This window comes from Anabas testudineus, chromosome 3 (assembly GCF_900324465.2).
Source record: "Anabas testudineus chromosome 3, fAnaTes1.2, whole genome shotgun sequence".
NCBI classification, from domain to species: domain Eukaryota; kingdom Metazoa; phylum Chordata; class Actinopteri; order Anabantiformes; family Anabantidae; genus Anabas; species Anabas testudineus.
This window is the reverse complement of record NC_046612.1, coordinates 20,417,839-20,562,017: the sequence shown is the minus strand read 5'-3', so window position 1 is coordinate 20,562,017 and position 144,179 is coordinate 20,417,839. Positions and strand designations below refer to the sequence as shown.

Sequence of the window (144,179 nt, the reverse complement as noted above, 5' to 3'; positions counted from 1 at the left end):
TGTAGATGTCACAATAGCATGTACCGGTAATTGTTCTGTTCTTTAGGATAAGACTACACTTTTATTTTTCAGTGCATTGTTTATTTTTAATTTGAGTATTACAGACTCAGCATGCCAAGCTCACAGATGCTCTACCCCATCACCAGAGTTACTTTCATAACATAAGTAGTAGTTCTACAAAGAGAGCAAGTTGGCATTTTGCCTTTAATCATGTGCTCCTGATGGTGAATTGATGAACAATATTATTAGTTATTAGCCCTTTCAAGTGCAGCCTGTCATCTCCGATTTTACCCTGGGGCTCCTGTGAACTCTCAAACTGCATGTCTTACTCCTGTATGATACTGATTGATCAACCTGGGAAGTTCATTGAATGTCCTTCATATGTACATGATCTGCCTCTAAACGCTTCAGAAATTATAAATTATTTAGTAACTCCTTTGTTTGGGCCGTGATGCACTTCTACAAACCTGTGTTGTCAGACTTTATGTGTGAAGAAGACGTTTTCTCTAAAAAAAACAGACTTGCATCTAATTGTAATCACAGTGATACACTCGAAGCACCAGTCTTCAGTTTCCCCTTTAAATCAATTGATAACCTTAGAGGTTTGCATACTTTTGCCACTCACACATACATTATATGATGTTGGATTTGGATTGGATTTTCCACAAAATAAATACATGTATAAGATTATTTTTCATCTGATTTGTTTAATTGGGTTTCCTGTATCTAGTTTTAGAATTTGCAAGAAAATCTGTGTTTTAGGTCATATGTATGTTAAAATATAGGAAATTCTAAAGGACTTACAAACATTCATGTGCCAGCCGGCAAAATCATATTTCATCCACAGAGCAGGTACACTGGTACAAAATAGTCCAATCTTTAACAAAGTATGCTGATTGTGTATCTGATCAGAGAGGACTGCAACGCCTTCCTATCTCTGAACACGGAGGTGTTGGAGGGCAGTGCTGTGCACGAGGAGATATGGGAAGAGGCAACAACAGGAGAATAATGAGCCACCAAACCCTGACGCCTGAGTTTTGTAAATCTTAATGATTCAGGCTCCAATTCAAAAGGAGAAAGGGCCACTTGAAGCCAACTTTCATTTCTCAGTATAGACTGGTGTGATTCTCATCTTCTAAAAGAATTACAGGCATCACACTCTTCACTGATCGCCTTACACACCTTCTCTGTCAGGCAAAAAGTAGCAGGAAGAAGCAACTACTCTACATTATATTCAAAAGAGACATAATATCCTACAGGATATTCAGGATTATATGTTTGTCATCCAATCTCAAATTTTGATAGTCTCTTTGCATGTTCAGATGACCACATTACCGTGACAATGGAGAAAGTAGCGTGACATTGTACACAGTCTCTGTTCATCAGATCACTGTCATATGTGTGATACAATAAAGGTGAAGTTTTAAAGTATTCACACCTTCGTGCTTGGTAGCTGTTTCAGTGGTTCTACTGGGAGCAGCTTTGGCATATTGCTCTCAGTTTGGCATTGCTGAAACACATTTGACATGGTTATAATTCTTGGTGTCACTGAGTTTTCAGTGTTCAGACAGTCTTTCCCCCTGTTGCATTCCCTTCATTGTTGATCTTGGATCTTGCTCTAGACAAGCCATAGAAAAGGTTTCCTCCTCTCAATGGCAGCTCTCGATCTGAGTAAAATAACCTGAATGTTTTGTGTAAAAGCCAATGTATATCACACAACAGCAGTCCTTTTGTATCTGCAAATCAAAGAAAGTGATCCACTGAAGGTTGTTTCTGACACAATACCCACAACAACAAAGAAACAAGCTGTGTTTCTTGAGAGGCGTAATTGTCAATTCATCTTAAGCCCTTGGCATCTCTGACAAAATATTTATCTCACTGTGGCACAAGCAGTATTTTGGGCTGGGGTATAGACATAAATTGCATTTTTATGTTCTATTGAAAGGGGTGGGTAGGGACTAAAATGCTATTTCAGAAAATCTTACTCTGCTACATTTACTGCTTACTTGGGATTTCTCTCTAGTTCCCCCTCTTAATATTACTCCCACATGACACCCCCCATGCAACATTCTTCTGTCTGCAAGTTCATTATCATCAGTAAGTCAAGTATATTCTATCTTTCATCACCATATCATGCATTCCAACCACAGCACCTTTTTTTGCACTGTAAACCAATTTTTCTCCCCTCTGTTGCAGATAGTATTAAACAATGCCCTAGGAGTAGAGGCTGTCTGAATGGGAATGATTTATTACAAAGAGAGAAGTCTGTGCGTCGGTTTGCAGAGCTCTGCAGTGTAAAATAACCTCATTTATATTCTATATTGCTCAGGCTACCTCACTTAATATTCCTGTCAGCACTCTTATGCCATGCCTTCTGCTGGCTTCGCCTGCAATAAAGCCACTGCCTTTGAAAAGTGTACAAACAATATTAAACACATTTCATCAGATTAGTGCAATGCAGCAGGAGAACCTTATAATGCAAAACAAGGTCAAGTGAGCCATCGAGCTCGTTTTGTGACGATAGATTTTCCTCATCGCCCTGAACAGAGCAAATAGGAGGTAAACTTAATCAGTAAATGTGATCACACCGCCTATTATGTAACCACAACGTCTTGTCTTGTAAGGAGATTCACTCAGAATGTGAACAGTACTATACAGGTAATATAATATTTTGAAAATCAGTCTTGCCTGTCTGGTCTTAAAAGCACATGCTCTTCTATATTATGTGATTAATAGACATGTTTATACAAGAATAAGAAACTGAAGAAACAATCTGCAAATGTACAAATAATGAGAACACGAACTAGGTGTAGCACTAGAAGACATGATTTTTAATGTGTTTTCTGGTAGTTTCCCTTAAAGAAATTACTACTGTATTATGGTTTCACTAAACTCCCACACAAACAATTCAGTGACCAGTTTTCTGTACTGAAATAGGTTTAGAAATTAAATTCTGTTTGTTAATATTTGTGTTCTGCTAAATATACATACATTTTACTCTTTCATCATTATCTACCATAATAGTACTTGTACAGTAGTCCGATTTCAGCATACATCTTACGTCATCACATCTCCATACAGAATAATTCCATGCCCCCCCGCCCCATCCTTGTTATCATTTGTCTTCTTTAATTAGCTAAGCCGGATTGGGCTAATTGCTCTTTATGAACTACACGACTGTCATTGAGCACTCCCCTCCCACAGCATCATCTCTCACTTCCACACAAATGGATAATTATGACCACAGCTAAATGGTTTAAGAATTGATTTCCTGTGGCAAAGAAGATGTGAAGAAGCATTACAACGGATACCAAGAAACTTAACAAATGATGTGGGCAAAAATAATAAACACAGCAACAACACAGATAAAATCACACAGCAGGGCCCTGTAAGGGCAGTGTTCAAATCTACTAAACTAATCCTGAAAAGGTTGCTCTAGTAGCAGTCTAGTACAATCAAGTCCTTACTGAACAAAGAATTGACAAGTTCATAATGCGTCTGGCTCATGACATTTAAAAAAAATCCAATACTATGAGTGATCAGCTCTTTTCATATCATAATTAATAGTCAATTACTCAGTAGAACACAGTGATATCCTATCATTGTAGTGTATTTCAGCTAACACCTTCTGTGTATAATTACATAATAGTTCTTGTGAGTTCATATTTTTATATGTTTACATTTTTAATTTTATTTTTTTAAGAAGAGGATGTATTGTTACGTTACTACTCTTGAGTTTCATAGTCCATGATAATTGCCAAGAGATTTGTGAATAAAATGGTTATTGAAGTTTCAAGTAAATTAAACTTGAACATGAAATATCTTCTGAATGAGGATCCTGTTGACCAGCTTGCCAGGTGATATTTCCTAAGTTTTGAGACACAGCTGTGCCACCAGCAGGACAATGCCACACCTTTGGGCAGCACAAGAGATTTTTATTCAACCACGCACTTTACTCAAGCCACTCAAGACAAGCGAAGAAGTATGTAGCCATTAAAAACTGGGCGATTCTCAGTTCCTGCCCTCTTCAGAATGTGTTCAAGAAGACCAAACCGAGCGCATGATTTTTGTTCAGGCCTTTTGGTAGAGACCTCTTATAGAACGAAACAAAGGTGCAATACAGTAACTGGTTTGCTCCTTTTCTCTACCCCTCCACCCCCGTCTTTTCACAACACTCCTCAGAGTGGTCTCACAGTTAGCATCATAATAAAGCCTTTTTAATTGACATAAATAAGGATATGAGGAGAAAACTAAGTGCCCAAGGGAAAGGTTTTGTGTTTGTCTGGACCTGATGCAGTGAATGTGTTTTGTTAATCAGATGTGAACACATGGCTGATGAGTAGGGGCCCTCTGCTAATTGGCAGTGTTTGTCTGCTGCTGGTTGTGTTCTTCAAGGACCTAGAAGCATCCCATTGGTATTCAAGGTACTGCTTTTGTAATCCCACTAGTGACGCCACACCATTAGGGAGAGGGACCCAGGACCTTCCCATTTACTTAACAAGAGGGACTTTCTCTCAGCACTAAGCGAGACTCAACTCGTCTACCATGTGCCACACATCCCAGTAGGAAATCTTTTTCAGAACAGATACTTGAAGTATTTGTACCAGATTGCGACAGACATAACCGATTGAGTAGTTTTCATTGTTTAAATTATTTAGGCTGCTAGTTTTTAATAAATAGAAGGTGACTCCACCATAGATATACTGTACACATGGCAGCACTACAACTTCTGTAGAAAAGTTTAAAGTGTCCTTTTTGTCAGGTTTTACTGCCTTTGAAAAAAAAAAAGATCACAAAAGCCTTTCTTAAGGGAAATAAAATAAAAAAGAAAACCTGGGATGGTTTTTTAGTTTAAATTGAGAAAATTTACATACGTAAGCATAAAAATCAAGTAATAAAACACATCTCAAGTTGAGAGGGCAATGACTGTGGGTCATTGGAAGGTGGACTTGGATAGTCTAACACAACTATTAAAGTCCAGCCCATCATACCATTTGAATTCATATAGTGAAGGAGACTGGGAGGGTCCCACTGATGCCTTAGGAAGGTAATAGTCAGCTTGCTTTCAAGAATTAACTGCTTTATAACCTAAAAAAACTATCTAAAAACCACATTAAGTAATAAAATCTATTTCAAAATTAGTGAACTAAACTGAATGTTAATTGTGAAAATTGTAAAACTTAGGCCTTTGTTTCTGTGTACAGTAACTGACTTGATGTTGCGATTATTGGTGGCAGTTAGAACATTAAGTGCTGCAGCATGCAGCGTATATAGCATAGCATGAATGTGGGTAGTGCTGCAGCATCTATAGCCACTTTCCTATGACCCGCAGCCAGTTCTACTTAAAAAAGTAGGGATGAAATCAACAAAATACAGGAAAGAAAGTGGTACTGACAAAGAAGAACTGGAAGAACATCTAGAAACTAATTAGGTTAATTGGCCACAGGTCATTAACATTAAGAATAAAAAGGTAATTCACAACATCTATGCTCTTGGAATTGGGGTTGTTGTATAAAGTGAGGTGGAATTTCAAACCTGATTCATTTAGAGATAAACAGTATCCAAATGTGGACAAAAATGACTAGTAATCATAGGATAGTGGGTCATTCAAACACTTTTTAAATCTGTTTCAATATCTGAGAATTTGTTAAAGTTAAAGAGTTTGTTAAAATTACCCAATCATCGTGGTGTGCTTGCTTACAAATCTAACCCATTTTATTTTCATTCAAATTAAGGACAGGGCAACATTCTGTGACCTTTGACTTCCTCAAGCTAAAAAACTATCAACATGAGATTGAGCTTTACCTTAATGTCACAGAGTTTTCTGCTGAAACATTACCGGTTAGTGACCTTAAGATAGCTATTAATATGTATATTTTGAAATTAAAGTTTAGTTTTCAACCCATATTTCATAAAGGTCAATTTTCTTTTATGAAAATTAAGAGGTAGGTAGAGGTTCTTGATGGAAAGGGGGAAAAACACTCCATACAAATGCAATCAGTCAAGACATGGGTACTTTTCCCACATACTTAAGACCTCAAAATCCATCATTTGCTGCACAACATGCATGTTGGATATGTGCAAATTCCTTGTACTGATTGTATTGGATCTACTATTGTTTTCATTTGTTCGGAGGGGTATGACATTTTATAATTAATTTGTTATTGTTGAGTGAAATTGCTTGATGTTACATGATTTTAACATATTACCTTGGGAGATTATAACATAAACATAAATATGAATGAATGTAATAATGCTGTAACCCTATCTGTGTACCACATGGTTTCCTTTGATTGTGCCTTTATAGCCACTTTATTGCCACTATCTCCTAAGCATCAAGTTATTTTTACATCATCAGCTTTGCAAACATTATATGTCTTATATAATTTATTATCATTATAGACTTCTCATTATACTTCAGATGAATTCAGTCAGTTCAAATAAACCTGAATTGATCTGAATACACATTCACTCATGTAATTACATTTACATTTTAGGAGAAACAAGAAAAGGGAGGGGAAAAGCGTTCTTTCTGATGAAGTATTTTCATTCCAAAGGTCATATAGCAACACAGCACACACACTGTTCAGCTCTTCACCTCTGCACCACTGGCTCATCATTCTGTCATATAATATGGGAGCTGTCAACAGTGACACCCTTTACTAGTTGGGTGTCAAGGATGGATGGTACAGTCTCTTCATTTAACCTAGAGTGTTACTCCACAGCCATGTTAATTTAATGGAATGAAGGTAGCTGCTGGAGGTGGAGGATTGTTTTATCAGTTCAACAGATACGAGAGTGAGATGGGCTGGAAATAGAATTAGATCTGGGTTTAAGAAGTGCTCACTTATATTTCTTCAAAATCAACAGTTTAATCCTTACTAATGCAAGAAGTAGCATGTTCTCATAGCAGGTTGGGTAGATAGCAAAGTTGTGTGAGATGTTGTCAGAGATTTTGGCCATTTGTGTGTGTGAGTGTGTGTGTGTTGCTACCTTGGCTCATTTAGAGATGGACAGCCAACTCCCAAGGGTTTCCAAAGTCTTCATGTTCTTTGTTGTGGTTGCTTTGCAGATGGAAAAACATGTGATTGAGCTATTATTTTTTCTCCAAACTTTATTTATTGAATTTACAAATAGATGACAGATGACATGTTAACTTCAGAAGAGCATTTAGGCAATTACAAGTAAAAAGGGAAAAAAAAGTGGAGCCTAACCACCTTCATGCAAGTGAATGTGGTCCACATTTAACTATTAATTAAAAACAAATAATCTAATTGTGTGGATTGTGAGGCTAGTGGTTTCTTTGTTTGGACACTGTTTGCTATTTCGTTTTTGGGGAACATACTCCATATCATCAACTCCAGGGCTGTGTGTTGGCAAGAATGTGGTGATATGATATGTATCACGATACAGGGGTTATGATTTAATATATTGCAATACTGAAAGCAAGGCGTGATATTGGGAATTTTTAAAATACAATTTAATTTGTGCACAGTTAGTGCACATGTCATGTAACCGCAGTGTCTGACTGTGGACCTTTGTTGCATGTCACACCGTCTCTGCCTCCCTGTGTTTTCTGCCTCTCTACGGTTGAAACTATCAAAGGCTAAAGAAGGAAAGCAAAACTATCACTGTATAAAGAACACACCACCGTATACATCAAATCTGAGCAAATGAAGTTAATTTTCTTTGTCTTGGACTGCCGTGTAATGGTGTGGGTTTACACACAACAAAAAGTGAACAATCGTCTGCTACAAATATTTGCATGTAAACTGTTTAGAGTCGACAAGGTATTGTGAAAAGTAATTCCATGATACTCAAGTGTATCAACGTTATTATAAATCCCTAGTCAGCTCCCACATCACTTAATGGTGCATGATCGGTATTGGGATGTGGCTCATGTTGACTAATGACAAAAATGCGATACAGCAATTACTGAATTGTTTAGTTTTTGTTTTTTGTTTTTTGTTTGGTATCATTCCTTCTTTTTCTGAAAGTATTTTATTCGTCAATTTCAGTGCTGAGACCTGGAGAGACAGTAAGACCACTAGTTAATGAGCATTAGCATGCTCATTAACTAAAGCTAAACTAACTGATTTTTGATAGGAGTTTTAGAGCTGTTCCATTTCAATATCCCTCTATCATCCATTCATCACACAAACATATTGTCCCTCTGTCAGAGGGCTGACCCAGAAACCTTTTACACATTGACTTTCACACCCACTGGCAATTTACAGTCCCCAATCAACTTAACCTAACCTGCCTGTCTTTGGACTGGAGTACCCAAAGAAAACATACAAAGGGAGATCAATTAAATACTGCATCCCTTAAAAAGTTATTCTTGAAGTAAAAAAGTAGAACCAAAGCGAGAGGAATAGCTGGGTGAGCTTTACAGATCCCCGGCTTCATAGAAACCGAGCATTAATGCGTAGTTGTGTTCACAGTTAAAATGTCATTTTACATCAAACTCCTCAGCAGTAATCTGGTAGATGTGACAGGAGGTCAGCAAAGGTTCTGTACTCATCGCAGCTATGATCATACATGTTTAGTTCATGCTTTCTTCATTCCATCACCTCCTAACGCTTATTTTGATGTACAAGTATTTTACAGTCACTCCTGTCAAACCAGGACTATATAGACAAAAGTCTGAAAGGAGCAGAGGAGGTCTTATAATTAAAACATTATTATACATAATGCACATGGATCATACATTTTTAAACGTTTTCTCTCAATACATGACTGTGGTACTTCTTCTCATATAAAAGTACCAGGCTGCTTGCACATATCTCACATTGTGTCAGAATAATGAACAAAGATACACAAAAGGAAAAAACGAGAGAGATGAAGGAAAGCCAAACAATTTGATATCTCTGGAGTGCTACTAAGAACACGCCTTGTTGTCTTTGGTTTGCTTTGCCATTTCCATTACAGTTGTGTTCTGAGAAGATTTTGAGAGAGAGAAAACTCTGATTTGAAAGGAGAAACAAAAAAATCATACCCTTTGATGTGAAAATAAAACCATCCGCTTTGCAGCTTTGATGGGAGAATGTCAGGAAACGACAGTCTGATTGGTGTTGTAATTTCTAATTGAGTGAACGTGAAGGAGAAGATGAGGCTGTGTGGCCCTGTGTGCCCTGATTGGACAGATTACTGTGTTAGCACATGTGATCTACAGTATATACCAAACATTTAGCATTACATTTTCAAACACCCACAGACAAGGTTGGAGAGTGACAGAGGTCGTAAGGGGATTGAACAAGTCAAATAAGAGATATGATAAAAATAACTGATCAGGAATCTGATACAAATAGTTTCTGTATAGTTGCTATTTGCACTGTCAAATGAAATATGACTTTTCTTTTAAAAAATATGGGTTTAAAAACACTTTCAGGAGCAAACAGTTCACATTACTACCCTAAAACTTTTGTGTGCTAGGGTTGGGAACCGAAACTTCTTTCCAACTTAGAACCAAATCCAAAGTACTGTGTAACCATATAAAAAAGACCATTTCTGTGCTGCGCATGGCATTTTCATCACCAATGTAGCATCACAGGCAACTCTGGCAGAGCCTGGGACAACTACCCACAACATGTTTCTCAACAATGGGAAAGCTGAGGATTGTCACCAATCGGTAAGGGCATTTGTGGTGAAAGTGCTCCATCCTTTCTCAGTTGTCGATTCTCTGTCATTATTGGTTATGTAAGGCAAGGTAGAAAACATTGGTAGAAAAAATAAAAACTATCACTGGGGATAAGAAGAAATATTTGCCCTCTGTTCCCTTGCCTGCGGACAACAGGCAAGTCAAGGGTTCAGGGACAGTATGGAGTGTAAGTCTTCTGTGTTTCCGAAACTCTTATTAATAGTTTAAATTGTGAAATATATTAAATATTTTAATATTACAATACAATTTTTGTATTTCATTAAAACAACACGTATGCATTATATCAGCCATCAGCCATCAGCCTCCCTGCTCTCTAAAAATTGAAATTCAGTCCACCACTAATAGGAAATACAATTTACTATTGTCCTGGTTACGACAACAGATGGTATAGTAGTAAAGTTCAGCTTGTCCTGCTTTATGGTTATCATCTGCATTACTGGAAAATGTTTTACATCATAAAACCGCTTGGCTGAAAGTGCCCTGTTATGTAATTCAACTATAATCCCACATCTGCAATAGTTGGTGATGGTGGGTCTATAAAGAGCACTCACTACAAAACCCTGTCGTTAAAACATGGTCAATAGTTTGTGAATGTATGAGTCCATAATGTCAAAATGAGAACTGCTTTCTGGTTCACTTATTTAACCTTAGCAGTTATAGCATGTTCCCTCTTGTCAGGGGCCTGGCCCAATTCCTGGTACTTTGACTGTACAGTAGATTGTGGAAGCAGGTCTTACTAACATCAGCCCAAATAAATCATCTATGATGCAAATTTTTACCAAATAGTTTTCATAAGAAATTGACAACTCAGTGCAACCATTAATGATTGTAATAATTACCAACTTTTGCAAACAGCAGCGTATCACCACCATCATCTTTATGTTCCCAATGTGAGCAAACAGGATGAGCCTTCAGAACAGACACTCATTGAGGAAAGAAAGAGACTTTGCTGATTTTCCTGCAACAATAGAGATATCCATAGTAATTAGGTGAGTCCAATAAAAACACTGATAGCACAGTAATGAAATAAGCCATGTTATGATTGAGGTTTCAGATTCTAGGAGAAAGCCATTGTAATTGAGGAGCAGTTGTGTTATCCCAAGCTCCATTAAAATTTCATCACCCTTGCACAATTCCATGAATGGCATTATTCAAATTATGCTAAATCACATCAGCTTGCCTGCTTGGCAATGCAACGTTGCCCATTACAATGACCGAGGCAAAATTCCCAAAGTCTAAAAAGGGTCTGCATGTGATTTAACAGCATGCTTCATATTCTAAACAGATGCTGAAAAGCTACTGAGTATTGGCCCTTGGCCTCTGAATATTTGGAAGACTGAGAAATAAGAATCCCGAAACCACCGCATTTGAGACAACATCTGCTTTATTCAAACAAATAGTGTGCATATGGTTTTGAAATAAAGATGAAAAATATAAACTGAATTGGCTTGGGAGGCAGCTAAACCTGTTATTTTCAGCATAAATATTCTTTTTTTTTTTTCTTAAACATATTTGCTACGATCTATCATTCAGATATTGCCTTTTGTAAAATGTTTGTACAATTTTTTATAATGTTGGGATATCAGAATTAAATTTAACATTTCCACCACTGCATTTAATATAAGCGATTGGATCACATGACATATTTTTCATATTACACACAGTATGTGATTCAGCATGTGCCACTGTGACTACGTTCATTCTGGACATAAGGCAAACAAAAAAAAAATGGCTTGACACAGATTTGTTATTGCATGTAACACAGTTTGCAGTGAAATATTCATCAGGTGGAGGGAGCACCTACTCTTGTGCCTGTAATAAGTCACCTGCTAACACACAGAGTATTGCCTGTCTCAACCCAGGTTATAGTTCATCATTATGATTGTAGCAGTGATTTCATGATACCTGGCCTCTTAATAATATTGTGCATGATAAATAGCTGAATGAATGGAACAGAGAGAAGTGTGTAATATTAGGTGACCTGTGTTATTAGCACTGAGAGGAAACATTAGTAGGTTGCCTTAACCTGCATTAATGAGGTCTCCCAGCTGTGGGAGTAAAAGGACGACTGGTGCATACAATAAAGGGGGAGCGGCGGTCGATGTTGGTGTGTGGTCGCTGAAGACAATGCTTATCTTTTCAACTTCACTACTTATTCTAAACTGTATATACACTTCTAGTCCAAAAATAAAAGTCACCACCTTGATAATGACTGCAGTAATTGTATATATAGATAAATAAATATATATTGTCTGAATAAACATTTAAGCCAAAAAGGGCAAAATGTTTCTGCTACTTTAATAGAAGGTGTAATCTCAAGAAATAGCATTAAAACAAATGTGCTTCTTAAGTCTTTGCTTTTTAACAACAGCTGATTACTTGCACTTGGCTAACTACTGTACCATCAAACTCAAAAAAACCTTTGCTGTAATCAGTCAGTACTTAGTACTTTTAGTAAGTGTTGCATTGGTTAACTTTCCTGCTTGCCTTGCTGAAGGTTTGGGATTCAGTACGTTCGATTAGCAGCAGTGTGAACCTATTAATTCTATGAGTGAGCCAAGTGTTAAACTGTGTTGTTGGCAGATTATAATTTACCCATACTTTGTTTTGTGTAGTGCAGATCTATAAAAATCTAAATGAATGTTTAATGTTTACCTATCTTTCTTTAAGGTTGTATTTCTGGCTGCAGGAGGACGTTGATCACCACAGTTTCTCTTGTGATGAGCTCAATTAGTGTTTGGCTTAGTGGAACAAAACAGCATCAGTCAACACTACAGCTCTGTCAGCACAAAATAATTCATGTACTTGTCAATCACACATTAAAGGCTGTAGTGATGTAGATACAGTAGTGTTGAGTATTTTGAATCTTTTCCACAAAAGATCTAGAAACAACACAGAGGCAGAAAGGAAGTAAAAATAAAGGTAAAGAATATTAGAATAATGAAAAGTTGATAAAAATTTGATAGTAAGATAACTAACACTAAGAAATGAATATTTACAACTTCAATATTTTAGTTTCCTATAGCTTTATAACAGGATACATAGGTGGTTGACAAAGCCGTTCATCCTGGCTAAGTGACGTAATACTTTAAATATACAAAGCCATGAAGCTAATTAAGCGAGTCAAATTAATTACAAGTAGTGTAGTTGCTTGTTAAAGCTCTCGTTAAATGAGGAAGAGGTGGGGGGTGGGGGAGAGACCTTGTAGCATACGGATAAAGGGGGCTGAATGATTAACCCAGCACTTTCAGCCAAGGATCAACTACTAGACTGTTCGACAGATATGACAGATGGCTGGCAGAATGTTTGCAGATATTGTAAATAAATTAGATAGATTTGTGTGTATGAGGATTTGTGTATTACTGTGAATATCTGTTGACACAAAAATAATAGACTGCCCATCAAAAAAAAGTCACCGCCTTGATTTAACTAAGCAAATCGGTAAGAGTCTCCTATTAGATTATTACTGAATGGATGATTATTTTTCAGTAACAAGTTATTTCACACTACTAAAGTGAGAAGCTTCTCATTTCTTAAACAACCATGTCTGTCTGATGTCAGTCCGTTTCTGGAGGGTTAAATTATTGGCATGAATCAAGCAAAGAAAGCATCTAAAGAGACTGAAACTACTAAAACTGGGTTAAGAACTGTCCAATGGAAGAAGGTCATGTGGTCTGATGGATTCAGATTTACCCTGTTCCAGAGTGATGTGTGCATCAGGGTAAGAAGATAGGAGGGTGAAAGGATGCACCCATCATGTCTGTACAAGACTGTGGGGGCAGTGCTATGATCTGGGGCTGCTGCAGTTTGTCAGGTCTAAAGTCATGTGTCCAAAGAATGAGGTCATCTGACTACCTGAATAATGAATGACCAGGTTCTTCCATCAATGGATTTTTTCTTCCCTGATGTCACGGGCATATTCCAAGATGACAATGCTATTTTCACACATGGATTGGTCACCACAGAGTCCAGACCTCAACCCATTGAGAATCTTTGGGATGTGCTGAAGAAGACTTTGCACAGCGGTCTGACTTTCCCAACATCAATACAAGATCTTGGTCAAAAACTTAATGCAACTCTGGACGGGAATAAAAGTTGTGACTTTACAGAAGTTTATTTAGATGATGCCACGGTGAATGCGTGCTGTAATCAAAGCTAAAGGCGGTCCAACCAAATGTGTGAAAAGTGTATGACTTGTTTTTTTGGACGAGCAGTGTATGTGATGTGTAGTGGTGAACACTGTAGCTGTAACCATAGTGTTTGCAGTGCCTCTTGTTACACACCCACTTATTCTCTATTTGCTGTAATCATTTGCAATGTATGCCACATTTGTTATTTTTAAAAACAAACACTACTGTGTGAAAGGAAATTAACGGCTGTCTCCCATAACAAAAACAGTATAAATAGGAAGACATGGATGTGACAAATTTGTAAGGTGACATGTTGAAGTATTATTATTGTAATTGTTTGAGGTATTATTTTCTGACAGTGACTTCCATTTCTTCCCGTTGCTGTCAGATGATTGACAGTAAGCACAGAATAAAATAATGGGCCCACTGAGATGAAAACACAAAATTCCACCACAAAGAGAAACAAATAAAATATACTTAAACAATCAAATAAGTAATAGGAGACATAGCTTGGATTAATTTGAAGTCCGACACACTAATATTACCCTTTCAAATATAGTATTTCCAACTCCCAGGATCCACAGCAGCAAAGAAGATGGACATGCTTTCTATAGGGATCATCTGAATCAGAAACGAGGAAGTGGCAGAAACATTACTTGTCAGTCATGTGACAAAGCCTCATTACATTCACACATCACCAAATCCGGGAGACCCTCTCGTGTTTATTACCCTGGGCTTCAGGGAGAAATTGATCTAAAATGTCAGCTGCCAGCTCTATTCCTGTGGAGAGTGAAGCTGACCTGTACACAGTGTATGTCTTACCGACTGGTCCACCTTAAGTGATGTCATTATGGTCTACCTGATGCCTATATGCATTGTTAGAAATGAAGGTTTAAAACGAGTGACTATTCATTGTTACAGAAAGAAAGCAATCTACCAAGACAAAACAAAGCCAAACACGTAGATACATTGATTGTACATGTTGTGTATAGTGGTGTTTTAAGACAATATAGAGGAACTACCGGCTCATTCGCTCAGCTGATGAAACTATACCATAGTCATTGGCTGTTCATGGAAAATAAACTACTACTCAGTGGAAAACACTGACGGTGGTAGTGTTTCTGCTCTGTAAGTAAATATCTTAAAGGCAAAAATAATATATTTAGCAGCTAACACATAATGTTAATGACTAAAGAGGTTTCCTGCTCTTCATTTACAACAGTGAATACTACATTTCCAAAGTGCTCAAGTATAGCGTAGCTCCCAGTTGGGTAAAGAAATGAACAACTGCACAAAGCAACACTTCCGAGTATGTTCTACTGTTGTCGGTCTGTGGGGAACCAAGAGCATAGCACAGCTGTTAAGTACTTTTAGCAGAGCTATTGTTCAGTGAAACAAAACAGCCCATTCAGCTTGGCTGGTTTCCAGAGCACTCCTATAGCGGCCAAATGTTTATCATTGTTTTGACACTACATAGGATCGGACAGCATGGGGTGTGCCTATAGATAGCACAGTTGTATGTGTGTGTGTGTGTGTGTGTGTGTAAAGAGAAGGGCTTTAAAGTGCATTAATGTACCAGAATCGAATTAGTGTAGTGCTATGTTGTACCAGAATTCCTCTTAGGGATGGAGGAGAAGTGCACTGCTAATTCTGTGATCATGCAGTAAAATTAGATATTTTAAAATGTCAGCTGTCATGGAGTTGCAAGTACATTACAGAAGCATGTTTTTATTAGTTGCTGTTTCTACAAAGTGATGTCTCTGCTGTCTCTAATGACTGCCGTTTCCTCTGCCCTTCAAGTTTCCAGTATTCAGTGAGTCTTTGGCATAACAGTATAGAATAGAAATGAAAGGTGTTACGTTATCTGTTCTGACTGCAGTCCGATAGCTGCTGCTACACTGATTGTGCTCCCCCTCTCTCCTTATGCATTTAATCTCTTCATTCTGGCAGTGTGCACAGCCAGGACAGTTCTGCTTTATTCTAATTGCATACTTTCGATTAAAAAAGCTTGTTTTCCTTGATTACTTTGATGTTGAAATGGGAGCAGGGGAGCAATTCACATTCATTCGGCAGTATGTTCCCCCCCTGCTCTTTTGTGCTAACAGCAGAATTCCTATTTATATATTGGCAGTGGAACTAAATTACTGCAAACATCTCTGTGGGCCAGCCAGGCATAACAGATTGGCAGGGTCCTGTATTATGTCAGTGCCCCCTACTGGCCGCCCATGGAAATGCACTATTGTTAATTCCAGGCACGTATGGCATCAGGGGCTGGTGGTAACACTGTGAATGGGCTCCTAGATTCTTTGCAGGGTGGCAAGAATATTTGCTAAATTAATCCCTCATGACTGAGATTCCTCTGCTAGTGTACCGCTAAATGCACATACAAGGATTTAATCGAGTTTACCTCTACATTTTATACATTTAGCTCAAGCTGTTTTCTGGGAGAACTGATTAGTTCACCAACATTGCATCCACTTGCATGCGTACAATGCTTTTTGATTTTTCTTTTTTTTTGCAAAGCCAAAGGGCTTTTATAGTATCCTTGTGAAATATGAATCAAAGTGGAGGGACTGATGTCTTTAAAGAGATGAGTATTTAAAGACGAAGTCCCCAGAGGCAGAGAAGGGTTGAATGGGGATAAAAAGAGAGGAGTGACGATTCGTTATCTGTGTTGGTATGCTAAATGCTACATGTTACAATGTTTACATAAATTCAAGAGGGCCTCGTCAGTTGGGTAGCATTCATGCTTATATAGATGTTAACCCACTAGGGTACAGCTGCAGGTTTGGGACCAAAAGCATGGGTTAACCTCTCCCACTGGGATGTGAGTGCCTCCCTCCAGAGTCCCATCCCACACTGTTATAACAGTAGCCAACATCAAGGGGCTTGTGCTGTTTTTATGTTTTATCCTGTCTCTGTGTCTGCTTTCCCAGCAGTGGGAAAGAGTTGCACACACAGTACACAACATGCAAGAAACACTGCCTTATTGGTTTGTTAGCCCACAACTACAGGTCAGTAAGGAGTGTTCAGCTGCTGAGAGCTCGGTTGTAGCAAAGAGTAAAATAGAATCGTTCTTGATGTGTTTGCCTCCAAAGACAAATAGATTCTAACAAATAGAATCTCAGACAAAAGTTTAGCAGGAAGCAATGCAAGCACTGGGCTGCAATTAGTAGGGACGGAAATAAAAATAGGATTAACAGTGTAGCAAACTGGTTATATCACCCTTCTTTTATTGAGTATGAATTTGACACCAATGAGAATATATATATATATATATATATATTTCACAACTCTTTTTAAAGACACTGTATCTTTACATGAAAGCTACAACATAATTTAGGCTTTGTTTAAGTTTTTTTCCTGCAAAGCAAATGCCAAATGAAATGTCACGAGAAGTTTGTGATAACTGAAAAATATTTTCAAATGTTGCCCTCCTATCGCACTCATCACAGTTATTCATTTTAAAATCTGCTTGGTAAACTCATTTCTAACTACATGACAGGATTTCTCATAGGTTTGTAGCATTTACAATTATTAATAGCACATTTATTTTCTGGACAAAAACAATGCTGCTCAGCTTTGAAGAGATCTGTTGATGAGCGCCTTCCTTCTACACTCATGTCAAAGCCTTTGCCAGCTGCACCTTGGGATGAGGTTGTTTGTCTTCATTAGCATCCAGTGTTTCTTCAGTGTTTTCATTAGTAAGGTCTCCTCCTGTATTTGTCAGCCGCAGTGAAAGGCCAGAGACACAACAGAATCTGGGTCACGCTTTAATCGTTTTCATGCTATCTCTACCACTCGCCGAGGTGTTTGTCTTCCATTAGCCGAGGAGACACTTTCCCACACTGGGGGTTTCTTGAGCAGCTGGTACAGACCCAACCCTGCCAGTCTCGAGTGCAGAAGCGAATGAAGCTGCAGGTTTTGTTCCCAAGCATTCCTTATTTTCCCACCTGCGTATGACCGCAGCATGGTGGCTTTACTTGCAAACTCGCAGCAATGAGATCCAGATGAGGTGAGGTACAGTTTGCTCAGCCTAGAAAAGGTCAAGTCTACATGCATGCACAGTAACGTAACAAAAGCAGCTTTCAGTAATTATAAGAGTAAAAATGCCAGTGTTATATATTTTAAGAGTCAATCCTATGAATAACATTAAAGCTCTCACACCAGTAGAGACACTGTTTAAAACTCATGTGATTTAGTTTCATGTAACCCCAAAGGTCATTTTGTCTCACTGTAAACATGTCCCATCAAATCCAAATAGCTTTTTGCCTCAAGCAAGAGATCAGGCAACAGAAAAAAGCGACCACACAAGTATCCAGAGAGTCATGAAATCTTTGCATGTGTGTGAACATCTCGAACTAAAGCTAAATCCATTACACACGTCCAGATAGGAGATCTCCCTAATAGTGCTCATGTACTGTCGTCTATCTCCAGTGCCCTCACCCTGCTCAACACAACAGTGCTGATGCATAATCATCACACATCGTTACCTCTAATTAAACTGTGAATACGTTACTTCATTTGTGTCGCCAGCTATAGAGAGAGAATTAAGGTGCTGTCAGCAATTTAATGAGCCTCTCACCCATTGTTTCCAGCACTTTTCTGTGGAACCACATCTCTGTCCCTCACTTTCAACAAAACTGTAACTGTAGATACTGCTTTCAGTGTGTACGTTCCAGTGATTAGTAGCCGTAATTTAAGCTCTTTCTTAATTAACCTTGTTCTTTCCCTCCCCCTCTAATTTCCAGGAGAGACAATAGAGATGCAGCACCAACTGCAGATGGGACTGAGCCTATTCTGATGACAAGATGACAGAGATATGTTGTCTCTCACCGTGTGCACATTACCGACGTCAGCGTGGCAGCGATGGAGAGAACATTTAAAATCATTCATCTTTATTAAATCATTAACTGTGAGAGTGTACTTGGGTTCTGTATGCTCCAGCCGAGGTCTGTATAGTCCAGGTACTGTATTCTGTGTATATGATCTTTTCCCTATCATGGTCATGCTATTGCAGGTAGAAATGGTATTATTGGCCTCATTGTCATTAAATCTCTTTCAACACCAGCTTTTTAAATATTGATCTTATGTTCCATAATAGCACAGTAATCTCATATTTTAGTCTTGATCTGCCATACTTTTCTTTCTTATTAGTTGGCTGTTAACTAGTTTATGTCTTCGTTGGAGTTGGATTTTCTGTTACTGTACTTTTGTTATTCTGCAGCCAGTTCCAGTCTAATGAAGCCAGTGATGAAGTGTAATGGTGAGTTATCAGTCGTTATCATGCCCATAGTCATTGTTCAGGAGAGCACCTACCAACCAGCTGTTACTGTCACAGAGAGGTGTGGTATATCAGCGACACCTAGCAGGCATGACATGAGCAATGGTAGCGCTGCAATGTAATTGAAAAGGTCACAAAGCCACAGGCTGGACGGATGAGTGACAAAGCACAGTGACATCTCCCATTTGAGTGTAGTTACTTTGTTTAAAGCTATGTTACAATCTTTCCTTAACCTAAAGCAACTAACTTTTTTGCCTAAACCAAAAGCTTGTGTGTTTTGTGGGAAAACCAAATGCAAAAAGAATAATATAGTGATAATTACCTACAGAGCTACAAGCATATAAAGCAGGTACCGACTAGTCCATACTGTATTTCTAATATCCACAACAGTGATGACAACAGGCAATGGCCTATAGGTATGATAACATCTGAAGCAGGCAGGTAGCAGGCACTACATACAACTGAGTAATGTAGAAATGCACTCACTGTAGGTTAGTCAGTGTCTACTGGAGAGCTCCATAATCCAGTGTATGTGTTTATAGTCTGGTGCTCCACTCAAAGCCAGTTGAGGCCATTGATTTCTTTTCTTTTCTGGAGTGGTATAGTACTCTCTGCATGCTTAATATTCCAACTTGCAGTCTTACATCCCAAACTGCATTTATCTCCATCTTGGCATTTGGGTGAACAGAAGAAAACATGGAGAGGGAGTGGTAGGGTGGCCAGCTAAATATGAAGATTATGTAGGCTGTCAGTTCATGAGAGGAGCGCTGTGCTCAACGATTCTGGGCTGAATAGCTGGAGGCAGGGCATTAGAATCAGGTCGGTCTGTTTACTGATCAGTCCTGTGCCTCCACAGAGCCACTGGGCCACCAGCTCTGTGCAGCAGTGTGGGGAGTAGGTACCTCTCACCCTGGGCCAAACTCAGCAGCATAGTTTGGAAATGCAATGACCATGAGTCAGAAAAGTTGATATTCATGCTGTAAGTATTCATGATGTGCATTAATTGGTATAAGTTGTGCTCACAGCTTTATGTGTGTGTCAGTGCTTTAGGCTGCCACCCATCCATCCATTCCCTAAACCACCTGTCCACTTGCAGACAAATTGTATTGGAGGAAAGTTCATGTGTTCATGTTAATGTGGCTGTAGAGCATGCTTAGATTAATTATAGGCTGTAAATATACAACGTGTGATCAAGTAAGAGTGTTTATATTGAATTATTTTCCTTAGCACTCCTTTTGCTTCCTGTGACACAAAGCACATGCTATAGCTTAATCGTGGAACTTTATATACTGACCCTAAATCATTATTGTGTGTAAAACAATGTCATCTAAAATGGTGAAAACTATTTGAAATATATAAACTCAAGGTGATTTACTAAACAGCCATAAGAGCATTACACAGTATGTAAATGATCAAACGTTTCTTCATCCAGACTCGCTGGTATTTGTGTGTATTTTGAGTGCATTTGGTTAATAGTGTGATGAATGTTGGAATATTTATGTTTAAATGTTTTAAAGGATGGGCTCACGTTTTATTAATTAGGTTGTTAGTAATACTCGGCACACATGGGACCCCCCCCCCCCTCGCGCCATTCACTCACAAGACTCCAAAGGTCAAATCCTGAGGAGGCACATACACAACCTGGACCAAAAGTGTTAGCAACACATAGTTGGACACATAGGAACAACATTTAGCATGCATGTTCTTACCTATTTAGGTTTACTGTGGAGTTACTTTGCCAACAGTTACTATATAAAAGCCTTAAACTGCCCTGTTCAGACACCTGCTGTGTCCTAGTGTATCAAGAACATGTGGCCATGCTCACCTTCAGTGCGTACTGCTGTTTAAAAGGAGGGAAACTGTAACTCGTTTTCAGGTTGAAAATAGAAAATTAGATTTTTTTCTTTAAGCCCTGTTTGGTTATTAATTCAGACAATAACATGTGTTCCTGGTAAAACAGTTTGCATCAACTAATCACTTAAACATATGAGTATGTGTGTGTGTGTGTGTCCTCTCTGCAAGAAGGTGCTGATTATTCCTATTAGAATCGTGTTGTGTTTTAGACACAGTAACAGCAGTGTCATCTGCCAATGTTATTTCATGCTCGGTTGGGTGTGAATCAATTTCATTCCGGGGAACAATTACTGAAGATTGCAGTTTTTTTTTTTTTTTTCCATCCCTCCAATCATAACATTTGAATCAAATCATTGTGTGCTGCTCAACACACAGTGCCAAAATCCAAACACATCAGCTGCTCAGTGCTGTGATCGTGTAATGTCTATGACAGAGCGTTCGTAACAGAAAAGCAGCTGTTTGCAAACTGCTACGTTTGTTTCAGGCGGCTTCTATTTAAAACCACAGCGCAGTGTTCCTCCTAGTTTTTCTCTGCTTTTCTCCGGCTCAATAAGTACCACACATGACCTTGGTGAACTCTGACTCAGAGTGTTTACATTGTTGGGGCAGGGTAGTCAAACAATATGCTGGATGGATGGGAGATAAAGCCTCACACATTCCCCCCCATTAGTCACATAAAGAATGTCAGCTCCTCAGCAGTGGATGGAGAGCCTGGATTCCTGGAGCCTAGTTGGGCCAACTCTGACAGTTATTTCTGGCCCAAGAATTGGACTGAGACAGGTTTGAAGAGGGGGGAAAAAGAAGGCTGCACCAGGAGCCATGCTTCAGCAGTTAAAGAGGCTGATCAGTTTGAGATTGTGCAGCTTTCACTAACGTGGAGGTGTCATTCAAGCCTGGCTACTTCTAACTGGAGGAAAGGGTCCATCCATGGATCACTAAACAACACAGACAGACAGGTCCTCTCCAATTAGAACCGACTGCGATGTATCCGCCCCTGCTTCCTCTGGCTTGTAGTTAGACAAGGATCTGTATATTTTTAAGAATTAAGATCAAGAGGAACGTAGTTAAAATAGCAAAGCTTTAAGGGCAGAGAAGTGTTTAAAGTTAGTAGTTTAAATTTGTGTACCGACAGGATGATAGAAGTAAAGTGGTACTTGCAAAAGTGCAGCGGGTAACTCGTTCTGAGTTTAAAGTTTGGTTGTTAAGACTTTGATGTAATGGATTCTAATGAGATGTTTTAGTTATATTAAATGTTGCTTCAGTCAGGGAGTGTTAAATTTTACAGCTGAAAGATAAAATGCCTGCAATGAAGTGTTATCTGAAATCGAGTGAGAAGCCAATAATTGTCAGACTCCCTGCCAGAAAGATAATCTGTTTTATCATCATGTCTTCCCTTTGTCGCAGAAGAACACCTGGGAGAGGGCGTGCGCACGCCATACGCAGACTTTCATGCCTTGTGAACTACTCATCCCTTTCCTGTCCATATCACACAGATACCCGAACTACTTTCAACGAGGCTGCAATCATCAAGCCCTGATTTTTCACTCAGGTCTGCACAATATCAAATTGACAAAAGAAGCAGCTATTTCTGAAAGAAGGCGCACAAGCATAAAAAGCACACAAATAGTAGAGGAGCAAGAATCGATAGATTCTCTTTTTGCAACATTGGAGATGTTGCGATGTGGTATATTGTACGGTACATCAACCTTCCACCCACACTTTGCAGATCTAAACAGACACCACGCTTGTTGTTCATCGTGTTGCCACAGCAATATTTCTATTTATTCTGTGAGACAGCTATACAAATAAATGAAGTGCAACAACATGACATTTTCTGTACTTCAATTACTTTGCGGGGCTTGGCCACGTGGGTTAAAAGCCAACAAACCATAACTTTCCCTGACATTTCCTCCCCCCACAGTGACCGTTGATGGATTCTCCCTGACAAAGCATTCATTATCGCAGAGAACAGAGAGTGCACTAAAATCTCTTCTCTTTTCTTCTCCTCTCCATCCTCTGCCTCCCTGTCCAAATCGAGATGAACTCAGCTGCAGAAGCAGAGTGGGCTCCACACACACACACACACATACCGTCAGCAGAGGAAAGCGTTGAATCGCTGCAGGATATTCACTGGCAATCAAAAAGTATATCCTTATTACAGGGCAGCCATTATGATGCAGTGGGCAGAGGGGCATATCAAATGGAAACAACTGTTCAGTGCCAGTTCAGATTTGATCCTGCTACAATGAGAAAGGCTGCTATGGAAATGAGCTATGACGGTATGCCATTGAAGATTAGCTCCCTTTTATCATTTATCTCAGAGTTCAATGTACTGAAGCTCAGTGGTCCAAGATGCATCAAGTCACTATATGTGGCAGGAAATGCCCCGACCCCAGCTCTCCCAAAAGCCCTCTGGAAGGATGTAACTACACTGATCAGATGAAACAGTGAAACAGTTGCAAAGATGGAGTCTGGATCCAAAATAAAACCTGTGCAGCTTTTTGTGTATTTGTTATGTGACTAACAAGCATGAGAAAACCATTTACATGCCAGAGTTACTGTCGCAATCACGACGCTCTCTTACATGGATGCAAACACGCACAAACACACACACGTCTCATCCGCACAGAAGCAGGCGACTGATTGTCTGATAGCATTAGCATTCCTGTCCTACCCCTGGTAGAAGCAACACAGGAATCAGGCTCACTTCAAGAGGTTCACATCACAGACAGAAACACATCCATTCACTGTGGACAGGCTAATAAATAAAAGAGTAACCCTGTGGCAGTAACAAGCCTATAAAGTATAGCTATGTTTTACAAGTGAATGAGACGGACGGCCAAGAGAGATGGTTACCTTGCGAGAACTGGGCACTCTGTGCTTTACAAGGCTGAGACGAGTGTGCGACTCCGTCCAATAGTGCACTCTGCTCAGATTGACTTTGCTTCATCACGATATGAAAATCACAGTGTCATGGCGTGAGTTATCGTGTTTACACTGCAAGAGCGATATAGTATCTGCCACTTAAGGTGGTTCTGAGATATGAATTGGAGTTGAAATATATTGTTGTTTGAAAAACACATTCAAACAACCTAATAAATGAGTTCCTTTCTGATTTACGTTCAAAAACACATTTTTTGTGTTGCGATGATGTGATATATGTTGATTGATTGACTGGTCATAAAGTTGGATTTCAAGTTGGTCGTCCCCAACCACTTTTCAAAAGGTGGGACAATTTGGTGCCTAATCAGTCAATTTGACATGCAGCTTCCAGTTGCAATTACATTCTCCGCAGAAAAATAAAAAATACTTGTGTCAGCATTTTAATTAAATAGGAACATAGTTTTAGAAGACTGGGTTGCACTTGCAGGCTGTAGCCCAAGTTCATAGAAAAACTGTCAGAAGAGATGGGAGAGCTGAGATGATGCTGACACGTTTCCATCCCAGTCTTTGTCAGTGTAGTGAATATCCACATTATCAAAGCTGTATAAAGTTTGCAAACAGGAATAGGGCGAACTAAAATAACTCCATCTGTAAGATTCAGCTGAAATGAGAAAGTCTGATTTTGATCTGAGATTTATTCAGAGATATTAACAAATATGAAACTAAAACTTTGCCATGTTGGGGCTCACTTAGTGTTCTAATTTAGTTTGCTGCTTATTGGCGCACTAGGGACGTGCATACCCAGAACTAAACCAGAGGTAGACAAAGGACAGCAGAAATTGCCATGAGGCTCCTGTCTGGCTGTCACACCACATCTGCTCCCGGTGGACACAGCGCCACTGAATAAAATGACTCCATGTCATTTCTAGCGTATGCATGTCAGATACTGGTTCAAAAACACGTCTAGTGGACACAGTTCTTTACATTTAACTCGGCGCCCTTCAGTTACAGGGAACGTCTGAGCGGCCAAAACAAAACGTTAGCCCTACTCCAGTCCATCGAGACTGCAATCAGCAGCACACAACACAAATATAAACACATTAGCTTTAATTAGATTGTAGCCAGTGCTTTGTCTCCATCAAATCTAATACATATTATGCTGGATGCAATCCAGCTGGTTCGTCTGCAGGAGAGGAGGGGGAGAATGTGTGCTGCTGGGGAAACAATGATTTGTTTAACTGGAGATAGGAGCATGTGTTTATCTAGTCTCTCTGTGTGTGTGTGTGTGTGTGTGTGTGTGTGTGCAAGTATAGGTTGGTTAAGTGTTTTTAATGCTGCTGTGCATGCAACCATGTGTGTGGTCATTCCCAGGTGGGTGGTTGTATCTGTGTGTGTGTGTGTGTCTGTGTCAGAGGGTGGGTGGAAGGGTGTGTGGTTACGGAGGTAGGGGCTTGCTGTTTGTATAAATGCATGGCCATGCACAAGTGTGTCAGTGCAACCATGTGTCACATCCAACATATGCTGCCTAGCAGCGTTCCCTTTGGAGGGAGGCTGAGCTGTGGCACGCTGCACAACTATCCCTGAAATGATCCAGGGGGACAACATGGAGTAAGGTCCCCAGAGCCACATGGCTCAGCCTGGGGCCTTGAGAAGCCTGGAGATCTGCTTGTATCCTTCCAGTCTCATCTTTTCACTGCCTGTGTGAGCCGACAGACAGTCTTTAGATCTGCAGTCATACAAGTGCACTGCTGTACATTAAAATGTATACATCACCTCAATGCATGTACAAACTCTGTGAGCTAAATTATGAGCTGTTGTCATGGGCTATATATTTTCATAAGCTACTTTTATAAGGGAAAGTTTTAGGTTATTAAAGAGCAGTTTTACTTAGTGCATAGTATTTAATCTTTACACACACATAAACCACAACACACAGCAAATCTATGCACACCTACACAGGTGTATAAACAGTTCATCATTGTGATTTTAAAATGTCAGAAACTACCAGTTCCCTGCAACACATGGGCTATTTATCTGTCTCTCTCTATCTCTACATAGCATATCTCTTCATCTCTGTCTCTCTATTTCTGTGTATCTGTGTATTCTGGGTATAAATTCAAAGAAATTCAACTCTGTTTGGCTTAAAGATGACTGGTCATACAGCAAAAAGACTTTCTGTTTAACCTCATTAATCATTTAATCAGAGTTAGCTGTACAAGTATCGAAGCTTAATGCATTTTTAAAAATCACTCATATATGTGGATACATTGCAGCGTAGAGCCATCAACAACACATTCCTCAACTGTGATGGGGCTTCCTGCCCATATCCTTCATCTGCTGTTGGTAACTTTACATGACACTGGGCAGTCAAATGCCTGTGTAGCTATCAGTGCAGAGACAGACCAGCGGCTCTCCTGCTCCTTTTACAATAGAAGAGCCCTACAGACATCTCAGTTCTCTCTGTCTACAATTTATTAAGATGCCTCAGGCTGAGTCATGCACACTTCTGGCCATCCTTCTTATCCATTAGGTTCTCTAGGCAAAGCTTGTGTCAGGTTTAAATGTCTTAGTTGGTGATGCCCTCATTGTCGCCTCAGATCTGAGTGTGCGTACTTGGTGATTCAACACAATAATGGTTTAGTTATTTTTCCACTTTGACATCTTCTGTATTTTACATTTCTTCTTGCCATTAGTATTTAAAAAAGTGACAATGTCGGTAAAAATGCTTCATGTTGCAGTTTCTGTTCCTTTCAATAAACATTTTACTTTATTATAGTTCAATTTCACACTGTTTGCACCTGTGGAGAAAGAAATGTAAAAGCTGAACTTAACCATTAATAGCAGTGAATGCTTTATTTACTTGTAAAGGACCACTGTGTTTAACTGTGTGTGCGACAGAGCATGGGAGCAGGCAGACTTTGGACAGAGCTGCTTTTTTTTTTTATTAAAGAAGGGAGCATTGCACTACGTCTTGCTCCAATTTCACTCCAATACTGCTCACACAACGAGCCCGAAGCACAGCTAAGCCTGACCCAGTATGATGGCTGTGAGCAGGGAAGCGCACGGCTCCACAACGCTCTGGTGCGTAATGTGAACCATCATGCTTGTAAATGTTATTGGCACAGAATAGGTTATCTCAGACTGATCGGTCAGTCGCCGGTCACATCCGATCAAGCTTGAAACCAGCCCACTCCGATCGATCGGTGCATCTGTCTTTATCCAAATCAACAGCTCCACACAGGAAACCTAAAATATGGCAAATGACAAAGGGCACAAGTTTGGTGGATGAGAAAATAAGAAAAAATATGAAATAAGCTCAGCAAATTAACATTTTGCACTAGAACAATTAATACATGATTCAGCTACACATTTATTTTTAGTGATAAACGACACAACTTGGCACCATCACCATCATAACTGAATTATGATGATGGTCTGCATTACTCTGTTTGTCTTCATTATTTAACAAACAAACTGAAACAAGCTTCAAGGACTGTGTTTGCAGTCTTTAAGGCTTAAGATGATCTTTCTGTAGCATGGGGAGAAGCCTCAAATGTCACAGCCGCAGCCTCAGCAGATTTGTGGCCAACGGACACAATGAGTGACGTACGGGGCTGTTGCTGCTGTAATGTGCAAACATCACTATTTTAGCTGTTCTGGCTTGAGCCCACACCAGCCTCTGTGCCTCTCCAAACTTGGAGAGCAGCACCCAAAGCTGTGTGCAGTTGCACGTCGCTAATCCTGTAATTACTGGCCCATCAGCGCCTAGTAAAACCATAATTGGAACCAGCTGTCTATTTGTTTTGTCTTTCCCCCTCCCATTCTGCACCATGACCAATTTGACATTTGCAAATGCATCTCTGGACCTCCAGCAGAGCCAGATTTTTTAATAAGTCGGGACAAATTTTGGTCCAAGTTACATTTGCCTAGAACTGCGAGCCAGAGGAGGGAGGGGGCACCATCAAGCATGGCAACCTTGTCCCAGATATCCCATGATTCCAGTGTTTGGCTAAGTATGAGTTAGACACGAGGTCCAGTTGTATGGCGAGCCAAACCACCGGCCCTGAGTGGTATAAAAATAAAAAAAACAATAGATAATTAAATAAAAGGTCATGCTTAAAGAGAGATGTAAAGTTTACTCATCATCAAGCAAAAAAGAAAAAAGACAAGAAAATAAAATAGTTATTTATGCCAACATTTCCCAGAGGCAGCTGCTGTCTTAAAAAAAATAGTTACTGCTTTTATTTACTGTACTGTATAACTTACAAATCCATTTTCAGCTTTAGCCGTGTATTTTTCTACATCACTGAAAGCTGCAATTACAGTTTTTGGCCACTTTGGGCCAGCAGAAATGAGCTGTAAAAACAAGTCCATTCTAATTTAATGAGAGTAGTGAGAGCGAGCCGAAACAGTAAAACAGGGACCAGGGCATCAGGTAATAACTGGCTTCAGGTTCATCACTGAGGATCTCTTTTACATACATAATCATTTGACCAATATTAAATGCAGCATTATGGTTCAGGTTTTAAGATCGTGGATTATTAAAGCACACCACAGTCTTACTCTAATCCTAACCAAAGTGCTTTTGTGTCACCCTTTAATGACATGGCGCTCTTCATGCACATTATATGCCCTCCATCCTCCCCAGCCACCCAGTTGTGACTTCTGTTGATAAATTCATTCAAAACTATTTTTAACATGATAAATGACGATGAATTAAATTTAACATGATAACATATTCATAACCTTATAAACAAAACAATTACAAACATTTAATCACATTTGCAGTGTACTTGTATTGGAGATGAGGTTGCCTAAAACACTGATAGCTACAGTAGTGTTCTCTGTGAAATTAAATCAAACTAATAACATTTCCTCACATGTAATTTGACTCGCACACAGTTTGTAACTGCAACAAACCATTAAATATTTTTGTACTCATTCCCTTGACACGGATAAGTGTTTATTATTCCAGAAAAGATGTTCTACACAGCCACGCTAACCTTCATTTTCATTCTGTTTCCCTTGTGAAGGTCATTGTTTGCTTCTCTCTCTCTGTATACGTTACATTTTACAGTCTATTGCTTCATTCTCATCTAATGACTTGCAGGCTCCTCTGCCTGATTTGCCAGAAATGAAAGCAGACATGACAGACTAGTCTGGAGTAAATCTACATGCACGCACGCACGCACACGCACACGCACGCCAGATAAACACAATACAGATGTGGCAGAATTTGTTGGTCCCCTTCTGTTAAAGAAAGAAAAACCCACAAAGGTCACTGTAATATTTAGAAAATGACAAAAGTAATAATAAATAAAAATTTACTAAAAGTTAACTCATGAAAATCAGACAGAGATTTTGAGTTGTGGTTCAACAGAGGTTTAAAAAACAAACTAATGAAACTGGCCTGGACAAAAATGATAGTACCCCTAGAAAAGATGTAAAATAATTTGACCATAGGGACATGTTAAACTAACGTCTGTGTCCTGTAATTAGCTTCACAGGTTCCTATGATCAGTCTGTCTGTCTATTTAAAGGTTGAAAAGTGGTCACTGTGCTGTTTGATGTCGTGGTGTGTACCACACTGAAACATGAACCACAGAAAACTAAAGAGAGAGTTGTCTCAGGAGATTAGAAAGAAAATTATAGACAAACATGTTAAAGTTAAAGGCTGTGAGACCATCTCCAAGCAGCTTAATGCTGCTGTGACTATAGTTGCACATAATATTCAGAAGTTTAAGGTCCATAGGACTTTAACAAACTGTAGCCAATCTCTGTGGACGTGGCTGCAAGAAGACAGTCGATGACAAATTAAAGATACAGATAATACAAATGGTAACAAAAGAACCCAGAATAACCTCCTAGGAGATTAGAGGTGAAATTCAAGGTCAAGGTACATCAGTCCGATCACACCATCCGTCACTGTTTAAGCCAAAGTGGACTTAATAGGAGACGACCGAGGGGGACTCCACTGATGAAAGCAAAAAGAAAACGTATATTGACAAACCACAAAGGTTCTGGGCGAATGTCCTTTGGACAGACGAGACCAAACTGGCACATGGTGTCTTGAATCGGTGCAGGGTACAATGACATCTCAAGACCTTTAAGGCATTCTAGAGCAAAACGTGCTGTCCACTGTCAGAAAGCTTGGTCTTTGTCATAGTTCATGGTCCTCCAACAGGATAAAAACTGAAAACAGCTAAAAAACACCCAAGAATGACTAAGAACAAGTCATTGGACTCTTCTGAAGTGTCCTTCTACGAGTCCTGATCTAAATCACATTGAATATCTGTAGAAGGAGCTGAATCATGAAGTCTGGAGAAGGCACCCTTCAAACCTGAGACAGCTGGAGCAGTTTGGTCACAAGGAGCGAAACAAAACACCTGTCGACAGGTGAGGAAGTCTCATTGAGAGTTACAGAAATGATTGATTGCAGTGATTGCCTCAAAAGGTTGAACAATAAAATCTTAAGTTAAGGGTGCCAACATTTTTGTCCAGACCAGTTTCATTAGTTTGTTGTTTAGTGGAAGGGTTAAGTAAGTAAACCAACAGTTTTCTCCACGTCTGTTTACAGAAATAGGCAAAACTGGAGGACAGAGAAATACAATCATGATGCAATAAAAAAAAAGAAAATGTATTTTTAACTCACGCTTTTAAACTGTAATTGTGCTCTGTGGGAGGAGGGCATTATTCTTCTAAGTATTTTCTTTGTGATATAATATTTAAACATTTCAGCTCTCACCAGTGCTGTTTTAATGCTGTATAAAATATTAATGTGAGATCATACTGTTGCTTTATCTTAAATTCAATAATAGCATCATGCTATAAAGTTTGCAGCCTTTTCTTGGTGGTGTTTGATACAGTACCTGTAGCCAGCATTGCCTAGGGGCTCATATTTGAAATGCTACAAATGCTGTGGCAACACAGGATAATTTAATAGGTTTCTGACTGCCAATCCCCAGGAGCCAACACGAGACAGAAGAAAAAAGGCAGCTATTCTAATGTGTGCTTGGCTCCTTTCCTTGACTCGGCTGCAACTAGCACTGATAGGAATGATGGTTTTTATATGTATCGCTTTCTGAGTGGCGGCAGATGTTCCGCATTCTCCAGCAGTGCTCTGTTCCGGGGGGAAATCAGGGAAAACTACGCACTATAAAATTAAACCACTGACACTTCACCAGCCCTGAAACCAAATAGGGCTTGCAGCATCGGCAAGCTGGAGCGAATCCATCATTTCTCATTTTTAGAGGGTTCCATCTGTGCTAAGTTTCATTAACACTGGTCGCATCAACAGTGAACTGCTTTATAATAGATAAACGCCGCACTACTTATTCACCAGGGCCCGTGTGTTTGAAATCACACGAAAACATGCAGACTGTACAGTTAGGAAATCCCCATTTGAGCAAAAACCTACTATTGTCTGATCTCATCATGTGCAAAACAGCAGCGATTATTTACAGTAGTTGCTGCTGCTCCTTTGTTTGTTGTGTTCAAAATGTGTGCGCTCCCGTTTGATTCCCATATTTCTGCCTCTGAATGGTTCAGCTGGATAAAATGACTTGACTGGATGACTCATTGGAGTTTTATAATAAGCCCACATCCCAGAAATTATTTGTTGCGACAAAAAAAGTCTGCATTTTTGTTGTTCTTGTTCATAAGCTCCCCAGAAAAGGTCCCAGAGTTAGAGTTGTTCTGTTTTTTAGTTGTTTTCTCACCTGTGATTTGATATATTATGGGTCATCTGATCCAGATTTTCAGAGGGAAGACGATGTTCAAAACGGTTTAAAGTTAATATCTCACTTCAGAACTGTGTTTCCCTGGCATGAGCGCGTGCTGCAGGTCAGTGTTGCTTTGACATTGTCGTAACATCCGCTTACCGTTTTTTGCTCAGGTGTGTCTTTTATGCAAGTGCGTTGGATCATTCTTTGGTATTGTGAGTCCTTTAAATTGTAATCTGTTACCCTCCAAAGCTACTTCCACCAGAAGCAAGTGACACCCAGTTGAACCTGGATAAAGGGGATTAGACCTTAGGCATTATGGAAATAGTTCAGATCAAAAGAGGACCAGCAATGGTCACACTGTTCATGCAGGTAGACTGGTGGAACAAAGCCTTTTTAATTACCCTTTTAATTGCCCCTTTAACAGTATGAATTAGCATTTTAATGATGGGTATGTAATTAGGGTTGAAAAGGCCACAAGAGCTCCAGGCTGCTAATAATGCCTCTCAGCTCAGAGATCACAGCAACAGGAGACGGGAGCAGCTGCACCTGAGCGCCGACGCACACTACATCGCTCAACCAACAATGAACAGATGCTGCATATATACACACGCACACAGAATCCATTTGTGCACACAGACACATCTGGGGGTGCAAACACAAACACAAAGATTTAGCAGTCGCCGGGGTGAACAATTGGTGGACATCCAAAAACAAGAAAGACAACAGTGACAAACATTTTCATATATATACACACACACACACACACACACACACACACACACACACACAAGTTCATGCCAAGTCTATCTGAAAGGCTAATTAAATCATTAAACTGATCATTAAAACCATTACAAATGCAAGTGATTATATCATCAGTCACCACTGTGTACTGGAACGAGTACCCCATGATTGTCTTTGTTCATATAGAGACAAACCATGTTAACCATGTTTGTGCACACAGGCGCTGATGCACATGCAAACGGACAGCTCACACAGCACAGACACTCGCTCACACACACACACACACACACAGCTTCACAGAGGATAGCTTTGTGGATGCTGGCAATTACACCATTTACAACAGGCTCCCTTAGCAGCTTGCATGTAGAGATTGAAGGATGGTAAAGGATGAGAGTAGTTTGGCTAAAGGCTTTCCAGCTAATTAAAAGACTAACGCAGCTTCCAAATGACCATTAGGATTCATCTGGCTTGTATGCAAAAAAGGCAGAGATGTATATCATCAAGCTGTTTCTGTGGCCCCGTCATCTGGCACCAATACCTGTCTATATTTACATGCTAAGCAAATTGTTCAACTGCACGAGCAACATCAAAGGTGTTCTACTAATAGTCTGTTCTCAGTGGGAATGCTGTTTTCTTTTTTCCTTCACATGAATATGTAATAACTTAAATGAGACACGATGCAGGCAGTTATGATGTGACATAATGGCGCTCTGTGAAAAATAGTGGTACATATCATTATCATCCAGTAGTGATATCCTCAGTGTAATAATGGAAATCCCAACGTATGTTGCTATCTGAAAACTGAATTCAAAGCATTCTTTTGTTTTGTACATGATCAAATATTAACGCCCCCCCCCTTTGACCCCGGTTTTGTGCATTATGACGTTCGCTCTGCAGCTTTTATGATTGGACACTAATAGCATGCTGCAAAAGATTCTTTGGGCATCAAAGAGATCAAACCTGACGTGCAGCCTTTCTCTGGGTAAAACCTGTAATCAGCTTTTGTATTCCCTGCGAAACCCGCTCGTCTTCAGGCTAATCGTGCTCTTAAATGCAGGTGCTGTTTTATAGACCACGTTTAGCACCCGCATTAAGGTTATTTAGCCAGAGCCTAGAGAGAAACATCCAGGCCGAGCTAACAGCTACAAGAGAGGACTCTCTTTGTGCAGTGTTGCTCCTGGGAGTGACAGAGGAGGAGGGCGGGGGGGGGGGGGGGGGGTGTCTCTGTATGCTCTGGACGGCTCTCCTAATTATTTTTCCCAGAGATGAGGTCACATTCCTCATGGCCCAATCGTGAGCAGACGAGAGCCTGTTATTAACAATCTGCAGACAAACAAACACGCTGTCTCAAAGCCATCCATTCAGCACCAGTCATAATGACTCAATTCAAATAAACACACGTAGAAACACAGTAAGGTAAACAAATAAAGAATAATCATAATGTTTCAGCCATGAAAGTTTTAGATTGGAGCGATACGACAGATTTTTCTCTTTTCCCTCGAGTGCACGCGGGACCATGGCATGATGACACAGCGGGCAATCACGCCATTAGCACACTATTACTGTTATTTGATGTGTATTAAGCAACTCTCCTGCAGATGGTTGAGTAATGTTCGGGGTATTAGGCCTGTTGTCATGGTGAACACTAAGGCTCCGGCAAATGGCGGGGGAAAATGATTGTGATGGTAAGCCTTTCTTATCCTAATGGATTTGTTTCAAGTGATGTTAAATGTTGAACACATCACAGCTTTAAAACAATGTGGCGGACCAAACAGCAAGTGCACACGCTCAGCAGCTCCCATCTGCCGTACACCCAATACACACGACTCCTCGTGAGTCCTCGTGAGAAACTTACTGTACAGTTTCTCTTGCTTCTTTTTCCAGGGATGCTGGAAGTCCCATTCAGCTGCAGAAGAAAGGTCACAGAGCAGGTAGGAAGTCACGTCTTGCTCTCTGTAGATGGTGACAGATGTTCCAGCTCACTTGTTCTACAAAGACAACTCACATGCTGTTTGCTCTACATGGTAGCATCATTTACATTAACGCTACAAGACTAAGACCAAAGCTTGGCATCTCAATAAAAAACCCTCCTCGTCATGAATCGGCAGCTCATTCGTTCAGAAGACACGCAGAAAACACAGCAGCGAGGCATTTATGAGGTGTTAGGGGCGAAAATGCAATTAAAACGTTGTGAGCACGTGTTGAAGCAAATGAGCTCAGTGCACAAGAAGAGTTTTGCTTTACTGAGTGTGAAACAGATTTGGACAGGAGGACTGACCGGTGAGTTTGGCCAAAGCTGTTGAAGTGTTGAGAACAGTTGAGTCAAGCTATTTTAATTATTCTTATTATATTTTACATTTGACACTACGTTACCCTTTGTACTTTGCTTTGCTGGTTCTTTAGTTCTGACCTCAGTTAACTATCATCCAGCCATCAAATTAAACAGTGTAGTGTGTTGACGACGACTGTATTCTTAAAGGTTATCTAATAAACAAAACAATAGCTATAATGCACGACAGTATGCCTCCATGAAGATAACAGCGGCCCGTCTGATCCCATACTGGCCGTACAGTGGCCACCATCACACGCCTGCTTTGACACCAACTTTTTTCTTATCAAATGTGATATTTGACAGAGCGCGCTCGTCCACGTTCACAATGGGAAGAGCTGATTCTGCTGAAGGTCACCCCGACACCCGAGCTGAATGAATGACATTTAGAGCACAATTTTCTATTTTTCACCATTTTCTTTGAACGGCGTTGCTCCACGTGAACGCACGCCGTGCACTCCTACGCACTCCTGTGCACGCCCCGCATGTACGTACGCACTCCTGGTCACAGCCACACACACACGAGGTGTTCAGCTGTCACTGAGCTGCTGCAGCGAGTTAAACATGCAGTAATGATTGGCTGGGACCCAGAGCCGCACCCCTCTCACTCTGGGACACATTACAAACTGTATTCACAAGCATGTCTCTGTAATAAATACAGTACAGAATGAAAACATTAGAAAAAGAACATATATATCAAATAATAAAACATCATCAGTAACTTCTAAAGTCACTGTATCTGCATGTTAGGGTTTTTTTTTTCATAATTCTGCTTTTAGGACTTGAATATTTCCGGTGTGTGGGGGGGCACTTTTGCTTCTGTTATTGGAAGATGGTATTTCTTCTAACCCTGTTGCAAAAGGACATGTCTCTTTGTGCTCCCATCCAGGATAATCAAGTCATTCTTGTCCACATACCTCCCTGTATCTCTCCTCCAGCGCCCTGACCTTTATCTTCAGCTAAATCGTATTTGCCTTCAGGACTTTATAGTTGTTTCCACTCGTTCGTAATTTATTTGCAGTGTCCTACCGACTTTTCATTGCTATGACATTTGATAAAAAAAAAAAAATAAATAAAAAAAACTTTGGTAAGATATTTTAGTCCCTTTATTCATTTCTAGTCGACTTTGAGTGAATTCTTTCAGAAGCAGTGGGTGGACTGATTGTGAGCAGCTTTGCTTCAGGGACGTGTCCCTCAATAGTTCAAGGAGAGGAGCTCCTCAAATCATAAGAATACTCCAGAGCACAAAAACCTATATACATACTGTAGTGTTACTATTGTTTAGTATCCAATAAAACCAAGTGGGGGGGCTGTATAATCCCAATTCCAGGGTCTCCTGTTGGATTTCTGACTTTTTCCTTCAATCCAGAAGTGACTACAGCGTTTTGAGTTGTTGTAGTGTCCAGGATTCATAAAACTAATGGCAGTAGAAAATAGTGACACCAAGAATAGTGTCAGCCTTAGTGTTGTAAATACAAGACAAAATGCTGATTATAGGGGAAAAGATATTTAGCATTTTGTGGACAAATGATTGTGTTAACAGGTATTTTACGATGCCTCTAATGGTCTTTACACCACTACAAAGTTGTTCTGCGTGTTCTGCTACACACTTCAGCATTGATGCTAGTCTGTGATGTGGTTCTAGATGACCTTATCTTGACAGGTCTTTCTAATATCCTGCACCATTCAGGTGTGTAACAAAGGGAAACAAAAAAATTGGATAACTACCTATAAGTACAGCAGCACATGAATAAACACAACATTGACAGAGCTTATGGCAGGGCTGTTGGATTGGATTGCTTTAGATTATCCAGATGCACCTAATAATAAAGGGATCTACTGGGTGTATTGACATTAGAATAACACAAATGCCAAAACATTGTGCTCAGTAACCATGACTGACCACAGTGCTGAATGGGCAGAGTGATGGGAATCAGTAGTCTCATTTGGTGTGTATTTTAACAGATTTCTGGTTGTTTAGCACCATGAGAAAAAAAAAGACACCCATATTGTGCTAAACAGCCAGACGGACGGAGTTGCTGCAGAGCTTTGTGAATACAACAGTGTCTGTAGGCTGAAGTAGTAGTTGCAGTGCTGGTGGGGGTGGTGGAGGAGGAGGACAGGGGTGGGGTAGCTGGAATCAGTGACATTCTTCAAGGCCAGTGTAAGATTAAAGACCGGGGCTGTCGTGCCTCTGATCATATATTCACAAAACATACCCTGTGAAGAACACATCTTTAAAGAGAGACCGGCTGAGAATAAGGCCGCTGCTTGGGAGTATTTGTGGCAGCTCATTCTACATATCATATAAATGGTCCATTACTGAATAAGGAGATTACTCTCAAGAGAGTTTTTTTTAGACGCCCTTCTCATTTTCTGTTTGCCTTTTTTTTTTTTTTTTTTTTTTGGCACAGTCCTGTAAACATCTATCTGCAGCGGCACGGGTTTGTCCTCTGTAATGCTTTATGTGTGGAAAAGTCACAGATGCTTGGTTTGGAGTTTGCTAGGAGCTCTGTCCTTTACATCATACAGAATCACTCCAACGCTGCAACAATGAGGCACTGAGATAAAAAAGAAAATCTGATTTAAAAGTGGAAAAAAAAAAAAACTAACAGCCTTGGGCATAATGTGCATCCAGGAGCATTTATGCAGAAGTGAAATGTCAATAAAGCTTACTTCCTTAATATTGCCTATTTCACTGGCACATAACACCGGCCAGCGAGTCATGAACATAAATTCACTGCACACAGTACAGTAAAACGAATAATGATTAATATAACTTTCATCTTGTGTTTGCTTCACTTGGTGTGGCCTTGGGCGCTTTAATAGTTGTGGCACAGTAGGGGGAAAAAAATTAATAGCTTGGTATTCTGCATGCCCTTCAAAATAAAATGTTTCCGTAATGGATTCTCACTGGTAGATATGTGTGCACATACTGCACCATAAGACCTTTTTAGCGCAAGAGAGTTCATCGGAAAAAAAAAAAACCCTCGCTGTTGCTAGATCACAGGATTACAGCCCCTGCAAAACGGCAGCACGCGGCTAAAGCTGCTGAGACGTATTAATACAATAATCAAGTGTTTCAGGTTGCTCTTAATTCAATTGTCTCTCTTAACATTTCCCAGTTTTGTCAATCAATGTGCCTGCCTTGTCTTTAAAGCAACAGAGGAGTCATCCATTCTGGCACCATTAAAACATCAATGTCTCATTTCTGCTAAATGGCAGAGGAAAGATAATTGGCATGTGTGCATGCATATTAATTAACTGATAATGAGACGATAAGGCCTCCTCTCTATCTGCAGGTGTGGAGCCACTAATCAATAGGCAGTGAAATGGGGTAAAAATGTGCTTCTTTTATCCCACTACTGAAATTAAAAACCTATTTAGTACCACATTTTCCAACAAAGTGCTTCTCATTTATCTTCTCCAGCACATTATTCAATCACACTTTCCATTTGTATAATGGTAATATTTTCATGTAATTTCCCACTGCCTCTGAGATGGGTATTTTTGATATGGCTTTGTAAAATGGCTATTCCATTCCAGCTCCATTCACTAGCTGGTAATAAACTTACAACCTATATTTCAGATTAAATGTCTTCAGCAAATGGAGCCAGCCTCTGATGTTTCCCAGAGAGTTAGGAAGAGCACTACTGCTCCCTGGCGGCAGCAGAGGGAGCTGCTTCAGGGCGTGTCACTGCCCCCTGGTGGCCAACACTGCGAAGTGCCGAATCGTTTTTGCAACTTGGCAGCATTTTACCATTTGCAATAAAAAGCACAAATGAAGAGCAGTAACAGCCTTCTTATGTGCAGAGCATGCAATCTAGTTAGAGAGCTGAACCCACAGGCCAAACATGAGCATGTACGTCTTAAAGGGAGGTGGTTAAAAGAGCAGGATGAGGGGAGAATGAACGTATGGCAGGAAAATTCAATAAAGGTGCTGCTAAGGATGCCACAGGGCGACTTTGCAAAAGTCTTAAAACAGAATAAAAAACCAACGTACACAGGAGCATAAGTGTTTAAATCCATACTGTACATTTATTAGAAAATGGTTTTTGGAATATATGAGCTGGATGTTTCCTCAGAACAGAGCATCTTTGTTGTGTGTGTATATGTGTGTGTGTGTGTGTGTGTGTGTGTGTGTGTGTGTGTGTGTGTGTGTGTGTGTGTGTGTGTGTGTGTGTGTGTGTGTGACTGAGCCAGATGACACAGAGGTTGATGGACAGTAGTGCAGCGTCACCTCCTCCCGACAGACCCTCCGTCAGCTAGGACAGGGCAATCTGTACACACAGCGACACAGACACACAGAGCCCGTCTCCATCAGCACACAGCCCATTTGTCATGTCACATAGCCTCAGAGAGACAAAGCGGTCAAGTTATAGAGGTGATTGTATCAAAGTGACCTCAATGCGATGGTCATAAATTGCTTGCTTTACGTGGAGGTACTATATCCTTGGTCTATTGATAGAAGTGAGAACAGAAGGAAAGGACATAGGGAACTGATAAATCAAGTAGGAAAACATGTTTTTCGTGCATACTGTGAACAAAAAAAGTGATTTTTATGACAAGATACAGTAATAACTTGTAGTAAATTTATCATATATCTTACATTGAGAGCAGTTGAGGGGTGAGGAGTGAAGGTGGCCCTCAGGAACAGTCCGATATGTTGTCTTTCTCTGCCTCTGTGTCTTTCTTTGTTGTTCCATTGGCTTCCTCTGCAGGCGCCTCCTTGGTGGAAGTGGCCGTCTTCGGCCTGTCCTCGGGCTTTTCAGAAGGATCCACCACCGTGATGTCCCTGCTTGTGTTGCAACCCATGATTTGACTAAATCGAACAGTCTACAGGGAACTGTTCAGCTGACGGGAGTCCACAGGCGTATAGAGCATTAAACACCGCTCATCACCTTAAAACCGGTACTGTAGGTTTGTTGTGACCTCACCTTTGTTCTCCAAGGCAACCCCAAAACTTCCTGTCTTGGGCACCTGACTATGCATCAGATTCGAAGACATGCCTTTGTGTAATGACCTCTTAAACAACACTAGTTGAGATTTAACTCAGTATGACGTGCCGCAACATGGTTACTGATAAACACTGACGGGATTGTGTGTCAGTCACACAGTAGCCATGGCGACCAACTTTCACACAATGGATGTGCAGGTATTTGTTTTCCTTCGGTCTGATAAAAAATAAAAAACAATTATATATATCAGGAAATTACAGTCAAACATGAGCGAGTCCCTCGCTGGTTGGACACCAGGTAGGACTGCTCTACCAGGTAAACCCCGCTTTGCTAAAGCTTCCTATTAACTTAATGAAAAGAGAGTGAGGCCTCGTCTGAACCAGTTCCCCAAGAGAGGACACAAAATTCAGCAGCCTTTACTGCTAATGCCTGTGATCACTTTGCCACAGAAAAAAGGAAAAACGCTAATGAGAATGTAATAATGTATGTTTATTTCATTCCTTTTAGAGTAAACAAGTTTATAGTGACAGTTGGAGAATACATAAAAAGTATTTCAATTTAACAACTTCTATTAAAATAATGGATAAGATCCCACATGTTTTGAGACCTTGTAAAAATCTTCTACACTGACCTGTAATTTGTCTAATACACTACAATAAAATGTGCAGTGGACGTTTCAAGTTTCCACGTCACACTTGTGTAAGTTGAATATTGGGCCTTGATGTGTTGTAACGCCTCAAATAATGCTTAGAAGTAATATACACAAGTTAAATCCATGTTTAATTCAGTTCAAAGTCATCTGTGCTGTCTTTTGATTGGTATCCTATTGAAGAACCATGATGTCAATGTTGTAATCACTGGTGCTAATTGCTGATGATTGGGGTGTTATAGATACCAATCTGTCGACATACCACTGATTAAAGTTTCACGCAGCTGTCAATTCTTCACTTTCACGGTCTTAATGTAGTTTATGATGATCTTAAAAAAAGAAATCATTACAGGATAAAAACACGTTAACACTGATTTAGGGCGGTCCACACGGTATCACAATCTTCCCCAGTATGACCAGCATCTTCTTTGTTTAAAGACACCTCGACAGATATGTTGGTGTCAAAATAGTGCAGGAAAAAAAGCTCAGGCTGTAGATGACACTTCGAGCCGACGCAGATCTTGGCAAATAGGAATACTTAACAGATGCAGTACCTGTCGTTATACATAGCCTTAGGAGCGTTACCAGACTTGATGTTCCCCTCTACTTCCTCTCTAGTGCTGGTTAAGCTGTGTAACTGGAGACTCCTTGCCCTGGATCTGTCTTGTGACGCGATCATTGACGACATTCCTCAGTCGTCGCTGCCACGCTGACTGATCATTCAGACGAAGCCTTTTTGCTGAAGGGCCGTCCTCTCCCTCTTTAGCTAATGATGCCACGTGGCCCTGCCTGTTGGGCGACCTGCCTGTTTTGATCATGTTGTTGATCTCACGCAGACGCTGTGAACGCAGGAAGGAATTATTGAGATTAGACATAATGTAAGTGAAATCATTTCAGAGCTTTCCGGCAGGACGTCCACAGACCTCTGACGGACTTGAGTTGAAGTAGTAGCAGAGCCCAGTAGTAGGCGGGGGGGTGGGTTCAGGGTTGTACGGTGAAATGAAAATGGAGTGGCTGTTGGACAGCCGGTGTCCGCGAGGAGATGCTTTCCACTGCCGAGGGTACGGAGACAAAGGAGGAGTCTCACCCTGTGTGAAGGTTACACAGCGGCGGTTACAGTAGGTCTTAAAGTATAAGTGTGCTGCTTACACCAACCTTTCAGAAGTTCAGCTTCATGCCGTCATTTCTGATTCAGCTTGGTCAAATTTCAGCAAAAGAGATCAACTTACTCCAGAGGTCGGTGCAAACTGCTTGGCAAAGTGCTGCATCTTTGTCGTGTAGACCTGGTTGTAAAAGTAGATAAGATTGCCCCGCTGTTCCTGACGTGGTCCTGGATAATGTGTTGATGGTGTGCTGGGGGTCAGGATAATGTCACTGTGTTCTCCATTATCTGCAATCAACACAGTAATAAATCAAATCTATCCGTCCTTGTCCTGAAATCACATCACCTCCTGTTACATTACTGTTATAATGCATGTGATATGTTGTGGTAACTACTGATGTTACATAACCTGTCTTCCTTTTTTTTTATACAGAGGGGCAGTGATTTAGTGTAGTTCTCTGTCTGCACAATGACCTCGACCCTAGGCAGCCTTAATAAAATTATTTAGTCAAAGGGAATGTGGTGGTGATGGTGAAGCCAAAAGCCAGGTCAGGGGCAGGAAAATGAGAACAGAACATAGTAGTCGAGCTCTAAGAAAGGTCTGTTTCATTGCACTAGCAAAGTCAAACCTGTCACTAAACTAGGAGGATAAATGTCTAAATAAAAAGACGTGGTTCTTTATTTGAGTGTGCAGACAAACAATAGATCCGTGTGCTGTGCATGTGTTTGTGAATCTGGCTTCTTACTGCTTTTTTCTGTAGAACTGTCCACATCACTCCCTGAAATCAGCACATTTTTGCAGACCTGAGGGCAGAAACAGCCTCTTCAGAACCACTGAGCCAATGTGGCACTAACACACACAGAAAGTCCTCTCACCTTGTCACAACACTTTCCTAACATAGTGTTAATGTTCAGTAACATCTTATATTTGAACAAACTAGATGGCTGTTCAGCTGATGACTCGTACAGACAACAGGGCTGTGAAGATTAACAGTCTCCTCCTATATTTTCTTACTTGATCCAGTTGCACGCTAAAGAGAAAGGAATTATGTTTTAAAAATAAACCTACACTTTTGTTGGCACGTGGCTGAGACTTGTAGCACTTCATTATGTGCTTGAAGGGGATTTCCATCTTGGTAATCTGCAAATATAACAGAATGAATGAAAACGAAGGTCATTTAGGGCATGCTGCTCTTTTCATTCTTACAAAATTCAACATCACTGCATCATCAAAGGAATAAAATCTGCAGTGGGTTCTGTATTTTCCAGCGCTCCTCAAATTAAACCATGATCACATTCATTATTTGTAATTGTGTTATTTGTAAACGCAGAGGGGTGAGCGTTGGCACGTCAGGGGAGCACGCTGCAACTGTCACAACCTTGTTATAACAACTTATCAGCATCAAGCTAAAATAAATAAATAAATGCTGTTGCAGAGGCTTTGTTTTTTAAACAGCCTACAAATTGCAAACATGATGTGATTGAATAGTCAGAATTGAATAAATACAGATCAGATATGTATATCATCTCCCACCTTAGCTATGATGTAGATGGCGCACATCAACAGTTGGTCCAGGTGACGGTCTACCATGAGGGAAATGAAGTGGACCAGGGAGTGCTCAAAGCAGGTCCAGATCTTCAACCGCAGCTCGTCAGAAATGCGCAGTGTGGGGCATAGCTCCCTCAGACGCTTTCCCATCAAGCTGTAAACCTGTGGCAGAGAGAAAACGGAAAGCCCACTAAATATACAGTAGTACATGTGCAGTAGTACATGTACAGTAGTAAATGTGCAGTAGTACATGTACAGTAGTACATGTACGGTAGTACATGTACAGTAGTACATGTACGGTAGTACATGTACAGTCAACTGTCATTTGGAGCCATGGAAGAAAGTCACACCAGGTACATTAACTGACCTTACGGGTGAACAGATGGAGGGAACTGCTTCTCTGAGGTTGTCCAATGCTGGTGCTGTCAGCTCCCTGACTGACGTCCTCTGACAAAAACAGAACTGACCAGTCAGCAAAATACTGTAATCACTGTCCAATGTACAGTGTACTATAATCAAAAATACTGCCTTAATACACAGTGCTTCTACCTCCTGGTAGGTCTCCATCAGGTTCAAATGCTGTTCTCTTTGGATCTTCTAGCTGTGTAGGCGGGATCACCTGCATATGTCGCAAAGAAGAAGAAGAAGAAGAAGAAGAAGAAGAAGAAGAAATACTGTAAAGCTTCAGATGTTTTGAGAAGGAATCATCAAACGGCCACTGTCTCACTTGAGATGACCTTGGGCTTCACATCTTAAAATGACAGATGGTGCCAGGTAAAGAGTTGTTAACCTGTTGGCAGGTAGGCAGATGGCCCTCGTTGGCTCTGATTTCCTCCCACAGTGGTGAGTCACTGGTCCAGGCCAAGCTCTCCAGAACTTTCTCATGCACTTGGTTGAGATGTCTGACAACAGCGCAAGGCAGGCTCACTTCAGCCCGTAGCACCAACCCAATCACCTGTCACCCCACAGAAAACAACAAGTGTCAGACCTGGAGAGGACCAGGCTGCCACTCTTTACTGATTCAGATAACAATCTGCTGCATATAGTTTATATATGACTTAACAAGCTTGGAAACACACCGTCCCAAAGTGATATGGTGCTACGTTGAAGATCTGAAGAAGTGCAGGGAAGTCACAGGGTAGATGGTTTGAGCATATGGTGATCTCCAGACAACAGGTCACAAGGCAGCACTGGACGAGATTGTTCTCCAAGAAGCCCTGGGAGAGGAGCAAGTGCTTCACTTCAAACACAAACTCTAAAAAGGCAGAAATATTCTGAGGAACATGAAGCATAATAGATCAGATAACATTTATCAGATAGTGGGAACAGCCTTTGTGCTCGACAGCAGCTCCAGGTGTGGCCACATGAGGGCAGTACACTCACTGAGACATCACCGACTCCCAGTCTTCTCTTTTCTTGACTGATAAGATTCTCCAGGATCCTGTAATACCAGATCTCGGCCTCACAGCAGCAAAGTTCTGCTGAAGCATCAAGCATTTCTAGGATAAGATAAGACTTTCCTCGAAGGAGAAATTCATGAGTCACAGCAGCAGAGTAAAACCTAATATCGAAAGTTAAAAACCACAGAACGAACAATAAATGTAGATGAAAGAAGAGTCCCGTTGTTTCAGAGTTACTAAACATTTCCCTTTGTCCCATTGTTAAATCATTGAATGTGTTGGTGTACCTTTGGTCTTCCTGTTTCCGGCATTGTCCCTGTTGTGCTGCAGGAACGTGTGCAGCATACGTCTCAGTCTCTCTTTAACTCCCTGGGTTGGATCTCCAGAGCAGGCTCTGAATCGAAGCAGGAACATGAGCATATGTTAACAACATAGAAAAAAAAATGTGCTGGAGAAGCATAAACAGTAAATAAAAGGCCAGATGGTCATTGAAACTCACTGTACCCAGCCTCTTACCAACGCACTGCAGGTTAGATGGACAGTGTGCTCAACAAAGACTGTGAACCAGATCAAACAGCTGTGTGTGTGTTATCTGTGCGTTATAATATGTGTGATCCACAACTTGCACTTGTATAATAACATCCACACAAAATGGCTACAGTGGGAGTGAGACTACGAGACCGTGGTGCTGACCTGAACATGGCGACCAGACGGTCGCTGGGGCCAAACCGCGGCGGTCCCTGGTTGCCCTGAGGCTCTGTTGCCATGGGGACCTTCACACTCACACAGGATGAGAGTCACCCTAAATAAAGATACACAGTCAAAGAGCCAGGCAATACAAAAGACAGCTGTGGTAGAATATCATGTTCTACTACAAGGGTTTTTAAGGATAGTTTCTTTTTTTATTATTATTCTACTCTACTCTTTTATTGAGCTATACATCAGTAGCAAAGACTGGAAGCAGCCTAACTATGGGACTGGAAAAGAAATGGCTACAGCACCTAAATGTGTAAATGTGAGTGTAAATGAAAAGAATAAAGTCGTTTGATAAAATGTAATAATGATAATAACATAATGCTGGGACAGGCTTCTGGTTTCTATGCTAAGCTAAGCGAAGCTAACCCTGCTGCCTCGAGCTTAGACTGCTAACAATTTTTTAATCAAGCTATTGACAAGAAAGCAAGTAAGCATATTAAACCTAAATATCAAATTTTTCTTATTATTCTTATAGAGTGTTTTTATGTTAGATGTGTGTCAACGGACCACTGTGTATCTAACATAGCAGGCAACTTGGAAGTTCAGTTGACATTTTGTAGCTTAGAAAACTGTGACTGTGCAACAAGAGGAAGATTTTAGACGCTGGAGAACAGTAATAGTAATTATAAATAGTTCATGGCCCAGTTGTGTTCTCTGTCAGTTTCAATTTAAGGTGTTTTTTTAGGCTACATGTGAAAACCAACTTTAAAAAGTCGTATTTCAGAGTTAGATTTTTCTAGACTTAACAGGAGTTTAATGTTAGCAAAACCTTCGACATGTGTTTTTGTCCACTGGTAAAAGTGTCTCTCACACAGGGTGTGTGTGTGTGTGTGTGTGTGTGTGTGTGTGTGTTCACTGTCCTCCCACGTGTCCTGTTTATCATTTCGAGTTACCGTCCTCACAGTCCAGTCCGTGCTTATAGGACTGAGACACAACATGAAGAAGCTGCCTGATAAAACATGTGGATACTTCAAGGTCTGAGCTGGGACTGTGTGCTTTTCATCAGATTTTCCCCTTATTAAGGACAATCCGGTGCTTTTTGCCCGTCTGCGTCGTGTAAATCATGCTACTCTGTTGCAGAGAGGCATCACGGCGCTGTGATACATGAACTTGAACATGGTTGTGGCCATTTTGACAATCACTACGGCATGGAGGCATGGAGAGATAAAACCCTGCCACATTTCTAAAAGCCAGCTGTTCGCCAAGGAAATCACTGGCTTTGAACAGATACTGTACATGTTTAACACCACGTCCTCTTTGTCAAAAACAAGCCCTCAGACTGCGTTTCTACAGCTGTAGGCACGAGACCCGTGACAGCAGTCATCTGCAACTAATAGAGAGAAACGGGAACTTGAGACTCCACAGCTCCTCGTGAATCCTACTGCAGGCTGTGGATTACAAGTGCTCTTGTTTGATCCTACTTTGACAGCAGATCGATATCTGCGTCACTACAAAGGTCTATCAGGAAAATGAAAACACAGCGAGGCCTTTTCTGCATAAATGCAACTTACAACATGATCAGATTTGCATCTGTCAGAACCCAGTTATACATATGAGACTATTTATTATAAAAAGATGATCTAATCTTAAATCCCAATGTCACCCTGTAGGATTAGGCTTTGTAGAAATGTGTAATAATAAGTGGAATAAGTTTAATATGTGGTTGTGGGATTTGCACTTGCAGGAATGAAAGCCTGATCATGTTTTTTCTGATTCCTTCACAAACTTCCAAGCACTTTCCAGCCACTTCACACTGCCTTTAGCCTCTGACATGTGAAACCACCGTGCGTTGCAAACTCAATAATAAATCACAAATTGATAGATCTTGAAATAAAGCATCATTTCTAGCCAAGTTGTTTGGGTCACACCCATTTCCTGTTTCCTCCACACTGGCCTTCAGTGACAACACGATCAAAATAGCAAAACAGGCCCTACTTTCACTTTCTGACATGTGCTCCACGTTTAAATGGATCTTAACTGTGGACTAATGCGGGTTCCCATCACCAGCACGACTTCACTGTCCGGTGCATCACACTGGGGCTGCTGGACACATTTAAAACAGGCAACAACGTGGTAGCACTTAATGTGAACCCACACAGAATATGCTAATGGCATCGACCCAGCTCTTGGCATTTGTCAGCCATGTCATCCGAGTTGAGCCTGTGACTTACTTTAGAAGAGGAAAAGCTCCTGAAGTCACTTACCAGCGTCGAGGCCACCTGTGAGTCTGGAAGAGTTTTCTGCAGGCAGATTTTTTTTTTTTTTGGGGGGGGGGGGAGTGTTTGTGTGCTGTCCAGCTGGAAGTAGCAGAGCTGTGCAGCATGCAGCAGAGCAGTCAACCTGCTGCTCCGCTGCTCTGCAGCCTGAGGAAGTTCAGCCCATTGGCCTCGTTCAGACAAGCCCCGACTCGTCATGTGTGTGTGTGGTTGTTACGATGAGCTGAGCTGCAGCAGCCGCCGAGCTCCACCCAGTGGAGGAAAGGAGACCTGCAGCAGCAGGTTAACCCTTTCCTGTGACAGAGAGAGCTGCCTCTTGCACTTTGAGCAAGTCCAGTTTATTTTTGTATTGTTAATGCTTTAAAAAAAGAGCTTTCATCCAAGCTCACAAGATGTTTGTGTGTCTTCTACAACTGAGTGAACAGTGTCATTGAATCTTACTAGAATAAAAAGCACTGATGTAAAATAATTAAAGTGTACAGCTGCAAAGAGGGCGCTGATGGTTTCCCAAATCAAGCCCCCACACAAAGCAACAGGCAAACTCACACTGAATTAGTCAGATAGTCAGAAGAATATGTTTAATAAAAATAATTAAACCTCAATTTCCTCTATACAACTTCATAGAAAGTAATCCAATAAATTACAAATGACTTAAGACACATTTTCCTGCACTACATAAAGAATTATTTTGACTACACAGATCACAAATTGCAAATATTACAACTGTCCAATAAAAGAAAATGAGAGAGAAAAAAAAAATAAAGACAAAAACTGACCAGGGTGACATTTAGGATATTATCAAGCTTGAAATAAAAATAATAATAAACCAATGATGCTAGTTTTGTCATCCAAGTGAGTACATGTATGAAAACTAAAGGGAAAACCTCCCTGTACAGCAGTAGTGTGTTTTGTCATTCCTCTTGCATATTGGTCATTGTTTACTTGTGTCTGTGTCTGATGCAGGTGTAACACTGCTTTCTCTGGCACTCGCAGTGCTTTGGGAGTCTTTGTACAGTACAACCTAGAAGAAAATGAAATACAGCTAAATGAAAATTAAAGGAGGAAAATCCAATCTCATGTCTACCTTTTTTGTTTTGTTTTCATTTGTGTCCTAGAGAGGCGAAGCACAGTCATCAATCCATCAACCCATCGCTGCGGGGCAACAAAAGTGAGTAAAATTAGATTAGTCACCTACAGCAGACGTAGCAATGGCTGGGTGTTTGCATAAGGGCACTAGAAGTTTAAAGAGAGCAGAGGTGTAGATATACAAAATGACAGTGGCGTGATTCAGTTCATTGCTCAGACATAGAAAAATACCGTACTGTTAGTAATAATATATATGTAAAAAAAAAAAAAATGCAATCGCATTGCAAGAAAACCCATGACCAGGCCTATGTAGGACAGGCGTACAAGAAAACCACTGTAAAGCGACGTTACAAATCAGACGTTATTTCATGGTGTGACCCACTAGAGAACAATGCTACAGCAATATCTGAGAACTAAACAGTTAAACCAGACTCCAACAAAAGGGGTGGGGGGAGGCGGTGGGGTACCTGTTAGGGTGCCCCGTTGTCCCCAGTCCAAACAAAAACCTCACCTCAGAGATCATTTTGAAATGCATCTAACAGTCCACTGTGTAACAGCAGTCCTAGAGCGAGCACTGATGTGCGAGAGAGAATTATAAAAAGATACTTTGAGTGAACTCCAGTGTTGACTCTGTGTGTGTGTGTGTGTGTGTGTGTCCTGGATACAGCTTAAAAAGGACATGTGCACAAGTGATGAAAAAATGCACAGGTAATGAAGCACATATTTGAGCAGTTGGTCTGTCAGACAGAAGATGAACGAGAGACAGAGAGAGAGAGAGAGAGAGCGAGGTACAGGATAAGGGCACTTCTACATCTAGCTGAAGCTCCACTCGTCAGCAGAGGAGTCGAGGACGAAGTGAGAAATACACACAACGATGCTGCAAACTCCCAACAACACAAGCTGCTATTATTGAGCCCTACCTGAAGCTAGCCTGTCTGGCACTGTGTTAAAACATAATACTCAATCAAAAACGATCATTACTACAATCTCGGCCAGGGTTTGAACTATTTTGTGCTTGTACCGTGTATCTTCTGTAAGACTTTGGTGGACAGGTGTTCATGCAACATGGAAACGTGTAATGCTTGTGGTCAAAAACACTTGTAATGCGGTTTCTACTATTTGTAGCTTAATACATAACATTCAGACTGGAAAGTTATGGAAGCAGTAGATACCAGGTGACAGGAGCAGTCCAGCCAAACAAAACAACTCAGCGGAAGCTCTGAGGGGGGGGGGGGAGGCCTCTGACACACATTCCAGCAGAGACAAGGACGTGAACATGGACAGCAAGAAAACATACCCATGCACAGGTACATTTGCACAGTGACGCCAATCCATTTAGCACAGTTGAGGTAAGATGCAGTCAAATACGCCAGGTCTGTAGTAATAATATCCATGTCATCAAGAGTCCTGAACTCTTACACTATACAGAAATCACAATATTGTGTCAGGACCTAAAAGGGCAGTTTTTTTTTTTTGGCACACAGTAAAAGGTTATTTTCTGTCCCCACAGACAGAGGGGGGTTATTAAACTCTGACAGTGTAGTCAAAATCAGTCAAACAGTTGTGCAAGTGAACACGTATGCCTAATGTGGGAAGCTAAAGTGCGCCTCAGATATGTCGCGACAGTGGAAACGAAGAGTTTGTAGAATTACACGTTCATGTGGAAAATAAAATAATTAAATTCTGATCATTTTGAAGGATTTAAGCATGTGTTCGACTGACGGAGAGAAAAGAAAAATACAGATTTGCCCCTAAATCTGAACATTATTCTAGAGGCAGCGTCACATAATTCTCTTTTCAAAATGGATGAGACCTATTGTAGAAATGAGCTCTTCAACGTGATATGAAGCTTAGTGACAGGCGGGTGAGGCTGTGTGAGTCGCCCATTGGGGTGGAACATGGCAGACAGAGAATCTACAGCTTCAGTGACATTCATTAGCTGCCCAAGTTATTGCTGACATATCCAACGTATGGTCTGCAAAGCATAAGTGTCAACGAACCTGTAAAAGTACTATTTACAAGAGGAACCAAAGTGTTTGTCAAGTGTCATTTCCCCCAACAATCAAAATATATTAATAGTACAGCTCAACGAGCATGTTGATGTAGTTTGACTTTTTTTTTAATAAAATTAAATCCTGACATAATTACAATAATGCCTTTTTTGTTGCAATTGTACATAATCGTGTGGTACAAGTTCACAGAGTTCAGAAATCTACTAAAGTCTGACATGCAAAATGTCTCATAACAAGACTACCTTGTGAACAAACACTGAAATTTTATTTCAGATCCTTTTAAGTCAGTTTTTCCCATTTTTTTTTTATTTTAATTTTAATTTTTTTTTGTCTTTGTTACACAACATTTTAGTTAGTTCTTGTATTTACATGTAAAGAAATCGCAACATAAGTGCTGGAAAATCCATATATGTATATGTGAATATATGTATACTTTTCTAGGCGATACATAAATAAATTTTTATAATTCTATATTATAGAATCAGTCCTCATCGCTTGAGTCTGAATCATTATCAGAGGAGGAGGAGGAGCTCCCAGACTCTGATGAAGATGACTCGGCTTTCCCCGAACCTTCAGGACCACTGTTCTCTTTTTGTTCTGCTGACTCCTCTTCATCCTCCTCCTCTTCATCCAGTGCTTCGTCGTCCTCCTCTCCGTTCTTCTCCGCCGCTGTTCGCTCCGTCTCATGTGGCGATGACTGGGAGGCTGCTGGCAGAGGAGGACCAGGAGGAAGGGTGGTGTCACTGTTTGAGCCCTGTGGCTGTGTGGCAGACACAGGGAGGTTAAGGCCTGGAGTGAGAAGCATCCCTGGGTAAAGCATACTGGAGAGTAACAAGGGGTTAAGAGACAGTGGATGACTGGAAGCTGCAGAGGCAGCTGAAGCACTTTGTTGGGTGGTGGCAGAGGAAATGGAGCTGGAAGTGGAGGAAGAAGTCGCATTTGAGCTCTCTGTCCTTTCTCCTTTGGTGTCTGAGGTGTGAGAAGGAGCTTTTGTGGCAGAAGGCTCTCCGGTTGCACTGCTTGCAGTTCCCTTTGTCTTCTCCTCAGAGCCTACCGAGCCCTCTGAAGCAGACTTCCCAAGCAAGCTGCTCATGCCAAGCAGGTTGGGCAAGCCAGCCATACCAGACAGCATCATGGGAAACATGGCGGCTAAGTTGCTTGCAGCCAGGTTGCTAGTGTCGGATGGCAGGCCCATGAGGCCTGCAGTGAGCTGCAGGGACTGTAAGCTCTGGAGGTTCTGCTGGAAGGCCTGCAGGCTGGTGAGGTCCATTCCAGAAAGGAGGCCATTGGCCAGTAGGGGGCTCAGGCCGAGAGCAGAGGCTGCTGGGTTGGGTGCTGCCGCCGCTGCCGCCTTGGCCAGAGGATTCTTGGGTCGACGTCCACGCCGGCTCACCTCCTCAGGAACGATGGGTCCTGTCAGGATCCTATCAAACATGCTCTCTGGGAGATAACCCTGAACAAAACACCAAACATATATGTAAGGTAAGTAGTTTCACACAGCATAGCCAAGGATGATAACTGATTACCCCGGAGCATGCACTAACAGTGGAGTAACCTGAAGAGTATTTAGTGCAGGGACACAGAGCTAAACTGAATGCGCTCAACAGCCATACAACTAACATTCATAAAGGGTGTAATGTTTTTGTTTGTTTAGTAACTAAAAAAAGCTGAGCACAATATTATAACTGTCTCAATACAATTATATAGCACCATAAGCTACTATTTGATCATCAAATTTAATTTGACACTTAAAACCAGGTTATTAACCCTCAACTAAGCATATGGCCCTTCTTCAATTTCATATAGTTCCAATTACAGTTTTGATTCGATGGATGTGTTCCTTTGTGACTCACCGACTGTTTGACCACATCAGCCCATTCAGGTGGGACTCCATACTCTGGATTCTCCTTAAGGAACCGGCACAGATCCTTGAGAGGAGGAGCAAAAGCTCCACCGACCTACAGGAAAGATCAGAAGCAATGTGAGTGAAACTTCCCAACATTTGGGAAGCACACAAGTGTCTGAGGGGGGCATTATGTTTAAAGACGCACTCAAACACACCTTGCGAGCGTTTCTCCTGTTAATGATCTGGACTCTTTCCTCTCCTGTCAGGCTGTTGACATCGATCTTATTGGGATTCCTACAGCGGTGCCTCTTCTGCTTGGGCCGACCATCCTGGAAGTGGAACTGCATTTGCATCTTATTTACCCCCTGGATATAGAATGAGAAAAAAGGTATTTGTGTTACAAGGATAATGTCTAAATGCAGGAAATGTTCTGCACAGTTTAGTTTACAAATAAAAAAAAAAAGTCAACTTACAGGAATAAAAGCTCCCGTGTCTGCCACAAAGCCAGGGTGCTCCTTTAGCCACTGTTCGAGATCTTTCCTCCTGGGTGCGTCATCCCCAGCAAGCCGGGTGCCATCTTTGAGGTTGATAACAGGGACTCTGCTCTCTGTGTCCACAGGGACCTGACTAGAGCTCTGGCTGTAGCCTGGCACAGCTGCAACTGTCATCCCCACCTGGCCAATACCACCCCACCCTGGAGGCACCTGAAAATAAAGAAGCAGAGTTTTACACTTACAGTACAGTACTATTATTTAGAATTAAAGACTCACTGTAGATGTCCGGCTGTTTGCAAAAACAAAAAAGCAAGCAGAAAAAAAAGCTGTTTACCTGGTCGGGAACAGAAGGGACTCTATTCCTGTTCATGAAGAGCAGGTCCATCCCCTCCACGTTCTTCCTCCTTCCCCTTCGCTTCTTAACCACCGGCTGGCCGTCCAGTGCTCCGTTCAGCCTCATCTGACCAGTAAGACCTGGAGGCACTGCAGATGGACCAGACTGTTAGCTGTGGCCCACTACAAAATACTAATTTTACATTCTGGTTACAGAAGGTGAGCAGTTTCTATGAAGTGATCAGAATTATACTTTGCTGCCATCTAGTGGTGAAACCGAAAAACAGTACAGCCATGTCTCAAAACATACATGGGTCTTGCTGTATTTGTATTTTAAATCAAACATACCAGTCTGGAAGCTGCACTGGGGCTTGGTGATGTCAGCCAGGCCTGTGTCTGAGGCGCTCTGCAGCTCATGGAGCCGGGCAAGGTACTGCTGCTGGGCCTGAGGGCCCTCCTCTGACTCGAGGGATCTCTTCTGAGGTAGACCCTGTTTCTGGAAGGTCAGCTTCAGACCACCCTCCTGCTATGGACAGAAACAAGAGTGTGAAACACAAGAAAATAGGCATGAGGCAAACATATAAAATTATGAACAAGGAGAAAAAGTATATATTTCTTTAATTCCCTCCCAGTATTTCTTACATTTCAAAATTTTGTTTGCCTGTTTACATACCTAGTAAAATAAAATGTCATTACTTTCAATGTATAAACTATTTAGAAAGTAAGTTAAATAATAATTAATTCTAATTTCATATAACAGCAAATATAGGTATTTTCTTGTTAGTAGTATTGAGACACATGGACACACAGTGGGTAGTGGCTAGCAGGGCAGTTGGCGACTATTCATAGTTTGGACTGTACTGAGAAGCCATGCCAAAGAGATAGCTGCTGGCAGCATACAAAGTCCAGATTTTATAGGTAACAAGCATTTGAGTGTTGGTTGGATGTGATGATAAAAACCATAAACCTAGGGAAAATATCCTTTTCAAAAAGCAACATAAAAGCAAGGAATAAATGGAAGCGAGTCTCAAGCCTGTCACGTTAATAGCCATGTTGCCTAGAAGCATATTAGAGAACACCCACAGCTGAGGTCTCCATTTCAATCAGATTATAAGCGAGACCCGTTCAGTCTAGAGAGGCTTCAACTGAACCTTATTATATTCTCATGACTGAGTGATTTGTGTTCATGTAATCACAGCCTCAGAGCCCAATTCAAATTGAGTGTGTGGGAAAAGAGAGGAAGGCTGCTATTAAATTAATCTCTCCTCCTGCCAGGAAGTCAAACCACTAATCATACCCAAAGGAAAGAGAAGAAAATCAGAGAAACATGCTGAACACGGCAGCTAACACCGGTCATGGCAGCAGAAGTGGTAGGGTCCTAGGATTAGGGCGAAGCGGAGAGGGAGGGGAAGAAGGGAGAAATCAACATACATCGTTGAGTTTTACTGAGAACTCCTTGTTTTCTGCAACATGCTTGGTCACCTTTGACCCCTGTGGTGAAGCAGAGGGGTCCTCGCACAGGCTGTTGGCGCTGTCCAGCAGCTTAGTGGTGTAGAAGGAAGCCACTGCACCTCCAGGCTCGTAGACCCGACGTGTTCCCGGCCACTTGCCCTTTAACACTGCCTGGCAGATGCTGTCCAAGCGGTTGATAATCACACGATCCTAAACAAACAGCAGCACAGACTGTGTCAGTTTGCTCTCTCCACTGCCCACAAGCAGGATGTAAGTTTACAAATTCATTTAGTTTTCATGAGTTGCAACATGAAAAATAATCATCAGACGCAAATTTTAGATGACCAATAGTTTGGATGTGAATATTTGATCTAAATGCTACATTGACACTGCTATGTAGTTATGTTTAAACAAGATGCCTGATCGTAATATAACACTAACACTGACTAGTGTGCACACATGTAGAGTAATTCACCTTTGGCCAGTAAGAAGCAGCAAGCATGTATCCTCCTCCCTGGAACGGATGTGAGGAGTTGTTGCTGATGCCGTTCTCTGCCACACTGATGTCTTGTGTTTCATCCTGTGTAGTGCTCAGAGACGCCACACTGTCCTCATCAAAGCCCTTTACAATTGCTGCTGCAGGTACTGAGAATGTGACAGGACACAAAGAAAGGCATTAGTAAAACACTGGTAAAACTTGTGCAAAGTCTGAGTATCTAAACTTTGTGCAGCACAATGCAGCACTGTAGAGACCGGCTTTAAAGAGCACTACTGCAACACAAGCAGGTTAAAACTGCCTGACTCTACTATTATTAAATATTACAAAGCCAAAGAGGAGTAGAAAAACTAGAAGACTGATTTACTGAAAGAATCTACCTGGTTAGTAATGCAGTGAAACTGTTCTCTCATATATATCATAGGGTCAGAGATACTTACCTTTCTTCTTCCTTTCCTCTCCCTCACTTTCACTGTCATCAGAGGACGAAGAGGAGGAGGATGATGATGATGAAGAGCCAGAAGAGCAAGACGATGAAGAGGAGGAACTAGAACCGGAATGCGATGAGGAAGAAGAGGATGATGATGAAGAAGAAGAGGATCGGGACGAAGAACTGGAGGAGGAGCCACCTGAGTCAGACTCTGAGCCACGCCTGGCCTCCCTGCGGCCCCTCTTGCTAGCCTTCTTTGGCTTCCTCTCTGAGGAGTTGGGTGTGAGGGGCTTGGTTCGTGCTGCCACCATCTGCCTCTCATTGTCCCTCATCTCAGAAACAGGTTTCTCCTCCAGACCTATGGGAGTTGCTGGTACTCGAGGAGGACTCGAGCTCTCGCCCTGTTTCTCCCTACTCTCCTCCCCTTCTGAGGCTGGTTCCACTTTAGGCACAAGCCCACCAGGGTCTGTGTCTCTCTGGACTGGTAGGGGCACAGGAGAGCCAGTCAGCACTGAGCTAGTGGCCTGGTGCTGAGAGTGCAGCAGTGGGGTGGATGTGCGTGATTGCTGCTGTGCAGGTTTTGTTTGGCTGTAGTTGCGTTGAGCAGCCATGAAACTGAGCTCAGGGTCTCTCAGTATATGGTAGTCTGTGCGGCTGACGCCATGTTTGGCTGCACCAATTAGGAGGTCACGGTCATGGGTACCAACTTCCCACCAGACAGGTAAGTCTGAACTTATCTGGCACAGTGACAGGCGCTCATACAGTAACGGATGTCGAAGGACTTGTTCCCTCACCTGGCGGAGCAACTCAACTCTGTACAGAGTACGAGATGCTCGCTCCTCTGTGATGGGCTGAATGGTCAGAGATGGGTCCACAGCAGAATCTGGAGCAAAGGTGAAGAAGAAGTTGTAAGAGACAATGTGTAAGAATAAATAAAGGCTGCTTTTCCCCTTCTGTACCTGAAGTTTAAATATTGCACTGTTTGCCTTTCCACAAATGACTAACCTTATCAACCCCTCTATCTCAGCACTGTTGAGCCAGATTGTTTACCAGCGTGCTGCAGACCTTTCCCCAGAATCAAGCTTTTACAGCTTGGTATAAATGTATTATATTACACCTGAAGCAATGTTACTGTAATGACATCGTTGTCACAAAACAATATGTGAGATGGGACAGAAGCTAAGCAAATATACACTACATCCTGACAACACAACATCATATGTTGACCAGCAAGATTTTCACATGTAATTTGAAATCAAAGAGCACTTGCATCTTATAGTATAGTGGGGCTGCAGTAAAAAGTAGAAACACAAACATGTTCTTAGATATGTTCTTCTGAGTGACCCAGACCTCTTCACTTCAGGTGAATAACACTGATTGTTTGCATGAATTCATTTGTGAATAAACAAGTGGACTTCTGACCTCCCTCCTTGGGTGGCAGGCGGCACACCCGCCGACACATGGCAGTGAAAGCACACAGGTATTTCTGCAGGCTCTCGTCAGTCTTCTTGTGCAGACGAGCCATGGCCCTGAACTTGGTCCAGTCGAAACGGCTAAGGTTTGGGTCAAACACAACTCCAAAAGTAGAAACCACCCGGTAGAAGTCAGCTTCTTCTCGTCTGGTCCATCTGAGTAATATGGAAAATTTACAATAAGTATTTATTAACGGTGATTATTAAATTAAAGGTGATTTTATTTCTAAATCAACCCATGATCTCCTCTGTGCTCTGACCTTTGTTGCCTTTCAATCTTTGCAGCCATCTTGGGGTTGAGGGTGTTGTTGAGTGAGGGGGGCAGCGGGCAAAGTGGAGCAGATAGTACCATGGTCTGCTGGGACTGAGACTGAGTCTGGTGGATATGGAGGATCTGCCGGCTCTTGGTGTAGCGCTGGGAGGCTGTAATCAGACGCCTCAGCCTGGCTGTCAGCACCGAGGAGGAGGGCCAGTAGGCAGTTTCACCTTCTGTCACTGGTACTGTATCTGTAACAGCGTAACACATCTATTACAGTCCAACACTCATATGTAGAGTATTTACAGGATGGGTGGATGAAAAGCCTGTATTCATCATTATCATATTAACGATAATCCACTGTGGATTACAAGCATTAAATACTCACCCCCAGCATTGTCAGTGACAACCAAGTCTCCAGGAGAAGAGGCGTCATCCTGCACAAGAAGACAGTTTGTGTTTATGGAAGGACAAGGCCAGGCTATCATGCTTATGATACCATAAATGTAAGGTCAAAACTTTACAACATTTACTGGTAAATCACAAACTACCTCAAATAAGCTGGGTTTCCTCATTTCATCAACTAGTCAATATATTTATGAAGCCCTATGAGAACATGCCCCCATGTTCGGTGTAGCCTTACCTCCATATCGTCCTTCAGCAGAGCTGGAGCAGGCTTGTATTCTGGATCATCTACATCTCTACAACACACATATTAAGCTTGAGTCATGTTTGGAATTAAAACTTACAAATTCTCAGAGCTTAATTGCAGTTAATTTTGTTAACTCACCCATCCATAAAATCGTTGCTCCTCTGTTCAGCAGCAATGGCCTTTTCATCTGGTCGTCCCACACGCTCTAGGAAGCACAGGGTAGGGTCTGCTCGAATTGTGTTGTACTTCTCATAACCTGGGAGTGCACAGGAGGATAGGCAAACTCCAAAGTTAGCAAAGGATAATTCGTGGAAACTCTTGGAGCAGGGCCAGGCAATAAAAACAAAGTGGCTGACTTCCCACAATCACAATCGATTGAAAACACAAATGTTAACTTAGGATATATTTCAAATATATTTGTCTAAATCTTCAAAACTGTCAAAGTTTACAGTAGCACTACCTTGAGGACACACTTTCATTTATTTATATATAATTACATTAAATAAAAAACTGTTAAAGTAAGTGCTGAGGTTTCTTACCATGCTTGTAGATACCCAGCAGCAGACACTTGTCAGCGATGGCATCCCACCACAAGGCAGGCAGCTCTGAATGGTCAGGCTCTGGCACCCAGATCTTTATCTCACTGAAGAGAGGTTTTGACAGATATTACGTTGGGGAACTTACTGTGTCTACTTACAGTGAGTAATTCTCTGCAAATGAACTGTGGCAAGAGGCCGCAAGATGCGGGTAGAATTTGTTGAAAGGCTTTCTTTTTAATAGAAGAAAGAAGAAAGTCTTTTACTGTTAAATAACACAACAAGAACTCTAAACTGTGACTTTGGGTGGTGATTTCCTGGTGAACTAGTAAAGTACTAAAAAACACTACAGTCTTTCACCAGCAGATGGAGCTCTACAACCTTGTTATTCATTTGTCTAATCAGCTGTTACCTTTTTCTTCAGCCCTTGATTCCCTGATGGTTCCCTAATATACTGTACACTGATGACTATACAGCAGTAATAAAATTGTTATACCTATCTGACCTTCTTTATATACTAGGTCATCTAAAAAAAAAGTGAAAAAACCTGTAGTTCAAAAAGTGGAATTCTTATATTCTTAAACTAAAATATTTAAAGTATTTTTTACTTTACTTTTGATGCCAACAGCTTATAGTTTATAAAATTCAAAAGCCCAGTATCTCAAAATATTTTATTACATCATTCGAATTTGATTAAGTGACTATTCATACCATATAAACACCACGTATTTCTCATGTTAGTATACTACATGAAACCACAATCAGGGGGAAGACTGCTGACTTGACAGTTGTCCAAAAGACAATTATCAACACCCTCTATGAGGAGGTTAAGCCACAGAGAGTCAGTGCTGAAAAGGCTGACTGTATTGAAGAATATTCCTAGAAAGCTGACAGAAGAAGGTGGGATACAGGGATAACCCTGGTGTTAAGAAAACCGTCAAGTAATGTTGATTCAGGAACTTGAGAGAGCCTCACAAGGAGTCTAGTGAGGCTGGAGTCAGTACAGACACCAGGCAGAGACGTCTTCAGGAAACGGTCGACAACTGTTGCATTCCCAGTATGAAGCCACTCTTGAACCACAGACATCAAACGTCTGTCACCTGGGCTCAGAGAAAAAGAACTGGACTGTGGCTGGTTGCTAATTCGGAAATCTAGGTCCCAGAGCTTGGAGGAAAATTGGAGAGGCACAGAAGTGTTTCCACAGTCAGTAATAATTTGGGGTGTCACATCATGTCCTGTGTGTTTTATCAAGTCCCAAATCAGCAAAGCATTCTTCTTGTTTCCATCTGCTGACAGGCATCATAGAGATGCCATTTCCTTTACCAGCAGGATTTAGCACCAGTTAGTGATTGGCCAACTCGCCTGACCTGAACCCCACAAAGAATCTGAGGGGTGTTGTCAGGAAAAAGATGAGAAACACCGGAGTCACTTTCTGTCAAGTCAACCTAGTCTTTAATAAAACCTCAATAGTACCAGTACCATAGGCTGATCGCCTCCTGGCCATTACCATTCAGCAGTTCACTTAATGTGTAATTAATCTAGAATATAAAAAATTGAAACCTTCCCCTATATTCAAATTTTAGTGTGAAGCTATCTCTTCATTTTGAAGTTCAGGAATTCTACAACCACACTGCATTTGTTCAATTAAATGATTGTGTTTCAAGAGTTTCAAGCTGTACATGATAAAGGAAAACTTATGAAGCATAGGGGAGAAAGTATATGGACAAAACATCTGAATAGGTCAAAGTTCAGCTCACCTGGAGTCCACGCCGTCTAGCACTTTCTGGGCCTGGTTTCCTATCACTTCTTGTTTCAGGTAGTAGAGCATTCTGACCCTCAGCAACACCCTGCACAGAGAAAACCCACTGGTCACAACAAAGACCTGGCTGTGCACAAATGCTGAGCGAGCAGAGCGAATACTCACACACAGCAACACAATGAGTTAATTGTGACGACCACAGTGTGGAGTGATTTCAGTACTCCAGTGTGCACACTGCAGCAGTGATACACACCTGTATAAATGTATGTACTGCAGAATGTATAAATAACTAGCTGTAATGCCCATCCACAGAGAAAACACACACACACACGATAAATACCACACTATGACAGAAACCGTGTCACGACAGTATCAATTTACTTGGTGAAATATTGTATCACTAAAATCATTATTATTGTATAGATCTCACAGTGCGTTATGAGCAACTGAATGAACAGTGTCTCTCTCTAATCATCGTGCGGTTGAGCTCTGGCAGGAAATGAATGCTGCGAAATCAAGGCAGGAAAGGTAGAAAGAGGCTGACTCACAGGGGAACCATCATCATCACACTCTGATGCATGATCACACGTCACAGCCAGCTCAATCTGAGCAGAGACACAGTGAAGTGGTGGACCCGTGGTGTGCCAGGGATTTTGTTCAATGCAGAAAGTCTTCTAATTATTTTGTACAAGCACACGATTATTCCAGTTCTGTGTGTCATGTGTGCTGTTAGGAGGTAATGATTTCTGACATGAATTACGGTTACTGCTACGACGTTAATAGTCGTCCGACAATTATTCTTTACTGAATAATTACAGAAAAGTAGTAAACATTCAGACTGTTGGTGTGAAGTCTTTCTGATCAAAGCCCTGTTAAACTCCTGTGTTGTTCTTTTTAAAACCAAATTAATGCAATTTATATTTAGATTAGCTGTAAATTAAATCTATCTAACTAAATTATTTAACACACAGTTGTTTTGCACCTGTTACCAGACTACTGGCAACTGATGTATTTGTCCATCACGTCATGTGGACCCGTGGTCTCCCCTGTTAAGGCTCCTCTTCAATACAGCTCCTCTTTCAAGAGCAATGGAAACAGTGGACAGCTGCTCTGATATACAGCATACAAGGTATTTCATCTTTCTTCTGCTGTAACTCAGCTAAATATTATTATAAATGAGGCTCCAATCCTTCCCAGATTCACTGACGAGATGAGGAGAACGGCAGGCCTGCGAGGTCTGTCTGTCTCTCAGGATAATTTATGTCTGTTGTGACCAGTCTGGACTTGTAGCTCTGCTAAATCAATGTCTTGAACTTCCTCTCTCTCCCTCCTCCACCCTCCATCCTCCTGTGACTGGACAAGCCCAAGAGCAGCTGCTGCTTCCTCTGCCTGTCAGAACAGCCCTTCATCACTCTCTTTCCAAACCTTTGTTCTTAAGTGTGTGTTTCTGTGTGGTGTGTGGTTCACTCAGACACGGCAGAGGATCTAAGCGCGGGCATACAGTCTTTCAGAAGCAAATACGTCAGGTATGCATAACATGAGTGGCATGCAAAAAATAAATAAAAATCCCTCATGGTCTGTTCACAGAAAACAATCCATCAAACACCAGCGTAACAGGGAGATACTGAGGCACAGATGTAATTCTGATTCAAAACACACACAAACACAATGCAACTTGTATGTGCTTTCTTCAAAACTATACCCCACCAAAGCAGATTTAATCATCAGTCACATTTTTACTACAATTTTTTACTATAATATTCATACATTATAACACACCAGCAAACTACTTGTGGAACAACAAATTGACAATATGATGATCACATTAGGTCTTTTCAAACCCTATTAATGAAGCCAGCCAACGATCCCCTCTGACCCCACCCCCACCACTCACATTCCAGGTTCTAGGAGCGAAAATGCAGAAGTCAGCAAACTTGGCTGACTGTGTGTCCCCCATCTGTCCAGTGTCACATATCAGACAATCCCTGGATTCAGCACTACTAGACCAGGAAACAATGGAGAACTTTCTATGGAAGCTGCAGAGCTCTGTGTCCAAAGCCCTATGGACACAAACCCCCTTTTTAAAAGAAGCAGCCACCTATTTCGCTTTACTTCTCAGTTGTGCATGTTTTGATAGCAGCCATCTTTTTCTTTCTGTCTCTAAATAAGAGAGATCTATGATGGCCATTAGCTGGGCTGAAGTCTCATTAAGATTTGTATCAGTCAGCTGGTCGCGATGTGATGCACGTCCGTTAATGAATCACTAGACTGTCTGCTTTAATAGACATTTTAGTGCCTCCTAATTACTGTGGCTTGAAGGTGCCACAGTTAAAATTTGAGCCACACGCAAATTGAATTTTTATACACTTATACTTCATTCCAAATATAAACTGATACACTTTGTGCTAGATGAGAATAATGACCACCTGTCAGTAGTTGTTAATGGCTGAAAGGTTTAAACGCAGACACAAGAACACACACACACTCTCAACCACAAGAGACAAACAACCCGACCACACACTATTAATCACCATGTGCAATGCAATATAGTTAAATGCTGAACAGCAATTACATTACAACACACTCTTTATCCCATAATACTATTTTACATAGTGAAAAGTAATTGTTGTTTATATTGTAGTTATAGTTTTCATTCAGGTTTCTGCTAGTCCTGTTCTGCTGCTCTCTCGTACTTCATGTAAAATGAACTGAATTTAAATGTTAACTAAATACTTAAAATGTTGTGTGTGCCACATAAAGAGACATAAAGAAACACCTACTTGTTGCAGTGGTGTTTGAGGTGTTTCTTGTAGCCGTCATCTTGAAGCATGTGTTCGGGGTTGTGTTTCCTTAGCCACTCAGCCTTATGAATGTCAAATGAGCTGGACTGGGTCTTCATCTTCTTACCCTTCCTGCCCCGAGGGACTGGGGCAGACAGCCCTAGAGAAGGAAGAAACATAGGTGAAGATTAAAATTAGATTTCCTAACTCCCACTTAGTTCAATCTATAAAAACAAAGTCAGTTAAATTTAGCTTAAGAAGTCCCTCACCCAAGTGATTCTGCAGCTCCTTGGTGCGGCCATCCTCTGTAGGGGCAATCAAGTCCCACATGAAGCTTTTGATTTTGTCATCTCCACGGTAGTGGACCAGGCAGTATGCCAGCAGAGCTCTGCAGATGGACTCCACATCTCGTTCTGTTAACTGCTTCTTAAAACGCCCGTGGTTGAGGATGTCCTTCCAACGACCCCACCTAGAAAACAACAGGGAAAAGTCAAATATGGGAAAAATGGCTCAGATTCAAAGTAGCACTTGTTCAGGTATAATACTATTATTTGCAGTTGCTATGGGTTGATATCATCTTATAGCCATTTACAGTCATCTTACCCATATACAAGCAGGTTCTTCTCTACTCTGAAGCACTCTGTGCGCCCATAGCTGTTGGGACGGTCGTAATTTCGCCTGAGCTTGGGTTTGGTGTCGTCACTGTCACTTTCGCCCTCTGACAGCTCAGCCAACTCATCCTTGGTGGCACTGAACGGCCTCGTCTGCTTTCTGACACGAGGAGTGTCGATTACCAGGCTGTTCTGTTAAGAGCGAATAAAGGGAAAACTTAATATCATCAAAGAGTTTGATACTGAACGTTTACAACCGTAGCAGAGGTCTGGGCATGTCTTTGTGAGATGTAGCACATCTTTGGGAAAAATGTGTGCTGGGTGTTGCAACAGTTGTGGTGCAGTACATACTCTGCCATTGACCATATCCATATCAATGTCAGCCTTTTTGGCCCACTTGTCCCAAAAGTTGGGGTCATCCAGAGAGATGTCTGTGCGGTTTCCAGATGCCACAAAACTGGCCTGAAAGCAAACATCAGAATGATGATCATATTTGCCATATATGTCGGTATCATAAGATGCTCCTGGTCAAAAGTGAGGATTTGGTATAGATCAAGCATCAATTTATCTATTTCATTTACCTTAGCAAAGGTGGATCCTCGTCCCTCAGACTCAATAGTTATGGTCTTTGTCCTGCGTTGGAGAATCTGGTCAATATCCTCCTCACAGAATTTGGCCCCTTCATCTTCCTCATCCATGATGGCCCCATAGGCACCTCGCCTCAGCAGATCCTCAATCTCCTTCTTAGACAGCTGTTGCTGCACTGCCTGCAAGATGAGGAGAAATGGATTTAAGACAGGTCAAAAAACCTCATCCAACCGCTAAAAATGAATACTACTGACCAAAAAGAGTGGTATGGGACATAGTGTTGCATAATGCATGACACAAAAACTTTACAGTGTTAATAGCAGTAGCTATATATACACACATGCTAGAAAATTATAATAGCAGCAGCTCTGTATCTAAACACAGCAGCTGTTTAGTATGCAAATATGACCAGTAAGACCAGATGTGGAAACCTACTAATAGCTCAACCTCCTTACAGTTCAGATAATTCTCTGCTGACATCGACCGCAGCTAAACACCCACCTACACACTTCACACACTGTTGACATACTCCCTCACAAAGCAATTAGACTTTAATAGGATCGGTTACACTTGAAGTGGAAATTTTGAGAGTGAGCTCCAAGTTTAGGATTGTTAATAGTTCTTTTTCTTTGTTTGGCAACTTGTCTTGGTGTGCCATCTGTTACAGTGTCCCTCTGTCATTTGGGACAAAAGATATTGGAAAATGTGGACTTTCATTTTGAAAAGACAATTGCAAGAAATAAACAACTCATTATTTTTATTCAAGAGTTCAGCTAATTACATACCAGAATTTGAGAAAGTGAGTGATGTTTACAGTAACTGTGTCATTTCTGTTAAGTACTTTGCTTTGACTAGCCCTTTGAGAATTAAGTCTATATATTTAGAGAGAGAGAAAGAAATTTAATAAAAGTGCGTTGGTACATGATTTCAGTAGGCATGGCAGGGATACATTAAGAACAAAATATTGGTAACAAAGAGATTATTGTAAGAAAGTTGTGCCATGATAAAAATGTAACCTTGTGCCACACCATGATTTTGATGTTTATTGATCATTTGTGAAATGGTTTGATTCAGGAGAGTTGAACTGAAAAGTTTCATGTCCAGCAAAGATCAACTTGTGAAATGGACTATATTTATTAGGTGCGCTGTTTGAAATCAAGTACCAGAGAATAATTTAAATGTTCCAAATCACTTGTACAACTATCAAACTTACCCCTCCTCCAGTGCCTCCTCCCAGGCTATTGTCTCGTCCACTCATGCTCTGCAACACTGCTTTGTCCAGACCCAGCTTGAGACTGGCACGATCAAACATTTCCCGCTCGTACGAGTTCCTAGTGATCAGACGGTACACCTTCACCGCTTTGTTCTGACCAATGCGGTGGCAGCGAGCCTGGGCCTGTGACAGACAGAAACACCTGAGTAGTGCACTTGACATATACAAGGGACACACGTTTTTTGTGGCGAGTGGCGAGTCTTGGCAGATGTTTACACAAGCAGATGTCAGACAAAGAGGTAACTTTGAGTTATTGTGACAAAATCCTTTAATCCACAAAGGCATAAATCTACAGCAATACATTGCAGTTACTGATAAGTGAGAGTGTGTGTGTGTGTGTGTGTGCGTGTCAGTGGATGGGTGGAAGGGTGTGTCATTATAGAGGCAGGGGCTTTACCTGCAGGTCGTTTTGGGGGTTCCAGTCAGAGTCAAAGATGATGCAGGTGTCTGCAGCAGTGAGGTTTATTCCCAGGCCACCAGCTCTTGTACACAAAAGGAAAACAAAGCGGTCTGAGTCGGGCTTGCTGAAGCGGTCGATGGCAGCCTGCCGCAGATTCCCACGGACACGTCCATCTATCCTCTCATACAAGTACCTGTAACACAAAACAATTATCTATGATGCATGCAGATACAATAATTCACTGATGACTACCTTGAACTTCAGGAAAGTTAAATTAGCTTTTTTCTGAATTTTGGTTATTGAATTAAATGGGCTTTTAAAATCAAATCTTTTCTCTTTAACACTTGGGAAATGACATCCTCAAAGACACAACAGTTTCTACTAGTAGTGGTTATGGTCTTTCATCGCTGCGTCCATTCTCACCTCACCCTAACCTCCCCAGGGTAAACCACTTTCACTGAGGAGAAACCTCACAGAATCTCCTGCTTGTGTAGGAGCCCTAGGGGCTTCTGTAACCTGCTGCTGAACCCTGTCTGAGGTCTGAGCAGTGCAGTACCTCACATGTTTACAATAGTTTGGGGTTTGTTCGGCAGCTGGTGGGAAGCCAGAAGAAAGAGAGAGAGAAAAGCCAACTCAAAAGCAACAAAGGGACGTGGAATAAAAATAATAGAGAAAAAGATGAGAACCAGAAACTAAAAGTTATAAAACTCTTAAATGCCATTTAAATTCTAATAAGTAATGCCGTGTTGTTGATGATTGTGTGGCTGAATTTTCCTGACCCTCAATCCATTTCAGGTTTTTATTGGTATCAGAAAAACAAAGAGGAAACAAGGTGAGAGCTAATAATGTTATTACCAAAGCAGTGTTGTACTTTGGCAGAGCCATCCGTTGTACACAGTAGTTCATGACTTTTTCTTATACGTCTAAATCATTGTCTATCATCGTCATCCTGTTTATCCTGTGCTCTGTGGGTGGGAAAATGGAAACTTGCTTTTTTCCCCTTTTCATTCACTCCCATTGCAGATCTAAAAATGACTGTTTAAGCAGGGGAAACATAAATCTCTGAAATACTGTTTATTGGCCTTTGATTAAAACTGGAGCTGAGATGTTATGGACTTAATGAGTTACAAACAGCATAGTTATTACATCAAAGTATACAAAGGAATAAAAAAAACAAAACCTGTGTAGATTGTCCTTTGATTTTCTGTACTGCAACTCATGACATTTTTACAAATGTGTGACATCTTTTCCAACTTTTCCAAATTACAAGTCCTTCACTATCAATCATCATTACCTTCTCTGAATGAGGTAGTCTTCTAAGATGTCCAGGCAGCGCACCATTTGGGAAAAGATGAGCACCTTGTGTCCTCCAGCCTTCATCTTGGGCAACAGTTTGTCAATAAGTACCAGCTTTCCGGCAGACTGCACCATGGCCTGCAAGTGAAAGTCGATTGCAGTAGGACTACATACTTCCCTGAAGTCCTCCAGGATCTTCTCTTCTGCCCCTAACATAAAAACACAGATACATCAGGAATACTGTGTTTCTTATGCATCTTGAAAACGTCTCACAAAAAAAAAAAAAAAAAAAAAAAAAAAAAACATTTCACCAAATGCTTGTCTCACCTCTGAACTGAATGTTTAGATGCCTGTAATTATGGTATTGTAACATATAGTAGGATATATCATTTGTGAGACACTGTGCTTTATAAAGGAAGCCTGCATTTGTTACTGACAACATTACAGTTCAATTAAAATAAGAACAACTGTCTCTAAATGTAAATGGAAAAAACTTTTTTTTGGCTTTCTCAGTGCGATGTTATCAATGTTAGGCAGACTGTGTAAACAATTCCCTTGGGGTATCTAATTCTAGTGTGTACCACACCACCACCAGGAGACAAAACAGGAAATTTTGCATACTGCAGACCTACCATAATCACAATGTTCCAGCTGTATTTATCATGAACCTGAACCTGAATTCAACCTTGCAAAAGCATCATCCTACCTTTTATGAGGTAGGGGTGGTTGCAGCACTTTCTCAACTCCATCATGGTGTTGACCAGATTGGGCATGTTTGCCTGGCCAGCACCTTTAGCCAGAAAAGAGAAGTTTTTCTCCAGGATGGCACGGTAGTATTTCTTCTGAATATTTGTGAGCTCAACTTCTATGATGGTTTCCTCTTTAGGAGCCAACTTCTTCTCCACATCCTCCTTCAACCGACGCAGCATCATGGGCTTCAGGATACCCTGAAGCTTCTGTACCTATGGACCAGATAAAAAGATTTCAGGAACTGCTGTGGGATACTGCATACCATACACAAGCATAAAACGATATCCCATCTGCATCATGTGGTCACTTAAATCCCACATTTTGGAGCAAAGCATAGCCTCACGTAGTCTACAGCTAATCAGTCAGAGCAGAGGGGCACTGGATGCAGAACCACCTTCCTAAATCAAACATTTATGCAACAGTACAATATTGCAGTTTTTTACTAGAGCTCAGCTTTAGCTAAGCATTCTTCTGTTTTATTACACAAATAGATCCTTGTCTATCAACAGTTTAGTCATATGTTCATAAAGCACCTCTTAACAGTACCATCAACTTTCACTATGAAGAGGATTTTATATTTCCACTTGCACAAAGTTTCCACTTTTAGTATCAGTGTTGAACTGTAGCTTTTTCCAAATATTTGAACTTTCAGTTTACTTCAAACCCATTTAATGGTCTTTTCCTGTGTAACCATTTACTGCTACTGATGAAAAATTCAATGCCAGTACAATCAAAGAAAAAGATGCAAAACTATTTTTTTATTGTGAGCAATTGTGTCAATACTAAGAATTAGTAGTATAATACCACATTATCTGTTATATTTATCCACCATATGTCGTGTATGCGCACTGCCTAGTAAAAGACAGCCAAACTTTAAGGGCTCCAACAGAGTCTTTATATCTAAGCTATGAAGAAATAAGAATTTGGATGTACTTTTAAATAATAAACAGTAAAAACTGAAACCAGCCTGAATAGCCAAAAATGGCAACAGAAGCTAAACATGTATTGCATGACAAGATCACGTGACGTCTATTCCTCTTTTAATTTTACTGCATGTTTACTTTGATATCTCTCACCTATCACTAAATATTATATAAATGAATGCCAAGAAAAATTTTAAAAATATTATTAATATTATACATTTTTTTATGCATCTGAAAGCTCACCTGCTCTTCAGTCTTGAGGTCACCAAACTCCTGCATGAAGGTGTTTTCTGAGGGAAAGCGTGCAGGCTCCAGAAAGTGGAGCAGGCTGAAGAGCTCCTCCACTGTGTTCTGGAGAGGAGTACCAGTCAGCAGTACCTTATGCTCCTGAGAGGACAAAAAGCACAAGAGGGCAATGTTGCAGTATCAGTCTGATTTATCAAAGATCCTCCTGAGGCGAGCAGTTTGAAATTATTGATTCTGTAATGATGATATCTAACACTTCATTTAATGGCATTCCTACTTGATTAGATCTTATACTATAGAGAACAAGAGAAGAGGTTAGACAAAACGTAGAACTGACTAGAAGTCTAAATAGGCTATAGGCTAGACTTAGTTGTTAAACTACAAAGTAAAACTTAACCTATTATTATTAGTTGAATGGTGTTAATGGTTTATATACCAGGTTCATGAGCTTGAAGCCCTCAAGCAGCTTGCAGTTCTTATTCTTGAGGCGGTGGGCTTCATCAATGATAACACAACGCCACTCTATGGCATTGAGTTCAGGACAACCTCCCAGGATCATCTCAAATGTTGTGATAACAGCCTGGAACCTGTAGGCACCTCGTATCGCACGACCCTAAGACAAACGAGTTCAATGATGAGAGTTACTACATTTGTTTATAAAGAATTTATACTATGTAATTTACAACACAATTATTCTGAATTTTCAGAGACATTTGTGTTACTGTACACAAGAAATGTATTGCTGGATATAACGTAGAGTATGTAATTGTTACATACAAAAGAAACTTCTTTGATTACATGCATAATTCATACCTACATACATATTAATTTGATACATATGTACATGTTATCTAGGCCAACTTTGACTCTGCTGAAATGTTAATATTAGAAACCTACTAACTGTCCGCCTTACAGCGCACACGTGGCCTACTTTATTTTTAGAATTTACTGACTACAAGCACATCTCTTGGTGGGGAAGAAATCTACAGTAGAACCAGGGCATGATTCTGCACTGTGCTAGTGAGTGTTTATGCTGTTTGTTTATTTGTTTGGTTGTCTGGGGAGGCTTTTCTTCACCCCGCCTCTCCATTTGTATCTATTGCCTTGACAACAGTCGTCAAGGGACACTCAGTTATCCAGTAACCCCCTCACACAGCCAGCGAGCCAACAGACTGTTGTAGAGGAGCCTCTCTCGCTCTAATATGCCTGAGCAGTGCTGACAGAAAGCTCCCCTTGGGGGCTGCTATGACATCACAGGCTGCCTGGGAGACAGGATGGTGGCGGCTTGTCTCTGTTCTGCTCTCACTTGTCTTAATTCCTCCTACAGTTCATCTGGATACTAAGAGCTCTTAACTGCCTGTTGTGACACATCACATGGCCTGCCAACCAGAGAAAGCCTCTGCTCAAGGTCCATCCACTGTATCTGTTCATCTACTTGTTGTCTGGCATATGCCCTTTTTTTAACCTTGAGACAGTACATGAGATGTTTGTGCTATAAACCAATTATTCGTGAAACTGCTCCCATGTGTCATGGCCTTCAAAAACAATGATTTCAAAATCTTAATCTCTGCTTTCACGAAGATCTAAATCTGTAACATCAGTGTAACATGACTAAATCGCAGAAACATTCAAATAAGATTTCCTCAATCTTGATCATATTCCATAAATAGCATCAACACTCACCTTCTGTCTAAAGAAAACCTTTTCCACATAATATTCACTACCCTGTTTTGTGGTTTTGGTTTTGTGGTGAGTTTGCATCTGAAACACTGTGGCAAGGAAGTTTGCTGCATTAGAGTGGCAGTATATCTGGGCTTTGTATCACACATGACAATCACGTTCTGCCAGGCTTTTCCGAAGCCAACTGTTGTATGCAGTTCTCCTGTTTTAAAACGTATCATTAGATTACTCACAGGACTTCATGTTGCTGACACAGTGTTGCTGTTTTCTAAAACGCACTATGATTATTTTAATCAAAGTGAATCACCACTTTCCATTCTAAAGATGAGCACAGTGACGTTCCCTATTGCTCGCTTGGTTTTAAAAAGGGAAAGATTAGGTATGTCATGATAAACTAAAAGGCCTCGCCATCCTCATGACTCCATTTGTGTCATATGTTTGAGACAAGCTGTGTGCTTGCCTGTATCCACAACAGGTGCTTTTCTCCTTAAGGCTTTTCTCAGACCAAAACAACTACTGAGTGGTAGAATACACAGACAACACTGTGGGAAAAGCAGTCCTCTTTCTAAAAACAGCAGCAGCTGCACTGCTACATCCGGAGCCCAGAATTGATATAATGTATACGTTTAAAGGAGTTTGTGACACCAAAATGTTCTTTATTTGCAACAAAACGTGTGAATTTGTGTGGAGTAATGGTATATCAATTAATGAATTTATTCTCAGGCTGCAAACTGGTCCCTTGTACAGCTGTGCTCAACACATAATATTCACTCAGTCATCTCTGTGTGTGTCCAATTACCTGAGCATCCCTGAAATACATCTCATACTGCTGAAGCATCTGCCTGCTGACCATGCTTCCATGGTAGACAATGACATTGAGGTGGGTCCAAGTATGAAATTCACGCTCCCAGTTGGCAATTGTGGAGAGCGGAGCTATAATGAGGAACGGTCCTTTAATGCCCACGCGATGGATTTCTTCTAGGAATGTGATGGACTGGATGGTCTTTCCCAGACCCATCTCGTCTGCCAGGATGCAATTCCGCCTGACAGGTGGAGATAACAAAAGTTAGAAGACAGTAAGAAGAGGCACAATTGTGGCAGAATGAGAACGGCACAAAATGAGGGCAAGAGTAAGACAATGTGACAAAATATGACACCTATTTGGAAATGGAAAAAATACATCCTTCGTATATGCAGCATATGTGCAGGGAAACTGGTATGAATTTATTGTGAGCAATAAAGAAATATTGTACTAGGTTTACACAATAAATGTGGGTGGTGAGTTAACAAAAGGGGTGATGAAGATGACAAAACAGAGAGGTAAAGGAGAGAAACGAGGTCAATGAAAAAAATCCCATCATACTTAAAGAATAAACAGAAAACAACATCATCAGCTGTAAGAACCGAGTAGAGATATACAAAATAATGGCAAAAGCAACTGCCTCTGCCTGCGTGGTGTATTCCAGCAAACCATCTATTCAGCTGTCCAGTGGGTGGGGGTATTATGTCTTGATGCTAATTGCAACGTGCAGATATTCCCACTGGCCTCTTAAGCAGCTCTCTACTTTTGATGAATCTCTAAGCGTAGGCATACACAAACTCCTGCATGCTCACACATAACAAAGCCAATTCCCAGGGTTAATCCAAGAACACTGACACTGTGTTCGCAGGATGAACTTCTGTTAGGGCCTCATTTCTTTTGGGGTCGTGGGCAGAGAAGAGCAATTGTTGTTTTACCAGCATGCACCTTAACAGAAATTTGACTTCTTGCAAGGCCAACCAACAGAAAAAAAAGGGAATACAGCCAAGTCACAGGATTCATTCATTATTCATTTTCTGCAGTTCCAATGCACAGAGAGATTCCTCTAAAAATTCAAAATGCCTATGTAGAGTCTCTAAATCAATACAATTCTGGCAGCATTGAATTACTGAAGCTTCACAAACAAATATGTACAGATACTTAATGTTTTGCTTGAGGTGTAAGGTATAGACTAAATCTACCACCATCCATCAATTTGAAAGGTGTGGTAGAACTGCCCTGTAATGAAATGTCCCTGTTTCAAGGCATATCTTTAAAAACTATAGTAATTGAGGAGATTTTGCCAAAAAATATATATTACATTGCTTACCCTTAACACATTCAACTTTCACATTGCACCAATTCTTTTAGGATTTTGATCAAAAACAGGTGCAAATATATTGGCTTTCCTTATACAAGATTATTATTCAATTTTGATCTTTAGTGTATTATGCTTGGATATGTTTACATAATACACATATAATACTGGTATCCAATGGTCTATCAGGACATTAGTCAATAGCTAACTATGCTAACAACAGTATTATTATAAATAATAATGTGTGTGGATCTTCATTTAATACATTTAAACAAAATTGCCTGCAGCATGACATGGATGCAAGTTTAGGAGATACTGTAATCCACAATGACAAACCCACACCAAACTTATGTGTTTCATTGTTAAAGGACTGTAAAAGTGTGAAGGTATGCATATAAAGTACTGACACAACTGACCTGTTGTACCAGTTGAAGAGGAGCCAGTTAACCCCTTCCAGTTGGTAGTCCCTGAGGGTGTTGCCATTTCTGTATTCCCTCGACTGCTCCCTCTTTTTCCACATATTGGCTGGGGGACGCTCCTAAATGACCAAATTTACATGGAGAGTGGAGAATTGGTGTTTTGAAAACAACTGCATTTCGATTTTAAATGAAAATATTTTCTAGGGAATAAAAGAAGATATTGTCGTCAGAAGTTGTTTTAAGCTAAAGAGGTGAAATAATATGGTCTAAGATAGCCAATGCTCAGTGCATATGATAGTGGGGAAATCCCTCTGCTACACCTGCTCATTTTGAAACCCAACTGTCCTGAGAGTAAAGCGATAACAACCATAAAACAAAGGTGGCTAAAATAATCATACGATCTTCCAACAGGATAGCTGGAAAGTCAATTAACCAACACCACAGTCAGTGAGGGAGACAGCAAAGCATCTAACATTTAACAACAGTATGTCTCACTGGCCATCACTCCCTCTGTGCCCAACTATAATGACTTGGTTACAAAACAAATATCTAAAAAACTTAGTTTTGTGTACACAGTTCTGGAGTTTTTACAACTTGACTTGACTTGCTTTATCCAACCAACAGGAGGTTTGTGGTGGGAAGCATAAACACATCATCATCAAAGATTCCCCTCTATCAAATGATTATACAAAAGAAACTGATTTTTTTAAGGGGAACTCCCATATTAGCACTTGCCAGTAACAAATACATATACAGGATGAGAGTCATAAAGGAAAATGGAAATGCAGTGAGAAGTGAGGAATGTGGGCGGGCATTACTTACCATCCTGCGCGAGTCTGGCTTGGCTGCCTGCAGCTGCTCAAACTCCTCAATCTTGCTCTGATCTACGTCATCCTTCAGCTCCCAGGTGCTGTCTTCATAAGGCAGAGAGCACCACTTCACCAGGTAGTACACCACCTCCTGCAGCAGGCAGAGTAAAATTAGCACTGGAAAAGACTAGAGCGAGGCCAGGCTCTGCTTTTACAATATTAACAAAGGCTGCGAGGAAGCCCATTAGGATGGCCTTGGGCACTTTTGAGATACAAAGACATCGTTCAAGTGGAGAATATATTGAAAGGAATAAAAACCACAAAAAACTGAAAAAGAGTAAAACATGTTCAGGCACAAAGACATAAATAAACACACACGCACGCTACTCATGGATATGATTACCAAATGAAAGAGGATTCACTTTACCTCTCCTGTGTCTTTGTCCTCACAATACGACACCTCCAGTACTCTGTCTACCTCTACATAGTCAGGGTTAAAGGGCTCCTCTTCCATCTGAGGCACAGAAGGGAAGACAAGAGGGAAAGAGAGAGAGAGTAAAGAAGAAAATAAACCTAAGTGCCCACTCACCATCTGGAATCTGAGACAAGCATCACTACTGTATCAACCGAGTGAGTAAAGAGATTTTAATATGTGCACACAGATGTGCCTGCCCACACAAACAAAACACAAAAAGTGTATTTAACAAACACACACACACACACACAATATTTTTGTACACTAAACACATACATCCTAAAAGACAACAATTTGTGAATACACACACCTGCTCATACCAAATGCCCAAAATATGTGAGTACACAAAAACAGTAAACAATATGTCCACGTGCACACAGTCACACAGCCTTACATCTGCGAAGAAGAGTGCCCTCTGTGCTTGTTTCATCTTGAAGCGTTTGATCTTCTGCTGAATCCTCTTGTCCTTCTCCAGCTGCTGCTCTGTGGCCCACTCACAGTGTAGGTAGGAGCTGGTGCCATACACAAACACAAATGCGTGCACACGCACACACACAAAATCAGATTAGGTGAAAAACCCTCGAAAAACACCTTCTAAACAGCATCTGGGGCAACCACTGAGGCCAGCAGGTGTGATCACAGATTGCAGATGTGGTCACACTGGCATGCTGTTCAGAAAATCACTAAACTCCTCAGTCATGACAGGTTAATCATATTCATATTTCCATCCTTTTCATCATTAGGCTCAAAATGTAATGAATGCAATCTGGCTGATGACAGATTATCTGTCATGTGAAAAGAAATTATTTCTCTGCAAGGCTGGGGTAGTAAACCTATGGTTCATAAATCCTAATTTCCAAAATCCTCACATTGATACAATATTTCAGATTTGCAATTGGAAGGAGCTTGAATCTTTAATTCATAGAGTTCATAGAAGAGAAATTAAATCACTGTTGCAGAATTTGATGATAACATACAGGGCAATACTGAAAGCTGGCCCAAGGACGCCTGAGATGGTTTTATGCTTGTGTAATCGCAAAGACCCTTTGTAGCCTTGTTTTGCAAAGCCTTCAGAACATTTAATACTATTAAATCAAATTTTGTATTTTTATGCAACACAAATGTTATGTTAACATTTATAGACAATGCCTAGTGATATTTAGATACCACTATATTAAACTGTAGACAATCTACTGTTGCTGATGATAAATATAACCAGTGGTCGAAAACAAAAAGTAACAAAAAAAAAGGAAACAGCATAAAACCTGCACTGCACAACAATATTTCCAATATTGTCAAAGTGTTATTAACAAAATCTGTTATTAGCTCAACTACAAAAGACTAGGCTGAAGAATAAAACTCACTAGTTTTTGTATTTTACAAAAAACTCCTCCACTTCCACCACCACTCCTGGAGACACCTATACAATGACAAATGACAGAAAAATAAATAGTTAGAGACAAACATGAGACAAAGCCACTTCACTGATTTACGTTAGATTATAAAGCTTTTTTATCTCAAAGGTTTTTATAATAGAAGATATAAATTTCTTGTGCTGACAACACTTTTACCCTAATTGTGCAGCATGTATCATCACTTACAGGGAGAAAACAAACAGCAGCATATTAAATTAAATTACCTCCTTCTTGACAATGCGAGAAGACATGATTTTGTCAACAACAGCAGCATCCTCTTCACTGGGATTCTCCTGTAAATACAGTGAACATGAAACATTTAATGTCAAGTGTTTTCATATTTTTGCAAAGCATTTGTCTGCAAAAGGCCTCAGGGCAATTTGCAAAAAACACAAATTGCAGTGTGTAATATTTATGATTCTGTATTGCTTAAATAAGACTGACAACTGAAATGGATTGATGTAAACAACACAAACCTTGTAAAACATGCAGAGATTGCAAGAAAAATATTTTTGGACAGAGCTGTCTTCACAATAATGGCCTACTAATTTCTCTGCTGCTTCATCTAAATTATTAAACATGAATATGTATCTTTGTACAGGCATACTGCAGGGGTCCTGGTTTCTACATCACAATACAAAGGTGGAAACAACCAGCTGTGCTGCACCCTGCTGTTCTTCTCCAACATGTGTTTAAAGTATAGAAAAACGAAATACGTTCTTTTAAACAATAGCCATGAAATTGTCTAAATATGTGTTATTAGAAAATAAATTAATCTAGTCGTACTATGCTATTTTAACAATTAATTTAAATTCCACTTCTTAGGTAAAGGGGAACAAACAGTAACTACTTACTACAAAAAGTTGAACAGCAGGCTCTTTTGATGCTGCAGTGTTGGCTTTCTTGGCTTTGACAATAACTTTGACTTCCTCATCCGACAACCTGGCCTCCAGCTCCTCTGCATACTTCTTTCTCTTCACCTGACGATTTGATCGCCTCTTCTGACAGAAGGAAAGAAAGAAACAAAAAACAAACACACAAGACAAAGAGGAAACACATTTCCCAAAAGGTTAGTCATGAACAGTAGCAGGTTCATGCATGGAACTTAACTTAGCAAACTCATGAAAACTTAACTTTGCAAACGAAGAAGTTGGTGCTGTTTCAAAGGTAAAAGGTAGTTACACTAGGAACTGATTTGATTTAAGTTTTCCTGTTTAATGGACTGGTACATAATTTTTGGTATCTAAAACATGCATCTTACATTACTATGTATCAGCAAAAACATCAATGTCACATTTCTATCACTATATCAGACAAGTTCAACGAGCCAAGCTATAAACGACACAGTAAACACTATTCCATCAGTCATAATTTATGACTCTTTTCTGCTTAGTTTAGCTAAATTATCTCAGTGTTCCACATTTCACACTCACACAGTTTATATGTTCCTGATAATGAATGAAACCCTTAATAAGAAACGCAGCTCAAACTCACACTTAGCCATACTGAAAAATGGGGATAGAGCTTTTCACATCCAAACAAAACTCTCGAATGACCCTGTTACATTTCAATAAATCAAGTAAGAAATACAGAAAAACGTTACACTTTGTGAGTCAGAAAAAAAGCTTCTTTCTTTTCCTTTCTGTCAAGCCTTAATAATTATCGTACACATGAGCTCCTGTACCCTGCATCAATACACGAGTCCCTCCTAATGATAATATGTAGTTAATTAGGAATAAATGCCACTGAGCCAAAGTTAATTAGGTATGGAGCACATCATCCCCATGGAGCTACACCCTCACATCCCCAAACCCAGGGTGACCAGAAGTTGGAAAATCAAACCAGCCACATGCCACCACAACAGGGGCCCTTGGGGAGGCCATGCTTCTGTTTTAGCTGTCCGCCACGCTACTTTGACTTCTTCAACAGGATCATCCTAAATGAGTCATCAACAGACTGTTTTAATTAAAGCCAAGGGCCCCATTTAACGAGCGTAATTATATCAAAAGCAATAGCCCAGATAGGATGCAAAAATGAGACAGAGAGGTGGGGCTGAGGTTGTGGGGTTGGGTTGAGCAAAGGAGTAAAGTCACTTGTTACCCACACTGATTCAGACATGTAACTCATATAAACAATCATTAGTATCAGTATCACTGCAATAGCATACAGCTGAGCATCTCAAGAACATATTTCCCTGTTGTTGTTTGTTCTAAATTAAGGTGATCTGATAATCAGCCAGTATTTATCCTATGAGGAGGACAATGAGACCATCTTCCTGGTATTTTCTGTTATCTATAATCTCAACTTTAGGTGAACAAGTGAATAATGATTCATTTTCTACAGTGGCACCATGCTATTTTTTGGAAAACAGAAAGTGGGTAACATTAATCCAAATGAAAAAAGTGATGTTATCAAATAAACAAGAAAAAAAAAATCCCTGGAGAATTTCAGGGTCGCTGGCTGCTGTTTAAAAGGTAAAAGTTTAATGAAAACATTGAAGTAAATGTTAAACATTCAGTTTAATTAACTTCAATTGTATTTCGGGATATGCATGTGGATGTGCTATTGTTTTCACCTAGATAATGCCTCTCTGCTGTCGGTCGCCTCCATCATCAACACAGATAAGAATGTGTACTTGAGACAACCACCCACGACATGACCTCTACATGAACCAAAGTCAATCCTACCAGGCTCAAAGCAGTGAAGCCTTCCTTTAGGCTCAGCAGCAGTATGAACAGTCAAGCCAAGGACGCAACTTCACTTACTGCCTTTTATAAGAATTGTAACAGAAAGTTTCTTTTAGCAGAGGTGTGACACCAGAGGTAACACTACTATTACAACTAAATAACAAGAGGATTTCAAACGCATGATGTGGGCGTAACCCCACTTAAAATACGAGTGTTATCTTGCAGTTTAGGGTTCATTACTTAATATGATAAAGTGAGATGGAACACACTAAAGTGCTCCTAAGCATAACTGCTCCAATTAAAATAATGGCAACTTGTAATGTATGTTTATATGTTTGTATTCATCTTGAATTGTGTGTACATGCTAGCTCTTACCGAGTCGTCATCTTTAGACATGTGTCGAGGGGGAGGGTCATCGTCTGACTCCTCCTCAGATGATTCTGGCTTTCGCTTTTTCTTTTTTCCAATCTTGATGACAATTTTTCTGAGGGAAGGAAAGAAAAAGCAACATGAATACAATGTGATGAAGGCCTGGCTAGTTACAAATCTACAGTGTAGTAAGGTTAGCTGCACAGTTGTTTAACTGAATATCTAGTCATGAAGCACTTGATCTATAGATAAAAATGAAAATTAATAATAATAGAATATTTTCTAAATCTATGGATATTTTCTTTCATTTTACAAATTTAGCAACAAGCATCACTGTATATCTAAAGGTTCAAAAATTAAATTGACTGTGTTCAATCAGGTGAACTGATTAGCTTTGTGTCAGTATCAACATGCTGTACTTGCAAAATAACTGCACGTTCACACTAGCTGATGCGTGGAAGCATAGAGCTAGTATTTTGTACCACACTGACCAACAAAAACCATCTCTTCTATTTGTCTTAAAACTATGTCTCCTATCGTCTTCAACCCATTTTTATATGGAACTAGGACTGTGGCTATGTCTCGCATCATTTACACTGATATCACTTCAGAAAGGGTTTCTCAGTGGTCAGTAGGCCATAGGAATGTACAGGTTCACATAAGTACTGCCTTAAAGAAGGCTCACATATTTTGAATGTAAGAAAATTCATTTAATGCAACTTCTTCTGTAACCTCATAATAAAACCTTCAGGCACAGAGAATTGGGATTCATTTCAGAATAAAATTCTGAAGTTAAGTGCTTTTCAGTAGGCAGTCAAGGAGCTGCATAGGTGAAAGGCTGCCTTTAATGGATTATAAGATAAGGCATCTACAAGATCATACAGCATTTGAATGAGGCTTACACTGAAAGACCATGGCTAGTAAACTAATAAGCATTATGTCATCAGAGTGGAATATGTCTTGCAGGAAACAAAAACAGACAACCGGAGCCATTTGTAGTAGAGTCTACTACACTTATTAAACAGTGCCCTCTGCAAGTTTTGCACTTCAGTGTGCAGACTAGATGAATTTCCAGCATTAGCTGCATTCTGTTTAGCTGTAAGCATAGTTTTTAATCCGACATATATGCAATCGAAGACACAACAAAAGTCCACTCTTGCCCTCTTGCATGGTGGGGACAAAACAGCGACCAATACCCTGATCACTGCCTTTTCACACTGGTGTTATCAGGGCTCTTAAACCACATCAGAGAGACTGTTACAATAAAGAAGGTGGGAAGTGCAATTTTTTTTTTTTTTTTTTTTAACAAACTAATCTGCCTCGCACACAACATGAAAAGTGTAAAAGGGAAGCTTAAGGCTTGCAGTGTGACTGAGGTTCTGGATATTTACTAACAGCACCAAAGCACCAGAGATCAAGAAGTGGTATTTAGGACAGCCCTAGCTCCCATCAAGTCTATAAACTCTAACATCACTTTGTCATCATTTCTGAAACATTTTCTTTCTTTAAGCTTCCATAGCTGAAATTCTCACCATGGCCTAATATAGAATTGCAGCACTGAGACTGCTCGGATGTTATGATCAGAAACCCAGATAGCAGCAGATTGCACAATGAATAGATGCAAGCCTCTACTTTTTGCCAGTGCTCCTTCCTCTGACTCCCTCTTCTCTCTTTCACACACAGTCACATATTATTTTGGTGACCTTTCCCCATATATTCTCTCACCACATATGCGCACAGTTCCTATCTTGTGCCTCGCCACATGTATTATTTCTTGGAAGCTACAGACGCCTAATCTCTGGCTTGGCGCAATGTTAACAGGGAAAAAAAATAAAACAGCGGCATCTTCCCTCTCTCACTCTCCAACACACTTGCAAACACATAACAAACCCACCCCCACCTTTCCACAAACGCAAACATGCTACGTGGTCCACACAGTCATAGGCCTAGTCACGTCTCTAAGGAGGAGGACGTCCCTGAGGGCTTGTTCATAAGAGATCCCATTAGAGACTCAAATGTTAACAAAAGATTCCCATGCTAGTCAGTATTTTCTCCTGTTAGCCAGCAAGTCATTTCTTTAGAGAGCAAGTCAGTTTTTCAGACACTGCATGGGCCCACTAGACAGAAGCCAACCTGCTGAACAACACGCACATCCTATAAAGGTCAGAAGCCAACCTGTTAAAACTGTAAATTAACTTATAAACTTATCAAAGAAATCAGCCATATAATTAAAATTTTAAGAAATAGACAGTTCAGGACATGCAGGTGCTACATACAGTACATATCCAAACTGTATTGTACCACCATCCGAATATGTAAAGTAGGAAACAGACGGTTTTAGCAGCAGCACTGTGCTGTCCCTTCTCTCTTGTGTCCCTGCCCCCCTCTGGATGATATTACATTTCACAAATCCGCTTGACAATGACACTTCATGGTTGCCATGCAACATGCCCTTGGGAGTGTATTTGACAATGTGGGCGGGAATGTTGACAGTGACATCACTTCCTGTAAAAAGCAACACCATTACACGTCCATTGCCACTATGAATGGCTGAGAAATGTGCCAAGTCAGAGTGACGCAATGAAACAAGAAAATTAACCAGCTGTGACACCCGGAAGAATAGGAGAGAAAAAGAAAACACAAACACTATAAAGCAGCTGAATGGGGCAGAACACCGTGTTCTTTCTCGACTAAATAAAAACTGACTGGGATACAGGCCTGGCCAAATAACACTGTCGCATCACCAGGCAGCAGCTCAGCAGCTAACAGCAAGTAACAGGGCTAGAGCATCTCTCTGATCTCCATATGGGAAAACCTGAACTGTGAAATGAGATACTTGATGAGCCACTACAGACAGAACTTGGTGCTGCCATCTACTGCATGCAAGCATGGCATTTAGAAGAGCAAACTGGTATAGTTCAAGCCTAATTGGCTAAAAACCATATATTCTAGATAAAAAACATAGTGATGGTCACGACCTGTTCCACCCAGCTGTGGCTGACGCACAAGGCCACTCAGGAGTTTATTAACATCAGTATCAATGCAGTCTCCCTCTGACTGGATAGCCTCCCCACAAGCTGAAATGTATTAACAGCTAGCGTACAAATCAATTCACTCTTGACTGACCTAGGCATTTGAAAGTGGCCAACAGCCAGGTCAAGCTGACAAAGAGATTTGCCCCGAATCTAATCTGACTTGCAGAAAACACAACTTTCTTCATATTTTTCTATATTCCAGAAGAATGATGAATAGGTTTTATAAAGGACATCTACTCGACCTATTTCAACACTGTTCACTTGGAGAAGACGTCTGCTCGTGCAACCTTAACCTGGTCTTGGAGCAACACATTGAAATGTTTTGTAATATGTTCCTAAGAAGAAACAGGCACACTTTGTTTTATGTTATGCCACTTATGTGGCATGTTTCAAGAAAAACATGCCACATAATTTTCAATGTAGGATATCCAACAGTTTGGTTATTTTATGTAAGCCTGCTTTAAGACTGTTTTGTAGACAGCAAAGCACATCAGTGAACACCAAGCCTAGGTTTGCACAAAATAAATAAATAAATAAAATACAGAAATATAACTGTAACCAGTTAATCATTTATCATTATAAAAAGAAATACAGACATAAAGAGCAGGAAAAAGGAAATTACTGCACATGGATCTTCCTCATTTCAAAATGTAAATGTACCAAATATACACATTTAGATAAGCAAGTGATTGATTGTTCAAAGCTATTCAAAATCAGCAGTGAGCTGCTTATCTAATTAGCACGCTGTTACTAATATTCCACAACAAATAGTGAAAGAGTTTAAAATCTTAACACATATGTTCATATGTTAGCATAACGGAGCGACAAAATGATTGCTTTGCTATAATTAAAAACAGTAAATGACACAAGAAAATTGGAGTGTTAACAGCATAGCTGTGCTTGATGTACGTTTAATCATTTTTATGCAAGAAACAAAACAAATATTTAATTTTAAAATCTGTTTGAGTGATTTCAAATAGTATTTAATTTTCTGTTTGATGCTTACATGACATTATTTAAATGATTGACTCAATATCACAATAAATATAAAATATTAGTTCTCACTCCTCCTGATTAGAGATTTCACACATGCACATCGTTGCGCTTCACCCTGTTTCATCTTCATACATTTAGATGCATTTTCACCTAGATGATGCTACTCTCTGTTTTTATTACCGATGGGGATGTGAGTGATTTATTGCCTCCCTACCAGGATTTAAAAAGACACTCCTCTAGACATAATCTTGCATTCCTAATTAGACTGCAGCTGCCCCCCACCTGACATTACAGACTGATTCCTGATGATAGGCTACCACAAGCTTTTTTCCTTATAATGATAGGCTAGTTGCTTTCATGGCTCCCATCCTCCTATTGTGCCAAATAACCTCCATCCCTTGTCCCCCCAGTGTTGTCCTGCCCTACTTGGCATGCTGCCACTGGGAGAGAATATGTGAGGGTTAGATTTTAATAGAATCAAGATATGATAATGCTTTACAGGCCAAGATTGCAATGTGGTGCCTGAACAACTCAGAGAGGCCTTCACTGTCTTTAAGTTAACCTCAAAAATTCATATTGTGTGTGACCGACTCATCCTCAAAGGTCGTGTGTGTTTCTTATCCTAAGGGGTTCATTGAGACAGTAATGCTCGTCCTTCTCAGACAGTCCCCCTTCTCATGAATGGAAGCCTGTAGCCTCTGTGCCACACAGCACACAACTGGAAACAGTCATAACAGCAACACCAAGCCTCATCTCAGTGACAAATAATACATCAGCAGTGTGCACATGGCCACACACAGGATTTCTTCTTTTTCAGTAAACATTTGGGCAACACACATATCCACCAGCAAGTGCTCACATGTACATGTATTTGCTTGACTTTCAACACAAGGACGTGTTAATAGACCCACAAACATATTCATATATCACACACAAGCACATGTGAACATGCACACATACGCACACTGCAAGGGATTAACTAGGAAAACACTCAATTAAAAAACAGCTTTAGCTTTTCCTAATGAAAAAGTGAGGGGAAAAACAGATTAGATGGCTAGCAGGCAAGCACTGAAATATGAACAGCTCTATACTGCAGCATATACGCTAGACTTAAACCTCCATTTTCTATCATGTAATTGATCTCACAAGCACCATTTTGTTTGATATTTTCCTGCTACCCTGCTGCTTTGTAGTATCAGCATATTTAAAACATGCCTGCTCAGAGGAAACATCAGATGCACAGTTTTGAGCACGCTGAAAGAACAAAATTTATATTAGGAAAAAGAAAATGTAAAGGATGAGGGGGAGGGAGGAAAAAAAAGAGGGAATGAGCGGTACAGTGCTTTCATCTGATAATTATATGAGCTTATTTTTCAGCAGGTAGGTTGCCATCCTAAGCAAATTCCATCCTGTGGAGAGCTGTGATCCGTCAGGCCTGGTCTGTAAAATAACCCTTGCCTTACCCAAAAGCAGATTTTGTTATGAAAGTTTTTGATATCCAATTAAACCCTACCTAAAAATCTACGAGTGCCTGAGTGTTTGAAAAAGATATGGAGGCTCTTTATAAGGTTACAAAAATGGAGCTTACAGCAGTGTCTTCTATTGAAAACTCACTTCTCTCTTATATGCTTTGGAATTTGTCACATAAAAACAACCTAATAAACAAGGTGACATTTATAATACCCTTTGTCTACAAAAGACATGATGTATTTCCGTCTCTCTTTTGAGAGACAAAAGAGGACTTAAACTTTATAAAGCGAGACTGATGAATGTTGAGGTGGAAACTTCCTGCAATGAAAGGCACCAGTGGCATAACATAGATGTCATTTTAGTTCTCATTTTCTTATTCGTTGTGGATTACAGTCGATTTATTGATTAAGATAAGTAAAAAAAAAAACATTTTCCATAATTCCACAATATTTGACTTTTAACACAATACCCCATAGTAACATTAGTTGGGACCTTAGCAATTAAAATCTCTCATGCGGTTGTATTTTCACACAGATTAGGAGCCCTACTTGATCCTAAAGCACTTTAAAAGCCAAGAAAAAACATTGCTGCAACATTTTTCTTGGATATATGATCTGTCACTAGTCCACCTGTCAATGCAGCTGGTGCACCCATATTTTAAGCAGCAGCTTTCATTTATGTTTCCCATCAGTCAAACAGATTTTCTATGTGATATATGACCCATGACTTGCTTTCCAAAATAGGAAAGTAAATCAGAAGGTACTTACTAGCTATTAAACGAAACAGATGATTTTAGGGGAAGCCCAGGTAGTGATGACAGTCCAGTGGTCAGAAACAGACCCTTAAGTGCATAGATGATTAGGATAATAGTCTTATCTCAGGCCCCATTCCCCACTCACAACACAACAGTCACATGCAATGGATATGAGCATACTCTGAACGCAAAATACACACAAATAGCTACACAACCTCACCAGAGCAAAGACTGAAGTAATGACTTCAGTGGAAGGTCAGTACCACTGCAGCCGACATGCATCAATGTTTTATGAGGAGATCCTGGGTGGTGCATGCATATGAACAGCACGCCTCAACAGTGCCTCCAGTATGAATCTCTCCACAGAGCTTCTTGCCGTGTGTCCATCATCCCACATTACAAAAAAGCAACTATCTCTGTCTGTAACTATGTACACACAGTAGTCCAACATTTATGTAGACAAGCCAACACACTGCAAACTCTTCTTATAAAACCAACCTACAGAAGATGAGTCGATGCACTGCCAGCACTCCATCGTATATTTTGTCAAGTTGTGTCTAATCACAGATGTCTGTGCTCAAGTTAATGACAAGACAGGTACAGAGAAGGTGGACGCAAACTCCATGGCAGTGTTTGAAACAAAACATGTAGACACTCCCAGAGAAACATGCCAGTCTGTGCGATGTAGGCATTCAAGTGTCCAATCAGCTCAGTTTCAGTTATTTCTGTGACTGTGTGTCCACAAGCATGTGTTGAAAAAAAGTATTTAAAAAAAAAAGTAGAATCAGGTTAAATAGTGATCACACACACACACTAGTATTTATGTTTTAGTTGTTTCTGTTGACATTACAGTGTCATCTGCCTGTGACTGATCATGTTCTGAGTTCTCATGACTGCAGGTTGAGACATGCCTACCTCAGTGAAACTGGACTTGCTAAGTAAGTTTATAACTTAATAAATGACAATTTATCATTTATAGCACAATAAAAGGGGAAGTTCAATTCTGTTCCTGTAAGCATATTTTTTCCATGTCACCGTGGTGAAGAGTCAAATGTATGCTGGTTCATGAAACTGAAGATCCATCATTACATACTGCGCTTCAGAAAAATCTTCTGCCAGTTGTTTCTTATTGTGCCATTTCTAATTAGCTGAAAAGTAATGAGAATGAGCATTTGCCAGCTATGAATTTTCACACTTTAGATGAAATATTCACACTCTCCCACAAACCTTTTGTCATATACAGACATAGTTATATGTCATTGCCACATTTGTGCTGAAGGCCGATACATTAGAACTTCTTTTCTCAATAGAAAAACAAGGAGAGGGACAGAGAGTAGGAGCTACAACTGTAACTTATCACTACAACCACATCCTAAAAACACTGTGAAAAGATACTGCATCACACATGCAGAATATAACAACTGAAGAGTCACAACATCTCACAATCCAGATTTCTTTTGGCATAACAGACTACATATTCACAATCAGATTTGTTCTTTTGTTAAAACCAAGCATATTTTATACAACTGTGGTGGACTGTGACCAGACTGAGGATCAGTCAAAATCACAAGCACAAGCACACTTTCTGTTATGACCTGCCATGCCAGTGTAGTGAGTTTGTTGATATGGCAGAGTTGGGGCTAGCAAACACGGTGTCAAGAACCTTAAAATAAAATAAATCAATTACAAAAAGTCATGGGCTATATTGAGTTTTTCTAAGTCTGACCAGTCATCTGATCGGACTAAAGTGGTTTGGCGTTTTTAAAATGGCTGGAATCCATGATGTAACGAGTGCTATAAAAAGGATGACTGAAACAATATTAGGCTCCATAAGCACGCTGTGCTGCTTGCATCCTGATCTGATGCTTTTCTGCATGTAGGCCAAGTACGGTTACACTGAATAAAAATGGGTTACATACTGTAGCTCATTACATCATAACAATGGATGTTATCTGTAACACATTTGAATGACAGTCTGTGGGCCAGTTGTCAACTTCCCTTCAAAACTATCAAATGTTAGATTGCATTTGAATAAATGCAGATGGTTTTATCACCGGTCTCCCTGAATGCAAGACGGTTAAGAGGAAAATGGACGCAGGTGTGCACAAACTAACTAACAAGTTCGTCTTTAATTAAATAACATGATCAGAAAGATGATCAGAATTTAACTTGATCAGTGAGGCCACCAGATCAACAGTCTCTTGGTCGGCCAGACGGCTCAGAGGCCTGATTTACTGTGAGTTTCAGCAGGCAAGCACATACAACCAGAGGCGAAAAGCTGGTGGGGCTTTATCACCATGACTGATGCCTCTATCATCTCACTATTCTCCCGAACATCAGTACTGCCACAACTTTCTCATTAAGTCTCTCTCGCTCTTGCTCTCTCACACTCACACACACACTGCCCAAGTTAAATCTGTTATCTGCTACAGCTTTTCTCCCTCTGCCCAGCTCATCTAATTACTAATCAACACAGCTAATATCCAGAAATTATTGTTGACTATTGTCAGTCACTGTCATGCCAGATCTCAAAAATACAGGCTCTTTCAGTGGTCGAAAACCCGGAGTGCTAGTTTTTTGGTTACGCAGTCCAACTTTACCATATTTAAGCATTCCTCCCTGTCTCAGCCTTCACATCTGCACCAGCTGATATTTCAATAGCTTGTGTTGGGTGTGGCTTACAGCTACTCACTGCGTATAGCAGTAAAACAGGGGGATGGGAGGCGGATTACGGTATCTATACATCAGCACTACTTGCCTGAATATACTAGGCACTACGGTCTCACATGTTAATGCAGCCTTTGTTTACACCTCCCATGTCTGTGCTGACAACTGAGCCTGGTTTATTGTTACAGCATGCAGTAAATTCTGTTGAACTTTGAGCTTCCATCTTGACAACCACAGTTAGCAAAGGGACACTAGTAAAAATGTACAAGCAAAACCAACTAGCACAGAAACAGGATCAACTAGTAAAATGCTGCACTGCCTTTCAATAATCACAATTTAAAGAACAGCTCTTAGTGTGATATTTTCCTAGATATATTTTCCTATATAGATGGTCAAGCAGTGTCCAACAGAATAACAGTACAGGCCTCAGGTGTAAATTATCAATCCAAATACACTAAAATGTGTGCACTCTTCAATTTGAGCGTACTCCTACCTACGTATACTGAATTCTTAACTTATTTTTGAAGAGAATGATGCATTTTTCCTGTATTACTAACAAAATGTTAGACGGCAAGGAAAAAGCATATTAACTAGAAATGTAGATGAAAACACTGAAAGTCTGCAGTAAACCTGTCACATATCGGACATTTTTTCACAGTACACATAAAACAGTAATTATTATCTGATACAGTCATTCGCTCCTTACAGCTTCTTAAATCCATCCATCCATAAATTTTAGCCACCTTAAGACACTATATTGGTCTTCAGAAATATGTAATATGTATATCAGAGTATTTTTTTATTCAGAATGAAGATAAAACAAATCATTATGAATTTAATCAACTGAATTATTGATTAGAAAAAGAACTGTGTATTCCAGCCGTCTCTGGTTCAAATATGCAATAATCTCCTAAAGCACAGTACCACTGTGTTACTAAAGAAGACATGTCATTTGGGCTCATCAATACTGCAGTGATCCAGACTCAGGTTGAATGAAAACACAGAAACTCTACTAAATGGATTATTTTTTTAAATGACACTGCATTTTAAAAAGGATTGAGATGGTAGATATTATTTTGTTTATTTATAAAACAATATTAAAAGTTGTGACATACCCAATCTTGGCCTTTTGTTTGGGCTTGGAGGAGGGTACAATGCAGGCCTTCCTACAGGCCTTCTCTCTGGGCCTTGCCTTGCCATTCCCTTTATGCTCACGATCACGGTGGGTCTTGTACTGTGAGGAAGAGCTGGGGAAGCTCTCAGGACTCATAACTCGGGGGATATTCTTCTCCCCACGCTGCTGAGCCTTAGCAATAGCCTCTGATATTATCCTATTGGCCTTCTCCTGCTTGTCCTGCAGAGTTGACTCCATCTGATGATGCGTCCTCCGTGGTGTCCTCTTCTCTGATGATGAGCTGGATGAAGATGAAGACGATGATGAAGAGGAGGAGGACGACGAGCTGCTCTTCATTGGCGGGCTGAGGACCCGTATTTGGCTACCAGGACCATTAGCGTTCTTTCGAGGCTTATAAAAAAAGAGAAAAATAAATATATAATAATTATTATTATAATTATCATTATGATTCTGTTTCAAGCAAATATCTCAAATTTTATAGATATGATGTGATATACTGCAGAGGACACTAACCCAATCTCAAACGCTGTGCTACACGTACTACACAAGGACCTAGCAACACAAACATGCATACTGTTGAACCTTGCCTTCAAAATTGTTTTTTTCCCCCCTTTTTTTAGGTAAGGATTTTTTTGTTAGATTCTCTTACACATAAAGACAGAAGCAAAACAGAACAGATGGGACTCACAGTCAATCAGGTGCTACATGTGCAGGTAAATGTGTTTGACTACCGAATACGGGCCTCTACAAATAGCAGCCCATGGCAATGTTGATGGCACAGAAGCTAGCCACCTTGGGCAAATATTTGTTGACCCCCGGCAAACACATCTAACCTCAAAGGTTGGTCTATTTATAAAAAAAAATTAGAAAGGGGTAGTTTTCTAAACACCTGCTTTCATGTCAACATACAAGCCATCAAACTATTAATCAAATAATAACTGAGCGACATAGGAAAACTTTTGCTTCCTTTCCAAAATTTGGTTCCATCACACTGAGATGCTATAAACAGAGGGTGAATATGATGTTTCAGTAATGAAACATGGGCTTACAAGAAATAACACTAATACTAAATATTCTGTAATGTGACCACCATTGCTGTTATGCTTCACTCTTTCAGGAAAACACAACCTTGTGGGCTGTGTGAACAAGCAGAGCTTGTTGCTGTCCCCATCACAGATGCTGGGGGTGGAGGGTGGACCTGTCTCACGCTACATGATGCTCACTTCAACTCTGAGACTCTTATCTAACTCTACCAGTGGACCTTCAGCATAAGATAAGTCAGTGCTTCCCCCAGGAATCAATTTAGTTCAGATGGAGAGGACTTTGAAACTCATGTGACACAAAAACTCTCTGAACCTGATGGAAATTAAATTCTAGTGGGTGGAATGAGCTATTCAAAGATGGGGTAAACACTGGCTCAATGTAGCAGGTTACAGTGAGCCTTGCAGACATAAATAATCCAGCCTGCCTGATACATGATAATATGTGAATAATAGATGGCGTGACTGCGGCTATGCCTACACAAGCGTCTTGTGGTGGGACTTGAGCCCAGTGGAGAGGGAACCCATAAATGGATGACCTAATCTAAAAATGTGTTGCGTATGCCTACATGGCCCAGGCGCACCCAGTTGCTTTTTTTTCCACATTGATGAATAAAGAGAATTAGCTTAAACCTCACCAACAAAGTGGGGGAAGGGAGTTGAATAACTAGCAATTCATTTGGAAGGAAGGTTAGAAAAACACACACACACAGAGACACGCAGAGACACACACACACACAGACACACACAGAGACACACACACACACACACACACACACACACACACACACACACTGCATTATGATTTTCACGTGTGCACCGCTGCTGAGGCTATTAGGAAGAAATTTACTGGATCATGCTGGAATGTTCTCATTCAAGTTAATGGTACAAAAAAGAGGGGGAGGGGTTGGAAGTAAAGCTTAAGAGCGGAAGAACATGAGGATACGTGAAAGAGGTACTGTAGCATGAGGAAGAAAAAATATATGAAAACAGGCATCTATCAGAAACGAGAATGAGAGAAAGGAGAAAATGCACCAAAACTGAGAGCACTGCAGCTGTGTAATACATCTATAAATAACTGAAATTACAGCCTGCCAGCACTGCAGTGATTTCAATCTCTCTAGCAGCACGTAGTCCCACGAAAACAGTGGGGACCATTACAGCCCATGAAAAGGTAGAGTAAGCTCCAATTGGGCCGGCTAGCTTTCCCTCACTCTCACCCCCTCATTTCCTCATGTAGTGAGCTCTCTGACTGACAGGCTCAACTCAGAGGACACACACACACACTCACACACACTCACACACTCTCACACACACACTCTCACACTCTCACACACACACACGCATACACGCAGTGTACATAAACTACAGTGCAGCTTGAAGAAAGCTTCAAATGGGAATGGGACTAAACAGATAGTGGAGGTAAGGAAAACACAAATCTAGGCTGCCTTGATCAGGTCTAGCACAGCAAATGAGTATGGAAGAGAGGGGAAAAAAAAAAAAAAAAAAGCAGCAATGAGTTCAAGATGGCGGCAGTGCAGCATGAGCCAGTAGCAGAGGAGGTTGTTCAGTTCCTGCCGGCCCCTCCTCCTCCCCCTCTGCCCTCCTCCCTCCCAGCTCTCAGAGCTCACTTACCCTTCCTCTTGGCCTCTTCACTGTAGACATGGTGTTTTTTTTTCCCTTCCTCTTTCCTCCCCCTCTCCAACTGGCTAACAAAAGCCTTGCCCTTTCGCCGGGTTTTTTCTCTCTCTGTTGCTCACTCACGCTTTCTCTTACAAACACACTCACTCTTTCTCTTTTAACAGTCGTTTTCTCTCACTCTTCCTTGAGCCGTGTGTCCCCCCCTCCCCTCCCTCTCTCCTTGTTTGCCTCCCCTCCTCCTCCCCGGGCAGCTTTCCTCCTCAGGCAGTGGAAGAGCGCTGGAGCCGTTCGTCTCCTCCTCCCCCAGCAGGCAGGGCTCAAGAGGAGTGCATGTGAGCCCTCTCTCTCTCTCTCTCTCTGTCTCTCTCTCACCCTCGTTTGTTTCTTCACAGGGTGATGAGGGAGCAGCGCTGTGGGCGGTAGAGGAGGTGCGTGGCAGTCCAGGAAGCTCTCATTCTGCTGCTGCGTGCTGCTTTGCCGTCGTCCTGCTTCACCCAAGTCTCCCTCACTCTCTCTCTGAGCGTGTGTCAGAGTTACCTTCCCCTGTCTCCTCTCTCCTCCCCTCTCATTGATTCCGCTTTCCGCCTGCCTTTCGTGTGCGCTCTCAATGACTTTCTGAACCTTCTCCCTCTTATTTCTTGCTCTTTCTTGCTCTTTCCGCTCTGCTGTTTCCCTTTTTGTGCCTCTCCTCGTCTTCTTCACGAGCCTGGAAAGGTAGGTTACTCCTTTTATTACACACAAAAAAGCTTTTGTTTTAGCTGGCTTGGTTGTTTTTTCCTCCTTTTCCCCCACTTGTCTTTTTGCTCGTTCTCCCTCGCTGCCCTTCCCTCTCCCTGGCTGGGACGCACGGTGAGCTCGAGACTCTGACAGGCAGAGCGGCGGAAAATGAAAGCACAAAGCAGCAAAATGCATCAGCATGAATATTAGAGATGTCGTTAAAACCCAGACTCGTTTTTCTCTCTCTCTCTCTTGCTCACTCACTCACTCGCTCTCTCTCTCTCTCTCTCTTTGTAAGGAAGTAGGCCAGCAGATGGTGCTAGCAGTTATTACATTAACTTTCACAACTTAACCCCTGAAGTCCTAGAATTCTCCCACACCACAGATTGTCAGAAGTGGAGCTTTTTTTGTCCTCATGTAGGCTACTGCCAATGATAGACTCATTTATTTATGGAACAGCCTCACTCAATGGAGCTAAATGAACAAACAAACTAAATTTCAAATGCTATAAATATGTTCTCAACACAAAAGATCTATAAAAACGAAGACACTGAGAAATAAACACAGCAGAATATATTAGATTTCCTACTTCCTAACCATACCAGGTACATGCAGCCTACACTGCACAAGTCTCCAGTGGTGAACTCATGCACTTATGAGGTCAACGCCTGGTCACTCTGCTGTGACTCGTGGAAAAAAATCTAGGGGGAAACTAGAATGTGTCTGAGACGTGCAGCTTATTCTCTGTGCCAGAAATGATCTCAGATATGTGAGCCAGCCTTTCAGGAGACTCTTGTTAGCATGATACAGGGGCCATGTGCACCGGCTGGCACATGGTATTGGGAATTATTCTGAGACACATGATTGGCCTTGGGCCAGGTACAGTGCACAGCACTACTGGGTCAGACCTAAGCTACTGACACATACTCAATCGGCTTTTGAATCGTTATTTACTGTGCAAAATCAGCCACACAGGCTTTCTGTGAGCTGCCCAACTGAACCAGGACTACCAACCACAGACCTGAAGAAGAGATGAACTGACAGAAGACAATTAACATGAAGTGCTAAAAAAAGGCACAGAACATTGATTTACGATCAGTTGTATTCATCTATATATGAGAGTACTTTCATTGGAAATATATGATAATCATATCTGAATAAAAGCGTCAACGTTAACCAATACACTTCTCTTTACAGGCAACGCTGATGACAAACTCTTGATATGAATAGATTAGACTTTTGGTTTTCATTTAATTTCATTTTATATTAGTAATTTTTACATTGTGAAGAAAGCCAACACTATTTGTTGCAAGTTGATTCGACTATGGTGTGAAACATGTGGGTGAACGTCTGTGGGTTATAACACAATATGGCTTTACACATTGTACAGATAACCTAAATAAATGTCTGTGCTACTGACCAACTATAAAGTTGTGGACAGCCTTATTCAAAGTGTGTATATATGTCTGTGTAATTACTGAGAAGGGCTGGGTGGGTTTGTAAGGTCAGAGTGATCAGAACCACCCGCACACAGGCATCTGAACATCTCTTACTATATCTCTGTGGTTTGTGTAGTTTTACATTTTACAGCCTTGACTGCCATGTTTGCATAACAATTACAGTCCTTTCCAAGAGCGTGCAGCAGCAGGCATCAGATCCACCTGCCAGGCCAGACCTTGGAGTTTGGACTTCAAAGCAGACCACATGCTTATAGGGAGCTGAGCAACAGCCAGGTAATGCCCACTAGGGTAAAGCGGCTTCACTGAGTGTTAAAATTAATAAAGGCACTTGACCCTTTTTTTCCCCCAAGTAAACAAAATTATTTTTCATATTTTATATGTGTCTCAATTGTCATAAAAAGTTGAAATGCAAATAGAACCGTGAACTCCATTAGTCTCAAAACAGTGTTTCTACCAGCAAGGTGGAAAAATGTAATAACTACCATCTAGAATCTAAATAAATAATACAAACAGGTAACATTTAGAGGGTCTTGAGGTGTCTTTCCACAGAAAAAGTTTGTGGTCATCAAAACAAGAGCAAAAAAATAAAAAGGAAAAACAAATGTTACACATGCTTCAACAGTCACATGGCATGAAGCCGCAGATTCTTGGCAACAAAACGGTTAATATGCAAACAACCCTGGCAGCTCTATACGTGGAGGAGTGGCTTCCTTTAAGGACAGATGAGGGAGGGCAGAGGAAGAGGAGGGGAGTAGAGGAAGGGGAGGAGAGTAGCAGAACTGGTGAAAGGAAGCTAGCGGGGAAAAAAAAAATGTGTGTGTGAGGCTGCAGAGGCACAGGTGTCTGTCTCTGAACACTCCATTACTTCCTCATCAAAGGGCCTGTATTAGTGCACCACTGCTCTCATTTCTTGCCTCTACCACGGTGAGAGTCTCAACTAACTCACCATTAGGGAAATGAGAACTGAGAGCTACCAATATATCAACTAAAAGGACAAGACGACTAGCACCCAACAGTGCTAGAGTCTAAAGCCGGCTGTTACACTCATCCATTGTGCAATAAATTACAAAATAAAATCTGATCTACTATTCTCATATAATACTACAGACAATGCATAGGGCAGATAGAGTGATTGTCTATTAAAGTTTTAAACTTTTAACCATGGTACGAGATAATTCTGCATGTATGAGTTATTAACCATAATTTTCTCTCACACACAGAGCTACAATATCCTTCAGCAAGCGATCAAATATACAGAACAGCACCACTTATGACAAAAACATTATCATACAGCATCCAGCATTTCCCACAGGTTTTGAATTGATTGGTGAGCATCTGGCATGTTGAGAGTCAGCTGCAACACAATGTAAAACTCACAAATCAAAACTTTTCATAATGTACACTCAAGCAGCAAAAAAATAAACTGAAAAAAAAAAAAAATAAAAACTTTATGTTCTTGATAATACTGAGATAAAACATTTTAGATCAAGCAGCTAACCACTCCAACACCTCCAGCCTTGGCTGACCCATTGCCTCATTTTATATTCAGTGAAGTTTACTAAAAATAAGCTTGGCCTTTAGTGGTTCTCACAGAAATATAAACAGAGATGCCTCATCAGGCATCAACAGATCATATACCTATGGCTTTGGTAATGAATCACAGGTTGCGCTGTTAAGTCTAGGTGCAAAAAAAAAAGATTATTTAAGACTATTAATTAGGCTTATGGCTGGAGGCCAATTTGCAGCCACACTGGAGTGTGAGGCAGCCACAGGGTTGATAAATGAAAGGAGACATGATGCACAGCAATGCTTCCTCAACCAATTAAATACAGCACTATTCAGAGCCAAGAATAACAGTGGCTCAGCTGAGAATGGTGCCCTCTAGAGGAGCTGCTGAAAGCGTTATTACTACAATCTGGCCTCCACTGTGACCACACAGCCTTACTGAGCCAGATGTGAAATAAATATGCAATAACTGCAATTACATTCTACATGTTTATCTCATGTAGTTAGTTTGTGTTTTTAAACAATTTGTCTTTATACTCTTACCCCTTTGCATCTGGTTGCTGCCCATCATCCACTAATTTAACAAATAAACAAGAGGGTTTATTTCTCTGCAGATTCTTGGCCATGATTCGATCCAAGTCCTTTGAAATTGGGTTTCTGACAATACTTCAATATTTCACCTAATGCAAATGTTAATTAAACATGACAGCTGTATCTTACTGACACACCTTACTTTTTAAGAGCTACTTGATATAAATACTGTTTAAAACTATTAAGTTTATTAGCTTAAAGCATTGACGCTCTGCACCTTATAATATTGATCCAACATGTACCACTTCAATCAAGCCAATTAATTTTCCTATGTTGTATAAAATCTCTTTCACCTTCTAAGTGTTTTAGAATCAGGTTAGGTTTCGGTTGAGGCAGCTAAGCTCAAACACATGTAAAGGAAAGAAACTTCAATTCACCTTAAGTTGTACAGTAGTATCAGTGGAGTATCCTCCTTCAAAAATAATCTTTGGTTACATGATTTTTTTCCACCAAGCCAGTTCCAGGGCTGGTTAGATCCAATTCCTTCCATTTCAACAGCCAAAGAACTGGCTCTTGGCTAGAAAAACTGGTATGGCACCAGCTCCTTGATGATCTAGGACCAACAATTGCTTTCGTCAGAGGCTTGGGCGTGATTATAATGACCAACAATATTTGACGAAAGTTTTGTTGTTAAGAAAAAAAAATAAGTGTATCGTTTGTTATATTTACCTGCAATGTAACTGATAAACTATAGCTAGTTGATGCTAATTAGGTAGCATAAGTGTTGATCGCCAAGTGTTTGGATACCAGTGTAAGTCCATAAAGTCAGGAGCAACGCTTATACAGAGAAACGGATGTTTGCGTTAGTATTGCTATGAAGATGAAGATGTATACAGATATATACAGAGACGTAATAATGCAGCTCTATCACTATTAATAGTTCTCTGCGGAAAAGCAAATCGGTTCTTAGATGGTTCCCTAGTTGGTCAAATGGAGATATCACTGATGTGTCTACTTTCACACTCTGTTTTTACTGCTGCATCTTCAGGCTTAAACATACAATAAGTCCAGTGTAAAAAGAGGAAGCAAGAAAAGTTCAAAACTGTATTGGCCCCAAAAGATAAAAACTAAAAAGCTAAAAACTGTTAGCAGACTACAATTTCTTGTCTCTGTGCACATCTGTCTCACATATTTATAGTAAACGAACACTCAAAAGCCTGTGATCACAAAGACAAATAATATACATATGCACAATTTGTCTCCTTACTTTCACACAATTCCACTGTCCAATATACATCAAATATTTGTAGTGCTGATGAAGCAATTATTGCCCTCAATACAGTTAAGTCACATGTCCAACTATAGCAAACATGTCTCACCACTACAGCCCTGCTACTTTCGCAAGCAACACCCTACCAACTTTATTTATACAAAATATATAATTAATAATTAGCTAATTTTTATGTTAGGTGTTAGGTGACTCCCTTATTTAATCAAGTTCAACATGACCATTTCTATTGCAAATAAGATGGTTTATATGTGCAGGCAGAAAGACGTGTAAGCTAAGACAGAGTTGAACACTAGGGGGTGATTGTGAGGACAGAGCAAGAATTCCAAGGGATGAGGTCTGACAAGTGAAGTAACCGCCATATCTGAAGCAATCTAGTAAACATAATCCTATATCTTTCTGAATTTCACTGCCAAGACATTGGAATCATTATGAAGGGGAGGTTAGCAGAGTCTGCATTATTAAAGGCCTTATAACTGAATAAAGATCACACAGAAAAGAACAAATGCCTTTTGACCTGTTTCTTGTATTGGTTTAGTTTGGCGTTAATGTTTGCACTCACCTTCACATACAAAAGTGAAGAAAACAAAAAAGGTGTGAATTTGTTTTGACTGAGTGTGGCCTTAGAGTATAGCCTAAGACTACTCTAAGGCCACTTGTTCCTAGGTGACTAGGAAGAGCAGAAAGGGATTCTAACTATGGTCCTTCTTGCATCTTCAGTCTTCAGTGTCAGCTCAGAGGGCAGTCACTCGTTCAAGATCATATTTTAAGTCATAGCACTGTGCACACTAGCAAGTCCATAGAGGGACACCCTTTACAATTAGAAGCTGAATGTTAGATCCTAGACTATTAATACTCATTTGACCATGCTAAAATTTCCCCAGCTGCATTGCAGCCTAAACATTTTTTATTACCACTTGGATTTTATTTAGTTGCAGTTTTTCAGGTGCTGTATGATTCATCTATATCATAGGAACAAAATGTGTTCATGCATTTGTGATGTGTCACAAATAAAATCATGAAGCTTCTCCTTTAAAGCTGGCCTTTAATGGTGGTTGTTCTGAGTAATGACGTGCATCTCTGTGAGTCAGAGATGGCACAGCAGGTCAAACACCAGGCAGTGAAGTGAAGCTGAAATGTGCAAAACAAGCAAGCTGGATGATACCATTCATTAATGGGAACATTGGTGCAAACTGAAGAGTGGAACTGAGAGGTGGTCCCTTAGGATGCGCAAGAGAGTGAGCTAGAAAGAGACAGTGCAAGTAAGGGAGGGAGGGAGAGGAGGATGATGTGAAGGAAATTCAGCAAGGAGCTTACTGCCAGACCTTTACAACTCCTTCATTATTGAAGCAGTGCAAAGGGAGAGCAGGGCAAATCCCTGCATACAGAACACACACAGAGGTGACTACATACATCCACACAAAAAATAGAGCAGGTTTATAGTCCACCTACAGCGGATGAACAAAGGGGCTGTTTATTCTCTTTTCTGATTTTCACTTCTTGCTATGTTAAAGGCAGGTGTCTGTGCAGTGGACCTGCTGGAATGGTTGAGACCAGACATGTAGACATTCTTCAACAAACAAGAGGATAATAAAGATGATCACTATTCCCCCATTCACCCCAGAATCTTATAAAAGTCTGGTTTACATTATGTCCTCCTTTATAAATCACAAATCAGGTCTTGATGATTTAATCAAGTTGAAAATCTTTATTAATTTACATTGTAGAACTGATTTAAGAACTGTCACTGAAAACCAGTAACACCAACCTATGGAGGGCTGTACTCAAAAGCACACTGAAAACCAGAGTGAAACATTTAAATCAAAGGCTCCTCCAAGTTGTGTGAATTTCACCACAGAAATTCATAATGTGACTCAGAAGTGTGTATGGCTCCTTCCTGCCTGCACATCTGGGCTCAGATGCTCATCTGAGTCAGCACATAGTGTCCTGGAACATCTCCTTCCAGACCTGGATCAGGGCATCAGTGAGCTCCTGGACACTCTGTGGTGGTACTTGGTGGCATCATATACACTGGCACATAATATCCCATAGGTGTTCAGTTGGATTTAGGTCACTGGAATGTGAGGGCCAGTCAGTGGCACCAATGCCTTCGTCATTTCGTCATCCAGGACGTGCCCACACACAGCATTGCCCTGCACCAGGGGCAACTAATGATGATGCTCAATGACATTACAGGCCTCCTGACACAATTACTGCTGGACACACACACAGTGGTATTCATGCATCCTCTATCACACTTCAAGACTGCAGACTGCACATCATAACATATGGCTTACTTTTACCAGAGTTGTAGAAAAGGAAACCTAACCCCACCCAATTATACTGAGCAGAGTTTGGACCCAACTCAAGTTCTCATAACTGAGTGAACCTGTGAAGACCTCTACTTTATGCTACCAAGAGTGACAAATTCTAACAAAACACTAAACTTGACAAGAATCAATTGGGAAAGATAAGGAGAGAACATTAGAGAGAGCATTTGTCTGTGGCCACCAAATGCAAAACCAATTGCTTTCTGGGGCTTGTCTTGCATTTATCTCTTAACTGCACCTGTTGTCACTTTCATTTGCACCAAAGCAGATAAAAACTGATTCACAATCATGTGTACTTTATATATGGAACGATTGATGTCCCTGAAGTGCAAATCACTTGATGTTAAACTGTGATGATTAAGTGTTCCCTTTATTGCTTTTTGACCCGTGTATGAATAGACAAAACTTAAAAGTGGTTCCATGTAATGCAATGTAAGCATGCCTCTAGGGGTGGAAGCTAGAGAAATACAACTGTACCACTTTTTTCCCCAGACAGGGTACGAGTACTTCCATGTGAGTACTTGTTAGCACCAACTGCTATTTCTACAAATTATTCAGTATTTCTACTAGGGATGTTATGATATCTCATGATACTCAACACCAATTTCAACAACACAACATTACAATAAATAATAAACTAATGAAACTGATGTATTTCATCAGAAACTCTTATTGCATTCCAGCAACAAGTGTGAAATGGAGACTGTGTGGTGACATTACTGCTATTTAAAATAAAACAATATTGTACTAGAAGATATCAAAATCCCAAGACACCCAGAACAATCAACCATTTTTATGATGGCATTAGGATTTCTACTGCAGTGCCCATCTGCCTGAAATATGGGAAAAGAAAAACGAATGATAAATAGCTCAGGTTTAAGCCTGACAGCTACCACCTCACAGAGGTACCAGCAGTCAGTTCCTGTTATTAGCTGTCACTTAGCCTGAACCTGAACAAAATGATGTTAGCCTTTTTAGATGTTGTGTGAGGAGCACTGCTAGAATATAAACTTTTTCACATTAGTTTAACGTTTTTAATTAACAACTAAAACCCTCACCTTAAATTTATTGCACAGATATGTCTCTTTTTCTTTATTGGATGTTTGTCTTTCTTTTACTCCAAAAGCTCTGAGACACTGTTTGCATACTGTCTTGTGTCCATAACAAGTTCAGAACTTGTACCTGATCATCCGAATCAAATGCACCTGTACCATCCTATATGTTGTTAGAGTTACCTCCTTCTCTTCTTTGTATTTAACATCAGATTACATATGTAGGGTTATATTGTTTACCTTGTCAGTGCTCAAGAAATTACATTCTCCAGAACCTAAGACAGCTATAGAGGAGCCTTCGGTACCTCCGGCTTCATAGACATAAGTACTGTCATGTTTCCAGAATTTAGGTATCAACTTAGTACTGAAGAGTTCTTCTGACAACCCTAATTTCTACCAGAGAAATTACAGTACAGTGCAATACAGTTTCTGTTTCTGTGTTCATTTTTGTTTTTGTATCGAAATACTCAAATCATCATATAGTATACGCAAATCAAGAGATACTCATGAAGGAATCTTTTGTATTCAGTGTATTTTTATCTTTGTCTGTTTTGAATTTTTCATCCCTGTGTGCTATCCAGGGGTGGCAAAAGAGATGGGGGTGAAGACTAGAGCTTTAATAGCCCCTTTGTAAGTTATTCCGTTAATTTTTTCTCATCCACTGTAGTATATGTGGTCTTTTGTCATGCACGTGAACACACATAAACCCAGCTGCATGTGCACAGAGCAGAGAACTCTGTGTTCTCCAGAATAAATCAGCCTGGGAATGCCCTACCCAGATTACAGAAACCTGGTTTCTTGATCAAAAAAAAAAAAAAAAAAAAAAAAAAAAAGGTTTAGTATGGAATTGAACTATTCCTGGATTTTCTTTTTTGTTTATCGACCTATGTTAGAATAAACAAACTGATTGCAACTCGTAAATGCACTAGAAAGCGCTGTTGCCATACTAGCTGATAGCATCTGCTCCAGGGAGTCTTCTATTGAGTTCATGACTAAAATATAACAGATAAGAACGACTAGCTACTCTCAAGCACCGATACCAACTAACAGACAAAATTCGCTGTAACAAATGATAAATACATTTTCATTTTGAGGTCACCTGGACGTTTTGTTGTGAGGTGACCATGTATAGCAACTGTGCTGCTGTGGTACTGTTAGGCTGCACAAAGTAACATGTTACTTTGACATCTGGAGGTACCATAATTTAGGATGAATGTAAACATTGTGACACATCAATACAGCAAATTGACGTAAGGTATTTATGTAATAGATTATGGTAACACATTGCTTTAGCCCTATTTAATTTGGTACCTTGTAGAAGCCTTTTTGTTATCAATGCAGCTCTTTGGTTAGGCTCTGCAAGCTTTTAACAGTGGGATAGTAGATCGCCACACCAACACAGCCACTTACATTGTTTTAGCTGTGTGAAAATGCCTCAATAGAAATATTAGGTATAGTAGTCTATAAAAACTTTACTACACCAAGTCAAGAAAAATACAGTACATAGGCTAAGAGCTATGTCTACATCCCTGTATGACTGTTTACCACTTAGTCATGGTTTCTCAAGGTGAAAAATGTTTTCCAGTGTTTTATCAAACAACATATAAGCAATATGTGGTAAAAACAACAACAAAAATAAAAAACTATACTAACAAATAACAAAATATAACTACTTTTAATTAACTGGTTACAGAAACTTTGAAGGTCATCGAAAAAGTGCCAAAAATGACTATGAGTTTAATAAATATAACTTTTCTGTAGATGATTGATACGTTATTGATACGTTAAGAGCGTATGACAGTATGACAGATTGAGTGGTGATTAGTCAATGACATACAAGTGAACTTTCTTCAAAGGTAAATGAATTGAGTGAGTCAATTTCCCTGTCAACAGAAATGAAATGCTGTACAATACAAGCATAACACTCAGTAAACAAGGTCTTGCCCTACAACACTGGTGTCCATGGTAACTAGCTAATGGCTTCCTACTGACACAAACCTGTTTGCTGAACTTACAAATCAGTAACCAGTGAGCCAACAATCATCTCTGGGAACAATATAACTGACATTACATTATATCAAAGTCAAACTGTTGTACAGAGAATTATGTATCAACTGGAGCAGTGGGACAGACCAACTTTAACTGGAACTCATGCGTTCCAGCTTTACTCAAGCTTTGGTTATTTTATGTGACAATTTTCTCACAGAGTGTCTCCATCCTACCACAAAATCAGCCATTATGACTGTTAAAGACAAGGGCAAGGGGTGATTACCCATCCATGACTTTTCTTTTTTTCCCACTGTTGCACCATATAAAAAAGCTCATTTACAAGTGATTTGTTTTTTTATGCTGTCTTCTCCCAGTTAAAGACTTTCTATGCCAAGAGACACTAACATCCTAGTTTTCTGCTTTCCATCAGTCAAAGGTTAACACAAGTTCAAGGAGGTTGCATCACGTCACAACCAAAAAGCCTTGGATTCCAGTCACACACACACACGCGCACACACACACACACGCACGCACACACGCACACACACACACACACACATATACACACGCACGCAAAACCCCTTCACATTTGACTGCTGAGCAAACACTCACACACCCATCACCGAAGAAACATATTCAAAGCCATTTAATCCCTAGAGAAGGCAGAAAAAGAGAAGGAAAGAAAGAGAAACAATATAAAAGAGTATAGTTTAAATTCAGACCTACTGTGCAGTTTGGGCTGGCAATGTTCCCACATGCTTCTCACACAGTCAATCCAAGTACAACTCTCTCCGCCCTCTCCTCTGCCAGCTCCTCCCCACCTCCTCCTCCTCTGTGCCCTCCCCTTCTGCCCACAGCAAAGACCGCCTGACTTCCTGTTTACCTCTGACCCTTACTTATTCCCCGCCCTCATCTGGCAGGCCTCCAAAACAGACAGGTCGAAGAGGCTAGATGCAAACTGACAGGAGAGAGAGCCAGAGTGCGCGTGAGAGAGACAGCACTGCGATTTGTATGGATGTTGGGGGAGGTGATCAGAGAAAGTGTGTGAATAAGACAGCCTATAACCATGTGGCCACTGGAGCTGCAGGTTTTCCCAGAGGTGTGTGTGTGTGGGGGGGGGCAAGTGTGCAAAATGAGCATGTGTGTGCAGCACTTGTGGGTGGTGGGGTGAGGGCTGGGGTGATCCATGGTGTCAAGTTTCAGAGCTGATTATGGCATTGCCTGCCCAGTCTGGTCTGCAGTTATATAAACGTCAGAGAGGTCAGGAAGCAACAAAGCAAGCATGTCACCCACACACACGCCAATCCTGCTTTCAAGTACACACACATACCCTATGTTGCTTACTGGCACAACAGCTCAGAGGCCGAAGCAGGGTAGAGAGAGGTGAACAGTGATACCCGGTCAGATAATAAATCTAAACCAAAGTGACTGTGGCAAGCATGAAGAAGGCACCTGCTCAGTGTGACTGCAGTGGCTATCGCAGTCTCCACCTTCACCTGTGTTTTTTTTTCTATTTGGCAAAAAGTGATTTGGTCTGATGAAAATTATGTGAAAATGAAAAACTAGTGTGTAGGAACAGGGCAAAAATGGCTAATTATTCAGTAAACAAGTGCCATGACAATGAAAAAAAGGCTATGGATCTACTGGAAAAGACTCAGTGATGTTCATATTACATCACATGGGAAACACCTGACTCCACAAGAAAGAGAAGCTAAACAGTAACGTAACTGTCATTAAAAAAAAAAAAAGACTAAGTACTGTAATATTTTCCAGGGGTGCTATGTACGATCTTCACTCAGAGTTAAGTGTGTATGCTGATAACTACAGAGTAAAAAGTCATCATCAGTGGAGTTCCCTATAGGACAGTTCAGTGTGGTAATAAGTTAATATAGAGTTAATATTTTGTCCCAGTTAAGCTACCAATATATATGCATATGTGACATATCACACATCATAGCAACTAAAAAGACTGAAAGTCTGATTTGGAGAAGAGAGTCAATAAGTTAACACTATTCTACTGCATCTTGTTGTGCGTAGCTGCAGACAATGTGACCCACTAACAGCCTAATAATTCTGGTGTTTTGCAAATGTAAAAGCACCCAGGTTAGAAATTTGTGGCAGATTTATTTGATCTATACATAGATACATATATTAGTAAATTGATAAATAGTTAATAAAAATAATTTCAAATATAGTTTATATTATCTATTACTGTTCCATTTCACCCTATTCATACATCAGTATGTATAAATGTACAGCAATTACAGTAGTTAACACTAAATGTTTCAGTGCTGGGCAAAATTTGACAGCAGTCTTAATGTCCTTAGGTAGGAGTGTGCGAAATGATGATATTAAATCATGAGCAATGTTAAATGTCTACAAGATGTGCTTTTACAGTGAGATAGAATCAATGTACAGAGCAAGTTATCCAGTTGCACTTATATGGCATATACGCAACAAGCAATGCAGAGTGACATACCTTAAACTCCCTATTCTACAACATAGCAGGATGGATGACAACACAGAGGAGCTGGTCTATGAAAAGAATTCAGCATGGGTAATACAGAACTGGTTTGGACTTTCCAAAAATCAACACTGTGCAAAAAGCTGTTGCAAAGATAAAGTTTGCACATTGGGTGGCCACACAACAAACCTTTTTAACCACCTCAAATAAAAACACAAAGAGTATGCTGACAGTCAAACAGTGAGGACCCCACATAAGGACATCAGCCACAACTATAAAACCAGTTCCTACAGGTCCAAAACAAACAACTCTAGCGATACCATTTGAGAAAGTAGCTCTGTATGACAGGACAAGCAGGTGATGTAAAGAGTTTACTGATGCAGTAACATTTATGATTCCTTCTTCATACTGGAAGATGAGGATGAGGATCTTAGAATACTGTACTGTACTGTTAGCTCTTTTTACTTTAAAGCTATGTTTTGAAAAATCTGGAAATAAGTTTGCTCAAAAACAACCTGAAAAAAAACAAAACTGTAATAACATTATAAATCATGATGCTGCTCGAAAAAACAATGATGATACAATATATTTGCCTTTTTGCTCAACCCTATCCTTAGGCGCCACTGGGCAGGACTAAAATCAGGGTGGCAGACATCCTCTTTCAGTTTGAGTATGCTGGTAAAGGCGGTTGTAATGTGCTGTTGTTGCCCCACAAATCTACGAAACTGCTTTTAGCTTTTGGGGTTTAGTTTAACTTGTACATATATAAAGGCCTATTAAATCCAATTAGGATAGTGATTAGCAATACAGAGACAGACAGAAGACAGAAATCTCTCACTGAAAATGGGCTATATAACTAGCTGACTGAAAAAACAGTCAAAATAACACAACAAACCAAAAACATAATAATATAAATAATTAACCTGTAAAATGTTTTGTAGTGTATTCTTAAATTGTAGGGGAGAGCAATATAAGGACAATATTTGCAACATGTACTACTGTAGTATGTTACAGCACAGTACCGTATCTGGAAATCCAACTGAGAATAATCTGTTTTTGGTCCATATTAAAGTAACAAACTAAATAACTACACAATGACCAGACTATTCAAAATACAGTACATGATCCCACTGAAAGTCAGTGGAACCAATACTACCAATCACAACAATTTCAACTACAAAATAGTTATTGCTTTGTCTACCACTTTTAAAAAGCACAAAATCTCAGAGATGTCAATGTTGGGTTCCTGACTAATCACAGCCTACAGACCGCTGAGTCACAATTACACATGCTGAAAACATCACAAACTAGCATTCAGCTCTGAAGGGTCTCCCTTGTGTGCTTGATGTATTTAAGCTTCAACTACATCCTCATGAAGAAAGTTCACAGTAGTTCATGAACGTTGCTGAAATGATTCATGGAACAGGCTAGAAACATCTACAGTCTTCATCCAAATTTGCAACAGGGCCTAATACATTATATTTACTCAGTTCAACCACTGAATACTGCAACCTCTTGAACCATGGGTGCTCATCACAGCTCCAGCTGACCATTACAAGCATTGCAAATCCTAATTAGCCACATTCACTGCAGGGGAGTGAAGAGTGGGCAGCTATCCCTGATGTCTGTTCAGCAAACACACTATCAGCAGGCTATTCACACATCAGTGCGCATGAATAGCACAGTCAGCCTGTAAGCATCAACACAGGGCTGGATGTTGACACAGACAGGGAGAGGCTCGCTCATATGGCTGTGGCCCCATTTCAATCAAGGACCTCTGCAGATGGACAAATAGCCTGAGTGGATGAGCTCTGCTTTAGGCAGACCACCCATTTTGTTGTCGCCTGTTGCCTGTTGGGAGATAGTCAAGGCAGTACTCGATGCACAGGTTGTTTCGTCTTGTGGGCACAGGTCTAGTTTCAGAAGTGGGGAGACGTAATGGGTCTACTGCTCATAGGAGAACACTGTTAAGAGAGATGCAAATGACTCATCCACCTAAAATTCAAACTAAAAATGGCAGTCAATCATGCGTTTGCCACACAGGGGTATGTGCAGATACTGAAAATTTAGGGTTTGGTAAGATCATGTCATGCAACACACCAGTGTGCTCAGTGGTACTGAGATGAGTGTTGTTGTCAGTAGTGAGCCACAAACTACACAGAAGAAGCTAATCAAACAAAATTAAGAAAATTATGTGAATTTTCAGCATTTGCATGTGACTAATTTAAGATAATCTGTTTCTGTTGCCTTCAACAAAACATGTTAATTACTTATAAAATGTGTTCTTTTTATTGTTTTTTTTTACTCCTAGCATTGCTGAAATGTGACACAAATGTTATCAGAAAAGGAACTTAAAATGTGTTGAAATTCATGCCTTTTTTTTTATGTGTGCAGACCATGATGAAGTGCCTGCTTCTTTTGATGCTGGTCATGTGTCACTCCTTGGTCAGGAGGCTGTGTGGATGCTGTTAGGTTACAAGCAAACTGAGGTCCAGGAACCGCCTGAAGCCTGTTACAGCTAGCTAATGCATTCTCTCAACCTCCCCCTCCGCTTCTCTTCTCTCTCTCATGCTCTTCCTCTCTGTCTCTTTCCCTCCCTCTCTTTCCTAAGCTTTGCTTTTTCCATGAGCTACTGCTCTCTTCCAAACACCCTCCCCCTCTTTCAAGTGCTAACCACTCTCCTTCACCACGCTGTTTTCCTCCTGCCTGCTCTGTCACACGTGCACATGCACTCACACACATACACAGAAGCTGTGGCAGCTACCACAACAGCATGCAACCTCCCCCACACTCCAGCAAGGCAGTGTACAAGTGCCTCTGGCTTGCCCTGACCCACATCTTGATATAGCCCTAAGTATGCTTACAGCTAAGTCCTGAAGACACTCCTGCCACTCTTAGCCTAATCAGGCCTGACCTGCTGTCGGCGAACTGGGCAGATAGATAGGCCAGGGTGGACGGACCATTATCATTTTCAGAAGGCTTTCAGATGGCTCTAGGTACCGCCTATCCACCTTCCCCCACTCCACCACTGATTGCAGCTTTCTACTAGACAAGCACATGTTCTGTCTGGGATAGTTAGTTAAACATTACATGAGCAACTGGATTCTGTGCCATATAATACTTGGAAAAACACAAATTCTCTTAATGTCAGCAAAGCAAACGTTTTCCAGTAGCCAATCAGACATGATGTGCTGCAAATTTCTTCAATTCAAGTCAATTTATCAATATTTACTCCATCTAAATTTAAAAGAAATATGGGTAAAGAAAAATGAACACAGGCTTTGACTATAAAGAAATCAGAACTGAGAGAATGTTGCAGTAAGTGCTGCTCTGCTATAGTTTGTCTCAAATATCTACCCAAGCAGGTGCATTAGTGTTTAAATTGGTTAAAACATGCAAATTCAAACAAATCCATAGATTTGTAACATTGTACAGTTTTACCTTTTCTTCCTTGTACACAACAGGTGGTGGTTTCTTGTGGTCATGTTCCCTCTCCTGACTGGAATTGGCCCAGGAGCAGTTGGATCCATCCTGTTGGCTGAGAGCAGCCTCCAGCTGGGGCAGTAGGTCAGGGAGGAGGTCAGGAGGCTCCAGGTCCTCTAAGTCTCCATCTTGAGCCTCTGCTGGCAAGAAATTCTCTCCCATCGCCTGGTATCCATTAGTGTTGATGGCCCCGCAGCTCTGAGGCTGCTCAGAGGGCAGTCGGCTTGCCATGCTGTAGCATCTCATAGATTCACCAAACATCTCGGATGACTTGCAGTTTCCTTGGGTTTCACCAGAGCAGCACAGAAAAGGAAAGTCCTCTGCCTGACTAACTGGAATCCTATTGTGCTGACTCATAACTGATGTAGGCGTAAACTGACATACTGTTGCTGAAAGCTCTGGCACTGTGGAAGTGAGGGGTGCAGTGGTGGAGGTGGGTCTAGACACTGAGGAAGAGGACAAAGATTGCTGACTGAGACTCGATATTTCTGGCTCTCCAGGGTAGGCAGGGTACTGAGCTGGTTGGTAAGCAGCAGCAGAACTGACTGAGCATGTGGGCAGGGAGTGAACCATAGTTGATGAATGCATGGGAAAGGGCAGGTTAGGGTCCTCTGGTCGAGATCCAGAAAAGTCTTGGCCTTCTCTGGACAACGGGTAGCTACGCTGTTGCGGATGTTGTTGTAAGCAGGTCCCACTCAGTGAAGCATTTTGAACATCCAAATATGACTTATTTGGCAGAACGCTTGAATGAAACCTTGGTCCTCCTACAGTTAGTTGGCCCTGAACGTGTTGCTGACTATGGTTAATTGGCTGATGGCTCCGAGGGTGATTTTCCTGGTGAAAGGAGAAATTGTGATGCCGCTGTTGCTGCAGTGACACAGTCTGTGGGTTAATTTGTTGGTGCTGGTTCAACAGTTGTTGGTGATGACTTTGCTGTTGTTGCAGCTGCTGCTGCTGTATTCCATGTTGTTGATGATGACTAGGGTGATGTTGTTGCTGCTGTGTTTGCTGTTGTCTGACATGTCGGGTTTGCAGTTGCTGCTGCTGATGACAAAGCTGTTGCTGCTGTGATAGGTTGTGGTACATATTACCATTCTGGTCTTGGTTGCCCCACATTGGACTGCTGCTGTTACAGAACAGACCATTGGATTGTGGTACTTGGCTAATGGTGGGGTTGTGGTACTGGTCATGCTGCTCTGCAATCATGCCACCAACTCCACCGCCTGTGCCCCCAGGACCAGAAAATGGCTGCCCCACAAGATTGTGTGTCTTCATGCCAATGTAGTGACCCATCTGCTGACTGTAACTGGACATAGTTTGATGGGTAGAAACTGGAGCCATAATGCCTTGATGCTTCTCAGGGACTAAAGGCTCCACTTGAAGGGGCTCAAAGTCAGTACTAAGGTTTAGTTCATCCACAAGTGATGGTGCTGAGGAAAAGCCATCCTCATCTAGCCCTTCCAAACCTCCAACAAAGAGGTTGGGGTCATCAAAGAAGTCCATGGTGGAGGCTGGAGGGTGACTGGAATCTTTGGAACACCACTGAATCCAATGAGCCTCACCTGTTCTAAAGACCTAAAGCATGCCCATTATATGGTGGCCCTGTTAAAGAATAGAAAGAAAGAAATATTACATTAATTTTAGAAAATGAACACAGATGTTTTATGCAATGGTTATGAAGATTAGATGACAGTTCAAAACAAGACGTCAAGATATTTGTTAAAATCATTCAATAAAAGCTCAATGACACAAAGAGTTTGATCTGAAAAGACAATCAAGTGCATTCTTTTCCAGAACAATATATATTTTTTATTAATACACCCTTTTTTCCCCCAATAACAGAATCAATTTAGATCCAGTGCCAACAATGCAAAACTCTGAGAAACGTGGTAATGGCTAGGTCAGAAAGGTCTGAGAGAAATTTGGTACTGTCAATTATCTATCAACACAGTCTTTCATGTGTGTAGTAAAGCAGCTGGTGTAAACCAACCGCCAGCCACCAGCAGGTGCCTGTTTGCCTCTTCCTGTACCCCCTCTGCTTTAACACAAACACACCTCTACCCCCACCCCCACAGCCAATGAAGCTGCCTACCCTGCTGCTGCAGAATGCGTGGGAGGTGCAGACAGCTGATAGAATTTCAACAGCTAGGGACAGAGGCAGATGAGGTCCTTGTGTATGTGTGTGTGTCTGTGTGTGTGTGTGTGCGCGCCTTCTGCAACCACAGACCAGCGGAAGATGACAGGCGCTTACCCAGGTCAGTCATTATATGCTGACTTGCTATGCACACAAGCACATAAAAGCACAAATAAGCAAAGACATTTCTCCAGCATCTTCTAAAAAGAATTTGGTTTTTTTTAGTAATAAAATTTTGTATGTATATGTATATATCTATATACACATACACACACACTGCATGCCAAATGACAGTTAGGCCAGTTTATGGGTTAACATACAGAAAAGTTTGTTTTTTTTCCCCCAGTATGATATCTCCTCAGTATGCTAAACTGTTGTTGTGTTTTTTAGTTGTCTCAACTACAGCATGTGATTTGTAATTGTAGGTCAAATAATTCATGAGGACTGATTTTTATTGGAAGAAAAACAAAGTCTTACAAATACACCGGAGTGATGGAAATGTGCAGAGTTTACTTTTGATGTGTATTTTGTAAGTGGAAAAACATCTATCCTAAAGCCCCAGTGCATCACCCCAGGCACAACAATAACATTTGAACAGTTTGCAAACACATTTGAAAATGCAAATGTTGTGGGGAGTCTCATATTTGACAAATATAGGAAACATACCTAACCTGTTACCCTAAAATGGGATTCCGGGGGAAGGGCAGGTTTTTGTCTTGAAACACAAACATTTTGATCTCCACTGGTCAACTGTTACCTACTCATTTTTCCTGGACCACTGATTACCTGACAGAAAGGCCACAGTTTGTCAGGCTGGGGAACTGCATCTCTGGTAAAGTCCTAAGCAGCACTGGGGCTCCACAGGGGACAGTTCTGGCTCAATTCCTGCACACACTGTACACATCAGATTTTACAATGACTGTACAATTCAGAGTCTTGCCGCATTCAGACATAGTCTGATGATACTGCAATTGGTGCATGTATCAGGAATGGACAGGGATAGGAGTACAGAGGACTGATAAAATCCTTCAGTGACTGGAGTCACAAAAACGGTCTCCTACTGATCACCTCTAAAACCAAGGAGATGGTAGTGGATTTTCAAAGGTCTAAGTCCCCTACTTATCCAGTCAGCATTTGTGTTGCAGACATTGAAGTGGTGCTAGCCTACAAATATCTAGGTGTGCACCTGGACAATAAGTTGGACTGGTCACACAGATGTACAGTATAAACAAGAACAGAGATGTATTTTCCTCCTAAGGTGCCTTAGGTCATTAGACATTTGCAAGAAGATGCTACAGATGTTTTACCAATCTTCAGTAGCATGTGTACTGTTTTATGCTGCAGTTTGCTGCAGAGGTAGCATAAATCAGAAGGATGCAACTCAGCTGGACAAACTGGTGCAAAAAGCTTGTTCAGTGACCATTCTACAGTACAACAACCATCCCCTACACAACATCTTGATAGACCAGAGAAGTAGTTGCAGTGGATGATTCACCTCACTGAGTTGCAGGACTGAAAGATACAGGAGATCCTTCATTCCCACAACCACCAGGCTCTACAACACCCTGGCTAACAGCAAATGATTACTTACCACATTCACCATCTTTCCATCTACATGACTACCTGAATTTCCCTTCGTGGATTAATAAAGTTTATCTTATCTTACCTTAATTTCGCAACACTTAGGCTTAGTTGTTACTACAAAAGGTAAATTAGCATAGGTGAGTAACTTGGCCCATACCATCACTAACATCTATCTGTGTCACAGTTGGTTCTATAGTTTTCATTTCCATTAATTCAATATTTATACCCATTTATCTTTTGCAAGGCTGTGTGGGGGCTATATTCTAACCACACTGGATAGACTGGTGGTTAATCAAACTCCTAGAATGACTTGATTCATGGTCACATTTACACCTAAAATTCAATTTAGAGTTGCCAAATAATCACACCTGCGAGTCACTTGATTGTAAGCTGAAACATATGCCTCTTGAGGAAAGCCATACGGACAAAGTCAATAGTTTCTCAATAACTAAACACTAAATCAGAATTTGCTGCACCTGCAGTAGTTTAGGAGTCATATCACTTGACAAATAGGCCAAGCCACCCAAGGGGTTTTGTGCACCGCTTGTTAATAGGCACTTGAGAATATATATAATTTATTTTAACCCAATCATTAAAACCTCAAACAATAAATTCTGTCCAGGACTGATACAAGGTTATAAAATGCTGCTGGATAAATATATGCACTGGGGCTTGAAACGTAACTCACACCTGACATTTTATTTCAATGAGCCCATTCAAAATGTGGTAAAGTGATTTAAATTATTAAAAACATGACATCTATGCCAAACTCGCAATTCTAAACTACACAAACAGGGGTATGTTTGCTCTAGTTTACTTTAATGCCACGCAAAGAGTCATGTACCAGCTACATTATCACTCTCCCCACCAATTACAATCAACAGGTCCCAATAAAAATGTATTCACAGAGGCATGAAGCCATTCCTGTTTTTAGTTAGGGTTGCTGTGTATCCAGGTTCAGTTGGTATTTTTTTAGCTTCCTCAGATTCCTTTTTAGGCAACATACCAATTATTAGTCTCATGCTGTGTTAACAAGCAAAAATAAGAGGCATGTCCACCTGAAATAGACAAGACAGACTGAGGAGGAATTAAGACGTGAAAATATAAGAAAAAGTCATGTATCTGTAATATAGGATAAACTGAAAAAAGTCACACTCATTATTACAGCATCACTAACTCCAGTAAAGGGCTTTAAAATAAATCAAACTTTCTTTGCTCTTACCGTACTAAAGATTATGGTGCTTATCGATGTGCACAGTAATTTAATGAACACCAGAAAGAAAGAAAAGAAAAAGGTGGTGATGATAATTCATACTTCTTTGTCTAAGTGATAGGATTCCCAGCACTTGTCTGGCAGGGAGCCTGCTGGTGACGTTCACAGCAAGTTTAAGGCACAGTTCAAAGCTGCTGTGAATAAAATAGACTGTTACAGGTGGATTTGAAGCAGTCAACTTGAGACACAGCATTATGTGTCACGGGTGAAGTGAAGTGCGGTGTGTTGCGCGTGTATACCATCCTTCTCGTGTGCCCTGGATCAACGCAGCCTCTTGCTGAGCCTGCTAGCCAGGCCAGTGCTAACCTCTGAACGCCCCATCTGGCACAGAGCGGTGCCCTGCCTGAGCCTCCGTCTCCTTCCAGCTGTTTCCTCCATAATCGTGACGCTGTAAACACCACCCAGGCACGTGCAAGTCATGCCTAATATCAACAAGAGCTGTGTACATAACTGTGGCGAGGTCGCCATCGAAGCCTGCACTGATGTCATACAAATGGCCACTTGTGCGCACCTCGCTCCGGCAGCATCAGTCCAACAAGTAGTGGCCACCAGAGCCCGTAACGCTGCGAGGGCCACGATCAACAAAGTTGACCACGCATTAAGAAATGTAAAAAAAAGTAAGTGTCGGCAACGCCACACGCGAACTGTGCGTCCTTTGATGGGGAGTCTTACTTCCACAAAGCAGACACCGGGTTCAAGCGCCGAAGTCACACATCATCATCATCATCATCATCCTCCTGCTGCTGCTCCTCATCTTCACCCAGAGACGGATTCAGCTTCTGAGAGCGCGGCGGCAGCAGCTCAGGGGAAACTAGATGAATACACGTGGAACATATGACGGTGGCGTTACACTGTAAAATGTTAGGACCCCTCACACACACACTCACACACACACACTCACACACCTGGTGGTCACACGTGTTTCGAGCCGAGCCCCCACTTCAGAGACCTCAGGATTCAAAAGGTGTCGTGACTCGTGACGCTTCCTCGCCGAAGAAGAGGACGAGGAGTGGGGAGGAGGAGGAGGAGGAGGAGGAGGCCGGACATGGATGGATGGATGGATGGATGGACAGAGAGATAGGTCTACGGTGATGTTGTCTGTGCTCATTCAAAGTAGTTAGTTGTTTGTTTGTTGTCCCCGGCGGAGTTTCGTTTTCATTTCTTCTGAGCCGGAGCCGGAGCCGGGCTCGTCGCTGTCAGTTCAGGACCACCGCGAACAACAGCCACTGAGGACTACTTAGGAGCCACGTACATTTCCAGTCAGCGGGCAAACTACGAGGAAGTCCGATCACGTTTGCTCTTCTCCGTGCGAACTTTATAAAAAAAAAAAAACAACAACACCCAATTGGGACTAGTTTGACAAGTCGCCACAGCGTCGGTGTCTACCGGGAAGATACACACGCTCCGCCAGGCGGAGTGTCATCAGCCAGCTGAGGCGAGCCCCACTGTCACACACTGACAGCTTCTCGCCTGAATGAAACACAAGCCCCTCGAGCCTGAAACCTCTGTCGGGGAGAAAAACACCAAAAGAAGTGGCTTTTCTTACCTGAAGCGAACACCGAAGCCCGAGTCCGGGCGTCAATGTACAGAGGGTGTTATCGGCGAACTTGTTACTGTGTTGTTAGTTGTACTCCTGCTGGCGACCGCGGTGCAGCGGCTCTGCTGCTGCTGCTGACGTGACTGTGATAACGCCGCATTTGCATATTAGTGAGCTCGCCTGTGATTGGCCCGTCGACCGTTTGCCACAGCGTGACCTTTGGGTGCTAAAATCGGAACCGGTTCCGAAAGTCCCGACACTCGCGGTCCGGTGCCGCCCCCGACCCGCGTCAGAGAGCCGCTGATTAAATCACGGATCCACTCGTAACGTCCCCGTGTTGACAGCGCGCATAAGATGGCCGCGTCCGCGCCAGAGCCAATCAGAGGAGGTTTTACTTCGGCACATGGAGCGGAGTCTCTCGTCGAGGCGAACGCGACGGGAGCGGGAGAGCCGCTCCCCACGGTGGGTACACAGCGACCTCTGGCGGCTCGCTCAGCGACATACCGCTCTGAATCAACTCCAATTTAGGCTGGAGGTGTTTAAAAATGTTTGTCTAAGTTAATTGAAAGCAATCATAAAGGTTAGTACGTTTTTATTTTACCAAGACTCACCGTATGAGGAATGAAGGATCCTACTTCTACAGTGCACGATGCTAGTCGTAGCCTAGAGTTGCTAACAGTTATAGGTAGGATCGAGTGGAGGTGAAAGGCTGGTGGCTAACAGCACTAGCAACACGAAGCAGGGATTTAATAACTTCTCTGCTGGAGTAAAAGTAGAGTTTTTTTTTTTTACATAGGCGTATTCCTTTTTTAAAGACTACTGCATCCTAATTTAGATCATTTAACCGCAAGTTCCTCAAGCCCGAGGTCTTGACTTGTAATGAGTTGAATAAGTTCATATTACAAGGAAACAAAATGAGCATGTCAGCAGACAAAGCTGAGAATTCATCATGATGGATACTTCAGGTATGACTACAAGCTGATACGTTTTCAGATGAGTCACGTTTGTTGTTTGTGGCATTACAGACAAGCTACCTGCACATATTTACTTTTCTCAGGTTATTCTGTTTCAAAACACTGAACTAATTGTTCAACCACAAGTCGAGTTGCATCCTATTTTTAAAGTAGTGGAACTTTTCTGTTGAGCAGATTTGAAATTATTTACACTACAGATGTATGATACCAAATTTCTATCAGTGTTGATCCTATACTAGCATAGGCCTAAGCTGATAATAATAACAAAAGCAAAGCAGATTTTGATCAACGGCCCAGGTTCTAGTTGGTCTTCAGCATTTAGAGGAAGCCGTTCAGAAATGAAGATGTGAAAAAGCAGACAGTCCTTAATATCAAAGTTCAATTTCAGTAATGACTCATGGTTTGAACCGGTAAAACCATTTTTGCTTAATCCAAGTGTGACGACAACAAAAAGTACAACATTATGTTTCATAATTTTATTCATTTCACACAAAAGCTTTTAAATCTCATGTCAGCTATGCAGTGTCACTCACAAATATGAGCAGGCATGGATCCATACAGAAAACATTTGAGACAGCTCAAATGGCAGCGTGTGTGTGAAGTACTCTGGGATTTTCCTTGCCTTTCACAGAGGCTATAAATAGACTAAACAGGTGTCAGCACCATATCTGCTGTTCTAATACAGTCATTTTAGATGTCTTCCTTTTTCCACATCGTTAGCTCAACAGTATTTGCATATTGAAAGTGTCTTAGTAATGGTAATAATTTGAAGCCAGGGCCCACTACAAGTGCTAACATCACATTAAGTGGCACTGGTCTGGCACAACAAAAAGGTGCTCCATTTTGTGTTGCTCAGAAACTAGTTAATGATTTAAACCTTATCAAAATACATTTCTGACTTTGTAAAAGCCATGAAGGAACCCCACAGTGACGTCTTTGACTTGTAAAAATAAGATCTGTAAGGGTGTTTTAAAAACCATTGGAAACAAAAGCAAACCAAAACAATCAGTTGTAAAACTGATCAAGCATTGATGCAGACACGTCTGTTAAAGCCCAAACTTAACACAGCGTTATTTACACACCAAACCTTTAATAACCAAAGGTACATAAAAAATTCAAATGATTTAAAAGTCAGACAACCTAAAATAATATTTGCTTACTTATAGAAAACCATACTTGTCTGCTTATTTTAGTACTATGTAAGACAACAGTTTACACAGTAGAATTTATATTAAAAAAAAACCAAACAAACCAAGAAACTAATAAACAAATATTAAACATATCATGTTAAATTAACAGGGAATTGAGAGAGGTGGTGATTAAGAACATTCCAAGTCTGACAAATAAACAGTCCTGAGCCAATTTCAATAAGTGGTATAGATCATAGTTCACTATACTTACCATATGAATGCAAATTGCTTTGCTCATACTTTTCTTCTTATTGTGGCAGAGTATATTATCACCTAGCCCAACAATGTGCATGGATCCAAAAATCTAAATGAGAAAGCTCTTTGATTGCATCAAATGATGTTGCTGAGACATCCATTTGTCATTGTCGATTTACATACGATATAAACTTGTTTTCTTAATCTAAAGCTGCTTGAGGAGATGCCTACAAAGCTGTTAAAGCTGAGCAATATCATGGAGACTGAATACAAAGTTCTCCAATCTGCTTTAAGGATCCAGTTCAGCTGAGTCAAGACAGTAGTGCCTCCCTCTAGTGGCCACTGTAGCAACGGTGCAGATTCAGCTCTGGAGAGGACTGTCGTCTTTGCTGAATGGCTGAGTTGATCCAGGTTTTACCCAAGACAGCCCTGATATCTGTGTTCCCTTGTGGTGATCCTCAGGCCGTCTCTAGGGCAACAAGGCAAATTAGAAATTACATAACAGGAACAGCGAAACCAATCAAAGTGCTCATAGCACGCACTCTAGCTTTACCAAACCCTTTAGGATTTAAGTCTAGGAGGAGCTGTAACAAACTCTGCTATTCTAAATTGCAAACTTGTTTGTTCCTTAAAACTTACTTTGTATGTGAACATCTTCTCTTTTGCTTCTTCGTGGACAGCTGGATTCCATGGAGAAAAACTAAACAGTGGATAAGAGCGGAAAAGTATGAATAAGAAAAATAAACATTTTCTACAACCCTACTTCATTTGAACACACATCCATGATGCAGGCAGGGAAAAATAAATAAAGAAATAGGGACAGTGACCAACCTTATTGCGTAGGGATCATCTATCTTGGGCTGATCAAAAAGATGACTGTTGCATAGTTTTACGCTATCCACCACTTTGCTTTTGAACAACTGCACATCCTTTTCATATCTGAAAGGAAACAAATAGATAAAAAGAAGTTAAATGACAAAGCAAAAAATACATGTCACTGATAAAAATACCTGCTGTAGAGAACAGTTCATCTTCTAACAATGCAATTTATCCATATTACAGACAATTTTGCTTTGACATTAGTGTATACAGAATAACATTTTTAATCTCATTTAGCCTTAAAATATACAAAAAAATGTATAATAACACAAAGATAAAATTATCTGTACAGTAAATGTATGTTTCGATTGTAAAAAGCTCTTCTTTTCATAGCTGCTTTTAGTAATCACTGAGCATGTTCAACTCTTCTGAAACACTGACACTCACAGCACAGCAGCTTCTGGGTTGAGTGGTTCTGTGGTACTGATCTTATAGAAAACTGTCCGTGCATACATGAGGACCTGCCAGATGTGGTTATGATTCCGTCTGCAAGAAATACAACAATGCAACAACAAAACACATCATACAATATACATATTTTGTTAATGCTAAACTGTAAAAAATAAAACCAAAAAAAAAAAAAAAAAACAGTAAATCACACGCATAAAAGCAGAGAACATACCTCCACTTGGTGAAAGCTCTTCTGACATCAAGCTCTCCAGATACAGGGTCAACAAGGGGGTGGAAGACTGGGATGTCAAATACTAATTTCTGAAAAAGGAATATATTGTTTCCCAAATGTTTTCCTCAATACCTCTAACTGCACAATACAAAGTTTAGTTCTGATTATTTTCACAGTTTATATCTTACAAGTTCAGACCATAAGCAGAGATATTGCAGACACTGGGTGCACAAAAATCTTGTTACTTCTGTTAACGTTCCAAAAATTATACTGGCAAAATGACACTACTCACAGGACACTCTCCATCTGGATAGTTATCTGGAATATACACAGTGAATTTGAAGACCCCATCCTGGTACAAGCCATGTCTGATGAATATGACTCCAAACCACACTAAACAGAGGGACATGTTATTTATTTAGATTCTTTGCTCAACTGAATTAAGATGCATGAGAAACACTAAGTACAAATCTGCACAGATGTTAGCAGTGACAGAGATTGCTACAGTATTATAAAATATGCACAATGAAGTGTTGCACTTAATGTTATGGTACATTTTGACATTTGATTTTGTGTTTACAAATTTAAGTTTTAAACTGCAAACTTATTTAAATGTGTGAAGTTCAGAAGTATAAAAGTATAAAACATTAACTGAATGACATTCAAAGAGAGGCTTACTTAGTGCCGACTTGTAGGACGGTTGAACATAAATTCCAGGAAGTTTCTGCTTAATCACTAGTGTACTGTAAGTCACATGACAATAAGTTAGATCAATCACAGAGAGCAAAACATATTCAGCTTGTATTCAATAAAAGGTATATTGTGAAGTCAAAGTGATTCTGAGTTTGCTTATTGTGTCACAGCCAAGATCTACCAACATATTTTAATAACATTAAGAAGAAACATGACAAGCACTGAGAGAATAAACAAACAAACAAACAAACAGTACTTACAACTCAGCCAGAAGAGAGTACTCCAAGTAAAAGGGGCCATACGAGGCATGTGTGCCATTGGCCGACTGGACTGGAGTTCCCATTGATGCAGGCTTGGTAATGGGGGCCGCATTCTTAGGAATGGGTGGAAGCTGCTTTTTGCCAAAGGAGAGGCGGGCTGGGCTCGCTCTCTGCTCCCCGTGCGCAGTCTGTTCCTCACCGTCAGGTCTTTGCTGTTTTGTAAAAGAAACATATTAGGGATTTCAACACATCAGATGTTAAAAAAAAAAAAAAAAAAAAAACACAGATATGTGTGTGTCAGGGGGGGTGGAACCCACAGACATCAGGGAAGTCTTGAGAGACAGATTAGAGAAAGCTACCTTTTTAGTCCACACACACACACACACACACACACACACACACACACACACACACACACACACACACACACACACACACACACACCTCAGAGTAGTTGCCATGTTTTGGGCACAACCTCTCAAGTTACGCTACCAATCTGGTTTGCAAGACGTAGTGTCTAGACAAGTGCAATCACACCTAACATGATATATTACTGATGATGTTGATAATGATCAGAGTAATTGCAGTACAGTTTCACTATACACATGAAGTGCACAGCAGCATTGTGCCAAGAATGCATCAGGAAGCCAGAACCAGCATTGCTGATGACTGCCACAACTATGCTAGGAATGTCAAAGGGAACAGTGTGTTAATGCAACAGCTCTAGCCTTCACATTCATTGAGGTAAGACTTCACGACAGAATATTTTTGTAGTGAGTGTTTTTGTGAGAAACTATAAAACTATATAGTATATACTTTACAGAAACAGGGCTGATACAGGTCCCTAACAATCTATTAGCATCAGTCAACAGACTACTCTCTGTACTCATTTTGTTAGATTTTAATGTTGCATTGAATACTATAGATCACAACATTTTATTACACAGACTGGTACATGTCATTGAGGCTAGTTTTAATCTTGTTTAATCAGATAAGATTCCAGTTTGTTCATGTTAATGATGAGTTGTCCATGCACACAAAAGCTAGTTATGGAGTTCCACATTTTTCTGTGCTTGGACAGATTCTTTTCACTCCATATATGGCGCCTTACGCAATATTATAAGGAAACATTTTCCACTGCTATGCAGATGATATCCAGCTATATTAATCTATGAAAGCAGAAGAAACTAATCAATTAATCAAACTTCAAGCATGTTCTAAAGGCCTAGATGTCCTGATAATCTACTCCTAAATTCACACAAGACAGAAGTTATTTTGTTTGGTAATAAAAACCTCAGACACATGATGTCTATTCATATTGTTAACCTTGATGACAAAGCATTGGGCTCAAGTAATACTGTAGGGAATCTCTCGGGTATCTTTGAGCAGGACATCTCATTTACATTATACATTAAGAACTGCCTTCCCTTACATGAGAAATAGCACCATGCTTTTATACTTCCACACTTTGCATTCAGAGTGCAGGTCTATTTGTAATTCCTAGAGTTTCCAAATGTAGAATGGGAGACAGAGCATTTAGCTATCATCCTCCTCTCCTGTGGATCCAGCTCCCGGTTCAGGTGGCAGGCACCCTCTCTACATTTAAGACTAGTACTAGGTATAAACCCCCCCCCCCCTTTTTTTTTTTTTTTTTTTACTTATAGTTAGAAATGGCTCAGTTGACTCTGAACCATCTCTTGGTTATACTGCTATAGATTAGTCTGCTGAGGGACCCTCCTTGATACACTGAGCTCCTCGCATCCATTCAAATGCTTCCATTGCACGTAATTAACTTTGTGTTGTGCTTGCTCCCGTCTGTACTCCTCTGCAGGTATCCTCGGCCTCAGAGCTGTATATTTTCAGAGTGCTGTTATTGGCAGTACCGACCTGCCCATTGTTTTTGTTGCTGGGTTTTTTTTCGCCTGCTTTTCTCTCTTCTCTTTACAATTACCCCAACCATGAGCCTGGTTCTGCTGGAGGTATCCTCCATTGAAGGAAATTTTTCCCTCATCACTGTTGCCTAGTGCTTTTTCAAGTGGGGTTGCTGGGTTTCCTATATAATTCTGTATACATTTGTATTTTGTAAGGTCTTAAATTTTACAGTGTTAAGTGCCTTGTGATGACTTATGCTGTCATTTGGTGCTATATAAATAAAACTGAATGGAATTGAATAGAACAGTACATGTCATCAACATGTTATACACGATTACAACCTTACCTTACGACTTGTATTGGCAGACATGCTCCAGAAGGGGTTCATAACTCATTCAGAGATTCACTTTTTATGTAAGTCCCACGACAGGTGCTAGCCGGGCCATCCGCTGTTGTGATAGAAAGAAAACCCACGAAATAAATGTTGCTGCAGCTAAGGCCAAACACACAGCTAATCTAGCTAACTATATATTTACCGTCGCAATTTGACAGTTGACATTAAAACATCTTAACATTAGGTGATGACAGAAAATACAACGAAAAACATTGACTGCAGTGGAAAAATTGACGTTAGCGACTGTTTGGAACCACAGTGTGTTAGCATTTAGCATTAGTTTAGCTTCGTACTAATGTTAGCTGTTGTATTGTTGTCGACATTTAAAGCTGTGGCAAGGTCGCAGTAAAGACATGTGGTCTGAGTTCAACGAGAGTAATATTAGTGTTGTGGCATTCAGACAAAACGTCGTGTTATCGACATCGTCTGGGTTTAAAAGGCTAAGTGTGTTAGCAATATTTAAGGATCAACGTTTGGTTACTCAAACGGATATAATTTTACCTGACAGCTGGACATTTAGCCAAATCCTCTCGATAAGAAGTGAAACTAACATTATTTAATGTTAACATTCAGGCAACAGTGCTGTCTATCTGCTATTCTAACTGAGAATAACGTTAGCTACATGTAGCATTAAGAGCTAGCTTAAGAAGATATGTTTGGTGTTGCTAGCAGTTTCACTGACGCTATCCCTTTAATTTTAGCTCTTGTACGTAAACATTCATCGTGATTTAACTCACCGTATTTGCTACAGTTCTGTAACTGTGCCTTTTACAGACGTGTTAACGTGTGTCCCGGTATAAATTTCACAGAAACTTCTCAATCACCATTCCTTTATGTCTCATCCCAGCTAACTAGCTAACATTAGGTAGCTAAATCATTTGACAGACCAGAAACCAGAGTTCAATCTAACTTAATGAGGGGCGGGTCTCCGTTTGTGTTCGGTTTTTCATTGGGCGACGGGATAAACGATCTTGCAGTCGATTTGCTGGCGCGTCTATCACGTGAGAGGGAGAGTGTATCTACTTTAGTGAGGAAGAAGCTAATGCGGACATGACCTGCTGTCAATCAAACAAGTAGCGTCACAGGTAAGACAACAGCAGACCTCTGACTTGTAATAGTAGGAAGAACACAGGTGGGAATAATGACATTATTAGACTCTTAGTCTGTTAATTGCTTCAGTTTATAAATAAATAAAAGGCTGGTTTTGTTAATTTCAGCATAACTCACTTAATTAAATTTTTATTTGTCCCTTCCTGGTGGAAATAGGTAGATCTGTGAAAAGCGATTGCAGTTCTTAGCCCTTCCAAGTCTTTTTTTTTATTTTTATCCTAAAGTAGCATGTTTTGTGAGGAGGAAGCATATCACACAGTGCATCAGTGTGGCTCAATGTTGTGTTTCTAAATGTTCTTGACTGATAATGGAGATAAACAACACAGGAAACTAAAAGTCTAAGTCTGGTTCTGGATTCACCAACATTACACACGTCATTGTTTTTGTCTTTTTATTGGATTTGTGCATAATAACAACAAATACATCATTTAAGCTGTAATTAAAAGCCTACATGTGTATCTGTACTCAATAGGGAATTAATTGACAAAAAATAACTTCAACCAATTCATTTAGGATAGATATTTTTTCAACCCAGTGTTTTGTTAATGAGTTAAATATTTTTCCAGCGTCTGTATATGTACATACTGATATTAGAGCCACAAATTCAAATATTAAATAACTTTTGTCAAACCTGTGAGTTCCTATCAAGTATGAAATGATTGGGTTGGAATATAAACAATTGCGATCAAATCAATTAAGAATTATTTTTAGGAAAATGTTTAGTGCTGGTGTCATTTTAAATTAATAGTGTTATATATGTGCTTTCCTTTACTGCACTGGTCAGTCCATGTCCTTCATTTCTATCTGTTGACTTCTAAGAAGTAAACAAAGTGTCCCCAAGAGGTGCTGCAGGGCACTTTGATAAACATGAAAATGATACACGCTTTTTCCAATGCCTTAATTGTAATGTTTCAGCGTACGGCACAGCTAAAGTCCCCTGAGGGTAAAGCGCATCCAAGCCATCTGTGTTACACGTTTCTTCAGTTTTGACCACACTTCATTGGCATTTCATTCTGCTGATTGATTGATTTCCCAACAATTAGCCCTAATTATTTTTCTGGGAGAGGAAAAAAAAAGCAATTTAATGCATGGGTGATTGCATTAATTGCGAGAAATAACATTGTCCAAGTTTCGGAATAAATACAAGTTATTGACTCCATAATTGTTATCTGATTGTATATTGTCCCAAGTACACTTCACTGACAAAGGTAATTAGTGTCCTGCTTCTTTATTGGGGCAGCCAACAACGCAAGGTCACCATCACTCTTTTGACATGTACAAATCAAAGACCACCTCAAAACAAATAAGTTTATGCCTGCTTTGCCTTCATCGACATTGAGGTAAACTGTCTAACACAAACAAGGGTGCATCCACACCGCTGCTTTTCTAATGAGTTTTTTGCCGTTGCCATTGATTCTTCATCTAGTCAACTATTGTGACCTTGTTTGGTGAAACAAATACACTAATGAATGTAATTAAAGTCGGGAGATTGGATTAACTAATTGAATATCTGATCCTGTGATGCTGGATTTACTTTTAGGCATGAAAATATAAACATATAGTATAATTTGAGGTTTCTAGGGAGAACCCAAAGAACATAAATAGACTGGATATGTACACTTTAAATTAAATATATATGTTTAGTAAAGATTTATAAAATCCATCTGCAGTAAGGTATGCAATGTGCATTTCATAGTGACCTAAGTGTAGCTGGAGGTAACACTACAGGAAATACACATTTTGAATAGAATACATCCCATCTGAATCAGATCCTTGCTTTAATGTGCTATATACAGTAGATCAATGATGTAATGGGATATTTTATTGTCTGATTGTTCCTGTCTGTAAGATTTATATTTTGTGGTTTCAGCAGCATTTTCCAGTTACACGCCTTCAGCTGGCGCCAGAATTTAAATTCAAGATGAAATATGTTCCCTTCTGTCAGTCCATTGCTTCAGAGAATTTTAGGCCCACAGACTCAGATCTACAATTTGGTTTAAATGACAGTTAAAAATTACAATTGGCAGTCCCTGTTGAAACCGGTCTTGACAGCACAGACATAAAAAAGTGAAAACAGATGACTCCACGCCCAGATAATATGTAATAACAATGTTAGTTTAAATAAAGAAGGCCAGATCTAGATTCAAATGCAATATTCATTTTAGAAATATGAACAACTGGGGAGTAAAGGTTAAAAAAAAAAACATCAGCTAAATCCTTCATATAGCAATAGTCTTTCCTGATCCCAGAGGCTATGGCCTGGCTAAAACCTCAATGCGGCAATTATTTGCTGTAATGACTGCAGTTCAAATAAGCCCAGGGATTTTATTAAACCAAATGAGAGAATCATCTGTGTATTATCACCTTGTGATTGACAGTGACAAGTGTTGGGCAGGATCGGATGTGAGCATGATGAAGAAGCTCTCGGCAAAGCTCTCGATAATGTTACCCCTGATAAAGTTGCCTGGAAAACCTTGGCCAACAAATGGAGAGGGAAAGCTCCACGCATATTAATTCCAATTGTCAGATCCCTCCAGTGTGGGAGGGGGGTAATCTGGCAGCCCCCCCCCCCTTGGCTGGCCCTCTATTCACTGACTGGCATTTTACACAACTAATGAAAAAGAAATCCATTGTGGTGATCATATGCATAGATTTCACTCTATAATAATGATGAAATAGAAATATTCATAATAAAAGTAAAGGTCACTTGCTGCTGCAGCTAAGCTTCCTAAGCTGCAACCTTTGCAAGAGCAGTTGTCAAGTTCCAGCAATAAAATAAGAAAAAGAGAGACGTGTCAAGTTTTAACCCTGCAGAAGCCAAGAGGTGAGACACGCTGCAACCAAGCCACTTTAGACAGTAGCTCTTTGCTCACTTGTTTATCTCCCTCTTACATCAAACAGCAGATATGTCTGTTCAAAGATGGATCCAACAGGTCGGCCTCCGGCGGCGTCCAAACGAGTTTAAAAGGTCAGCCCCATAGTTGTCATTTACATAGCCACCTCCCGATGTACAGCATCAAAGCCAGTGCATACATTGTTCAGGGATTTGTCTAATCTAGCTAATAAAATACAGAGAAACGTGAGCAGCTGCTTCTCCTCTTTCTTCAGCGCTCCCGTCCTGCGTGTTTCTGTAGATGACCTGGGCTTCTTCAGGCACAACGAGTGGCGGAGCGGCGAGGTGGAGAGCAGCATGTCTCACCTCTGAAGGGCATTGCAGCATTATTATTGCCCGCTGCCACTTCCACGCTGAGCCCTGTCTTCATATGCATCATACACTGGCATTTATTAGTGCTATATGCACTAAGTACAGGCCATGTTATTGAATTTGAATATCAGCTCCTAGCCACATTCGCAGGCCCTTGAAATATATTAAGATGAAGCAATCTCATTTAATAACACCCAAACTAATAAAAGAAGAGCAGATTGGAAATTACATTTATGAATATTGCTTGGCAGCGGGAGTGATCCAAAAAAGCCCAGCTTGGTCTGTCATATGCAGATATTTCTCTAGCTCTAAGCCCAGGTGTTGGAGCAATTTCCGACGGTCTCCCCATGAGTATCATGTTGAGAGAACAGTAGGTGTGATTCAGTCCTTTTGTGTTTGTCTTTCTCCACAAGTAGAACGCCATGCGGCAGTTCCTTCATTTTTACTGGACACAAGTATTTTGATGAATTCGAATGGAAATGAAAACAGGCATAGTAAGAGAATGCAGGATAGGGCTGAGATAATTAACACCGCCACTTTATGTGATCTTCTTATTGTACTATATGTGTGACTCCAGCCTTCTTTTAGCATTCACCATAACGCTGCTGTGTTTTAGTAATCACAACATTTCCCTCTCGCTGAAGCCGAACACAGGCGGTTTCAGTAAGAATGCCACAAAAGTAATTTAAGCCGCTGACAAAATATAAAGAATGCACACGTCCAGCAAGTTTAAAAAAGCCTCTCTTCCCTCTTTTTCCTAAAATCTTGAAACACTGGCTTCCTGAAGTGGCGTTCATCCAAGAGCAGTCCTATCAGTCTGCTCCAGAGCCTAGAAGCTCAAATCATGGACTGCCACTTCTTCACTTTACTGACTGCACTTCACACAAGCTCATAATTTTCCCTCTTGTGTCGCTGATGGACAGCATTCTGTCGGTCAGTGTTTCACTGTTGTGTGTGCGTACAGCAGCCTTTTGCCAAAAACATCCGACGGGCCCGGTCCATCTGTGTGTAAATGTTGACTCCCGGTGGAGCTGTGACTGTCAGTCATCACCCAGCCAGTCTAGTGCCAGGCATTGATCGCTACATATATCTTGCTCTGTACTTCCCAAACCTTCATCAACAGATGCGGCTGCAGAATTGATTAGCAGCAAGTCAATGACCAAATCTCTTTGGAAACATTTTTATTTATGTGTGTGTTTATGTGGATAGCTTAGAGGGCCATTAGTGGGATTACCTTTGAGGCTTAGCTGAATAACAGATGTTCAAGGACGACTCAATCAATTTGACTTACAAGACGCTGCGGTTGCAGGGAGCAAGTCATAAGTCTGTGGGGTGCAAATGGAGGGTTAAATAAAAACAGTCGAGTTTGGTAACACACAGGTACAGCAGAAGAAGAGCAGAGTTAGACACTCGGTCTAGACACAGACATTTTAAAGTGAGGTTATTTAAAGTGAGATCACTGACAGGTTTTTTTAAGACTAGAACACACAGTTAATCAGCTGAAATCCTCGGGACGTTTACAAAATGATCAGAAGATTTGGTGGTGCTGTTTAAAAGCTTTAATCCCATTTAAGTTATACCTTCTTAAGTTAAACTAACCCTATGCTCCAGATAATAGCTTTTATAAAAGTAAACAACTTCCAACTGAAGAAGTACTATCTTATTAATGTGCTTCGATTTTTACTATAAATCTCTGGTTCTTTAGTTGGGTCATACACAAAAAAACTCACTTTTAATATATAATATAACTAAAATATACAGTGTGAATTATTATTATTATTATTATTATTATTAAGTGGATTTCAGCACAAATAAAATTGCATGCATACACTTATTAAATATTTTCAGTATAAGCAGCATCAGCCTGCAGAAAGGCGCATTTTAATTTGTGCAGAGTAGTGCATTCAATTATACAAGAATCTATATTGAATTCAAATTAGTGTCTGATATGGATATTTTTATTATATTTAAATCATCTCATTTCAGCACAAAATGTATTATTTCTCTGGGAAGATCATGTTTTTACATTCTTTTCAATTCCCCCCCCTTTTCCTCTCATGAATCAGGCAGTGAATAAATGGGATGCAGAGACTCACAATCATCCTTTCAAGTCCATGCTTATGCCTCCTTATCTGCAAACTTATTAAAATTAAGTCAGAACACAAAATGGTATTTAAAAAGTTTAAGTGAAACAATTTGCATTGGGAGTGTGTGAAAATGCTAATGTATTCTTTCACTAAGCCTCACAATCACTGTCATCCGTTTTGAGCTCTGATTGTTTTCCACATGGATGCCTTCATTCATTATTGCAAAATTATAAACATAAAGAATATCTCTGTATTAATATTTCTGCTTTTTGTAAAAGCTCAATCAACCATAATGTCCTAATTTTTTCTGTGTGAACCTCATTTTATATTATCTCACTACTCAAGGAATAGATGTCCCAAAAGGGATTTATTTCATTTATCAGGATTATTGAATTAAATTAAACTAGACACTTAACGCCAGCCGAACAGAGGTACCATAACCACTTTAAAGGTAGGCCTGCTCTTCACTGCTATTTAGGAAAACACATTAGGCAGCAGATGCCTTTTGTTGGCTCAGCCTACTTTGCTGCATAATTCATTTGTTCATTAAAGAAAAGTGTTGGAAGTGCGTGAGGTAAGTGGAAAAGGTCACACATTGAATGGATCTTTAATTAAGCGACTTTACAACCACAGTTACATGACTGACATATGCCTCACGTTTGTTTACATGCACAACTAGTGTGCTGAAAGACAAAAAATAAGGGGAAAAGATATAGTGAAAAATCAAATATAAAGTTCATGATAAATTGTAAAAGAGGCAAAGTTGATCGTGACCCAATTATTTCCAACTAAATATAATAACCTCCAAAACACATTAAAACAATGAAAAATGTTTCTAATTGTGCGGATATTGAGCATTGGAATCTAAAGTCATTTTTCTATGTTTAATGCTATTATTTGATGTATTTAATACAACTTTTTCGATTGCGTTCGTCTGTTACAAAATGTTTTCGTGAAGGAGCAAAGCTGTGAGCAACGTGCGCCCGTTTATTCTTGCATTCAGCAGCAGATGGCAGGCTGTTTCCACTGATGAACCGTCTCCAGACACAAACACATGCTGAACTTCTGTACCTCGCCGCTGTGATGTTGGCTTCTCAGACCTCGCTGCTCTTGCCTGTGAAATGCATTCCCATTAAAAAGGCATTTTTAAAGCCAACACCATTGCTATAACAATCATCTCCCCGAAGCCAAGCCTCGACACCCGGGAGCTCGGCAGTGCCACACAGGCAGACATGTGGCGGCTGCCACAAACAAAGGCCCGTGCTCTCCTCCCCATTCCCTCTTCCCTAAGTCTCCACATGGTTACGGGCCAGGCTGCCAGGGGCAATTACACCCACAGCCCAGCGTGTGAGGTCTCACAGAGACCCCAATCACCACTAACAAGATCAAGGCTAACTCCGTGTCACATACACAGTACACAAAGATATACACCTGCATATACTGTGTGTGTGTGCAAACAGTCTTTCCCCTCTCTCTGTATCCTGCATCTCTCTCTCTCTCTCTCTCTCTCTCTCTCTCTCTCTCTCTCTCTCTCTCTCTCTGGCACGCTCTGAAATTATAACACATTTTGAGTGGCTGTGGAAAGTATATAGCTTTTTTAAGAGCAACAAAAATAACAGGGTGACAATCATGCTGTCAGACACGGCTGTCTCATTTCACTGTATGTCATCAAGTTCATGACTTTTGTCTCGGTGACAATGCAGTAGAAACACATCAGCGTGCGTCAATATGTTCATTATTATACACGAAACATATGTATTTAGGTAAAAGTCATCTGGCTGAAACCAAAAAAGATGGGGTCACCCATGCGGAGTGAGGCTCAATTTTAGCACACGCTTGATTATGAGAAAGTAACAGCTCTTTGAATATAATCCAGTCAAGGGACTTGTGCTGCTCCCTGTCCTGTAACAAATACTAGAATTTGTACTCTTAAGTCACTTTAGACAGGGCAGGTATCTGATTTTGGAAGCAGATACTTCATTCGTACGTCTGAATCATGTCGGTAACATTTTACCCTTCTATCGGGCCTTGCCAATGCAGACAGGCTGGATGGGTGACTGGTGAGAAACCGACCCCTGTATGCTGATACAGCCATCAATACCCACAAGGCCACGTGTGATGCAGCAAAGAGCGTGAGCCTCCTATGATACCTCAGTGAGAGCCTGTGCTTCATGTCCTCACACCAAGCACTGATGTGGCAGCTTGCTAAATTATTTGTGCTTCTTTACCAGGGTCATTGGATAGAGAATCTGGTCCTTGAATAATTAATTGAGACACAATCTAAGCAGCCGACTTCTGTTTCCTTCTCTTTTCTTCCACCGTCCCGTGCATTCATACTGACTTGCCATCTAATTCATCTGGATTGAAACCTACATCACAATAACACTGTACTCAGTGTCTGACTGCAGCGACAGGAGGAGCATGTCCTGAGCGTGACCCACAGGATCTTGAAAAAGAAAACCACACACAGCCGCAGAATCTATTTTCATTTTGTGGATAAAAATAAAACAAAAGCCTATTACCAGCACGGCTTTGTTTAGCTGCATAATTGCTTTTCATTATTCAGTGCACAATTGATACCCACAGTGTAGGTTGAAAGAGGCACAGTTGTTTGAGTGAGGCTGGAAATAAGATCTTTTATTGATACAGCGCTGCTGTGTCTCAGATCTGATTCTTACAAATACTGAGTGATACAACTGATTGTCTGTCTGTCTCACTGAATACTAATGCCACTCTTCAGGTTGTTAGATAAGCTTGGGGTAGACTACAGGCTGGAGATACAGGCTTGTTAGTGAACGATTTCTCATTCAGGACACCAGACTGGCTGCAAAATATGGTGCAGGCAAAATGAACACGTTATGAAAACCATTATCTCTTTAAGGAATTGTGGATATATTATTCATTATTCTATATGTATTTGTACAGACGTAGACAAAAATGATGGCACCCTTAACTTAATATTTTGTTGCACAACCTTTTGAGGCAATCACTGCAAGCCAGCAATTTCTATAACTCTGACACTTCTGCACCTGTCGACAGGTATTTTGGCCGACTGCTCACGAGCAAAATGCTGCAGCTGGTTTGACGGGTGCCTTCTCCAGAGCGCATGTTTCAGCTCCTTCCACAGATGTTCAATATGATTTAGATCAGGACTCATAAAAGGCCACAGAAAGTCCAATGATTTAATTCTTGGGTGTCTTTAGCTGTGTTTAGGGTTATTATCCTGTTAGAGGACCATGACCTGTGACAAAGACCAAGCTTTCTGACACTGGGCAGCCTTGAACTTGGATTTCACCTTTAATGTCTTTGGAATTCGTTCTTGGCTCTCTGGTTACCATTTAATCCAGGAGCCCAGAACACTTTAGTTTAGCATGTACCTATGGTCTTTTCTAGGGGTGCCATCATTTTTGCCCAGGCCAGTTTCATTAGTTTGTTTTTAAGGAAAGGGTGCCAATAATATTGTTTTGTAAGACTTCTATAATTAACTTATATAAAAACTGGGAACAGTCTGAAAAAGTTAGTATCTCTTTATACTAAACCCAACAATCAGAAGCTCTAAAGCCCAGGAATTAACACATTATATATAATTTGTTTTATCTGTATTTTTTTTTTTTCCTGAAGTCTCAGTTTGTTGCCCAGCAACTATTATGGTTCAAGCCAAGAAATAGCCTGGCATGTACCAAGTGTAGCTAAAAAGTTTGTAAATCCTTTAGAATCTCTCTTTTTCTGCATACACATGACCTAAAACTAGATAAACTGGAAGCTAAATTTATTAATGAGACAAAATATATTTATTTATTGTATATGTATTTATTGTATTGTAATTCCACTAAATGATTCTTGTAATTAATTATCAGCCATTCGGATCCTCTTGGCGGGCTTTAAGCCCCGTCTTCCTTGCAGAAAACAAAAGTCCAGTTTCCACTGAAGAGTATTTTTAGAGATAACCATGGACGCCTGAGACTCTTCACCGACATTCACAGATAATACTTCCACATTTTTATGGAAAAGTTGCTTGCTCAAGTCTTCTTCTCAGAGTTCCATCAATGATGGCAAGAAGTCCAGAGGCAGCAAAGCATGCCCAAATCATAATACTGCTCCCAAAATTAATAATCACCACTGAAAATCAATCATTGAACAAGTCTTTACAGGTTTTTACAGTATTGTAGGCGTGATTGCTAAAACTGTCCTCTTTGCCTAAATCAAATATATTCTATGTCTAAAAAGTATATGGAAATTGGACAGCTTTATTCGAAATGCCATACAGCACCCTGACTTGGCCTTCGTGGGAATCATACCTCTAAATTCTGGAGGTTTTAGGGACATGCAAGCAGTAATCATCAAGACATCAGATACCAATAATCAGACCCATATCTACGAGGTGTGGCTCCGTCATTTTGGCCTCAAGAACCAAGAGTCTGATTCTTGTGTGTGCATTCCTCAAAGTCTTTCCCTTCATTACAAACCCTGCTCACACTTTGCTGTCCCTGCGCTTGTCAGTAATAGCTTTCCACATGCATTTAAATCCTCACACTGATTTGCTCTTATATTTTGTCCCTCTTCAGCTGTTTTAAGGAGAAGTGGTGTATGACCAGTGCCAATACTTCAGGATAACACCCCAACATGGTTGTCAGAGTTTGTGTACCTTCAGAGCAGCAATGAGGGACACGGCTATAAGTCTGAGGGGGGATAGTAAAAAGGACAGAAAGAGACAGAGCTCTTTAAAAATACACCAAGACAGAAAGAATGACACTTAGCCCTTAATCATCTCTGTGTCTGCAGGGATCCCCTGTACTTTTGTGTCTATTGCAGATAATGGTCTTTCCTTACTTGACAGCATGTCTTTGCCGAGCCGGAGCTCTGTAACCAGTGCTTAAGTGTATCAGGGTGACAAAGCGTTGCTAGATTCAGTGGTGTCACGGCTCATCATGTTGTGACATAGTTGACAGCTGTGGTGTTAAGACAGGGAGCTTGTTGAATGGAGGTAGAATAGATTCTAGTGCAGTAGACCCAACTTCCATAACAATGCCTTCCCTAAGGATCGTGCTGCAATATGCAATCCAACAACACCAGCTGGAACCACTGGAAGACAGGGAGGGGAGGTAATGGAAATGTTGGAGTATAGACCAAAATGCTGCTTCAGTTATTGGAACACATGGGTGCTAGTGTTTCAGGAGAAAAACAGAGGCAAAGAGGGTACAAGAATGACAATGTTTTTTTGTGGGATAGATCTCTCACGCACTATAGAAGCAGGCAGGCTGTCCAAATCTACTGGCTCCTTCCTCAGAAATCTGGAAGGGAAAATCCTAGCCATCAGAAATAACCACACCACCTTAAGTCTGTCCAATCCCATAAGTCCTTATCTGAGCCTGTTGAAGTAGACACGTCCCTGCCAGGTCCTCTTCTAGTTTTAAGGGACTTCCTGTTTGTCGAAAACAGTACCGACAAATTGTGTAATGACAAATGGTGGCCCAAACATCGTGGGAGCATGCTGTCTCGGGACCTCAAACTCAGTTGCAACTAATTTTGCCTCAACCCCAAAACAAGCAGAACAACATGACAATGACCAGGCTTTGTCTGGTTCCACACAAAAATGGTCTCTGAGGTTTGGCTAGATGTGAAGAGAGCTATACTTGTAGTTATCCACTTTATGTTGGGCTGTGAACAGTTTTTAGAATAACTGGATTCAAAATGACTGACAAATGCATGTTGGATTTTGCATTTTTGCAATTAGGTCATATGCATAAACTGAGGCTGGGAGCAGAATGCTCAGCGTGGTGCCAGGGTGTGTTTGAGAGACCTCACCACTAACTGGATTCCAGTGTTTAGGCCGCTGATCAGGACGCTGGATTAGATTACTGTCATCTTCTATTAGAGGTTAGGACAGGAAGAAATAATAATGATGTTCTCAGTCATCTTGCCAGCTGTATCAAATGATACAGTCTAGCTTGTGTACTCTACTGTTGACTTATTTATTAATTTATTGTAATGTATCCTGACTTAGATTCTGTGACTGTTCCATTGCCTTTCACACTCTAAATCATGGGTCATCGACTAAAAGTCCAGGAGGTCCGGTCGAAGTGTGTTTTTTTTTTTTTTCATTATGTAGACAAATTTTAAAGTTATAAATTGAGAAACCTTATAAACATCTCTCTCTTCCCACAAATTACTGTTCAACAGCAACTGGACCTCCATCAATCGATTCTGAGCTAGTGAAGCCTTGCTGGATGGAAGGTGAAACATCTTCAAGAACCTAAAGCAAGGCCAGTTGCCATTAAACAGCATCTTTTTAGGATAACCATGACCTGGATGACTGATCTTTACAGCATGTTTTATGTTTTTGCAGATATGTTATGTGACTCAGCTTTTTGGAGACCACTCTCGAAACTATATGAAATTAAGAAATGGTAAAATGAACGGTCATTCCGAAGTGCTTAACATGCACCCATCATGGCTAGTTCCTACCTTACCAGCCTGTGGGGGCAGTGCTATGATCTGGGGTTGCTGCAGTTGGTCAGGTCTAGCTTCAGCAACGTTATGTGCCCAAAGAATGAGGTTAGCTGAATTGACTTGAATATACTGAATGACCAGGTTATTCTATCAATGGATTTTTTCTTCTCTGATGGTACGGGCATGTTCTAAGATGACCATGTGAGGATTCATCAGGCTCGAATGGTGAAAGAGTAGTTCAGGAAGCAGGACTCATCATTTTCACACATGGATTGACCTTTTTTTTTTATGAAAAATGAATGCAACTCTGGACGAAGAGGGCACAGGCACATATATTGGAGCTGTGAGGCCATTAGCCTCTACAAAGACTGTATCTTAGTGCTCTGTTTAATTTACACTACTACTACTGGGGCGAAGCCAGCTGTAAGTCAGTAGCTCCCTATGAAAGGCTTCCTGCTTTTTATACACCTCTGTGGTGACTTGGTGACTTTGGTGATGTCAGAAACTTTTGAATAAGCTTTGCTGAATTATGAATATAATGTAACGAGTAATGAAAGGAATTATTTTTGTCCGTTGATTATTTGTATTGTTTAGTAGTGACTTCCACTAAAATCTACATAACTTTCAGTAATAGGAAGTAGCATCAGATGTATCTATCAGATTTTGAGTTTTTGAGTTTTCAAAAATATAAGTTTTCATTTTACTGACCATCAAGTCAGTAAGGTCCCTATATATTTTCTGTAAATTCTGTAATAATTAATCAACATGTAAGTCACACAAGAATATTGTTTAAATTAAATACTGAATTGTGCAAGCTTTTTAACATTTGAATTTCTGAAACTTGCTGATTTCTGGTCTCTCATACAACAACAATATAACTGGACAAACCTGTCCTTAGCTCACTATACCAGGAATTCAATACCACAAATCATGTCTTCAGAAACCTGATGTAAATTCAAACAGGCCTTTGTAATGATGCTGACTGTGTGCTTATATTTGGCTGCGCAACTTTGTCACTGAACTGCAATGAATGTTTTGGTAATCTATTTCATCCCCCGACCACTAGCAGCCTGTGAACACTCTCTAATACCAGTCCGTGCCTCATTTTCCAGGTCCCTGATTGCACCAAGCAGTGGGTACCTAATTTGCTCAATGAAATGGGGCTTGCGATTACTGAGGCAGAGATTTAATATATCACGGAAAATTAGGTTGATTTTAATAAATTACCCGTCCCACTGAGTAGTCGACATATGCTTATAGTGGAGGAAGAGCTGTTTTGCCATTGGGAGGAGTAGTGGGTGCCCATGCTGATAGCAGGGGTAGGATGGGGACAAGTGGAAGAGGAGGTGTTGAGTGGATTGGCTTGGGGGTGCCCCAACATAAATGAGGGGTGTCAGCACTTCCTTGTTACTTAGTGACTTGAGAGTCAGTGAGAGTTCATGTAAACAGGAGCCACTGATGCCTTGACTTTACCTTTAGTCATTTTAATGGACTGTACGGACTGGTACCTTCACATGTGAATTATCTATATTCCTGGGCCTCCCAAAAAGCCACTAGCCCTTCCACTGGCATACTGCAACTTGTCACACAATGCCTGAGTAAATAAAATATGAGTTAGTACATTTTCACCATGTAGCACAGGGTGTATTTTACTTTTACAGCAGCATATTTTGCTCATGATGGAGGGCGAGCTCGAGAGAAGTCGAAATTCCTCCATAAATCATTTCTTGCGTTCTACCTCAAAAATAGTGCTCACATGATAAATGCAAGTTTACTGGAAGCATTTTCACTCTGAACAATGAGTCTGTGTGTGTGTGTGCCTGCGTGTGACAAATCTGGAAGCATTTTATGGTCAACCACAGAGGCCTCTCTGATTGGACAAGCTATGTCACTCCTGGTCTTAAAAGGCTTTGCACAACAGCGAGGGCATCCGCGAGTCATCCTGCCATTTGTGGGATGAGAAATTCCACAGGATTCACCACACAGTTCCTTTCTATCCAAACTGCTTATTCTATCTGCAGGGTCTTTCAGACACGTGATTCCGTTTGGTAATTTGTGATTGTGGTTCGTAATTAATAGCCATGGCTTTTTAGAGCTTCACACTGACTAATCTGAAAATGGATTTGCCAGCTATAGGAAGATCGCTCACGATGTGTATGTATGATTGTGAGTCAGGAACTCTGGGAACTAGAGTGTGAGCTGGGAACATTTATCATTTTGCTTTTCTTGCCTGGACAGATATACTCCAGTGGCATGGTTTACACATTCACCAGCTTTACCACGAGATCACTAACTAGATCCGCATAATTTCCAGAATATATTTAGATTTTACTATTCCAGCCACTAAGCAACACTGTCCAACTCAGTGGTTTCATTTCTCATCTGTATTATGTCTGCTGCTTTCCTCTGCAGAAGTTGTTGTTCATCTTTCATTGCAGGCTGAAAGTGCACCTCCTCAAGAGAAACCTCACACCATCCTAGTAAATCACAGCTTCTCACCTCATGTTACTACTGTCTAAAAATCTAACCCCTGATTTTTACACAACTTTCTCTGTTGTTTGACCACTTTGATGCTTCGCAACAAGGTGTAAAGACAACACTGGCACATGGATACCTCATATGTTAATAAGCCTTAACGGCATGTCAGGCAAAAGTTTCTTTTACAGACTCCCATTAGATGCAGTATTGTTATTAAAACATCTAGCTTTTCAGTTGAATGAATCACAGTTTACCAGCTAGTTGCAAAAGGCTCACAGACGGGACTATTGGGTCTTTGGGCTTAATACATTATATTTAATATACTGTATCATATATTTTACCTATAATCTCTCCAGACTACAGAAATTATTTGCAATATAATACAAACTAATAGATTGCAACGTCCTCTAACACTACAAAGCCACAAACTAAGCCTTACACCCATAGATGTATTCCTTACTATAAATCTCAAACACTCCACCAACGTTGAAGCATGTCATGAACCAGTAGCCCCAAATGAAACCTCACATGTCATCACTGACGTCACATTCGCACATACACACACTCACACATGCTTCGAAGCTCCAGTGATCAGCCTTCCATCACTAAATGCTCTGGGTAAAAGCCTTAGCAATAATGGAAGTTGAAGCTACGGCTGAATTATACACAATAGATTCCTAATGGTGGACTGCTAATAATCATTGAAACATGCAGTGTAGGTGAAATGATGCAAAACAAATAAAAAACAAACCAAAAAATCCTACCATGGAATGATATTTGGGTTATACTGCAGCAGTCCTCAGTCAAACAGCTTTAAAACAGAAACAGAAATGTCTTACATAAATAAATGTACTACTGTAATCATTAGAAGTCAGCTTTTTTTTAACCATAACTGTGTAAATAATAATGTTTTAAAAAGCAATGCAGGGTGCTTCTGTATTTGACAAACCCAGTTAACCCCCCCCCCCCCCCCCCTTCCCCTCCCAACTTCCCCATTCAAGATAAATATGAAACCAAAAGGAGAAATTCATGCTTGAAGCAAGGGAACTAATCTCCCTCCTGCCTGTTTCACTCTTCTGTGTTTAATTGATAGAAATTGCACGCATCAAAGAAAACGCACACTGAGATTTAATGGGCATAAAATGGACATTAGCATTTTAAAGAGGTGGATTAACACATTAATCCGGGCAATTTTCATCCAGCACTTCCAATGAGATCGTCATGGTGCGCAGGCTCCTAATGGGGCTTAACTGGCTTTCTGCTTTAGTGCTGCTCAGAGGGATAACACCAAAACTTTTAGTTTTTGGAGAGGGGGAAACGAACAGGTCTTAATTTGTGTGACGGCTCTTTCAGAAGCAAAAACGTTCGCATGACACATTACACAAGTTGCAACAGCGCCATGGGTGTACTCCGTGTTTTTGTGGCGGAGAGACACTGGAGAGACGTGGTTTTCAGATGGTGAAATTAACCGTGCTTGAAAAGCAGTAATCAAAGGGGCTGTTGTTGGGCAAACATCATGGAATTGACTTTTCATCCATGCTGAACATGTGTGGTTTTGCTAGAAGAGGCACACTGGTTTGCTGAGCACAATTGCTGCACATACAATAGAAGTGACTTCATGATTTTGACATGGGGTGCTGGAGGGCCCGGACAACGCTGGATCGTGCTTTACGATCAAAGCGCTTCTTATATGCTAACCATCCAGCCAGATGAAACTCATTTGGGCTGCTTTTCTGAGAGATGAGAACTGCAGATGCTCATTGGTTTGAGACTCCCACACCCAGCCCCAAAGGAAGAAGATGTACTGCTGCGGATTGTTTTTACATACAACTTGTCAAACCCGAGGAAAGAAGTGGCTGCTAGTTGGTCCCAGAGGAGCGTTAGCCGTGTTTTATGTGCGAGGCTCAAACTTATGATGAGCACGCTGCATGTGTATATGCACACACATGCACAAAGGAACACACACACACACACACGTGGTACCAGCAAATGCCGTCGTCAGTGACACAAGCCCTCAGCGGCGGTGTTTAGACTACGCTGAGCACTCCTGATGCAACGTGTCCTCTACAACGGTGCGCACTTTCATTTCCATCCCAGTACGGCTGCTCCTCCCTTTTGTTCGAGTCATTTACACCACAGTTTATGCACACACGACATGTAAGCCTGCTGTACCTGCATCCAAAGAGAATGTAATGTAGGTCATCAAACGGAGCCGGCTGGGAAAGTGTTGTTGTTTGTGAGCGGCAAGGCGGCCTCCAGAGGAAAGGACTGATGTGAAAGGAGGGGTGTAAAAAAAACAACAGAGGCAAACAGACCAAGAAACAAACAAAAAAAAAAAACAAAAAACACAATGGAACAAACAAAAGTCTCTTCTACAAACTGTTCAAATGGAGAATGCATCTGTTTTGGGTGTTGTCACTGGTGAATAGAGGTACAGAAATGCAGGAACACTGCTTTCTCTCTCTCTCTCCTCCCATGTCAGGCTCTCTGGTGAATAGTTTATGTTCTGTACCTTCTATTCACCTCTCCTGTATTTTCCGTCCCATTATCACTCCGACATGAGATTGCACTCAAGACAATGTTAGAATTTTTGATAACATGAATTGTGAAACTTAAACACTGTTTTGAATTAATAAACACAGTCTAGAGCTTTTAGAGGAGGCTCCGCTCTTTTCCTGATGCTCTCCGTATTATTAGTAATATTACTTTTTCATCCCTGGGCTCTTGTCCGGTCCCATCTGTGCAATATTAGAGAAAGCTCTCAGCTCCCTGGACAGGAATCAGGGATGGGCGTTGGAAGAAACATGCTCTGGCACGGTGCTGTGATTTGAGTAACCCCTGAATCTGCGACGCAAATGACATCTGAAACGACGGGCTACACGCAAAGCACAGTTGCCGCATCCTCTCTGCTCCCTTTGCCTGAAAGCCAGCGACATCTTTATACACAGGTGCTGTGCTGTAAATGTCTGAATCATGCTCAGGCCTAGATCAGGAGCAGAGTGGATACACGGCATTCACATCCAATGAGAAACCTTTCATCACAGTGAACACAAGACAAAACAGGCTCTCCGGGCCGTCCATAAATTCATGGTGGTTTTATAAAGCTCTTGTCCTTCTCCCATAAGCTTCCAACACGTTTATAAAGTGATAGAGCCACCTTCGACCTCATCTGCGAGAGATAATGTTTAGGTTCCTATAGTGATGACTTTGTCATGGTCAGCAAACACAACTTAAATCTTAACTTGGAAATATTTCTAATGTAGGAAAATGTATAGGGAAAAAAACATACAAGAAAATGTTCACAGAGGGGCTAACTGTGGCCAATATTTCAAAAAATATATCAAATATTCAGTCTTCTCCGTGTCCTCTGAGCACAATTACACTTAGTGTATCTGTTCCTCAGTCTGATTTGCAACTGGAGAGACAGCCAAGGCACTTGGACGAAAAGTACAGAAATTTATAGTGCAGCGCGTGTCTTTTCATTTGCCTTGGCCGGGCTTTCGACAGCCTCAGAAAGCTTGTAAGCTCAGATACTTTGAACCATGCGATAAGGATCAGCTCAAGTCAGACAGGCGCTATGCTAAGAAGAATCCAATTTTACATAAGGGCTTTCAAAGAAGTGCGACATCCGTAATTGAATATAGAGTACCCTGATAAAGTGATCAAAGCGGGGAGCTTGCGAACTTAATGAAAATAAATAAAAGCTAAAAAGTGCATTTCTCTTTAGTGACAAGGGTTGAAAATGATGCCGGTGTATCCGCAGTGCTGAGACCTGTCTTTTAATAAGGATTGTAATGAGGGATTTCCTTCTGAAAAAAAGAAAAAAGTCAAACGCCTGTGAACAGGACAGAATTTGATTAGCACAGCTCTGTTCACTGTGTATGTGTGCATGTGTATGGATGTGAGTGTGTGGAATAGATCCATCTATTCCTGATGTGGCTCCCAGCAGTCGACAGCTCTGCCAACCGTTGTCATTTTCTGGCAGCCAGATTACTCTTGGGGTGGCATTTTCACAGTTGTCAAGTAAGGATTTAATGGCCAATTATCCTCAGATAAATATATCTATGCTGAGGAGAGGGACCCATCGTAGGTCTGGAAGACTATCGCTTCTAATTGTGGGCTAAAGAAAGAGGAAAACATGTCTGGTCAAAGCCTCCAGAGACTGGCCGACTTCCTATTTCCCTGCACTGCCACTTCATCATCACCCAAGAAGGCAGTTGGATCCCTTAAAATAAAATCAACTGCACTGTAAATCATGCGCTGCGCTCAGTGCACAAAGTACACGCTGTCGTTAAACAGGGTGTTGCCATCCTCGCTTTGACCAGAACCGTGCTGCCGATAGTTTTTTTTTTCCCCCTCTACTGGTGTTCATGATAGGGAAGGAAATCACTCACAAGAGAGGGCGAGTAGGAAGACTGACGGGATCATGGAACAAAAACATGGAAAACCAAATTTAGCACCTTAGTTCTGGGCTTCAGAGGTGACGTCAAGGAAAAGAAAACACTGCAAGATGACAATACTGTCTAAAACGTTACAGATGGGTTTACCCGCTTGTCTTGTCGTGAGTTAGGGACAGTTGCATTTTTTTTTTTAAAACAATAATATGCAAATAACAAACAAGATATGATAATTTGGGAATTAAATATGTTTAAATAAACTGTCTTTATGAATAGTTGGTTTAGTTCATTACAAGCATTACACTGGCCTAGACACATTGTATTTACTTTGCCTTTTGTCAGAGAGGAATAGTGACACTCCTGATTGTGTCCATTTGAATCCACGTGGGACAAAAGAAAACCTCAAACTCTACATACATTACCTGCAACTTCCTCCTTCCCGCGGAGTTACTCACTCGAACTCCTATAGGATCTGGTTTATACTGGTTTCCACTCAAGAACAGAGTCAAATTTTGCTGGAGAGACAGCAGTGACAGAAACGGCCTGATTCCAGTCTCTGGCATTATACAGACATATGTCTCTGTTGCTGGCAGGTTAGTGGTGTGTAGATGTCAATGGGGATCGTGGCTAACAGGCTGAGCGGCCTGCACCAACGTCACCTGGGGTTAATGACAGTGACAGTCTCAATCGCCGGGGTGGTGGAGAGGATTTAATGCTTCCCCTTTGGCACCAGGAAGTGCTGATAATGATGCCGGGTGGCATGGAGCGTGTTCCCTCTGACATCAGCAGTGATTTAAACTCCTGCAATGGTGAGCAAGTTCACATACAAAGACACACACACACACACACACACACACACACAGGAAGAGAGGACTGCACACGATGTTACGTGCTCACGACTCCTCACTCGACCTACTGCGTTTTTATTTTTAAGGACGGCCACATTCATCGACATGTCTCATCATTAAGTTATCGGAAAACACATTACAATGTCCATGCCATTGTATTTAAAACAATGTAATGCAGATAAAAAGAAATACAATAAAAAACTTAAATAATAAATATATATATATATATTTCTTTTCTTCATACTTGCTTCCGCAGTGCAACTACACTGAACTCACATTGCTTTGCTCAGTGCTAAGCTAGCTAGCTGCAGCTCCGACACTGCAGGAACATTGAAAGCGCGAACGGCTCCGTCGGATAGATTTCAATAGGGGTAATTGGTTTAGTGACAGCAGTGCTCTATTTTCGTGCAGCATTTTTTTAAGCTAACAAGCTACCTTGCTAAGCAGCTATCAGATACGACCGTGTGCAATGACCTGTGCTGCACATGTCAAAGTCTAAGCGTGTCAAACCAGGAGTCAGACATCTTTTATGCACATAGCTCATTATTTCAGATTGTAACGTTCAATTCAGTGGTGTTTTTTGAAAAAAAAAAAAAAAAAAAAGTCCAATTACAACTCAACGGTCGGCTGTCACAATGCACATCAACAAGCTGTGAACACATTCAAGCTATTAAGACATACTTTCTGACAAAGAACTGGAACATTGCTAAGCTGATATTGGCTGAATAGGACTACTGAACGTGTGATGCATTCATTCATCGGTATCAAAACACGGTACATATTTGCCAAGAGAACTTGGAGAACCTATCCCAAGATACCCGACCGTTGTCTGATGCTGACATGTTTGCTAAAAGTTTCACCTTACACAAAATAGGATTCATTCTGGCGCAGGTGGGATGTGTGTGTGCTCCTCCAGCTGATGTAAAGTCACCTCAGTCTAAATGATCAAAATTAAACAGAACATTTTTCCTCCCCATTGCAGCATTGTTCATGCTCACGATCACTATTTCTACTCTCTGGGTTGCAGCTTTGCCCGTCATTCCCGGGCTGTTACACTCCTCTTCCTCTTCTTTTCTGCCTCCACTCTTTATATTTACATTATCATCATTGACACTGTAATGATTGGTGTGATTATGCATGCGGACGGGGCTGTGAACGGGTGTGTTGACACGGTGTTGACAGGCTGGCGCGGTCACATCTCTCCCACTGTCTCAGGTGGGAGCTCTGGTTATGCACAGCCTTCATTTAGATTCGATTACAGTGATGCACGCCTTATGGGTGTCACTTCTCTTCCGCTTCACAATTTAGGGAGAGAGGATGGGCAGTAATTGTGCTACCTGGGTGCCGAAACCCTGGTGGCAAATCAAGCAGCGGGTGCGCGGTGGCATATCGTCTGGCTTCCTTTCCCCAGCTCATTTATTTGCCTCCTGTTGTCAACGCGGGAATATCACTGTGTGCAAATTAGGTACCTGGGCCTTCAAGAAACCACACTGCCTCTTCCCACCCACCCCCGCACGAGTGACGCCTGTTATGTCCAATTA

The 144,179-nt window shown here is 40.7% G+C and overlaps 3 protein-coding genes across 14 annotated transcripts; all 3 read right to left on the bottom strand.

Annotated features, from left to right (window-relative positions):
* Window positions 1-40,032: 40,032 nt before the first annotated feature.
* On the bottom strand, window positions 40,033-47,403 carry LOC113174722 (retinoblastoma-like protein 2). Of its 6 annotated transcripts, none has more exons than XM_026378817.1 (14): window positions 47,225-47,403; window positions 44,958-45,066; window positions 44,552-44,658; window positions 44,248-44,363; window positions 43,944-44,081; window positions 43,655-43,819; window positions 43,414-43,483; window positions 43,232-43,311; window positions 42,850-43,026; window positions 42,385-42,456; window positions 42,062-42,119; window positions 41,443-41,603; window positions 41,137-41,301; window positions 40,033-41,052 (listed from the first exon to the last, which is right to left on the bottom strand). In XM_026378817.1, exons 2-14 carry the CDS (start codon window positions 45,029-45,031, stop codon window positions 40,828-40,830), a joined length of 1,608 nt encoding a protein of 535 aa, XP_026234602.1. In that variant the 5' UTR covers window positions 45,032-45,066; window positions 47,225-47,403; the 3' UTR covers window positions 40,033-40,827. The 6 variants fall into 6 exon arrangements, with proteins under 6 accessions (XP_026234602.1, XP_026234603.1, XP_026234604.1 ...); XM_026378818.1 differs by having other exon boundaries at window positions 44,248-44,345; window positions 47,225-47,402; XM_026378819.1 differs by having other exon boundaries at window positions 44,248-44,342; window positions 47,225-47,402.
* A 396-nt stretch (window positions 47,404-47,799) lies between these two features.
* On the bottom strand, window positions 47,800-115,208 carry chd9 (chromodomain helicase DNA binding protein 9). 7 transcript variants are annotated; one of them, XM_026378661.2, is made up of 39 exons: window positions 114,994-115,208; window positions 108,415-110,058; window positions 88,936-89,345; window positions 78,905-79,013; window positions 76,697-76,840; window positions 76,067-76,135; window positions 75,792-75,847; window positions 74,822-74,939; window positions 74,380-74,466; window positions 73,966-74,103; window positions 73,141-73,262; window positions 71,407-71,650; window positions 69,364-69,540; window positions 68,925-69,068; window positions 67,715-67,970; window positions 67,007-67,217; window positions 65,710-65,905; window positions 65,253-65,435; window positions 64,033-64,218; window positions 63,803-63,913; window positions 63,444-63,643; window positions 63,110-63,309; window positions 62,841-63,000; window positions 60,059-60,148; window positions 58,305-58,408; window positions 57,904-58,021; window positions 57,757-57,814; window positions 57,502-57,550; window positions 57,118-57,364; window positions 56,808-57,013; window positions 55,396-56,268; window positions 54,935-55,104; window positions 54,439-54,669; window positions 53,356-53,533; window positions 53,009-53,157; window positions 52,654-52,884; window positions 52,396-52,545; window positions 52,188-52,292; window positions 47,800-51,787 (listed from the first exon to the last, which is right to left on the bottom strand). In XM_026378661.2, the coding sequence occupies exons 2-39, from the start codon at window positions 109,957-109,959 to the stop codon at window positions 50,816-50,818; spliced, it is 8,997 nt and encodes a 2,998-aa protein (XP_026234446.1). In that variant the 5' UTR covers window positions 109,960-110,058; window positions 114,994-115,208; the 3' UTR covers window positions 47,800-50,815. The 7 variants fall into 7 exon arrangements, with proteins under 7 accessions (XP_026234446.1, XP_026234444.1, XP_026234445.1 ...); XM_026378659.1 differs by having other exon boundaries at window positions 76,697-76,843; window positions 114,994-115,207; XM_026378660.1 differs by having other exon boundaries at window positions 53,356-53,530; window positions 76,697-76,843; window positions 114,994-115,207.
* Window positions 115,209-116,674: 1,466 nt separating this feature from the next.
* On the bottom strand, window positions 116,675-122,963 carry aktip (akt interacting protein). The gene is made up of 10 exons (XM_026379025.1): window positions 122,801-122,963; window positions 122,016-122,118; window positions 119,798-120,009; window positions 119,523-119,587; window positions 119,137-119,237; window positions 118,845-118,933; window positions 118,610-118,708; window positions 118,175-118,282; window positions 117,983-118,043; window positions 116,675-117,812 (listed from the first exon to the last, which is right to left on the bottom strand). The coding sequence occupies exons 2-10, from the start codon at window positions 122,055-122,057 to the stop codon at window positions 117,705-117,707; spliced, it is 885 nt and encodes a 294-aa protein (XP_026234810.1). The 5' UTR covers window positions 122,058-122,118; window positions 122,801-122,963; the 3' UTR covers window positions 116,675-117,704.
* Window positions 122,964-144,179: the final 21,216 nt, after the last annotated feature.

Coding starts and splice junctions, on each gene's coding strand:
- LOC113174722 (XM_026378817.1), bottom strand. CDS start 45,031: ATGGCAACAGAGCCTCAGGGCAACCAGGGACCGCCGCGGTTTGGCCCC. Junction 41,302..41,442: donor AGTTTGCACCGACCTCTGGA/GTAAGTTGATCT, acceptor ACCTTCACACAG/GGTGAGACTCCTCCTTTGTC. Junction 41,053..41,136: donor TCAACTCAAGTCCGTCAGAG/GTCTGTGGACGT, acceptor CTGCGTTCACAG/CGTCTGCGTGAGATCAACAA.
- chd9 (XM_026378659.1), bottom strand. CDS start 109,959: ATGGACTTCTTTGATGACCCCAACCTCTTTGTTGGAGGTTTGGAAGGG. Junction 69,541..71,406: donor TGTATTTCAGGGATGCTCAG/GTAATTGGACAC, acceptor CGTTTGTCTTAG/GGTCGTGCGATACGAGGTGC. Junction 58,022..58,304: donor GCTGGGTATCTACAAGCATG/GTAAGAAACCTC, acceptor GTGCACTCCCAG/GTTATGAGAAGTACAACACA.
- aktip (XM_026379025.1), bottom strand. CDS start 122,057: ATGAACCCCTTCTGGAGCATGTCTGCCAATACAAGTCGTAAG. Junction 119,588..119,797: donor TACTCTCTTCTGGCTGAGTT/GTAAGTACTGTT, acceptor TGTGACTTACAG/TACACTAGTGATTAAGCAGA. Junction 118,283..118,609: donor AACCCAGAAGCTGCTGTGCT/GTGAGTGTCAGT, acceptor GTTTCCTTTCAG/ATATGAAAAGGATGTGCAGT.